The 144179-nt window shown below is 43.7% G+C and overlaps 1 protein-coding gene and 1 long non-coding RNA gene across 6 annotated transcripts; one reads left to right on the top strand and one right to left on the bottom strand.

Moving 5' to 3' along the window:
* Positions 1 to 3587: 3587 nt before the first annotated feature.
* PCMTD1 (protein-L-isoaspartate (D-aspartate) O-methyltransferase domain containing 1) lies at positions 3588 to 62892 on the bottom strand. 5 transcript variants are annotated; one of them, XM_057734761.1, is made up of 7 exons: positions 62679 to 62804; positions 38716 to 39146; positions 26169 to 26285; positions 24810 to 24912; positions 13765 to 13936; positions 11897 to 12020; positions 3588 to 6627 (listed from the first exon to the last, which is right to left on the bottom strand). In XM_057734761.1, the coding sequence occupies exons 2-7, from the start codon at positions 39020 to 39022 to the stop codon at positions 6263 to 6265; spliced, it is 1188 nt and encodes a 395-aa protein (XP_057590744.1). In that variant the 5' UTR covers positions 39023 to 39146; positions 62679 to 62804; the 3' UTR covers positions 3588 to 6262. The 5 variants fall into 5 exon arrangements, with proteins under 5 accessions (XP_057590744.1, XP_057590745.1, XP_057590749.1 ...); XM_057734762.1 differs by lacking the exon at positions 26169 to 26285; XM_057734766.1 differs by lacking the exons at positions 26169 to 26285; positions 38716 to 39146 and having other exon boundaries at positions 62679 to 62892.
* Positions 62893 to 84077: 21185 nt separating this feature from the next.
* LOC130854456 (uncharacterized) lies at positions 84078 to 98258 on the top strand. Its single transcript, XR_009054022.1, has 3 exons — positions 84078 to 84227; positions 85856 to 86582; positions 98178 to 98258. It is a non-coding gene; the product is annotated as an uncharacterized LOC130854456 (long non-coding RNA).
* Positions 98259 to 144179: the final 45921 nt, after the last annotated feature.

The following is a 144179-nucleotide window of genomic DNA, read 5'->3' on the forward strand; positions in this document are numbered from 1 at the left end:
AGCTCATTCACAATGGCCCCGAAGCCCTGGGGCAGCACCCACTCAGGAGCTGGCTGGCCCCGGGCTCCCCCCCTCCCCCCCCCCCCGCATGGGGGGTGTCCGGCTGCAGGTCAGTGGCTGCCCATCTCTTTATTCAGGGCAGTCCGGCTGTCACCCACCCTGCCCCCCACAGGTGACTCTGTCGCCAGCTTCCTGCAGATGAGTCTGAAGCTCCTGCCCTGAGTTGTAAACAGAACAGTAGTGACAGCGACCCTGCCATCGCGCTGGCCTTAGGCAGACCCTCTCCTAAGCGAGTAACATGCACTGACTCGGTCATCCCAGAGCAACACGGCTAGCATCTGCACTTCACAGAAAAAGAAACCGAGACACTAGGAAGCTGGGGACTCGCAGGGGGCCCGGCTGGGGGCCTGCGGGCCCAGCCACAGGCTGTCAGCCAAGGAAGGCTCCGCACAGTGCCGAGGACACACCCTCTCCCTCCCGCTCAGAGTCCCCAGGAGAGGGTGTCCGGCGCGGGCTGCCCGCCGACCTTGGTGGCCAGGCCGCCCTCTGCCCGGCGCTGTGACTTCTGCAGAAACTGACGCCACGACACAGGGACGGTTCAAGGACAAAAAGGCCCGCTCGCCCTGTGCTCTGACCAACGCACTGTGAGTGGCCCCGGCCTCAAGAATCCGTCTTGTGAGTTTTTAAGAGTAGGACAATTTCATATTCATAAAATTAACAAAATACTTAACAAAAATTACTCTGAAGACGTACGGGGCGAATATATGTGGTTTTATGTGCAACTACCAACCACCAGCTTCTACTTTCATTACCCAGCTAAATCCCCGTTTCACGATTATGACCAAAAATGACCCGGCGCTGCTCTTCCTACCTCGTGTTCACACTCCCCGGAGTCTCGGGCCACGTCTCTCCGCGCAGGGACGGATCCGAACCGGACAGGCAGCTCGCTCCAGCGCGCACCTGCCACAACCTGCGAACAATTTACGCGCACAGTGAGCCCTGCCCATCGGACTCGCCCCGGCCCGGCCGCACTTCTACTTTTCTTCTCTTGAGGAGTAGAGCTCGAAAATCACCATCATAAGAGATGTGCACTTCACACACATCATCTCACCGAGATGTGGCCTCAGTGACACCGGCTTCTCATCCCCATGCTGAAGCCAGGCCCGCCTGCCCCTACATTCTGGTGCGTTCTGTTCTCCCGGCTCACAGGCCCCCGGGGGCTGCCCTGGGTGCTCGGCAGGACCCCGCGCTGCCTGCCTAGGGCAGGGTGGGGGTGGGGGGGCCTCTGGGGAACCGGGAGGCCCAGCGGGGTGCGCAGACACGCGGCGTGGACAGCTCTCAGGCTGCACGAGTTATTTCCAAAAGAAGCAGCCGCTTGTTCACCCAATTCCGAGTAGGAAAGATGCGGGGGGGGGGGGGGGAGGGGGAGATAAAGGGACTCAATTGGAAATCAGTGCAGGAAAATTACCCAAGGAATGAAGATGCAAATTCTCCGTCGTAACTTCTGGAAGATGCTAGAAAGGAAACCAATTCCTTTCACCGCTTCACCGCTCGCGTTTTCCAGTCTCAGCGCGGAAGCCTGCGGTTGCGGGAAGGCGAGCAACCTGCTCCCACGACGCGGAAGCGGCACCAGGGGGGACAGAGGCGCGGCCTCGGCGGGCGGGGCTGGCTCCCGGAGCCGCAGGTGCGCGCGGGGGCGCGCGGGGGCGGGCGGGCTCAGCCGCTGGTGCGCGCTGGGGGCGGGGAGTTCGGGGGCGCGCTCAACCACAGGTGCGCGCGGGGGGCGGGGCCCGGGGCGTTCGGGGGCGTGCTCAGTCGCAGGTGCGCGCGGGGGGCGGGGCCCGGGGGCGGGGCGCGCACTCAGCCGCACAGGTGCGCGCGGGGGGCTGGCGGACTGGCCCCGCGCCCTCCGAGGCCAGGACCCGTCGGCGCCAAAGCCGCGCGGGAAGCTCGCTTGCTCCCGCCGCGTCGCCGCCGCGTCTCCGGAAGCCCAGGCTCTCGGCCCCGGCCGGGCTTCGGCAGCTCACGTCGATTATTTAGTCGCATCCATGCAGGGCGGCTGTTCTTCCTTGTGTCCAGTAACATTTCCAAACCCTGAGGGCGGGCGGAGTAGTAGCGGCTGATCCAGGCGCACGTACTCCCTACTCCAAGCCCTACGTTCCGCTCCTGGAACCCAAAGCGCTGCGCGAACACGAGATTCCCACCAGCTGCCTCTGATTTCTTCCTCGTAGTGAGCGTCTGGCACCGCCCGCGCGAGCCCGGAGCAGACGCGCCCACGGCCACGGCGCGAGCCCGGGAGGAGGCCCCGCGGAGCCTCCAGGACCCGCCGTCTCTCCCCCCGCCCGGGGGTCACCGGTGGGAACAGCTGACTTCTGCAGGAAATGTCTCAGTTATACATGTACTTTTAGGTCACTCTGTAAGCAGGTATTTAAAAAAAGGGTTTTGGTTCTATCTTTAAAGACTGAAATTTTCAAACAAATCTCATCCCTAAGATAGAAGTTAAAAACATGCAAAACATAGAAAGTAAAACTTGGTCAGTTTTGGCAACAATTCCAGATGACCAGTCTGGGAGACAAAGGTAGTGCGTGGAGAACGTTCTGTCAAATTTCACCAACCTTATGAGTGAGGAAAAACAAATTCATTCTCTTCCTCTCAGTGATCTTTCAGGCCCTTTCCATTCCACTGTAGGTGAATGCTGCCCTCTTTCGGCAGAGCGTTCCAACTTTTAAATACGTGGGGTTTTTTTCTTTTCTAATACAAAAAGCATAAAAAAAAATCTCCATGAACAATAATGATTTAAAATAAACTTGAACTATGCTAGGCATCGTCTGTGTGTCTCTTACTGTCTATATCAATACACCAAAAACCCAGCTTCTTCCTTTCAGGCCCACTGCTACAATTCCGATGCTTTTGGTGATGTTTGCAACTTGGAGAACTTGGACAAGACATGCAGGTTTGTGCACTGTTTTCAGTTCAAAATATGATAAACATTACATTGTATTCATAGCACATTTTTCTGGAAGGAAAGACTAAAAACTTTCTACTTTAGAAACCTAAGCTAACAGTCAATGAAAAACAAACAAGCAAAAAACCTACTGTCACCTTCCATGAGGACAAGGCTAAGAACTGCAAGGCCAGAGGAGCATATGAAGGGCAGATGTGCCGCTTAGAGATACAAGCCTATGTGTAAAACCGCAGCAAAAAGCCAGGTGTGACCATCACACACAGGCACCCTGGGGTGGTTAAGATGAGCGGGGAAGGGGCACACAGGTCACGGCAGTGCTAAAGGTCAAGCCTCGTGGTGTGTACACACATGTACTAACATGTACGCTCAATCATTCCGTGTCCTTCCACGCATCTTATAAATATCCTTCATATCTACTTGAATAGTTTATAAAAATAAATTTTTAAAAACCCTACACCCTTCAGAGATGGCAATAGTCAAAATAAATGAGATGTCCAAATACAGACAACTCTATATCATAATTCAGCATATAATCCACAGGTGTGCTGACATTTTCTAAATTTTTTAAAAAGAGAAAAAGAAAAGGCAGGCCACTGGAGAACAATGCTTCATTATATGCAACTGTTTATTTAAAATAATTTTCCAAGGTTCCCCATAATTTAACAGGTTTCGTTTCACTTTCGTCCTCTCAAACAGCTAGAAACCAACACTTATTTTGTATTTTAACTACTATGTGTGCTATTTTAATGACATTTTTCTTGATTAATTCTAGAACCAGATATATCGACCAATAAGCAGTACAGATTTAAACGATGGTAGTTACGGTGCTACTGGCAGTTCTGGGGCTTTATCGGATTCTGGACGCTACTTCAAGCCATCTCCATCCAGAAGTCTGACTGAAGGCGAAGTCGTGCTCCCTCCCTGGCTCACTTTCTCTCCACAAAATAATTAAAATTTATCCCGCTGTAAAATAGCATGAATACACTGCTCATCTTTTTCAGTTACTTCATCTTTATTTGCTACCTCTCAGCTATAAAGCATAATTATCCACACTCGAATATAATGATTCATTAAAAAAATAAACACCCAAAATATTCTTAATCATTCTAATATATTCCCATTAATAGATAAAAAGGCTGTCACTTAAAATTTCGTTATTTCTACTTCTTTATTTAAAGTCAATAGTAAAGTCACAACTGTAAAATAAATGCATTTAAAAACACAAAAGATACATTTCAATGACAAAATAGGCAATGATTATGAAAATCTACTGTACATTTTGCCAAGGCCAGCAGAATGAAAGCTGATATGAAAAACTCAATCTTCAAATATATCCTTAACAAAAACTTCCCTCATGAGTAGTAAAATCATCATTTAAGAAAACATTATATGTTTATATATCTGAACACTTGTTCCAAAAACAACAAAGTATGGGGTTGGGGGGGTGCTAGATAATAATATGTGGGCCCCAGGAACTCAAAATTAAACTTCCAAAATGAACATTTATTTCAAAATAAAATGAACATTTCTAACATGATAATTGTATGAAACCATTTTTTTTCCTTGATAGAAATGAGACGGGGCATTTCTTAACAATAACAGCTTAGTAATCATCTAAAAAAAATTGTGGAGATACCCCCAAACCTCCAACCCCCAACGCCCAAGCCCAGTCACTGGTATAAAACAAACAGCTTGCATGAAATCATCATCCACATTATTGAAATATCCTGATTCACCTGGGATAACTCATGCTTAGAACACTTCAAGCACTTGTTTTTAGACGTGTGGAATTACCAGAGCTGAGGCTTTTTACACCATCTGTGTATTACTAACGTTTGAGTCTTTGCACAGACACAGTAACACTTCCACTGTACCGCTGACTGCGTTTCCTCGAGCATATTTGATCCGCAGTTGTAACAGTGCTGCTGGTGGTATTAAGTGATACTCTCAAATTTTTCTTTTTAAAAAATATATCATCCATGTGACACTAAATAGTAAATATGCTCCACTTTATACTTTCTTAACAAGGAATGACTCTTCAGGCCCTCGTAGGAAGAAAAGCAGCACACTAATAATGGCATTTACTACCTGTTTTACCACTGACATTCAAATAATGAATACAGTATGTAATATTAAGCAAAAAATGAAAATCATTGTTATTTTACCACAAGAAACAACAAAATAAAAACATGGGAAGAAGTTAAAGGAGCCCAACGTAGGTCCCAAAGATTACACTATGATTCCGAATTTCCAAAGCAGTAGGCATCTACAGATAATTTCTGTGAATACTTCCTATACCACAACGATGAATTTCAAAGCAAATGCAGGCTGGCACAGCCCTACTCGTCGAGGATGAACCTGCCCCCGAACTGGGAGTTCCCCTGCTAAAGCTAAAGTGCACCTGTGACGTGACCAGCCCGCCCCGCCGACTCCCTCACTGATGAGCACTGGTGGTGACAGGGAACAGCGGGCTCTCCTGCACCAGACACTGCACACAGTGGACTGCAGGGAACAGTCCTGAACATGCGATCTTCCACAACTTCAGAGAAAGACAACCTCATCATGTTTAAATACTAAAAATGTACAGGGTTGATACAAACTAAGAGTTGTATTAAGTATATACGTCTGACCTTAAAATTCACTTGATGTGCTCTTAAAATCTCTATGAGAGAAGCAGGTATTTCCCCCACGTCTTTTGGCAACAGATTCAAAAGCAAGAGTAGCAGTGCTGTTGAATTCCATGAAACGAGGTTTTTAAAGCTACATTATTCCGTATCTGTACTGTTATTGCACTCATACATTGCCCGGGACAGACCTACAGCAACTCAGCAACAGTGCCTGCAGCACGAGGAAGTGGCCCTCAACGCTTCTGACATCCTTACTAGGTAAGCTTTCATGGAGGAAATGCACACGGCTGCAATGCGCATCACATTACACATGCTTCATGACAATCTCACCCGGTGGAAAGCTAAGTGTAACCCTCACCACTACAAGTCTGTAAGGAACCAGGCGAGGACCTGCAGGGCCCAGTCTTGACTACTGCTGCATTCCACTCTTGAAGTCGCTCCAAGTTAAAACAGCAATTTTTCCAAGATTTAAAGAAAAATATATTTTATAAAAGGGATTCTTTTTAATCACCGAATACATCATTTTTATTACTAAGACAGAAACAAGTTATATTTTTTCCACTATAAATTCACTCTGATGAAAGAAAGAATTCTCTTTTAACGCCTAACAAATGCTACATTTTCAAGACTAAAGGAATTATCAGTAGGCATTCTTTCTTCTTGTGCTAAGTTATTTTTCCCTAAAGTACGTCAAGTAAGCTTTCAGAGACTCAGGCAGGGGCAGCCTCATGATCTTCTCTCTCAGCAGGTTCTGGGGCGGCTCCTCCGGCTTCTGAGCTTCACCCTGGTCTCTCTCCTCCTCCTCTTTGTCTTCCTCCATCTTCTCGTCCTCCTCACTGTCTAGCGGCTGAGGGATGAGCTGATTCCCCACAAAGACGTACGTATTAATCCTCTGCTTCACCCTCTTCCTTTTCCTCTTGGGCGGAGCCCTCTGAGGGATCCCCTTGGCCTGCATCTCATCATTTATGAAATTTCTAAGCGTGCGCCGGATGTAAATGCGAGCGAGGTCCTGCAGATTCCTGACAGCACAGGGGGCTGTAAACACACAAACACCAAAAATAAAACATTATGTGTTGCTCATTTCTTAGCGAAACATCAGAAGACAAGAGACATAAACACTCTGGCTTTCATCTAACACAGGTCTTAGGAGGGGGCGCCTACTCTGTGCCAGACCACCGTGGTGTTGAGGGCAGCAGACGGCACAGGGTTCGCATGTGCACACGTGTGCGCGTCCCCAGGTACCTGCACAAACCCTCTCTGGAAGGAGACACAGCTTACAACAGTTAGAGCACGTGAATTCAGCAGTTAGGGGACAAGAATAGAAGAGAGTTTACCCTGCACATTTTTTATACTTTCTGATGTGGAACAGCATGTGAAGGCACTGTCTGAAGAGCTGCCTCGGTCTGAGCTCTGAACTACATACACATACACACGCAGTTTCCATCTTTCTGTAAATCAACAGGCATAACTGGTTCACAGGTAAAGGGCCACCGGAAATCATGCTGTAACACTTTAACAGCCCCCAACACCACAGACTTAAGTTACTGATATTTACTTCTATCAGACACACAGCAGAGTCGAACACGTCCTGTCTGCTTCACTTCCACCCCCCACCGATGCGCAGATGGTAAGACCTAGAGCCACACACTCCTCTCGGTGGCCTCTGCCAATGCTTTGCACCTAGAGAAACAAATTCTCTAGTCCCCACCTGAATTTCACCTAGTTTCCATCCCTGAGTAAAGAGAACTGTTATCAAGGATCCTTCTCAAATACCTCACAAGACAGCCCTCCTCGGTTCAACAGCACTAGCAAGCCTTCGTCGTTCCCTTACTTTGAGCACGCTTTCTTGGCTACCTCCCTTCCAAACCTTCCTGTTATCACATCAGTTATCCGAATGTGTATGTGGTCTGTCTTTGCCCTCAACTGTGAGCTCTTGGAGGGGAGAGCGGAGGCAGAGCTGGGAGGAGGGCTGGGGTCTTTCCTTGCCCCCAGCCCCCACACAAGGCCAGCAGGTACACATCCTGTCCCGTGTACTCCCCTCCTGCCCTAGTGCCCTGGGCTCTGCCCAGTCACAAGCTGGGCACACACTGCAGGAGGAGATACAGTTTTTCATAAAACTCCAGGCAAAAGGCATCTTAGACCAATTCAAAGATCCCTTAGCACATACTTCCTGGCCTGCTACAAAACCTTTTATTCAAACTCTCTACTGAAACCCGAAATGGAAAGGAATCCAAAGAGCCACTCTGGGCAGGTTCAGCTGGACCGTCTACTTTGCCATCTGCACCTGCCCCAACCATGCAGGGAAACAGGAACAACCTGTAACAACTCCGCCAGCAACCAGCTGTGTGAACACACAACAGACCTGAGCGCTCATCCCTTGTATGTCATGACCAAGACTGCTCTTACAGAGAGTGCACATTTGGGGAGGGGTAGATAAAAAATTACAGGAAAAAACCACCAATGATGTAGAAAGTAACATGGGGGCAAGGCTACTCTTGACTGGGTGGCCCTCGTGGTGTCCCTGAGGAAGTCACATCTGCACTTGGATCCACATGACAGGAGAAGGCAGCCCTGTGAGTGCCCTGGGCAGAGGCAGGTGAGCTCAGCTCACAGCACGAGGAGCAGAAGGCGGCCAGCATGGGTGAAGCGTGGGGCAGGAGGGCGCAGGGAGGGGCCTCGTCCTGGTCTGGAAGGCCGTGGCCATCAGCAACTCCAAGGCAAGCTTCTAAGGAAGCAGGGCTATAACGTAACAAAGAGGACGCTTTGGCTCCTCTGTGGAGTGGGGGCGGGGGGGGGGGGGGCAGGAGGCCCGCCAGACATGCCAGTCACATCTGCCTGAGACAGGACCACACTAGGGCGGAGATAGCAGCACAGAGGAGAGGAGAGGACACGCCTGAGTTCTGCTCTGAAGACAGGATGTCCAGGGACAGGACATGGGAGTCTGGCCTCAGCAGTGAGGCGATGCTAACACTGATTACTGATGTGACAAAGAGAAGAAAATAAAGATTTGTTTTGTTTGTGTTTATCCTAAATGGAGGTTTGTCCCCCCCGCCCCACCACGCGGACTTTTCACATGTAGCAGCCAGTCAGTGCCGAGTGAGGAAAGTGGAGAGGGCTCGATGAGCTGCTCAGGGTCTCAGAGGCCACGCGACGGGGATATGGAGGCAGACACCCGGCCCCCTTCCAGCCACAGCGATTATGTCACGGCACCAGGGGTTGGGGTTGGGGGCAGAGCCAGGGCTGGGATGGAAATCCAGGGTCTTCGCCCCCCCACCCCCACCCCTGTGACTGCAAAGACCAGGAGAGCCCCCACGGTGGGGGGCAGACAGGGGAGGGAGACTGGGGGTCGAGGACTGTCAGCTGCGGGAGGCGGGGTGGAGAACAACCAGGAAACAGCATCACTGGTGCTCTCTCTACACCGTCACCCTCCTCTCCTCTGGCAGCACTGCCTGATGCTCCAGGGACACAGTCATGGCGACAACCTGTCAGGCACCAACCAGACCCAGAGCGGAAAAGGATTCAGACCTGCCTTCAGTCGCTTCTAACACTCACAAGTCCTACAACAGCATCCACACAAGCTTCGTTTAAACAGTCTCCTGATTATACAAAAACGTTTAGACAATTCTCAACCCTACTTATTCAAAAACCCCAGTATCTTCTGTACTTTAACCTTCCTTGTTCCCAATGCTTCTAGTCAAGAGAAGGATTCAATGCACCAGACAACACCAGTCCCGACCGCTGCAGAACTGTCCTGTGAATTGAAGCTTTTAGGCCAAAACTACAATGAAGATTATCTCTAACACACACATCGGCACTATCTGTTCCCCAAAAGGTGGGCTCTGTGTAGATTTCATAGGAAGCTAGCAGTCAGCATTTTCGTTTTTATTTGTTAAGTAAGATTGAAAAGGGCATTAATTTAGGTGAAACCTCATCTTTAACCCACAAAAACAGCCATTTCAACGTGGTGCAGTTCCACCGTTCATGAAGTCTCCTGACCTCTGTGATACTCTGATTTATAAGGAGAAATATACATTTGCTTCCCCTTCCTGACACAGAGCTCCTAAAACCTGTGGAATTTCCTAAGTGATAAGAAAACAGAAGTGAAAAGGAGTGCCTTTTACTGTTCATAAAAAGTTCCTTTCAGCCTCACGTGAGTTTATGTTACAGAGGTGACTTTTGGTAAGCCCTTCAGGATGCTGGGCTGGCTGTAGTGGAACCAACCATGGGATTAGAGGATCAGAACTTTCAAGCCACCCTCCAGGGAGGAAAAGGGGCTGGAGGCTGAGTTAATCAGAGTTGACGATTTAATCAATCGAACCTCCATAAAAGCCCTTAATGGAAAGGGTTCAGAGAGCTTCTGGGCTGGCAAACAGGTGGAGGTGCTGGGAGGGTGGTGTGTCCTGAGAGGGCGTGGAGGTCTGCGCCCTCCCTGCACACCTCCCCGTGGGCATCAGTCCCACCTGGCTGTTCCCCAGTTAATCCAATGAGTAATCTGTTCTCCTCTGTTTTGGGGGCCACTCTGGCAAATTATCAGACTCTAGGAGGGGTCATGGGAGCCCCATCTATAAGCAGGTGATGAGAAGCTGGAGGAGGACAGAGCCTGTGGCCTGTGGGGTCTGTGCTGACACCGGCAAGTGTCAGAATGCATGGGACTACAGGACAGTTCCCTGGTGTCTGCAGAGAACCGCAGGGCACGTCTGGACTACAGGAGGACCGTCAGGTGGTGTATAAAGGAAACGAAGTTTTCCTTTAGTTGGTGTTGGGTTTTTCCTTCACCCCTTCTAGAGGGCCTGCCATGAAATTTATTTTTAGAATGTCTTATATCAAAGAAAGAGGAAGAAATATAACTTTAAGTTGAATAAAAATTTGTGATGAACCTGAGGAAAAGCTGTAAACACATTTTAGTAACTGAGCAATTTCACAGCTACAAAATGCATCTGGCAAAGGATCTGCATGTTTATGTTTTAGGGTTTTTTTATGCTAACATTGTTTCATATTTTTATTCCCTATAATTCATGAAATAACGTTCTCTACTCAGAAACCTATTTTAACTTATTTTAACAGAAAAGCAAACTTGTTTTTATTCTCCATACACCCTATTATATTTCAATTCCTAGCTATCTGGTCCCCAAGTCCATCTCTCCACTGGTAAGAACCTGAGCAGAGGAAAATGGGTGTAATTTACTGACCTTCCCCAAATCCCAATACTATTCTTTATTAACCAGTTATTACCTGCTAAGCATTTTATAAATACTACTTTGCTTAAAACTCAAAACCACCCCAAAAGGCCACAAAATCACATGGCTTGAAACAGGGTAAAGTAACCCTGAAAATAAAATCTCTCCCAGGTTCCTATGAAATAAATTCATTTAAAAAGCAAATTAAAACAAGATGGGTACTATGGTAAAGTTCTAAAGCTCATTCTTGGTAAAGAACTTTACTTATTGGTTTCCAAAGCCATGATACACGCTGAGCCAACCACTGCCACACTCACCATTCTTCTCGCGGTCTCAGCAGCCCTCAGGGAGCTCAGCACCCTCACCTCCTCCAGAGACTGGTTTTCGCACACTGCACACGGCTGTCCTCCCCTGTCTTGGCCCTGCCTTTGTTCAGGGCCCAGCTCCCAGCACCACCCCTGGGTCTCCTCGCCTGTTCTCATAGCTTGTGCAGCAGGATGACACCCACATGACTACCTAACAGGAAACTCAAGCACGGCCAAAATAAAGTCTCTTATCTTCCTACAATGATTTCCAAACTATCCACCCTCAGTCTTCAACAGCAACAAGTGGTACCATCACTCAGTGAGGGGCTCAGGGTAAAACTGTAGAGCCTCTTACTCCTCCATTTTCCTACCTTCAAGCAACTCCACCCCATCAGCACAGACTCTCACCTTGAAGATAAGGAGAGTCTTCATCAGCCACCCCAGCAGCCCAGCCAAGGAGCTTCAGTGACCCTGCAGCTTATTTCTGGTCTTGGAACAACCCAGCTCTTTTCAGCCTAAAGAAAGGCTTTTGTGTTTGCTGTCCGTCTATATGGAAAATGATGCCAACAAAATGACTGTAGCTAATAAATTCACAACTATAATGAATAAACTCATCCATCGTTTGATCGGCCCCTTCTTTTCATGCTTTCATGAAAGCAGCCAACAGTGTCTGGTGCAAGGTAGGAGCTCTATCCAAAGAAAACAAACAAACGCATAAATCCACTGAATATACGACTGCACGTTTACTCAGCTCCAAACTCATGACCACACAGCCCAGGAATCCTGAGCACAGTCCACTCAGAAAGGATGGGGGTTACTCACGGAGGCCCACGGAATCCGGCTTGCCATTGTCGTTCTTACTCGGCTGCACGAGTGGAGCGAATGACACAGCAAGGATGTTTTTACTTTCCCAAGTGTTTTGCCCAGTTCGCATAATTTGTGTTAACTATTTAGAGGGAAGAAAGAAATAGAATGGCTTAATCCTGGAAGTGTGATAGCCTTACAGTCACGATTTTGTTTTGACAGAATAACAGCAGTGACTGCTACATAATCATTTGTGTTTGAATGCAACCAAATTACATTCATTTAAATATTTACCATAAAATTATACAGGAGGAGTCACAAATACCTGCTGTTCAAGATAGATACTTCCCTGCAAACAGCATGACTCTGCAGGTTATATCTGGGGTCTGAGGGCTTCTAAGGGTATTATTCCAACCCGCACTTGCCACTGGCTCCCAAAACACACACCTCACACAGGTTCAGTTGTTCGGGTACAGCATTGTATTAGTAAAAACACGTTTTGATTACTGTACCAATGAGTCAACTTCATGATCTTCCATGGTGGTAATAAAATACAGATTCTAATACCAATTTGATATTTTCATAGATAAATGTAATTAGTCACAAGGGGATTAGAAGTTTTACCCACTCAGCAAACACCCATCATCAGTTCTTGGGAAAAAACATTAGCTCAGCACATGGCTTGAGCAAGATGAATTAGTGTCTTCAATTTACATTATAAAAAACAACCCAGGGACTTCCCTGGTGGCACAGTGGTTAAGAATCTGCCTGCCAGTGCAGGGAACACAGGTCCGATCCCTGGTCCTGGAAGATCCCACATGCTGCAGAGCAACTAAGCCTGCAAGCCACAACTACTGAGCCCATGTGCCACAACTACTGAAGCCTGCACACCTAGCGCTCATGCTCCACAACAAGGGGAAGCCATGGCAATGAAAAGCCCTCACACTGCAACAGAGGGTGGCCCGCCCACAACTAGAGAAAGCCCGTGCACAGCAACCAAGACCCAACACAGCCAATAAATAAATAAATAAATAAATAAATAAATACATAAATAAAATCAACCCATCGTTACATTTTATATTAGTATAATTGTATATAATAAATATTCAACAAAATACCAACGGGAAACTATGTTTTGAATGTCTAACTGACAAACAGTGCATGGTGACGGTGAAATTCTGTGACCTGCAAATCACATGTTGTGAAGTTAGGGGACCCTCAGATGTACAAACTCCAAAACAACCACATAGGTCCCAGTCATCTTGGACAATCTATCTTCTACTTACAAACCATGAGGAGTTCTAAACATCTCAGATTTAGGTTAATATGAATATAAATGATATTTTTTGTAATGTGTATTTATAAATTTTTAAAGTAAAAGGTCCACCCATTTTCTGAATAGATTAGCATTTCATACAATTATTATACCTAATAATTCCAAACCAAAGGCAGGCAAATAGGTGGAAAATACTTTGAGATGAGCCTATGTAGTGCTAAAAGAACATCCAAAAATTTACTCATTTCTGGAATGGAGTTAAGCAGTTCAAACCAAACAGGATTTCCTTTCCATACGTTCAGCTGGAAGAGGTCACTGCATTCAGTAGCCACCCCCCCACCCCGGGCGAGGACACTGACGGGGCAGCAGCAGGGCAAACACCACGCGGGCGCGGCCGAGCGAGCCTCTCCTGACCCTGGGTACCATGTCTTCTCCGCATCTGCTCTGGTTAACAGTTGAGTCCATTTCTGTGTTTCTCTATATAGACAGATCTGTGGAGAGTATGTCTTCCTTAAAAATTACAGTGTACCTTTCCCTGAAGAAACACTTGCCATCTTATCACACTAAGTGTGTTTCCTGCGCCATGCAGGAAAAGGGCAGAGGAAGCTACCTGGTCTTCTATAGGCATGACTAGAATGCCCCCGACTTTCAGTAGTATTTTCATGTAGTTTTCATGGTCTTTCTGGACTCCAGCTCCACAATAAATTCGATCATACTGATGACTGTCCGATGCTATCTGGAGGCAATTACCAACCACAAACGCAGGTTCACAGAACTCAAATCTGTATGGAAAAACAAAAAATATTTTAATTCATTTAAACAAAAGATTAGACCTAAAAAAATTAACATAATCCACGTTCTTTGAAATAGCGAAGTTACCCAAATTAATTATAAGCATAAAATATCATTACAAAATTTGATTTAAATGCATTTATGAAGTTTAACACTGATCAAATATAGTTTTATTATCAATGATACAGTGTACTTTTCAAAACATGAACCTATTTTTTCCCACACTGAAACCTTACTTCAGCTTAAAAGGTGAATGTAGTGAAAAGCCATCACAACACCCATCTGGTGACGCCCACAAATGACATACAAGAAGCATGAGAATCCCGAGGGTCAAACAGAAGAGAAAGGCATCACTTTCCCCGGCCCTCTCCAACAGAAGCTGGGGGCCAGTGGACGTGCAAGGGCTCGTGCAGCCTCCACTGCTGCAGTAACAGCGGCAAAGCTCGTCAGGAAAAGACACGGGGCCCTGACCACAGACTCTCGCAACACTAAGATGTTCCTAACACGTTTGGGCAGAACTCTGTTACAGGACTGGAAAAGAGAGCAGAATGAAGTGCTCTGGCCCCCGTGCTCTCCCTACGCAACAGAAGAAGAGATGTGGATGATTTCAAAGCACAGGTACCTCACCCAGGCAGCCTGTTCTGGTTACAGTGTTGGTTCATCGCATTCAGAGTTATGCTCTTACAGACTATCCTATTTAGACTTCTACTCTGTTCCTTAGTTCTGACAAACCTGAAAATCGTCTCTAATATAACATAATTAAAATCCCAATGCACTAATAAAACATGTATGGAAATTTTTTAAATTAATTCATGAAATATCCTTTCACTTTTAAGTTGATTAAAGTTAACATGACCACACAGCAAAATCAGGCTATCATTTGAGGATGAAAAAATTTACATTAAAAAGTTCAGCATGCAGTGAAAAATGACACTGAATCATAATCGTTTTTATTTTGTAAAACGTATCCTGTCCTTTGGTAATTACTAGACTTATTATGCAATAACGTTCCATTAAATTCACTAAAATATAGGCACACTATGGTCACTGACACTTAAGGAGGAGTTTCCCAGAATGATGCCCTGTCCTCGAGTTCCTGTCCCCTTGGGGGGGGGGGGGGGGCAGAAACAGTGAGACCCTGCACTCTCCCCTCCACAGCCCACACAGGGCTGGTCCTGCCCCACCGCTCCTTCTGCGGTGACTGCATCCCGAAGCTCACCCCTGTTGGTCTCCCTTCCAGCGCCTGCAGCCCAGTTGCTCAGGACAGGTTCACGCCACGTGGGGCTCTTTACAGTTCTACCTTCCTGTCTCCCTTCCAGACTCATTTCCTGGCTCTGTCCCCCACCTGCCACGGGTGATGCTATAGCCACAGGCTGAATTAACTGGTTTCTAATCGCTCAGAGGAAATACTACAAGCGTCTCCTGTATCTGTGTCTGCTGTTCCTTTGACTGAAAGGCCCCCCCTCTCTTCCAGATAAGTGCCTTGCATTGCTTTGAGACAGTTCAAACATGAGCTACGCAAGGAAATCTTACTCAGCTCTTTAAGAGGATCTCATTCTTTCTCCTTGCATAATACACACAGAAATGTAAACTTACCTATTCAATGGACAATGTTTAATTTTTTTGTTACACTCAAGACAACCTAGGATTGTCTAACATATGGCTTTTAAATAACTAGATATCGTGGATCACGTGTTTAATCATCTCATCAAACTCACAGTAAGCATCCTTTAAAAAGAAAAAGACTAGTATTTTCAATCTAAAAATCCTCATTCTTATAAAAATTCATTTTAAATAATTTTAAAATAATTTAAGCCAGCCTTAAAATTTTCAGGATGAATGTGAGCAGGGAATTTAAATTTAAAAATTTGAATTATTAAATCTTTTATTATTAAGTCTGTTAAGTCAACTTAATATATGCTTGTAGTTTAAAAGCTTCCTACTAGTTAAAACCACATGATACCTTACAGAACTACTATCTAGGAAAACACCATTACAAGTAAATAACTCACAATTAAAACCACTTCTCGTATTAGTGATATTTTTATATACTCTCACCCCAGCAAAATGAGTTAGAAAGAATTTAGTGCCTGATTCTAAACTCAAATGTGTGACTCTGGTCAAGTGGCCTGACACCAGAGATTAGGACAATTCACTCCAAATACTGTTTGTGGGGCACTGGTTGTGTCAAGACTGGGAATACAGTGGGAAACAGCGTGCCTACCTCTAGTGGAAGAGACAACAATCTCACTAATTAAAGATTAGTTTACAAGTGTGATAAATGCTCTAAAGGAATATGACTCCATAAGTGAGACCCAGGATGCAAGGAAACTGACGGACCCGGGGAGTCAAATGAGCCCTGATCTGAAAAGTGAGGAGACAATTGAACCACGCTCTCCAAGGTGGCAGCCACGAGCCACATGTGGATACAAGCCCTCAAAACGTGGCTCATCCACACTGAGATGTGCTGAAAGGATAAAAACCACACGAGACCCCAAATACTTAGTGTGAAAATGTAAAATACCTCGGTATTTCCTTCATGCACCTGTGTGTATGTATACGTGTATGTATTTCAACAGCCACATAAACTGAAAACACTAAACAACTCCCCTTCCACTTTATCACCTGTAACCAGGAGCTTCAAATACTTTCCTTGATACAATCTTCCCTTTGGAACAGTCTCCTGGTTTTCCTGGTATCTCTTTGAACACTTCTTCTCAATTTTAATAGTATCTCCATCTCCTACTACAGGCCTCAAAAAACATTTACTAAGCAAGTGAGCAACATAAGAAACATAACTGATTTGTCAACTTTTCCGCCTACCAACTTTGAATATGAACCCAAACTTGACAAATTAAACATGCTAATCACAAGAATCTCAGGATTAGAAGAGAAACTTGGCCAGAAAGAGTTACAGAAAAAATATGTGCCTAAGGTCACTTCTATATCAATATGATATGACGGTTCTTGTTTTACTAAACTGGATACTATAAGTCACTGTAGCTTCATGTTACAAAATACATGATTTTTTTCCCCAAAGTGCCAAAAAAGGCAAAGCTCAAACAGTAAAAAAAACAAAACAGACCCTTGCCTTTAATGAATAAACCAACCGTCCTTTAACCAAAAGTGATTTTGGGGGACTTTCTGAAGATCTTAAATAAGCCACCCTTATTCTGGGAAACAAAGTCACTTCCCTTGTAATGCATATCTGAACAAGCATATCTGCTTCCACTTAGGGAGTATTACAAAGAATCACTATAGAGAAAAACTAGGCTCTAATAAATTAACAAATAATTTCTACTAATGCAAATGGAACATATACTTCTAACAAACTCATATGGGGCATCTTTATACTTTCATTTAACATGCAAACTAATTTCCTTTTCCAGCATACTCAAATTTGAAAGTTTTACTAAACTTGAGACAGCATTCCAAAAGGAGCAGAAGGACTGGACTATTTCTAGACACAAAACAATAAAGCTTCAAGGACATAACTGGGGAGAAAGGTGTAATATTTTTAAAAACAGGCGCTAAACCACCTAGAATGCAGTAATTCACTAGTTATAAGAAACATGTCTAGCAGAGACAGTGTCCACCTGGGGCCTGTTCATCACACTGACGGCTGCAGCTGCACCTTCTCCACCAACAATACACGAATCCTTCGTATTAGTACAGAAAACAAAACAACTCTCAAACTGCCTATACTTATAGCATTATTTTTTTAAATACACAAATGGGTTATAGATTATCATTCCCTATAAAGGATTTAGAGAGGAGCTTAGTATTTTTGACTAGGTGGAGGTGTGAGGATCTCACTTAGACATTCTGTATTCTCGTACTGAAATTATGGCTTATTTTTATCATACCATTTCATGTAAATAAATTCATACATATTCTACTGCTATTAATGTCTTTTCAAAAGTCTATGAGTAAAGTTTTTCAGGTAAACATTTACAGATATGCTCATATATGTATGAAGAATACATGACTGATTTAAGGCATGGATGACAGCTACCATGTGGTCAGAGTCAATTACAACTGCTCTTAATTCTTCCAGTATAAAGAAGAAAATAAAGGAAACAGTTTCCTTTTTCAGCTGTAACTAGATTTTGAAAGCTGCACCTTCCCTAAGTTTACACAAACCTCTATGGGCAGAGGACATATTTTATACCACAAATACAATTCTATATAATCTGGAAGACTGTAGTAAGAAACTAACCAGAAGTTCTCACTTTATTATAAAACAGTGCTACATTATCTGTATACACACAAAATCTAGGCTTAAAAATAGTGAAAGAAAAAATCCAAATTCCACCTTCTCACATAAACCACACACAAATGGAACCTGAGAAAGGAAAAAGAAAAAAAAGAAAAAACAAAAAGAAACCAAAAAAAATGGCAAGAGGGCTACCAAAAGGATACTTCCTACTTGGTTATAATTTTAATCTTAAAGGTATGTTTCTTGTGTTCTCTTTCAGTTTTCACACCTGATCTAGGGGAGCTCATTAAAATTTTATGTCTGTTAGTAACATGAAAAGTAGCAATCATTTTTATTCTTTGAAGAAAATTTCCAAAACAAAACTTCCCAGATATAGATGTCTTTCACTCCTAAATTACACCAAATTATACTTCCTAACAATGTAAGTTATCTGTATACAAAAAAAGTTAAACAGTTCTGAAATGTAATAACTACAAATTCATTCACTTTAAACTTGTAATCATTTTTTGCTTTAAACCTGAAAATCTACTGGCTTAATTACATAAAGAAAGAAAACTATTTGACACACCCTTACTGAAACAAAACATACACAGAAAATCATTTGTGGGAAAAGAGAAAGCACAGATATCTTGGTTACGACACGAGCACTGGCCAGAACAGCCGCGATTCCAATCACTTACCTCAGCAGTGGGTTTCTTTACAGGTGTGGGCCGGATTATTCTCCTCTCAGGATGGACAGACGACTTCGTGCGCAGCAGGGACCTTGCCAACTTGCCCACATAATTCTTTTGATAAGCTGCTAGGAGATCAGGGTGACCTAGCCTTGCCCTGCAGCTTCCCTCTTAGACGGATAGTCTAGGTCTAGGAGCTGACTGAGAGTAGAAAAAACAACATTCCCCTTCAATACACCGTCGAAGTGGGGGCTGAAAATTTGCACACCTAGTTTATCATGTGCCACAGGATGCTGTCATTGAAATTTCAGACTATTATCCAGTGGAATAAAGGCTTTCAAGGACATAGGAAAGAATCCTATCTTGTTCTCATACCTTGTCCAAAACAACCTGCCAAATGAATCACAGACACTTCTTTTTCTTAAAGCACTTTGTCATAATTACATTTTGAACTGTAACAGCTATGACTGCTTCATTAAAACAACACAAAACTTCACAACCTTCCACTGGGAAGAAAACCCAGGGAAACGTTAATCTCTTGATCTCCAAATACAATTACACCATTCAAAAACTCTTACAACCAAGAATTAAGCTATCGAATTCTTAAAAATTAAAAAAACAAAGACTTTACCTTTTCAAGTTGTTTCCCTTCCAACTGCATCAAACTCATCTCAGAATAATTCAAGCATTATTTAAAGTAAAGTGTTAAGAGTAAATACACAGATTTTTCACTGAATAGAGCTTTAGGAAACTCTGCAGGACCAAAAACAATCTCTAAACATTTTATAGGAAATGTGACAGGTTACATCATATAAAAGTGAGCCTTCATACAGTTCAACAATTTCTTTTCATTTCAACAATGATTTCTTATAAAATAACTTGGGATAAATGCTATTTTATTTCTGTCAAACAGTATGTTATTCCTGGAATACTTTCTTCTCCTAAAATGTGCTAGAAGCCATCAAACTTCCCCCCATACAATTTCTAACTGATGTTAAAATACATACCTGATAGCCCTGATGACTATTTTTAAGCATTTCTGTGTCCTACCATTTGAATGTTTGTCATGATTAAAAACTGTGTTTATAACCTATAATATCTCTCATAAAACTACCATCTGAACATTATTAATATACCAAAATGTTCAAATATCTAAGAACTAGTTTGAAATAATGTTGCCTATGTATCTATAGACAGCAAAACTGCTCCAAGTCCACCAGAATTCTCGTACCATGAAGCAGGACTGCTCTAGTGATAAAGTTCACGGAATATAGTATCATTTAATTTTTTCCAATGCAAACTGAATTATGTGAAAAAGGAGCCTATAATTAAAAATAAAATTAGGACACTAGACATTGCCATAAATCTAGTAAATCTTCTAAAATACAAACAACTACACTAACTCCAAAATTAAAATGGACACTGACTGAGGAACACATCACTGCTCCTACCCATCTCTGTCACCCACCCCACAGGGAGGTCTCATTAATGAACAGGATGGGTGTGCTTTGCGATAAAAATGCTATAGTGCATTAAAGCATACTAACATAGCACTCCCTAACTTCTAATCTGGAAAAAATAAATAAATGATGGAAATAAAAATGCTGCTTCAACTTTTTATCTGGGGCTAAAATGTTAGGCTGTAATTCATTGGCACAGCTTAATGCTGGGAAGAAATATGATAATAAATAATTTTTTACACTACCATAGCACTAAACAAAAAGACTGGCCTGGCTGAAGTTACAGCCTGTCTAATCCTGTTTTCCCAACTGGGAAATGTGGATACCAATACTGCCTCTAGGACTGTGGATACAGCACTTAGAATGGTACATGGTACCTAAGGAACAGATAATACACATTGTCATCTCATTACTGTCTTCAGTACTCACTTCGTGACTCATTTCTACAACAAGTTACTTAGAAACAATGGCCCTCCATTCAAATAGCATGAAAATCTTCAATAAATCAGACCAGGCTGCACTCATGAGGCTACTGACAGGAGAGTATTTCCAAATCAGGTAGAGTATCCTTGGAGGGGAGAGGAGCAGGACCTGCGGTCCCATGGGGATGGCACGCCCTCTAGGGAGCCCACGTCAGCGCCACACACATGTATACACATTATACAAGCACATAAATGAAGCCACAAATGAATGATGTACCAGTTACGAACTTACTTGCAAAGCACTTACAGGGTAAAGGTTTATAATTCAGGCGCCTTTAACTGACTTACTATTCCAAGTAAACAGAGCTGGACAGATTGTTTTGCTTACTGATTCAGATGATCTAACTTCCCCAAACTTCTCCTTCCCTCATGAAAGCCAGTCACCCAAGGGCCTTTAAAACCTAGGCTCAAAGACTTCTTTATATCAGAGTGGCTAAAATAAAGATGCTATGGAGAGTATGTGAAGAGCAGAACAGGAGCACAACAGGCCAAATGCAGCCTGCACTTGTTTCTGTAAATGAAGTGGTACTAGAACCCCTTTACCCACCCCTTCCTGTGGAGTCCAGAGACCTTTGCACTGCAGTGGCAGAGCTGAGCAGCTGCAACAGAGACCACTTAGCCCAGGAAGCCAGAAATATTTACTGTCTGGTCCTTCACTGTAGTGTTTTAGAGAACTTTTGAAATCAAATGTCAGTTCTTAAGGGAATATCAGTGAATCCGGGAATACCATACACACAGCAAAGGAATAAGCCACACAAGAGAACTCCCCCCTTCTCTCCTATCTCCAAGTACAGTAAATTCAGCATAGCCTCTCCAAATTATTTCATTTGCTGATACAGAACTAAGACACAGAAATTTAAGAGTATATACGTTATGATAAGGGTATTTTTTCTGAAAGAAGAAATAGTACTCTCAAGACTGAGGAACCAAGCTTGCTTTATAAAGCACACACAAAAACATACATCCATATTTTTTTAATATATATCTGACATTATATATTCTAATGTTGAATAGTTTATTGAATCTTTTCTTACCAACTATATTTTGCAGTTCACTATGATCTCCAACAGATTACTGTAAGAAACCTTTAAAGATAGTTTAAATTGTAAGTGACATGACAATACTTTTGAAAAAAGAACTGATAAGAAAGATCCAAACCAACAGAATAAACAAGACTGGAAAAGTACTAGGTTTTGGCCTTCTACTGTCCTCGTGTCACACACAGTAAGGGTAGACTGGCACGAAGGAACGGTGCTAAGCACTAAGGAATACGTAAAGAGCAAGTACTTTTCCTGGGTTACTTTATACTTTATTAAAACATGTATTTTGATGACCCATACACAATTAAATATAATAAAAATGCTTAGGAATGGAATTTTAAAAATCACTTTGCACAGCAGGTTTTTCAAATTTAAAAACTGAAAGTAACTAGGAACAGTATCCACAAATGCCAAGAAAATAACAAAAAAATCATCAAAACACAGGTGAGATAGGATGAAAACTACTATATCTTCATCATTTCTATCACCAAATCCAAATGGCATTAAATAACCCCAAAAGGAGCCCATTAAAAGACTCATCAACTTTGATTACTTAACTTCCACACAACTCACAATCTTCTGCAAAATGAAGCATTTCCCAGCACCTACCATCCTTGTATGCAAGATACGTTTATAATCTGAAGAAACTACTAATTCAGAAGCTACTTGAAAACCAGAATAGATAACAGTTCCAGAACTGTCTTTTTCAAAATAGTTTATTTATATAAGAATCTGTTTTAAAAATAAGTTGTAACACTTCAGAAACAACCATATTATAAAGTCTGATTATTTTAACTAAAATAACAAGACCATCAAAAATTAGAGAGAAACATTGAGATCAGTCATATCACCATATTTGATGATTCACCATTTTATGAAGAACAAAACTCTATAACACAGTAACAACACCACTCAAGAACTACAAGCCAAGGGCATGTCATCATTTTACCATCACGTGAAAACCATTTTAGAAAATTTTTAAAAACTGAGACACTTAAATACATACAGCTTTCAAACTTATCTGTGCTATAGATTATTCAATATTTAAGTTACATCGACACAGAAATACTTTAAAGAATGACATATTTCACTGTTTGCCAGGACCACGCCCACTGTCAGCAATAAACTTGGCTCCACAGATATCATAAAGAGGTGCTTCCATTCAAAGTCCTTCCTTGAGTTTGTTCTGCTTGATTAATGACCCAAAAGTGAATTATCTGTGCCTTTATGTGTTAATACCCAAAATATATTATCTAATATATAGTAGCTTTTAAGATAGACCATAAACATTTGCTTTTACTAATACTGCTTTCATGTTTTATAAGTTTAATTTTATTCAAAAGGTCTTATGTGTACATTGTTTCAACATCAAAACAACAGAAATTCAATAAATTCAAAGTTCCATAGTTCTAATAAACAGTACAAAAATATCCATGCCCACACCTTAAGCACTTACCACACCACTAATTATAAGATAGACGGAAATGATGAAGACACAAAAGGATACTAAAATTGAATCTCAACTTCTGATAAAATAACTTGGACTAAAAACTACTTTATTTCTATCAAACAGTATGTTATTCTTGGAAACAGAATATGAACCAACACGGTAAGCATTTGAAAATGACTCAAAGCATGTGAATTAAATGTTAACTATTTATAAAGACAGAAGAAATAAGATAAAGGACAGTGTTCAGTAAACTGGTGCAGAAAATTCAAGTGACTTGCTCAAATCCACTGGCTTGATTACAGAACAAAACCAAACCCGAGCACATACAGCTCCCAGCTTGCCTGACTGAGGTCTGTAACACCCAGTCACACTCACTCCCTGGCCCTTTCCTCTGCACCAAGAATTCTGCTGCAGCTCAGTTTTTTGTTCTTCAACCTGCCAAGTGCCACTTGCCAGGGGACAGATACAAACTGGCCATGGCAAAGGGGACTGAAAGAAAAGGGCCAGGGAAGGGGATGAGAAGCAGAGGAAGGAAGAGAAAGGGGAAGACAGACCAGGAGACACTCAGGGGCCTACCTGCCTCCTTCTTGGCACTGACCCCCACGGCTGAACTCTAGAAAACAGCCCTCAGCTCGGGACCCTTCCCCACCCCCCCCAGCCCCACCCCCAGGTCTCTCACCTCCATGGCCACGGCCAGGCCAGAGCTGACTGAGGAAGGCCCACTTCCCAACAAGCTGGGTTGGAACCAAAACTTTGTTATACAGTAAGGGGACTAAGTTCTAAGCTTGATTCCTATCCTTTTTAAGCCTTCCTCTCTTTGAAAATATGACTAGTTGAGAGAGATAAATGCCCTCCACATTTTCCAGTTTCACAAGAGCTCACAGACTTTAGCAGAAGCAGCCCTTGTTCCACAGGACTATCACTGCTGAAGTTTAGGGACATTACACAACAGACTTCCCTGACCATGCAAGGACCAATGCCTGTGCATTATTCTTCTAAGGGAAAGTAGGAGTTCAAAACAATGGTTTTACAAATTTCTCAAACACAGCCCTCACAGGATATATCATTATATTTCTACGATAATTTCCTCTGGATATATTACTAAGTAACTTCATGTTTTTAAGTGGTATGCTAACAGGTACCACTCTTATGCTACAAATAAAGAGGGCAAACTATTAAAATACTATCCCAAAGTTATAAACACAGTCCCCAGAAAGTACTCTAATGCCAAGCACATCTTTACATTCTACCTTCGGAAAAGGTACTTGTATGATGTTTAATGAATGGAACATCATGTAATTAGTAGCATATAATTAAAACATAAGTTATTTATTTGTACTTTATTATATACTTACACAGAATAAGAATTATAGCATAGTTTTCTAACTTAATTTTTTCTCTCATTTTATACCACACTGATTTTTCCTGCACTCAGTTGAGCATTTCAGGATCAATAAACTAGTAGTAGTGAGGAACAGACATGTCACACGTATCTGCTAATCAAGTGCTTTCAAAGCAAAACTATAGGTAAGAGTACTTACTTATCAAAGCTGTCACTATTTTTGATGAAGCTCTCCAGTTTTTCCTTGGCATATTCCACCACATCTGAATGAAGCTCAATCCCATGATTTATTCCAAAAGGACCTGCAATTGTAGCAGCAGCATTTATAAAAAATATTAAGAATGTCTTTACAGATCTCTTTTAATTTCTGCTCATTTACCTATCATAGGAGCTTTTACAGCAGGCTTGAAACATGTATCTGCTAGCCACAGATTTAAAAAGCTATAAGGAAATCAATTTACATCGCTTTAAAAAAAATCAGTCATAAAGAGTTCCCTCAAGGATGTAGCTTATCTGTCAGGACAATACTGCCAAAGAAATAATCAGTTTAAGTTATTCACCATTATATTTTCGTTTATCATCTGTTAAAAATTTGGTAATTCTCAATGGTCTGAATCCATGGGCTTACACAGATATGACATAAGCCTCTCAAAGCACCCTCAACCCAGTGAACGCTGAATTCCTCCAGGGCTGAGACCGCGCCCGCTGCCTCTGGAGCTCCCACTGTCCGGGGGACTGTGGCCACTGGGCAGAGCTGGTCTTACTCTCCTGCTCCAGAACACTGCACACGTCTTAGTTACCATCTCTTTTTGCACACTGCCAAGGATGAGTGCCAGTTCAGTTGGGGGAACAGGGGGTGATCTTGGGACGGCTTCTTCCCCCCACCCTGGTACTTGCTGAGAATGTGACCTACGGGGTTCACGTTTCCTAAGGCTACTGTGCCTCGTGCCTGCCCCGTGACCTCATGACAGTAACACACCATCTCATCTAGTCACCTCATTCCTCCCAAACTTCTGAAACTCAGCCAGTCAGGTTTTCCACTCTACATTTTTGTTATTATTTTTGTCTTACTTTGAGATTGATCTCCCAGGAAAAAGTGTGTGTGCGTGTGTGTGTTATTTTCTGTATCTGGTATATACCTTAGGAACTACTTAACTGGATGTGCCCCTTATTGAATGCCATTAAAAATATAACATATACTGGAGTTCCACTGATCTCTAAGGACTTTAAAAAAATTACAGTCCTCAATTAACATTTTTGAATGTACAGGGGGCACATGAAAATACTGGTTTGTAATCTAGGAATTATCTAACTATAAAAATTAAACCAAATGTTCAGATACTATCTTCAAGTCAAAAGCAGATAAACCTACTATATTTCTATAGTATTTGATTAGTATTTTTTTTTTGGAAAATGTATTCAGATAAAAAAAGATTAAATAAAAAGGTACTTGATTCATTAGACCACAGCAGATAGCATTAACTTCCTCTGCAATGCTTTTATTTTTTTTTAAATAAGTTATTCTGATGGATACAATCTTAAATGTTTTGCTTCTCACTTTTTGTTTCCTCACTGTCAAACTTAGTCTTCATCTGCAAACTGGAACATCCATCCATGAAGACCTCTTGTAATTCCTTATTATTACCAAAGACAAACTGATAAAAACTAGAATTTCCTTTTTTCAAAAAACAAAAATGACAAAAAAATTAAACTTAGAGACATAAACACAGTGACATCACTTTTTAATTTAGTATTGAATCTGAGCATTTTGAAAACTTGAATTTACGTAAGGAAACAAAAAAGGCTAGGAAACACTGAATGAAGTTTTCCTCATTTAGAAAACTCAAATTACACTACAGTTACTTAACATTTTAAACACAGTAAGGAAAACATTGCTCTAGGAAATGAATCTAATATTCCTTTTACCCTTTTAAGGTAATCTACTGAATGTAAAACATAACAGAGATCTTTTTATTTTCATTAACCATTAAGAGTCTAATTACACTAACCTACCATTTGGAAAACAAAAGGAGGGCTATATGGATGAGCGATCAATTAAAAAAGGGTCAGTATTGTTGGGGCTGAAGTTTCCAATAGGACTGAATGGATAAGCACTACAGTAAAGGTGCCGAGTAAAGAGTCTAGAGATCAAGATTTCTACTCAATATTTCAAGTTGCCTTACTAACAGGGAGCCTGAACTTGAGAGCTCTACATAGGCTGTTTGTCACTTAAGACACCACTGGTCTGCTGTTCCTTTTCTCGCTTTCTGCTTATATAATATCTAAAAGCAAAGTGACAACTTTTTGAAATAAGGTTTAAAGTTTGTTAAAAATATTTCTTAAGATTGTTTTTCACATCATCTTGACATAAAACAATTTCATTAATGTATAACAGATTTGTCTGACAGTATCACAAACACACATGTACAATATACTATCATTAATTTCTAGTACAAACACCACTTATGATTTTTTTAATGGCTGGAACTAATTTTAGAATAACATGGAGATATACTTTTAATTATCACTAATAAACTGAATAGTAATTAACATTGAAAAGAACACATTAATAGAAGGCAGAGCTTAAGTGGCAATATCACAATATCTCATTTATTTGGAATGATATACAACTAGAATACATCAAGTACATGACAAAGATGTAGTGTGAGGTTCTTTACTACAACTCATTTGGCACCTGTATTAAATAGAACAGAAAAACAAAATGTAGAAAGTAAAACAGCATACACAGCTGCTTCCAAGGAGACTCAGAGGTCTGGGCTGGGAAGGAGACATTTTCACCATTACCCTTTTGTCTAAAGTGTGTTTTAACACATGTACATGTAACTTTTCCAACCAAAAATTAATAGGCTGGTCAAAGAGACTGAAAAAAAAAGTACAAGATTTTCAAATAAATAAATAGTATAAAATAATTCTAACAGAAAGGTATAAGCTGTCGCTGGAGACAACTGAAATGCCATCCAAAAGAAGAAAGCCTAAGACTTCCTAACACCATCTAACAGATGAAGCATGAGTCTGAATGTACTGAATAGATTACAATGTTATCTGTATATTCCAATGTTATCTGTATATGCCAATGTGAAGAGATTTTTCTATGAAATAATAAAAGCTCAATTTTTGTCATACAGATTTTTTTAAAAAAATCAAATTGCTGGGCTTCCTAGGCGGTGCAGTGGTTAAGAATCCGCCTGCCAATGCAGGGGACACAGGTTCGTTCCCTGCTCCAGGAAGATCCCACATGCCTCGGAGCAACTAAGCCCGTGTGCCAAAAAAACAAAAAAAACAAAAACAACAACAACAAAAAAATCAAATTGCTAACAGTTGACCACTATCTTTAACTGCTAAAAATATTAAAGAGAAAACAGAAACTTATACAGAAGTCAAAGTTTATTAAGACAAATTCAGTTATTGGAAAAACCTAGGTATCCTACATTAGAAATTATTTTTAAGGCTGGTAAAAGTCCATTTATTAAGAGCAATAACAAAAAAAATTCCAATATAATAAAATCTAGAGACTTTTTCTTTTGTAGTATTTGGACCAAAACCAGCTTACTTATCATCTTCCAGTTGGTCAATAATCAGAGCTTATATCACTGATTACTAGGTCTAGATACCAAGTGTCTATCAAGGTCTATCCATTTCTTATCTGCATCCCTGCTGACCGTGTGTGACGCCCAGCACTCCCCGCCGAAGCACTGGAGAGGTGACTGAGTGTGGTATGCAGGCCCAGGTACCTAGAGCTGCACAGGGCCCAGGATGCCCGGTGCCCTCCGTACTATGTGGAGAGCCACTTCATAGCACACAGCACACAACAGAGCAGCTCTGAAGATGAGCTAATTCACGATCCAGCTGAGACCGAAACACTGTGAAGTGGAGAGAAACATAGTGGATTTAAGGCCAGCGCCATATTTTCCAACGCTGGCTCCTCCTACAGCTGTACAATCAGACCAGTCACTTACCATGTGAGGTTTTTCCTACTGTATAAAACGGGTCTGTAGGAAAACCATGTAAATAACGTAAAAATCTTTCACACACCATAAAGTACAAGATGGGCACAAATCATAAGAAATTACGTGTTCTCCCCTTGAACAGAGAACTGGTTAATTGCAGAAGCAAAACTGCAGCCTATAAGTGGTTCTCTACCCTGACTGCATGTTAGAAAAACCTGGGAATTTTAAAATTAAATTTAAAAGTAGACTAAATTTAATTTGATTTAAACTGTAAACAGGGAGGGAATCCCTCAGGGTGAGGCCCAGGCTTTGCAGGTGACCCTAACATGCAGCTTGGGTTGAGCACACTAGCCACACCCTCCTAATTACTGCAATGCCCAATCCAAATGATTTTTTAAATCTCTGTGGACTATTCAAATCTGTGCTCTCGCTAGTAAAATGATATTAAGAGTTAGTAACTACAAATAAAAGCATCAGGGTAAAACCACATATCTACCACAAGAGGGAGTACATGAAACAGTTATTTGGTTTCTATGAAACTCGCATCACCTTTCTCAGTGAGAACTAAAACACAGTCATCCTTCATTATGTTTGGGGGGGAAGGGGAGGGTTGGTTCAAGGACCACCCCTGCAAATACCAAAATCTGTGGACACTCAGGTCCCCTGCAGAAATAGAGTAGTAACGGCATACACCCTGAACCCTCCCCTAATCATCTTGACTACTTACAAAACCCAGTACAATGTAAATGCTACATATAGTTGTAAATACAATGTAGGTGCTACATATATTGTAGTATGTTGTGAATACAATGTAGATGCTATGTATAGTTGTAAATACACTGTAGATGCTATGTATACAGTTGCCAGCATGTGACAAATTCAAGTTTGGCTTTTAGGAACTTGCTGGATTTTCCCCCCCATTATCTTGATGCGTGGTGGATGGATCCAGACGCGGAACCCGTGGATACTGAGGGCCCACTGAATATGTAAAGACATCTTTACACAGGTTACAGTGATATTTTATTACTAATTCTAGTTGAATAAAATAAGGCATCTTTAGGAAGATATACAAGTAACTTCATAAGAATTCAGAAACCATAAACAGGTGAAAAGCAGACAAGAACAGGTTTCATTCTTTCTTTCTGTGAACACCCTGGGGTATGATGCAAAGAAACAAAATAATGCAAAGGCAGGTGAAGGAAAGGGGAGGGAAATGAATCAGCAAAAGATTAAGTAACCGATAACTAGATAAAAGAAACTGATTCAATGCATTGCCACTTATTACGATATAAATATTTTCTTATGGTTTCTCCATCTTATTATATCATGCTAAAAAGGCATATTAACAGAAGACACTGCAAACACTTACTGAATCTTGCCAAGATAAGCTTAAAATTCTTTAGCTAGTGGGACATATCGAAGACTGGAGACTTGTTCTCTGCTCTTGAGGTTTGGGAAAGGCTTCATGAAGCAAGTCTTGGAATTTACCAGAGAGTTCCAGTCCCTTGGGCTTCTCTCAGCTTACGGATATAAGTGCAGTTTTCTTTTACTACACTTGAATCTTAGAAACATGTTTACACAAGATTTGAAAGTGTTGGTTTAAACAGTTATGGAGCATGGACCCAAGCCCCTAAGTAAACTACACGTCTAAAATGTCAAAACATCAAGAACACATGTCACAATCAGCTGCTTTAGATATCTCCACCCAGTGGGCTGATAATATCCAAGTCTAACATGGCCAGAGTAATTTACGACTGTATCTGACACATCTACACTGGAACATTACACCAAAGCAAAGTCAATAAACTGAGAAATGTGATCAACTGTAACATAACAGAACATGGTTTAAATATTAATGGAAACAGCTTCAGATCTTGGTCCAAGTCTGTTAATGCACTCACTTCCCACGGAAGCCGTTTCATCAGCTCTTTCGCTGTACTGCATATTCACCTGTGAAGATACTCCAGGGCCAGTGCAGTGACCAAGTCACATCAGTACTTAATAAACATTTCCTGAACTAAGTGAAGAATAGCCAATGCTTCTACTGCTAGTTCAGAAAGGACGCGCATGATTTCGAGAGTGTGGGATGTGTACCCTCAGCGGCCAGCACAGGGCACACACAGTAAACTCTCTGAATGAATGATGAAGTTTATAAACAAAGCTACGGTCCCAGATTTGAAAGGTTCACAAATAAGACTGAGGCAAATGATATATACAAAGCATAAAAAATGTGTATTTTCCAAGTCTTTATAAGTATATTGACAAAAAGACATGTTAAATCTACTTTATCACAGAATGAGGCATTGTACAGAAGTAAATCTTACTGAAAATTATACAGTAAAACCTTGGATTGAGAGTAACTTGTTCGGCGAGTGTTCTGCAAGACAAGCAAACATTTCTAGTAAATTTTAACGTGATAAACGAGCGATGTCTTGCAATACGAGTAGTACGTGACACCGAATGTCACATGACCACAACTGAGCCAACAGACCTGACCACCAAAGAACTGATGGATCTGCATCGCGAGCAGAGGCTATGGAGCAGATCTCGTCTGCAGAGAAGGAGGAGAAAAAGGCGGAGGAATCCCTCACTTCAAATGCAATTAGGCCCGTGTGTAAAATGTGGGAAACAGTGTACAATTTTGTAGAAAAGCACCACCCGAATAAGGCTGTAGCAGTGCAGGCAATGAATCTGTTTAACGAAAATGCAATGTCACATTTCCGCAAAATCCTAAAAGGAGGCAAAAGCAAGTGTCATTGGATAGGTTCCCTGTTAAAGCTGCATGAAGGGCTTCCTAGGTGGCGCAGTGATTAAAAATCTACCTGCCAATGCAGGGGAAACGGGTTCGATCCCTGCCCCAAGAAGATCCCACATGCTGCAGAGCAACTAAGCCCGTGCGCCACAACTACTGAGCCTGCGCTTTAGAGTCCGTGAGCCACAACTATCGAGCCCATGTGCTGCAACTACTGAAGCCCATGCGCCTAGAGCCCGTGCTTGGCAACAAGAAGCCACGGCAATGAGGAGCCCGCGCACTAAAACGAAGAGTAGCCCCCACTCACCGCAACTAAAAGAAAGCCCACGCACAGCAAAAAAGACCCAACACAGCCAATAAAATTAATTAATTAATAATTTTTAAAAAGCTGCATGAAAAGAAAAAGATTCCATTGAGCCAATAGACAGCAGTGATTCCATTAGTGATAGTGAAAGTCATCCTACACAATAACCCTCCTCTCTCGTTTCCCTCACACTAGCCACAACGGTTTTAAAAGGTAAGTACAAGTTAATTTATTTTCCTTTATATTTTGTATTTTCTTTATTATTTTGTATTATATTACTATATTGTAATCATTTTTATATGAATATTTTTGGGTTGTGGAATGAATCATCTGAGTTTCCATTATTTCTTATGGGGAAATTCACTTTCATATACAAGTGCTCTGGATTACAAGCATGTTTCCGGAACGAATTATGCTCGCAAACCAAGGTTTTACTTTGTATTTCATTCAAAATAAATTTCTTATTAATTTTGGCTGTTTGCTAGAAATCTTCTAAAATGCAATACATATTTTCCTCTATGGACCTAAGAAAATTCTTCTAATCTCAAACTGTCATCCCTACAAACATCATGTGAGTCTATGTGAAAGTGGAGATGTCCCCAGGGTTCCGTACACCATTCACCTGGGGAGACAACTGGACAGGGGAGGAGAGGAAGAGCTTTAAAAGTGTGCCTTTTGATGCTTTTCAGTTTTTTACCCCTGAGAATATATTACCTATTCCACAAAATATAACTAAAGAGAGACTGGTGTTCAGGTTTCTGTCTTGAGTAATTTTTGTATAAAAAAGTACCTTCCACCAAAACGGAAACACATGAGGTATAAGCCAACCTGAAGGACTCTGTCTTGTGTGGGAGAGGGTAAGGAAGGGTAACCTGAGTTGGAGACAGGCTGAACATCTGGAATCTGGTGCACACTGAAGAAGAGGCATGCAGCAAGTACTGCATGGTCAAGTATCCAGCTTGTTGGTCAGCTTGGAGGATGCAGTGTCCAGAGCTCAGCAGCCAGACTGGTGCTAGAAACCTCTGCCTGTGGAGGTGACCTCAAGACAGAAGGAAGAGCCATCCTTCACCACAGGCCGAAGCCAAAGAAGCTTCCGCAAAAGGGCAGAGGAAGCATATCTAAAGGCAATGCAGGGAGAAGCACAATTCAGGGAAGACTCTCTGCAGCCAAAGGTGTGGGAGGGTGGACGGGCGGGCGGCGCAGGGGGGATGCGCAGGGGGGATGCGCAGAGGGGATGCGCAGGCAGGCCCAGGCACAGCCCTGCACCGCAGGGGAGCCTATACAGTGGGCACTTGGTCCAGCACCCAGCTCAGCCTGCGGAAGACTGTGCGACAAGAGACCAGCCGTGGACGCCAGCTCAGAGTGAGTCGCTGGGAGATGGAGATTCACAAGGTACTTGACGCTGAGACACAGGTTCAGAAGGGTTAGTAGTTTTCTGAAGTATCCAGTCACTATGCATTATTTGTGGTAATTTATGTTCTGTAAAGTCCGGAAAACACTTACTAAGCAAATGCTGCACTACGGCTACTATGGGAACTATGTGCATATACCACACACATGTACATACCTCAAACAGACAATAACATTCAATCCTAGAAACCCACCCTGCTAGAGTCTATTTTCTTTATTTTACAGAAGAAATGAGCTTCAGAAGAAATGGGCCCAGCACCTGAGCTGCTTGCCTGGCACTGGGACTCGCTCCTCTGGCCACCACCGTGACTCTTGAAACCAGGAGCAGAACTGCCCCTCGACCCAGGACCCACGGCAGCCGGGACCAGGCCTACAGAGCAGCTCCCACCACCACCCTCCCCCCACTCCCCCAACGTGTGTGCCAATGACAGACACTGATGTGAGGGTTACAGATATGGAAACATTTCAGCAAGAAGGCAAATTCGCAAACACACTTCACCTGGTTGTGGTTCACGGCTGACCCGCAGGGGGAGCGAAGCCTGAGTAAAACTCAAGATGCAAAGTGACCTACCTGAGACTTTTCACAGCACTGAGGGCACTGTCTTTCAACCTCTAAGAAGAGCATGAGGAAATACAACCAGAAGAAATTACTGTGAAAACTCTGTAAAATTTCTAAAACGTGTGCTATTTCCTAATATCTGACATTTTTCTCACTATCTGCTGCCCTGCTACGATCAGCAGTAGAATCCATGAGCACGAGGTCACCTGGGGACTGCCTTCAGAGGAGCAGCAGTGAAGGAGGTGCTGTCAGTAACGCTCTCCCCTCCACAACCAGACGTGAGGGGACCCTCAGATACGGGATAACGGTAGCAACTCCATACAGAGTAAAGGGCAGAAAAAAGATGCACAGAAGCCCAACCAGAATTAAGAAGTAATGGTTTAAACAGTAAAGAGCTTTACTGATTTCAGAAAGTGAGTAGCTTAAACAAAAGGGTTCTTTTCAAAACAGATATGCTCACAGCCCAAAATAAAGCATGTACCAAGAAAAGTCTTCATAATTCCTCAAAAGAAAACAAAAGAAAAAAACTCCTAAAAAAAAAAAAGTAGGGTAGAAAAACAGAGGGAAAACCTGAGGTTTGGCTTCATGCAGAGAAGAAAAGAAGAGAATGTACCTTAGAACACTGGAAGCCTGCAGAATGTGTTTTGTTTTTTACCAAAAAAGACAGGGCAGAGGAGGCAGAAGACCACTCTGGATCTCCTCATTCTCAGGGCTGAAGTGGGCCATGGGAGGTTTCTAAACGGTGCTTAGAAGGATATGAAAAGATATTTGAAAATCCTATATCTGATAAAGGGTTTGTACCTAAAATATATAAAGAACACCTGCAACTCAATAATGACACCAACAACTTAATTTAAAAATGGAGAAAAGATCTGAATAAACATTTCACCGAAGACAGAGGAAAAACCAAAAAGCACTGGAGCAGACGCTCCACATCACTGGTCACCAAGGGAGAGCAAGTTAAAACCACAAGGTATCACTTTATACCGAGATGGCTATTTTAAAGAAAAACAAAAAAACCCATCAGTGAGGCCGCAGAGAGGCTGCAGCCTCCCCCATCACTGGTGTAATATAACATGGCACAGCCACTCTAGAGGACAGTTTGGCAAGTGCTTAAAAAGTTAAGCATAAACTTACCATATAGCCCAGCAATTTCACTCCTAGGAATCCACCCAAGAGAAATGAAAATAGAAAAATGGATGTCTCCATCAAGATTTGTAAGTGAACGTGCACATCAGCATCATTCAAAATCGGCATCAAGTGATGAAAGGACAAACAAAATGTGGTATATAACCACACAGTGGAGTGTTACTCAGCCACCAAAAGGAATGGAGCACTGAACACGCCACAGCACAGATGAACCCTGAAAACATAGCGCTAAGGGGAAGAAACCACACACAAAAGATCACAGACTGCATGATTCCACTGACACGAAACGTACAGAAAAGGCAAACCTAGAGACAGAAAGTAGGTAAGTGGCTGTCAGGCGCTGGGCATGGGGCTCTTCTTGGGGGACGGAAGTGCTATCAAACTGGTTACGGTCACGTCTGCACAACTCTGCAAACAGACTAAAACTCACTGACTCGTACAGTTAAAACAGGTGAACTTTATGGAACGTAAGTTATACCTCATCAAAGGGAGGAAGGGGGCTAAAATAACAGAGGAAACATGAGTGTCTGAGGTCAAAGGCAATGTTAATGTAGCTGAATTAGTAAGCACCACTTCATGTTCCGTGGTAAAGAGAAAGAGCAGAGAGACCAAACATGACGGCCACATGAAGCCTGAGCAGTCCTCCTGGAGCTGAAGTTACTAGGCACGCTGGCACTGCACTTTCCACATGAGCCTGCCACTGTCTGACCTGTAGGAACCAAGGCTGCAGAGCGGAGGCAGGGGCGTGCGTGGCACGAGGTGAGTCTGAGTCTCTCCAGTCACACCTAGTAACTCAGGACCTAGGCAAGAGACTAAGAAAGGCATCAAGCTCGATATTATAGGTTTTATAAGAAACACCTAACTTTCCTATTACGGGTTTAATAAGGAGTGAACCCCCAAGCAAAAAGGATCAGAATGGAGACAAACCCGAATCTTAAGGATTATCAGGATAGCCGGCCTTCGTGGTTCCGATACCTAACGAGGATGTGAGAGACCTCTTTTCCTGCACGCTCTTCAATGGGATTCCCTGGATAGAAGACAGCACTGAAACGAGGATCAATTCATGACTAGATCCTCTGTAAAAATCCTTCGCTCTAGGAAGACTTAAGGAGAAGTGAGTGGAACAAGAACTTATCTTCAATTGGAAACTGAACAACTTGTCTGAAATGAGGCACAATTTAGAGCTTGGAGTAATCCATTTTCTCAGCGTGCGGCAAAAATAAATTCCATTTATGCATAACTGCTTCAAGTGTACTTTACTCACAAGAAATTTCCTGAAGTTAGGATGAACCTAACTCCTCTCACTAAACAAGAGCTCTCAAGACTGCAGCCCATCCTCTCGAGATGGAGACTCCTCAAGAGGCCTCCTCTGCAGATGCCCTGCCTCAGCCCAGACCCCTCCAGATTACACAAGCATGTCCTTGGATGAGAACACTGCCGACGGGCAGCACCTGTCCCCCCATCTTGTGACAAGAGAGACAGGGCTGCGGGCCAGGGTGTCAGAGTAACTTGATAAGGAAAGAGCTTGTCGATAAGGTCACTGGCAAGCACTGGAGCCAAGCCCCACACACCACACGCAGATAATTACACGGAGCATGTAAGCATCCTCCTTTGGAGCTACTTCTAAATGGTTTTTATGGATGTATCCCCCTCCTTGACTTAATTAAATGCTCACAAAACACAAACCAAAAAAGGGGAGCAGGGGAAAAAAGATTAGCTTCCTCATAAGCTGAGAGATCCAAGATTTATTACCTGTAATCACAGTTTTACAGACTCTGTTCTTTCTGCCTTTCCTTTTTAAAAATGGTTTTATTTTATCTCTCATCAAGTAAGCATTCCCCATCAAAAGAAGAATCATGCCCTGGTCCTGACTGCAGGACCACACACAGGCAAATCCTGGAACAATGTCCAGTAAGTGTGATCATACACGTGACTGAAGACCCGTGACTCCCAGAGTCTCACAGAGGAAGCGTCACAACTGCGGATCACTCACGCGGGGTCTGCTTTTCCACACTGCCCTGGGCACGAGGGGAAAACCCTCAAGATATGATAAAGGTGCTGGTCAGCCTACAAATGCACCTGGCCCCAGTAATCTGATTCCTTGGGGACGGGACTATGGAACGGAGTTTTTAGGAGGGTGACCCCACTGCTGGTGAGGTTGCTAATCATGACCCCTCCTTCCCCCGCCAGGCCTTTCGCCAAACTGCCCTCCCTCAGCAGGAGCCCGCTGACCAGCTGGGGCATGGAAGACGGAACGACAGGTGCTCGGACGTGGACTGAGGCCTGGACGTGAGCCTTAAGTAGCCAGAGCTGGTCAAGAAATGCACTGGTTCGAGGAAGCCAGCTCCCACTTTGGAAAAGAAGCTCTCCCTACTCCCTCTGCTAAGTTCCTTTGATTTGGGGATGATCTCAAACCCTAGAGATTCCTTTTTCAAAGAGGCTCCAACAATACAAGTGCTAGATTTCTAGTATTCCCAACCTGATGAAAAACTGCTCTCTCACGATCGGCAGAGCACCAAATGTACATGTTAGCGGCTAAATGTCTTTCTTGGCAAAAATTAATAACGTTACAGTTTCTGACCAGTTATTATGTATCAAGAACTGATTCAGTTGTGGGATGAAAGGGGAGTTCTATTGGTGTTATTTTTGTTTTTTTTTTAAAGTGAAATGACTGCAGGTTCCATGACTAGGAGAGAAACTATGGAGCTAGGCCGTGTTTAGAAAGGGGGAATTTAAGGCCTGAAAATGCCTGAAGTCCTATGATGTGACCACTGATTAGGATAACCAGGAAAAGCAGGACTGCCTCAGCACACGAGGACACAGCACCCCCTCCTTCCAGAGCAGAGCCAGTTCTCTATTTAAAATCCTTCGATGACCCCATCACTGCAGAGTGAACTGTACACCGTAAACCAGTCTCAGCCCTATAACCTGGGCACATACCCCAAAGATAGCACACATCACACAGGATGAGAACTGTGGATCCTCCTATGTCCCCCACCAGCCTGCAAACTCAAGGGCAAGAGCCTATGTGACATGGGCCTTGATGCTCTGCCTTTGTGCCTGTCACACAGCAGTTCTCAGCAAACACTAAGTGGCTTAGTGACAGGCAAGGCTGTTTGTCCTCCACCCAACATCTCAACGTCTCAGAGCAGACTATCCTCCACGCAGGCTTTGTCCACCCACATTCTCAATCTCCCAGCTGTCGTTTTCCAGCTATGTGACTCTGGGCGAGTTACTGAACTTCTGTGCCTCTGTTTACTCACCTACACACACAGGAACCATGACCATACATACTTCACAGGATTAACAGGAGCGTGAAATGAGCTACCGTTATGTCAGGTGCTTTCAGCAGTGCCGAGCCCTCACAGGAAGCGCCCAGGAAGCTTCGTGAAGGCAGAGATATTTGTCCCTTTTGATTACAGCTGTATACACGCTCCAGAAATAAGGCCTGGCAGAGACACTTGACCAGATGGCTGGACTTAATCACTGCATACTTCTCTCTGTTCCCTGGTCCTGTACTTTCCCCCAGCAGTGCCACATCCTCCATGCCCCCCAGACTCCCAGATGCCTATCAGGAGCACAGCGCCACCCACCTCACCACGGGAGACTGACAGCCATCAAATGCTGTTTGCCAGCTGGCAGACACTTCACCTTCACCTGAAACAGATATCCTACCTGCCAACTGTTCAGTTTTAAGTACAGACAATAGCTGGGGGTTCGAAAACAGTTCCAAGAACTTTTTAAGTCTAGGACTGAACGCAAAGCCAACTATCACGGTCAGGGCTGAACGTAAAGAAAAGATTACCACCATGACCGCGTGCTTCCACACTTAAGGAAGGTAACTACTTCTCGTATATACATTCGAACATACACTGTACACAAAGTTACAAACTCTAGAAATCATAAAAGGTAATAAAAACTCAGCTTACTTTTTAAAATAGAATTTTACAAAAATAAAATTACCTAAAATTAAGCCCACCATTGTACTTAAATATCCGGTTCCACTTCCCAGGTTAAGAAAAGACAATCCTGGTTGAAGTTTCAAGGCTTCCATAACTTCAGAATAAATGCAAGGTGCTGACAAGTGTATGTTGCCATGCTTCCAGGCTAAGTCTTTGTAAGCATTGTCCCGGTAGCCTTCCAGATAGTAATCCCCGCGATCGATCGCTCGGAAGGCTTGCTCCACTCTCTCAGTGCGGATATACTGCGCTTCTTTCAGGTTATCAATCAAGTCATCGTTATCTTCCCCAGCACTCACAGCTCCTCCCATGACAGCATTCACATCACACCACACAGCTTAAAAGGGGACAAAATTAGCAGAAATGGCTTCCAATAATGCAGTGTGGTTTGTTTTCTTTTTAATACTGCACTTGATTTCCAAAAATAAATTAATCCTGAAAGGGAAGAATAAAAATAAACAGGTTTAAATGAATGCTCAAAAGGAAAGTAATTCCAGTTTATTAAATATATAAGTCATTATAACAAACTACCATTTTTCAAGAACATATTCTGTTCCAGGCACAGAGTTAAGCTCCTTAAATATATTAATTTTATTTATTCTTATAACCACCACAAAAGGTAGCTTAAGTTGGATCACAGACAGGAAACCTGTGACACAGAAAAGTTAAGTCACCTCATACTGTGGAGCCCAGTATGGCAGCCACAGTCACACATGGCTAACAAGACCTAAATTAATTAAAATTATATACAATTAAAAATTCAGTCAGTCACACCAGCCACCCTCCAAGTGCTGAACAGCCCCACGTGGCCAGTGGCCGCCGTAGTGGACAGTGCTGCTGTGGAAGGGGCCACTGCTGGGACGTAGTCCCTGGTCTTCCAGACTCCAGAGACCATGCTGGGCATCACTGAGCCACGTGGCCTATTGCAGAGTGTGGAAAGCCTAGATAAAGCCTAGATGCACGAATTACTTGATTTAAAATTCCTAAACTTAAGAATCTGCTAACAATTCCTAAATGCACCACATAAATTCAAAATGTTAACATAAAGAATAATTTATTACCTACACACCGAATACAAAATGGAACTAAAAACAGACACGTTTAAAATGTGTATATAAATAAATATATATGTATACATACATGTAAATATACGTGTTAAGATTACTTTGTCTGGTAAATCCTGTCATGATAAATGAGACCACAAATTTTGTTAACAACTTTAATAGTTTAAGCACTAGAACATGTTATACACACATGTACAATGAACGTCTTTAACAAGTCAAACTGGAAACGAAAAGTGCAACTTGATAAATAAGAATTTCCATACATAATACTGAATACACAATTTAAGCTTTATTCAATTTGTTAATAAGCAAATTCATATACCAATTAATTTCTGAATCAATAAATCAGGCAAGAGGGAAAGCAAGAAATGACATACTCATGGCCAGAAAAAAAAAAGGGGGGGGGGGGTTCTGAGAGCCCAGTCCCTGTCCCGCCAGGCAGCAAGAGGAACGAGGAACGCAGACCCCTGCACCGAGCAGCTTCCCCCCCAGAGCCTGCCCCTCTGCCTGTGCCCCTCTTGTCTTTCCTACTTTTGGAGCAGAGGAAATACCGTACACTCATGTCACATTCCTATTGGACTTACTCAAACTCACTCATACAAATGGCTGGCTCAGACGCCCCCACCCACTCTCCCTGCAAAGAGCCAGGGCCCCCAGCACCATTCTCCCTCATGCTCTGCAGCCGCATTGCAACGAAGGGGATAGGGACAGGTCCTTTCCAGCTCAAGCACCTTGCCACAAATGCAAAGCCAGCATTTAACAAAGCCAGCATTTAAAGGCGGTTTTGGTTTTTTTGGTTCTTTTTTTTCCAGTCACGCAGTGCGACCTGCAGGATCTCAGAGTCCTAACCATGGACTGCCAGGGAATTCCCCATTTAGAAGTGTTTTTCATGGCATGGCCTCTAAGCACAAGTTAGCTTTTTCACCTGGTCCTCAAAGAGTAAACATCTTCCCAAGACAACAGAAAAGGCGGCGACACTAGGCTGGGAGGCAGGTCCTCACTAGGCTGGGAGGCAGGTCCTGTCAGCGTCCAGTGTGGCTCCCGCCCAGGACTGGATGAGAGTGATTCTGACTATGCAGAGACATTTAACAAACGGCTCTACCGGAAACACCATAACTCACTAGTTTGAAAAATGAGTCCCCTTCTGCTCTGTTCTACGGCTGAAGAGTGACCTGACCCTTCTCGGGTCCTTCTGAACTCCACCCAGAATTATCACAGCAAAACGCACACACATGGACTTCACTACACAGACGCCCACACTCCCCGTGAGAAAAGCAAGAGGAAGAACCAAGCAAACAGGAACTACCACCGCTGCCGTCATCTGTATATTATCTCATTAAAGCCACAAGATGACTGTGAGGAAGGCACTCACACGCCCACTGTCAAGTGAGAAACCACCTGTTAAGGGATAGGGAGCTACACTGCCTGTGACCGACAGCTGCTAAAGGAGCCCAAGGAACCCGAGGAGGGAACTGGCTCCCGGGATCAAGCAAAGCTTTCTTAAGGGCATGGGCTGTGCAACACAAAAAGGAGTAAGGGAATTGCAGACTGAGGAAACAGCTCGGCCAAAATCAAAAGAGCAGGTGCTACATATAAGAAATTAGAGTTGGGTAGGCTTTATCTGTAGGCCAGTGATTTTTTTTGTGGGGGACCCTTTTGAGAGTTTGATCAAAAACTTCCCTCCATTAAATACTGAATAAATTAGAAGTTTTCCATACAATTTCAAAAGGCTCCTGAATTCCTAGACACCCATGAGTCTGCTCTAGTTTAGGAACATCTACTACAGGCAACAGTCAGGTACTAAAAAGGGAAATTACATGTGGTACATGTGGCAAAGAGCTGCCATAAACAATTACAAAACCAGATGAGTAGAGCACGGTAGTCACACAAGGTGTTACAGGTACCTGCCCAGACACGGTGGGGGCAGGGGAGGGGATGGAAGGACAGGAAGAGTTGCCTAGAAAAGATGAGGGCTTGGGAAGCACCAACAGCAGAAGGAAGGAGAGGTGTTTAGGGACGCGGAAGGGACAGGGCAAGGCGCCCAAAGTGCTGCACTGCAGAGTGGAGCCCGCACAGAAAGCAGTACTCCGGAGGCCAGAAGGACCAGGGAGCCCAGACCTCCTCCTGCAGGCTGCAGAGCCAGGGAAGGATCTCAGACAGTGAGAGGCACACTGAGTGACTGAAACAGGATGTTAAGGGAAAGCCAAAACCATAAAAGAAAGGGCCTATTAGAATTAGAATACAGTATTTGGTCTGTGGAAGGCAATATTTACATAGTCATAATAGTGAAAACATGACTGCTGATTTAATTTGAATAGTCATTTAACCACACTGGGAGGACGAGGAGAGGTAAAGGGGTATGGAAGTTAACGCTTCATCTGCAACAGCAAGTAAAAGCTGTCTTTTTAAGCTCCCTCTGGAGTGTGAGCCTCCTGGGGCAGAAACAGGTGAAGCCAGGAACTGCTAGGCTTTGTCTTCAAGGCTTGTAGTATCAACGTTCTAAACTGTGTATATGCGTTATTTGAACAAAATTGACAAGGTAAAAATAAAGAGAGCTATATATGTTTATTTAGACCATCTGAAGTACAATAAAGACACATGGAGAATAATTTCCTAAGGAATAAAAACACATTTAACAAAATAAGTGTACAGCAGGAAAATCAAGGGAAAAAAAAGATCATAATATAAATAATTCACACTACAGAGCTTCAAAGATGTCATTTTATCATATACATTGTTCTGAAAAACTGAGTGAAAAATGAATCACGTTACATATAAATTATATGTATAATTATTGTAAATTACATTTTATAATATTCACTGATTTGATTAGAAAAGTAGTACATGCATTCATAGAAAACTTGAAAACCAAGTAAAATAAATAAAAATTATTGATAATCTTAACTTTCGAAGAGCAACTGTTATTACTTTCTAAGCAACAATATTCTTACTTTTTTACTACAATGTTGTTATTATACTGTCTATATTATTTCAGACTTTCACTTAATACGTCTTAAGCATTTATTCATGCCATCAAAAACACTTCCAAAATCCAAGGGCGTGATATCCCATCAGGTAGATGCACCAAGTAACCAATCCTCTGACTACTGGACCATGAGATTTTAAATTAATTATAATCAATCTACATATGAGGAGTTCCCAAGTTAAATCTGTAGTGAATATTTTGATAATTCAACAATTATCTCCTAACCTGAAATACAGTTCATTTTTTATGAGTAAAGCAAACAGTATTTAAAAAGCCATTACAGCATTAGGTCGTGGAATGTGTTTGCCATTTGTTAATTCTGAGATAATTCCATCTCAATCTTGCCAAACACAAGTCAAGTGCCAAACACAAGTCAAGAGACCAAGGTCTCGCCTTGATCCCATTGATAACTGTGCTGCATGGCTCTGGGCAACTCTGCAGGACACCATTTCCTCACCTGTGAAAGGAAGAGGCTAAAGGCTCTGATTCCTAAAGTTCCCCAGGACTCTTATTTCCCTGCTATTTTGGCATCAGGTAAACCTCTATTTGAATACAAGAGAGTTTTAGTTATCTAGGAATGTGTCCATGCCTCAGCATTTCTGTTACTTCAGTTTTTTCTGCCCCACTCCTGCCATCTTCTGTAACATGGAAAAAAAAAATTAGGGGGTGTTCCAGTCCTGCAGTAAACAATAAAAGCAAAATAAGGATTCTGAGAAAAAGAAGAAAGGGTAAAGGCAGAACAGGACAAAGTGTCAGAATAAAGGACTGAACAGTTTAAGCAGTTAAGTCTGAGAAGGATGCTGTCGCGCTTACTCCCAGAACACGACTTCACTCCTTGACACTTTCTCTCTAGTACGTGTGTTTGGAGTGAAGTAACAAAAAGGTACATACACATAAGCTCACCTGACATGGTTTGCAAGTGTTCCAAAAGCTGCCTGCTATTCTTTCAAAATTAATTAATGCATTTGGTTGAGGGGAAGAACTACTGGCAGCTTAGGGATGTTTTATGGAAGGTTAAGACGAGTCAAAGGAGGTGGGAAGCAAGCAGATGGCTGAGTGATGTCCTGGGGTTGGGGCTGGGGTTAGGGTGACTCCCTTCCCTGCCCTCCTGGAACTGGTGGCAAGCAGCCAATGGCTCCCTGTGCTCCTGTCTCTGCAGAGGTAGGGACACAGCTCACCCAGCTTCGGGGGAAGGACACTAGTGACCCAAACAAAGGAGAATACACTACTGGAGAGTATGAACAAAGGCTCTTTCTTCCTTGGGCCATAAAGGACCTTGTCATGGGAGCCATGGACCAAGGCTGCTGTGAGTATAGAAGCAACTGCACAGGGGAAAATCTTTCTCACTGATGACAAATAGACATAAGGAAATATAAATACAGAATTATGAAAGAAAGAAAATGAAAGACTAGGATAAGCTAAGGTTCTCTACTCCCTGCCAAAAGCTGCCGGGAACATCTAATCAACTCTCCATCCAATGATAATACAAAACTTACCCTTGTTTTAGTAGTGATAACGTATACACACAATTTCCTATGTTCCTGCTACCTACCAGGCACTGACACGTTTCTTCAGCATCCCTAGGAAGAGGCACTAACCCTACTTTACTGAGGAGAACAAAACTCAGAGACCACGAGACAAGCTCACGGCTGGCAGGGCAGAGCCACAACTGAAACCTGGTCTGTCCAGCCGTGAACCCTCCTGAAGCACAACAGCTGGCCCAGAGACTCCTGACCCCTCACTCAAAAGAACTTTTCCCTCTCTTAGCTGAAAAGATGTTCAATTCAGATCTCCTTCCCTCTCCTCAACCTCTCATTTCCTCTTTTTCCTCCCTTTTGTACTCTTGGTTTCAAAGAAAGAATGGATTAAAGGGAAATGAAGCATCTGGTGTCATTTACTGACTGTACAGCCTCAAATTGTTTAAACTGCAATCTTCAGTTTCCCTATTTATAAAATGGGAAAAATAATAACCACACCATGAATGTGCAAAAAGTAAATAGTGCACTGCATATAAAGCTCATAATACACACAAATCCAATAAATACTTCATTTTCTTTCACTTCTATGATGAAAAAACACATTTGAAACTTTCATTTTTCAATCTGGAAAACCAAAAAGAGAAAACAAAAAAGTCCCAATTTCGAAATCCGGTGCAGTTATCACCTAGTGACCCCCTTAAGACACAATCACAGAGGGAAAATGTAAATCCTGAAGTTGCAGGTGTCAAGAAGAAAATCAAACTGATAAGCCACTGCCTCAAAACAATGCAAGACTGTCTCCTCCCCTAACCCTTCAATTCACTACTACAAACAGTTTGAAGTAACAAAAGGAAGTCTGCTGGAAGCATCCACGTTATACAGTTTAATATTTGGCAAGTTTGAAGATGCCCATATTCACAGATGTAGACTTTTCCGTTACTTTCTCAATTCCATAATTCCAGTGCTGCTTCCTATGCCTTCCCCCCACCGTCCCCCTCATTCTGCTAATTCTCCCTCCTCTGCACCTGAGACAGGACAACAGCATGACTCGAAGATGGAGAGAGAAGCAGTAGGTGGTGGCTGGATGAGAGTTCAAGGCACAGGACATGAGGGGATAAAGAAATACATACTTTTTTTTAAAGGAGAGATACATAGCAACTCAATCTGAAATTTTATTATTTTGAAAATTACAGAACTTCATGTAGCTCCAAGTCTCTCCTCCTCTCCTTTTACTCAAAGATCTGAATCTACGACCTCTTCAAACCTCTACCACTGCAGTGCAAGCACGTGGTCACTGAGCACAGCACTAATGATAGACCACAAACACTCTCACCATGTACATGAATCTGCGACCTAACAAAACCAATCCTCGGGGAATAACCTCCTCAGGCTTGAGGATTTTTATTTAACATCTTTCAATTTTTCAAGAAGTATTAAGAAGTGCTATGCTACACTCCTTAATGCTTAAAAATAATCCTCATAGGAGCAACAGCCTGCAAGGTGTTTACCTCCTCCTATTTGGGAAAAGCCTGAAACAGAATAGTGAAATGGCAGCTTTCAGTCTGTTAAGTGACAATGTTCTCAAGACGTAATGAGATCAATGGGGAAGCATCAGAGAAAAGCATACACGTTTTCAGCTCCTCTTGGGTCAGGCTTTCAAAGTGGAGCTTATTTGAAAAATCATGAATTCACACAGGACAATATTCAAATAAAAATAAAAGAATACTCTAAAGCAAAATTACATGGTTTGTGAACTGCTCATCAGTTCAGATGATTTGTGTTCCACTACTTCGTTATAAAATAAACCAGAAGATGAGCTCACACAAAAGATATTCTTTCTATATATTATCATACTGTGTAATGCAAATTCTGGCCTTGTCAACACAATATGATTTTGAGCAAGTGATCATCTTTTCTGGTTCTGGTTTTTTAAACTGGGAGATAAAGTCATTACATCAAATTATTTTGATGGCACCTTTAAAAACTTCCAAGAAGCCTAAATAAGCTTCTTTACTAAACAAAAAATGTAAGTAGGTTAACTATGAATTTTTTGGCATTATAAAATGGCATCTTTCTCAAGTCCATCATGGTCATTTTATCTATAGACAGACACAAGTAAAAGCTGCATAAAACAAAAACACCTTATTATATATTTCAATACCAACTCATACAAGTTCATAATTACCTTAGGGTATTACAGGACAGGTGGTATTACCTGTACCATACAAATGAAGAAAACCAATTGAGAAAGAGTAAATTGTTCTCGACTTCCCAAATACAGAGATATTTCAGCCTTACTCATAGATCTTATGTCATGCATTACTAATATTCACATCATCAGAAATAAAACTACGAGAAATGCAGGTCTGAGACCCTTTAGAAATGCAAACACACACACCACACTGATACTATAGCTTCATTTCATTTATGGGGACAAACAGTTCTATCCTTATTTTCACTCACAACCCAGAGAAAGTTTAAGAAGTCCTTAGGAACAACCTGTCATCCTAAGATGATCGTAATAACGCTACAGGCTCTGAAGTAAGTGCTAAGAGCCTCACCTTACGTTCAAATGATTAATCTGTCATCAATGGTTCCTTCCGTTAATAAATCTCATTTTGATAAAACTATCCAAACCAAACAATCAAAATGCTTGTGAAAGCTTTTTAAACCATAGCTCAGTGCCTCCCTCCAGGCTGCACTGAACACTTCTCCACCATGGGTTCAGCAAGATGGGCAGGACACAACACACAAGGAAAGAATGTCAAAGGACGGCCACAGTGCACACAGTCAGTCTCTGCTCAAGGAAGTCAGTCTTATCTTAAATAGGTAGTGTTTTCAGAAAAAAATGTTTAAAAATTACTTTGAATTTGGCTAAAACGAATTCACAGAACTTAAGTTCTCTAGTAATGTAAGAAACTTTCATTTAAAAATGAAATTAGGTTAGTCTTCAAACTATGAACAGTAGTCAAACTGTGTGAGTAAAATCATGTTTATTAACAGTGTATTTTAAAATACTAAATGTTCCCTCAACAAAAAGTTACTCAAGACAATTAGTATTACCTTAACCTTTGGATACTTTAATTTTTAAGTGTTTTGCACAAAAAGACTTCATTTGAGGACCTCCTCATTTTATAAACAAAAACCGATCACCTTGTTATGTCTCAGGAACTGTGATAGGCACAGGGGTTATGGTGCTGAGTCACAACACTCAGCAATGTGAACTCCTGGTTAGAATTCAACTGGAGCTACGTCAACAGGAACAGAACTTAATTTTACCTTACTCTTTGCAACCCTTACGAGGATCATGTGTAGAATGAGTATATGTCAAATCGCAACTTCACATCAAGCTGTATGTTCATTATGAGTCATATTCTAACAGAAAGTGCTCTTTCAAAATAAAAATTATACTTAAAGGCTCATATGATACTGTGTGGGCTCTGGGTCAGAACCCTAATTCTACAGCTTCCTAGATATGTGGCCTCAGGAAACACACTTCATCTCTCTAGGCCTCAGCTATTACACGGTAAAAACAAGATTAATAATAATAATTACCTCAGAATTAGTGAGAAATATATGGGATAATTTATGTAAACTGCCTGTGACAGTCCATAACACAGACCACATGCTCAATAGCTGTTTTTGATTTAATACAGACCTACGTAGTCCTCTCGCAAAAGAACGTTTCCATTTCAAGAAACATTCATCATGTGTCTAGAAGTCTAGCAATAAAATATAATAAAGACATAAAATACCGTGGATGTTAGGTGCCAACTGCCAATGAGATCTCAATAACCCTATGGTGTTTCTTGGGGAAACCAAAGCGTGGAAAGACAGGGGCAAGACCGTGAAGATGTATCTTATGCGCTGGATGGAACTGGAGGAATCAATGCAAAATCACGATAGGGTTTAAAACACACACACATATAAAAACAGGAAGCTATATAAAACACATATACAGACATACTTCTCCATGTTTACAAGGCTGAGAAGACTGATAACGGCTGCCTTTCACTCTTCCTGTAAAAGGGGCAGAAGATGTGCATTTCTGCTTCCCACCCCACTCTCCTGTCTGCACACACCATCTCCTCATCCGCACACTGAGGACCCCGCACACTGTCTACTCCCCATCGTCAGTGGGGCCTCTGGCATCTCAGCAGTAGGTTCTCTGCTGCCAGCTCTCATCATCACCCTGGACACTGTCAACAACGGCTCAAGCTCCAGCAACTGCAACTGTCTAATGTCTGAGGACCAGCCCACCCACTGCCCCTCTGAATCTTTATTTCATTCTCCAAGCACATCTTACATCTAATTTGCTGATCCTTCTATTACTACACTTAATCTTCAGTGTCTCCAGTCCTTGAGTTACCTTTTTCTGTAAAAGGTCAGATAGCAAGTATTTTAGGATTTGCAGACCATAGTTTCCATTACAACTTCTGAACTGTGTGCTTCTAGAGCAAAAGCAGCCACAAACAACTTGTAAATCAAACAATGTGGCTGTATTTCAGAAATTTTATTTATGGACACTTGAAACTTGAATTACATATAATTTTCACATCATAAAATATCACTCTTCTTTTAGTTTTTTCCTAAACATTTGAAAATGTAAACACCATTCTTAGTCTGCAGGCTACACAAAAACAGACAGTGGGCCCAGTTTAACCCCCAGGCCACAATCTGCTGACACCTACCAGCACCACTTCCTTCCCAAACTAAACAGGTCCCACAAACAAGGCTTCACTCCCTTACTCTCCCATTCCTCTCAACTTCTCATCCTAACTTTCCGCCGCACTCCTCTTGCAGACACCCCACCTTAGACAGTCCAATCGTGTCTTCGCAGGCTCCCACAGAGCAAGAGAGTTCCCAGCACCAGCTCCCTCGGGCACTTTGTGGAAGGCAGCCTCTAGTGAAACTCCTCTCTGTGAACATCTCTGCCTGGTACCCCAGAGAGCAGATTTCTGGCAAGTTCATCAAGGAGGCACCACAGCAACCTCTCTGCCACCCAATGAGCCACCACTCTCTCAATGAGGCTTGGATGTTATCCCAGGAGGGTCTCTTCCTTAAGGGCTCAATCACAGCCAAGGGTGGTGGCTGCTCCTTAGACCATTTCTATATTTTTTAGGGCTCTCTTTACCTCCCAATCCCATTATACCTAATAATTCTTCACATTAAACTTCCCCTGCTCAAATTACCGTGTGGTTTCTCTTTCATGTATGGCCTAGACTGACACAAACCTGAAAACCAGGAAAACTACATTCAGGTCCATCAGAGAACAAGGTCAGTTAGGCAATAAAATGAACCAAGAGTACAAGAGATTCTGATACTTTGCCAGCCGAAACTTCCCACAATCCCACGGATCTGACATAAGCTGCTATATCCTGAAACACCCCTCCCCCCTTTTTTAAACTTCTAAGTATGTGAATGTGTTTTATCTTAGTTTCTTGGCAAAACGTTAAACACTTGTCACCAGCTTTTTTTGTGTGCTATGAGAGCTGTCCACCCTGATCACAGAGGGAAGTCAGACGGCCAACAGTGACTGTCTGAGGGCAGGAACCACCAACTCTGTCATCTTAAAGTTCCCACTCAGGAGATCCATCACTGGGTCACCCTCTTAGAAGGATGTCTGGTGGCCTCAGCTACTGGAAGTCAGCTTAAACACGAGCTTGTTAAGTGAAGCACAACATCTTTCTCATCCCCTTGTTTCCCCTGTATGGACTTCAATAATTATTAGCACACCTGGAAAAGGACAAAATAAAACCAGTGAAAAGCTCATTAAATCCCATGTAGGCATGGAAAGCAGGCTAAAAAGAGAGACCCACAAAGGAATGAAGGAACAGGGAAACAGCAAAGACAAATTCTTGAAACAAATGCCAGAGATAAGCAATAGTAGAGGTTACTTTTCCTTGTTAGTGGCATTTCACATTGAAAGAAGACAAGATCATCAAAAAACATTTATTGGAAAAAGCAGTCCCCGAGTTGTAGGAACACAGAGGGAAAACTAAATATACCAACAGGCACAAAAGAATTCAATGAATCTGTTATATTACTCACTTACCAAAAATAATTTTGGAAGAAAGCAACAGTAAAAGACACTAAATAAGCCATATAAACTTTGCTGCTGCCCTAAAAATGCAATACACTGAACACCACAGCAGAGCAGTAACTGCCAGAAAGACATGCTTATGTTTCCACAGCGCATTTGTTTTATTTTAATGTGTGCTGGGTGGGGAGGTATATGTGTTTTGGAAGAACAAAAAATATTTTCAAAGATAATAATTTCTAGTAATTTATCTTATCCAACTACCTTATTGTAATTTTTCCATTTTTTTACAGCTGGGGAGCCTAGGGTAGAAATTTACTTATGTCTATTTACAGTGAATGCACAGGGACGGTCTTTCTTTCCTACTGAGAACAAAGAGCGTATACAACTTCTTCAAATACAAGACTCCTTCCCCCAAACTGGAAAAATTCCACGTAGCAAATTCACAAGGACCCCAGCTTCTGTCTGCCAGAAAAGCAACTTAAATAGCTGTTAATTTTGTCCATGCCTTCCTCCAACACACCGCCTCAGGATTTTCAGGGCAGGTATGTATTTCTCCTCTCCTGTTCCGCCGATTCCAAAGCATCCTCCTCTTCAGTACAAATTTTCCAATACATTTATCAAGTTACTAGATTTCACAGGGTCAGGGGTCCGCATCATCACTTCAAATATAACACATCCAAAACCTGCGATACAGCCCCTCACCTTGCAGTCTAGCTACTCTCTTCAATTACTCCCACTGCTCCCCGAGAAAATTCCATTCTATCACCATCCTTATTAAATTTAGCTAGATTACTACAACCACTTTCAAGATGGTCTTCGTAACTGTGATGCTCCCAACTTCAACAGCATCTGTACACCATTTTGATTCAGCTACCCAATATACCACTTTTACCATCAAGAAAGGACGAAGCTCCAGAAACTCAGAGGTGCCTCCAGAATGCTGCAAAAATGAGAGAAAACCCCAGCTCGCAGGGCTCAAGACCACCCCCATTTAAACACAGCAGAATTAGTTTTATCAGTATTGTAAATGTCATCCTAATATTTTGTTGGGGGAATGGGTTGCTTAGCAATCATTTCTCTAAGGAATCAAATGATGACAATATATTACCTGTATACGTTTTCTATCACTGCCTTAACAAATACCACAAATGAAGCTGCTTAAAACCACCCAGGTTCGTTACACGGCAGTCCCGAAGGTTTGAATCTGACACGGGTCTCACTGGAATGAGATCAGGGTGCAGGTAGGGCTGCATTCCTTTCTGGAGGCTCTACACGCACGGGGTTTACTCTCTCATTTTCAGAAGTCTAGTGTCCGTCTGCTTTCTTCGGCTTCTGACCCTTCCTGCATCTTCAAAGCCAGCCACATCAGGCTGAGTCCCTCTCACTCTGCCTCCTTCTTCCACTTCTAAGAAACCTCGTGATTACTCTGGGCCCAAAAGTAATGCAGCACACTCTCCCTATCGTAAAATCAGCTGATTAGCACCTTAATTGCCTGGGTCTGAGGGTAACTACTGACTGTCTAGGAATTAAAGCATGAGCACCTGGGGGAAGGGGGCATTACCTGTCTGCCACACTCCCCAAACTCTACAGCAGAATGCTGCTCCACAGGGAATTACTGTGTACATTTGGGGACTGAATCCATCCTACTCACCCAAGACACAGGAAACGAAATAAGAGATGACAAAGATAATCAATGACAAGAGATACACTCATATTCTTTGACAGAACTTGGGATTCATTTTCTTTTATATATAAGGCACGGTCACATTAAGACAACCTGAAGTCCTCTGAAACAATCATAACTACACCACAGACTAACTGTACAAGGACTTTAAAGATGACCCTGAAACTCAATTTGAAGTACTAACTGGAAACACTGCAACAAATAAAACTATCAATTTTTTGGTTTGGTTATTCTTAAGGCATGTAATAATTTTTTCTTTTAAAAGAAAATGTATGCCCAGTCCTAACCCTTGAGCAGTATCACAAAAAAACTTCAGCATTGCTAATATATTAAACCATTGGGAGAAACTGTGCCTAAGCTTAAAACCACTTCAGGCTCAAACCTGCTTAATTCCTGACCTTACTCTTAGGACAGTGAGAGCCACTACACAGATTCATTCTGAGTGCTGACAAAAGTTCAGTTCAGCCTAAGTAAGAGCCTGTACGTGAGAGCTGGCACCTTTTCTCAGCTTGTCAGGATATTTGCAGCAGATTCAAAACTGTCCAAACTTTAACGTAGTATGATTTCAGGTGGGCCTCAGGAGGGAGTACCCTTTTAAAACGGACTGCCCTGCAGGTGGTGCTTTGTGTGTTACCACTAAAAATGAATGGGACAACACGTGAACCAAAAGAATACTAAGACAATTAGGAGGAGGACTTGATTTTAATAACGCCCTACACAACACAAGCCACTAATGGATATAAGAGAAAGCAAGCACACACTGAACTTTATAAATAAGCTTTGGGCTAACAGTGAGAAAAGGGCCCAGAATCAAACATATTTATGAAGGTCTGAACTCCTGGACTTTACCTTAACACTGACCATTGACCTTACTATCAACTATACCTCAGTTTTAAGAATTAAAATAAAGTACATATTCAAATTTAGTAAAATCCATTTTATCTAGCACCATTGAGAGTAAAAAGAACTAACGTTACAGATAACTGAAAGACAGCTCTTTAAGCTTCAAAGATTGAAACTAACTGATGAAAGTTTTCCTACAGTGTGATGGTCCAGAGTCTTATAGAATACCTGGTATCATTCAGCACTTCCTGATGGTTCCAAATCACTATGAACAACGTGAGTGACAATGGTACGTCAGGAGCACCTCAGGGCTAGCGGGTGCAGGACCAACACTCCACAGTTTAGAACTCTCTCTTCCCCTCTCGCTGCAGTAATTTCTCATGTCTTGTTGACCAGATGACTGAAGTCTGCTTTGTTTTACACACGATCACGTGGGGCTTGATGTGGCTCCACAGCCACCCTGTCCTGGCTCCCAGGCTCCACCAAGGCTTTTCACCTTTTCCCGCCTGACTCCACGCACACGATACTAGGTGAGGCTGCCCCCAAGTCTGGCCTCTCCTTTAAACGGACGCTGCTGCTGTGTGAGGTTCCTCACTTGGCCAAGTGACAGCTGACCTCATAATCTTTGAAAAGTAGTGTGAGACTCATAAAACATTATTACCTTTATCATTAGTGCAACTGTCATTATTTGAGCACTTACTGCATATAAAGCTTTGGTATTTTAACTCATTTAATTTTAACAAAACTCCGTGTAATAGTATTACTTCCAAGGACAGGGATTTGCCTAACTTGCTTGGGAGGCAGAAGGGGCTTTGAGTTCTAGGTCTATTCTCACACCAAGCCCTTTGTCCTTAAAGACTGCAGATCATTTCACAGGAAAGAAAGCAGATTCAGCAGATTCAGGAAAAGGAAGTAACTCTGAGACTCAGTTAATGCATCTATAAATGAGACTAATGATATTCGCCAGACAAGATACTCTTTGACAAGGCTGTTGTAAAGATTAAATGGAAGTTATATGAAAGTGTGAAAATGTTAAAGCACTGAGACATTAGCATCTCGTACTGCACAGTTCCAGGGAGCATGAGGCACACACAGTGTGAGACTTCCTAAGGCAGTGCAGGGAGTGGTAATCACACTGTGTGTGTGTGAACGGGGCCTCTTGGAGCTGTGCACCTCAGATGTCCACGTACACGTGCATATGCAGGTGTGGGCCCACAGACATATACAATGTGCGATCTAGGCACAATAAAATCAGGGACTATTAAAATAAACTGTGACAACTGAACAAGTCCTTAACAAGAAAAAGAAAGCTTACAGAATGCTTTTTTGCCATAAACAATAAGGCGGCTCAACTACTTTCAGACCATGGTGATTTCCCTCCCTTTCCTTCAGAACCAAACCAATTTCAGGAGCAGTTACAATACAGATATTTACATAAATCACTGTAGAAAAGCCTAAATCTTTCTTTTTCCATTTCTAATTTCTCTGGTTCATAAAAATACAGGATCAAAATCACTCTATTTGCAGGAAAAAAGTCAAGTCCATTAAACCATTAAAATGGTTTAGAAGTATTTGAAGTAATTCTTTTACTATGGGATTTATTCAAAACAATACATGTTAAATCACTATAGACCACTGCCAGGCTTTTTCTTAAAATTGTAGTAACTACCTTAATGTGTTCCAAAGTTTGCTCTTATATTTGGGTATCAAGGTGACCATGAATTTAAAAATCTACTCTAGTCATCAAGAGACTACAGTGCAAACAAGAGACTAAAAAAGTATCAGGACTTAGAAGAGTCATAGGCATAAAATACCCCATTCTTCTAAATGTCAAACAAAGAAAGGTGCATTTTGTATTTGTTATTGAGCTATGGCATTTCTAAATATTTTTTTCTAATAAACTTAAGATCCAGTATTTTAAAGATGGATTAAAAAAATACAATGATACATAATCAGAATAAAAGCTCTGAACTATTAAACTAGGAGCAGCGACAGAGGTGGATACCAACCCACCTACTGACACACATGTGGCTCCCACCACCAACAGCTAGACCACTGAGCACTTGGCCATGCATGTGCACAAGTCACTCGGCACGCTAAGCGAGGCCCAACCACATCCTTGGTTACCTGGCAAAGCATCCAGGTCAGAGAAAACTCAAGCACTCACGTTTTCCACTCTTCTATCACCAAATATTTGTGGCTTATATAGCAGCAGGATTTATAAAGCTGGGCTTTTCTAGTTGGTGTTCTCATTAATGGAGAAATCTCTCAGAATTAACTAGAGGACACACCACTCCAGGTGATGACATTCCCAACAATCTGTTTCTTGTTTAGCCATATTTTCTAGTCTTCCTAGAATGAATTCTTACTGCTATTATGTGTGGCACGATCTGGGGATGAAAAAAACAAATGACCTTTTTACCTATTATTTCTACAATGGCCAGGGAAGTGTGTGTAAGTGACCAAAAGAGTATTACAGGTGTTCAGAAATGACTCAGTGCAAATGAACCCGTTGCAAAAACCTAAACCACATGGACCCAAGCAGCATATACAGCACCAGCATAAGAAGAAATGACATAGCTATCGAACACCTAAAAATTAATTTTTTGATGCCTATCAGAAAAACACTCAAATCCCATATTTAGGACAGAATGACTGAAAAATAACAAAGAAAAGACAATTCATCCTATTCAGTAGCCATATCTACTACATTTAAGAAAAAACACAGCTTGGGAAACCTTAAATGACTTGTTAGGAGCATCCTGTTAAGCCAGCTACACAACTTTAGCAGCTGTTACACTTTACATAATAACACTCTGTATTTATAGCACCCCTGGGTCTGAAGGAATCAAAGAGCATTCACTATTTACCTGGTATCCCATCATCGCCTTATTCATTTGTTATTCCATATAATTCTGACTTTCATTATTCTTACCATTACTTGTTATTCAATAAGATTCTGACATTTTTAAGATGCATGAATGTTATTTTTGTTTATACAAAAGTCTGAAAGGAGTCACACCACACTGTTAAAAAGCCATTATTATTACCCAAGCAACCCGTGAGGAATAGATGTGGATGGCGGAGGTTTGCTAAAGGAGGAATTTGTTTAACTTCCTTTATTTCAGTAGTTTAAATCTTATCTCTGAACATATAATACTACTACAGTAAAAAATTTAATGACCTCATAAAATATATTGTGTGGCTGGCCAGGACATTTCCTTCTAGATGACACCCAGGGATCTTAATTCCTGAAGAGACTTCCTATGTTAAACACACTATTACAGGCCACAGACCCAGACACGAGTTTCCAGCCATCAAGAATCATTTCCAAGCACAGAACTTCTAAAAGCAGGCAGAGCTGGCCTCGCCCAGAGCAGACAATTGGTCCCAGGAGCTACTGCCAATCACCACTGCCATTCCTACTCTTCCCATCCAATTGTCAACCTCGGACTCCAGCAAGCATCCTCACAGGGTCCCATTCTTCTCTCCATTCACTTACCATTAATCATCAGGCCTGAAAAGGAACCCATTTCGTTCCCTACCAAGAAACATCCATTTCAGCTTTCAATTTTTATTTTTACCTAGAGAGAAAGGTCTTCTACTTTTTATTTCTCTTCCTTCAAACAGTTGCCTTAGTGGGTATAATAGTAAAAAACTGAAAATAATTCAAATGTCCATCAATAGGAATACAGTTAAATAAATGATAAAATATACAATCTATATACATAGCAATATAGAGCAGAGACTGTGAGGCTGCAAAAAAAAATTCTTGAAGAAATTCTTTACCTACTGTTATGAAATATTAGAGATACGAGTGAAAAATACAAGGGAAACTGTTTGCAGTTACCTCATCCTAACTGGAAAGAAAAAGAGTATTTATTCAAATTTACTTGTATACAAATACAGTAAATTGTTTTTTTTGTATTATTCCAGAGATAAGTGGCTACCTCCCAGCGGGCAAAATCGGAGGTTGAGGAGAAGTCATTTTCAGTCTATAACTTTTTATACCACTTAAACACTGAACAATGTGACTACAGTACCTATTTGCAAAATCAATTAATTATTTTAAACTTGCTTAAAAGTTTTATCTTCAGAGACGTATTTGTGATTAATCCTTTATACAGTTGAGAGCAGGAAGACTGACAAATTGATTAGTCTGAGAGTCAATCTCGCTTTTTATAATCATGCATTTAGTCTTGCAAAAAGAAACCCCAATGTCTCCCCCATCACCAGCACCAAGACATCCTACGTTCTCAACTCCTAACAGGAGGCATTATGGTTCTATATAATAAAGCAAAAACTAATTACTTAAATACTTATATTATATTACTTAAGCTGTAAACAATATAAGATGCAAAGGCAGATATAAGAGAAACATACAATTTTAACCTCTGCATGCTAACCATTAACCCTGATATAGTCAAAACAGTCTGAAATTCCACATGAACTCTTCAGTTCATAAGCAGACTTACGATGTATAATCTGTGTGAGGGCATTGCAGCTCATCAGAAAGTTGGAGCTTCCTGGTGTCACCAAAAGAAATAAATGACACTGCAGGACAGGCACAGCTCTACTCTCCCATATCTAAGTGAGCACAGAGAAAGCTGTGAGGCCAGAAAGCTTATGAGAATATTGTAGTTTGAAAATGTGTCTAATTCAACAGCATGCATAAAAAATTTAAATGTCAAACCTTTAATTTTAAGAATTTACATACATATGTTAAATATTTATGTACAATTGTCAGTAATTCAGCCATGAGCATATAAAAAAACAAAACTGAATTTTTAAAAATAAACAACTTGGGACTTCCCTGGTGGCACAGTGGTTAAGAATCTGCCTGTCAATGCAGGGGACACAGAATCAAGCCCTGGTCCGGGAAGAGCCCAGATGCCATGGAGCAGCTAAGCCCATGAGCCACAACTACTGAGCCTGTGCTCTTGAGCCTGTGCTCTAGAGCCCGTGCTCTGCAACAAAAGAAGGCACTGCAATGAGAAGCCTGTGCAACACAACAAAGACCCAACACAGCCAATTAATAAATAAATAAACAAATAAAATTTTTTAAAAATAAAATAAACAACTTACCATAATTATCTATAAATGAATCAGGAAATTAAACTCATTTGATAGCCTACAACAAGATAGTCTGGTTTTGTTACATATACAAAATTAAAAACTCCAATAAACTATTGTGTGTCATCTACTAACTAAAATCAAATACTACCCAAATTGCCATTAACTAGGCAGGTAACCGGAGATCATTTTCACATTCATTCACACACATCTCCTGAGCACCCATAACACATGGTTTCTGCTTTTGAGCATTTTACAATCCAATTACAACTGTTACAGTACTCAAAAACAAATTCAGAGCAGAGAGTTCTCACCACAAGGTTAAGCAACTATATGAATTGAGAGGAGGCCTTACTAGCAGATGGGGAAGAGGAGCCCTAGGAAAATATAGCACAGCAGCTAGCCTTCTACCTGGAGGATCTCGACAGGCAGAGATGGGAAAGGGAGGAAATTCCAAGCAAAAACGCATAAGACATCAGAAGTCTGAATAAAATAAGAAGCAAATTTGAGGAGTGCTGGGGCCACGTAATGCAGTTTTGAAAGGCAAAGGTGAAGAACAAGGACTGTATTCCAGAGTCAATCGGGAGCCACTCGGTGAAGGTGCAGAGGTCAAGAACACCCAACTGGAAGGCATGCCTGGGATTCAAACTCCAGTTCTTCTACCTACTAGCAACTCCTTCAGGCTCATGAAGTCTCAACTTCTTCCTCTGTAAAGTGGCATAATAGTACCTACAACATAAAACTATAATGAGGACCAAATGAGACAAAGCGCACAGCACAGTGACTGTCAGAAGAAACATTCAGTACGTTTTGAGGTTTGGTTTTGCTTGCTCCTGCAGGCAGGGAAAAAAAAAAAAGATCAGGGCTGCATTTAGGACAATTAATTTGACAGCAGCATGCATGATGAATGGCAAACCCAGAGGTTAGGGATGTCTCCTACCAATGGCAGCTGAAGCAAAGGGATTAAAAGTATTTCACTGCTGGGCAAATGGTAAAGAGGCAGGAGAACCAGGACCCACATGCTGTAAACGACAGATCACTTCTAAGAAAAAGGAGAGTGAAGCACTTAGGGTGTCCTCTGATTTTGAGCCTAAATGACTAAGAAAGTGTGAGGATCGTTAATATAAACAAATAAATGAAAGAAAAAGAATTAAATTTGCAAAGAAAACACTTCAATTCTGAATCTATTTGAGTCAAGATAAAATGACAGCCACTTTTCTTTTTCCACAAGGAAAACAAAAGGCAAGTCTGAAGCTTGATGATGCAGAACTGCAGCCTCAGCAAAGAGGGAATGAACAGGGGAAACCAGGGGCCTGTGGGGGCCAGAAAGGAGCGAACACAGCTCCAAAGAGGGAAATGAGAACTCTATCTCAGGTAACACCTGTACTCAAGTGAGATGAGAAAATAAACAAAGGCTGCAGGGACGACTGAGTCTGAGGTGCTGGCCCGCAGGAGGAACAGGAAAGACAAGGGCTGCACGGCACTACACGGTCCACAGCTCTCAGATGCTCATTTACACTTGAGATTATACACTGAACTGACTTATGATAATGTGGTTACTACAGGTTTACAAGAGCCTGCACGTTACTGCAAAGTGTTAATTATTGCAACTCAACCCCCAGCAGGACACAGCTAATACAGGATAATAACCATAATTAGATTTTTTTCAGTATCTCAAAGCTCAAAGAACTGTAACTTTCAAGTTCTTATCTCCCTTGACCTCCATCCACACAGCTGACTCTTTCAGGAACCACCCCCCCCCTTCCCTCTGTCTACTCTGAGGGCCAAGTCTCTGGTTTTCTCCCCTCTATCTTGGTTCTCTTGTATCTTAACTAGTTTCTCCCTAGAAACAGAGCTATCAGAGATCAGGTCCTTTAGGCAATTCCACTAGATTTTAAACTCTGGATCATAGCTGATGCTTTTGTTATCATTCATAGGACCTCAACAGTTTACTGATTTCTGGCTACTCATGAAAGTATGCCCCCCCAAAAGGATTTTTAGGCTAAACTGGAAAACTTTTTGTCATGCTTCCCATCAGCCATAAGATCTCTCTTATTAATTTTTGAGAATATGCACATACAGCATTGGATTCCCCATCCTAACGTATTCTAAAGATATCTGGCTGGTGTTGAACTGCTTTTTGTATCCCACAACCATAAACCCACTCACATTCAGCATAAGTTGTCCAAGAGACACGTGATGGCAGATATGTGATTACCATTCTTACCAACTGCCAAGAATAAAAGCTCACATATTTTCCTATATGGGTTTCTTCTCAAACACATACTACAACTGATCATACTTTAACTTCAGCATTTACTGTATTTCCTTAAACCACACAGTTGTCACATCTGCTGGAAAACCAAAACAGATTAATAACTGTAATATTATGACATATACTCTATTAAATTGCCCGTCATGATGCAGTTTTAGAAGATAAATAATAAAAACCAAAATAAATAAATTTTAATCTTTTTAGGGCCCTCTTTGTATTCTTTTCATTAGTTTACAAAGAGTAACTGGGTTCATAAAAATAACACTAAATGAAATGAGACTAGTCTATAAGTAACAAAAGCATCTAAGAGGTACAACTTACTATGACATCTGAATTTAGCACGGCATCAAGCGGACTGACTGAAGACTAAAGCAACACAATCCCCCATCTTCCTGGTTAATGGCATCACCTCAACGAATTCAATATTTTAATAACACACCATCAGAAACCTCATCTAAAAAGACATCACTGGAGTTTCACACTAATTATCCTTTAGATTATTTTTCAATGCATACAATTCTATTCACGTCTCTACTTTGTAAGGAACATCTCCAAGCCAAAAAGGAGAAGGAAACTCTAAGATCAATACTTCTTTAAAGTAATTTTCATTAATGGGGGGGCAGCAAGGCAGAGCAAAAAACAGGTTCTTGGAAGCATGTCTGAAGCATGAAGCATGCCTGAGTCTAATGTAGTCACCACCACTAAAAAGGCAATGGGTCAGTTTAATCTCTCAGAGGCTCTGCTTAAAAATCCACAGACTGGAGAGAATGCCACCTATGCTGCGAGAAACACATAAGAAAGAGCCTTCTATTATCAGCAAGGAGAACTAAAAATGCCATGGATTCTTTTGATTCCTTCTAAACACAGTTTCCCAAATAATGAAATGCTACACAACTGGGCTTATGATTTCAGGCTAATTGTTGCAAACCAGATGGTTCTTTGTGATTACCTTTCTCGGTTCTGTTTTCCCTAGAAGCCAGCACCAAGATGAAAACACACTACATTTTCAATAAATACAAGGCAGTGATTAAATCAACAAAGCCTCCAGTTCTTCTGCACACAGAAATATAAGATACAACAAATTTCCTAGCTTTCTGTCCTACTGAATAGTAAGCAGCTGCTACCATCCTTCCACTTGACAGCTTACTCCCTACGGTTTACCTTTTACCTGCCTGAAACACAAACTTGTGGGCCACTGACCTCCTACTTTACCTCTTCTTCAAACACGGGTCAGCTCATATCTCAGGGACTGAATTTATTTTCAACTGACCACACGGAATTTGTTTACTCTGAAAAATGCTCTTTAAAAAACAGAAAATAAAGTATTTTAGTAACCTGCTTTATGAAGTTATCCAGGCCTCCTGTAAGGTGCCATTAAGCTCCATGTAAACATATTACTCAATTTCCTAATATGTAAGTATCCCCAACTGGCTTCAGACACTGCCAAAGTTTACCACATTATGTTTCAAAATATTAGTTTGTAGACCTTATTAAAAGCTAATTAAAAGCTAAAAGATTATAGAAATATTGATGACAATGTTCACTGATTAAAAACAATATAGCTGTGTAGTTTTTTAAAAGAATGAGGTATGTAATAAAATGGAAAAATAACCATGAGTATTGTTGGCCGATAAAAACTATATGCTATAAAAGATCCCAATCTTGTTTTTTGTTTTTGTTTCACTGAAGTATAGTTGATTTATAATATCGTGCCAATTTTGTTTTTAAAATATATTTATTACATGCACAGAAAAATCCTTAATGGCTAAACACCACACGGGGCGGGGCGGGAAGCAGAGTTCTTCATTGCTGGGCTGCTTAATTTTTTCCTAAGGAGCATGTAACACTTTTGTAATAATGACAGATAAAAAACTGGGAGAAAAAAGACTACTGGTAAAACCATACTTCCTCCTCCGTACCCAAATGATTCTAATATGTAAACTTGAAAGCATAGGATCTCTCAATATTAAAAAAAAAAAAAAAAAAAAAAAGAGGACAAACAAAAAAACAGTACTGGAAATGGGGCGGGGGGAGCCCTGGACTCGCAAATTCCTCCCGGTGAGGTTCCACCCCTGGTGCCCTCGGCACGAGCTCGTGCTTCACCGCAGTAAACGCCCAACCAGAAACCGCAGACGAGAAACCTCAGGCTGCGCGGTCCCAGCCCCGACCCCCGCCCCCCGCCCCGACACCCCCCACCCCCTCCCCGCGGCCTCAGCGCCCGGGCCGCCCGAGCCGCCGCCGCCGCCGCCGCGGGCAGCTCCGCCTCCTCCAGGCCCGACGGCAGCAGTCACGGGGACGGGGAAGGCCCGGCGGCGGCCCCGGGCCCCGGCCCCTTCGACCCTACCGTCTCCTTGGACCCCCCGGCCCCCAGCTTCCCCTCAGCCTCCCCGGCCCCCTCGACCCTGACGACTTCCCGGCCCCCGACCCCGGCCCCGGCCCCCGACCTCCTCCCGCCCCCTCAGCCGCCCAGCCCGGACCTCTGGGCCCCGCCCCCGCCCCTAGCACCGAGCGGCGGCCTTACCTGGGGCGAGGCAGTCGGTGGGCCCGCCGCAGCGGACGCAGGTAAGGCGCTGGGACTCCGCGGCGGCCGGCGCCGCCACCAAAACAACACGTCTGCCGCCGCCGGGGGGAGGAGGGGCGGGCCCGGACGCAGGCGGGGGAAGCCCGAGTGCCGCGGCCTCGGAGCCCGCGGGGACCGGGCATGCGCGGACGGCGGCGGGCGCGAGGGCCGCCGCCGGGACGCCGAAAGTCTACAGGGCCCGGGGACGCCCCACCCGGTCCCGCCCCTCGGGTCTCCCCGCCCCCAGCCCCAGCCACGCGAGATCTTGACGGGGGCCCGGGGTCGCGGCGGCAGAGAGAGATCCCGCGAGAACAGACCCCCGACTCGCCGCAGTCGCAGCCGTCCCGCGTGTGGCAGCTCTCGGGGCCGGGCCTCGGCGGGCGGATACCCGCCGGCTGGTCCCGGCGGCGAGGCGGTCCGCGAGCCGGAGCCGCTCCGCGGTGCCCGCCGCCGCATGGGCGCCTGTGGTCCGTCACGGGAGGGCTGCCGCGCGGGGGGTGGGGGTTCTGCCGCGGCGGAACCCTGGATGCCGCGCTGTGGCCACCGCGGCTGGTTGCGTGCGGGAGCGGCTCCTCGGCCCGCGGGGCGGAGACTCCGGGGAAGAGATCGCGGGCGGGCGGGCTCCCGAGCAGGGCTCTCAGCGCCCGGCGGCCTCCTGCGGTGAGCTGGGGGGCCCGCGCGCGGCCGCGTGAGGGGGGCGGCTGAGAGCGCGCCGCGCCACCCGCCCGGCCCCCGCGCCCTCCTTCTCCCTTGCTGGTTCCGTCCTGCCGTGGGGCTTTTTCAGAGTTCTGGACTTTTCTTCATCTTCTTCCGCGACGGCATGAAACTCGACCGCGTGTCGTGTTTAGCGCGTGCCGTGGCGCGCAGACAGGCCCAGATGCTGTTCCCGCGGGTGAGTGACGCCACGGCGAGTCGGCCGGCAGCCCCGCGTCTCCCTAGGCTGCCCCGCCTCCAGGCCGGTCTGACCGTGCCTCCCTGTAGCACACGTCCTGGATGCTGTGCTTGTGCGAAGTGTGTGCCCTGCTGCAAGGCTGCTGCTCTGCAGTTGATAAATTCTGAGTCCCAAATTAGCCCGTCATCCTGAATTATTTAGAGATTTATTTAGACTTTGATGAATCTAGATGCCCTCCAGTTTATTCCCAGAGTTCTTGGCCCATGTTGCAGCAAGTCTGGACCTGGCAACAGGAAAAGGAGCACTTGCTGTGATAACTTAATGCTTCACACCAGGTTGCTTCAGTTTTAATGTGAAGCAGAAAATAGCCAGCGTGAATACTTTGTGAATACAGAGTCCTGTGTAGGCAGGACCGTTGTAATATCGAAGATGCTCTGTTTTTTGCACACATAAGGCTATCGACTGAAAAAAAAAAAAAAGCACACCATGAGAGTTGTGAGTCAAGTTTTATTTGGGGCAAGATCAGGACTGTAGCCTGGGAGACCGCATTTCAGCTTGCGCTGAAAAACTGCTGCAAAGAGGTGGAGGGGCCGTCAGCATTGTATATGATTTTGGTGAAGGGGGGTTACATACGCGTTTCGGCAGAGGCTCGCTGCTAGTCACGCGGAGCAGATGTCGCTGTGTATGCTTTTAGTGCTTTTCTAGATATGAGAAGATGCAAGAGTTGGGCTCTAAAAATCTCCTGAAAATATCTGACCATCTGAAGGCCAGGGCTGCCAGTTTTTCCCAGAGCACAGAGGGCCTCATTCCTGATCTCCACCCTGAACTCCTCTCAGGGGATGTGGAAGGTCAGCAGTTGCAGCGGCTTGTGCTTTAATCCTTGTGGAGGTAGCTAGCAAGTGCCCGTTTGTGGTTGGCAAGGCATGCTTATTAAACTAAATCAAATTCAGGATACAAACTGCTGTCACCATCCTGCGAGTTTACATTTCCCAAAGTCATGGCAAGAGTTGCTGCATGTTTTCCTCAGCCTCAGGATTGGAGGTCTTCGAGTGTTGCCCAGATTAACATTAAATCGCCTAGCTATGTGCAGACATGTCTGTTGCATAATGCGCCTTGGTTACGGTTTATAGTGAAAGCCAAGTCTGCTCTGAGGCCTGAAAGAATTTCCTTGTATCTTTCATTTGACCTGCAATGTCTGGGGAAAATCCAGAACTAAATCCTACTAAATATGGAACTGTTTTGTTCTGCAGTTTTATTTCCTTGTACTATTTTCAGTACAGTTACAAGTCCATCGCTTCAGTACAGTTACAAGTCCATACTCCCTTTCTAATAAAAGAGAATTCGTTTCACTGTACTTACTTTTCTGTTTGAAAAACAAGGGCAACATATGGGCATTTCCTTGCTGATTTCAAGAAACTTAAATTTAGTTTGTTGGGAAGATGGTAATGTTTTCTAGAGTAGGACTAGAATTTGAAAATGAAGGCAGAAGCTTCAGATCCTACATTCCAGAGAGGTGATATCTGTATAATTTACAAATCAAGGAAATGTAAAGCAGTCTCAGAGCTGACAGAGATGAAAGGGAATCTTTTAACTTCGTGACACTTCTTTTTTCACAAGATATCTCCTTGGTGTTGTGTCCCACGGAGGTCACTTAACATTACTCCACATACTGAGAAACATTATAGTCAAAATCAAGGATTTCTCTATGACAACATAAAAGTACTATTCTCCAGAAAAGTGAAATAGACCTTAAATCAGTGGTTCTCAAAATGTGGTCTGGGCCCAGAGGCATCAAACCATAAGGGAACTTACCAGAAGTGCAAATTCAAGGGGCCCCACCCTAATTTAACAAGTCCTCTGGGTGATTTTGATCAATGCTAAAAGTTTGAAAATTCACTTTTTCGGTACTTTTTTTCTAAAGTACATGTAATTCACAGATATGAAACTGGGTGGAAAGTAGGCTTGCTTTGGTGAAAACACTCCATTCCTGGTATTCCCAGTGTCTATACATCATCTCCTGACTAAGAGAACTGCACCTTCCCCAGTGGTTCGTCCTTCATGAGCCTTTCTCAATCCTTTGAGCCGCAATATGAGGTTGTTTTGTTAATATTGTTCACGTTCAAAGACACTATTTGTGATGGTGGATGTGAAGGACAAGACTGCTCAAGCAATCTTTTCCATGTGGAAAAAATCTCCCTGAATTGTGCACCATTGCTGCTTCTGTGGGCCCCAAACTTTAGTGACTGTTCTTTATTTTTTTTCCTTCCAAACTACCCACCCAGAATGCCAGGTTGATTAACAGACTCTATTAGTTTCCCAGCATTTCAAAGCTATTCTGTATTTTCTGAAACTTCTTAATATGTTAAAAAAACAAACAAAACCTGTGGCAAAGTTTATGTAATTTTATAAGGGTCTTAAAAAACCAACCTGAAACAGCAAAGAATTCAATTCTGAGACCAAACAACAAGTGTAAAAACACATACCTTGCATCTAACCTCCACTTTTCTCCACTGGAAATACTTATAGCAAAACACTGAAAAGCAGAAAAGTTGCTTTTAGCTTCTCAAATTCAGTAACCATTGAAATCTAAGTAATAAAGGAATTGTATGTGTAACTAAAAATAAAATTATACTTTCCCAAAGTCACTTGACCCTATTCTTTTGAGTGGATACTTCCAAAATTTCTGCTGTACTTAATATTAAAAATGAAACCTGCATTGTATGTCAACTGTATCTCAATAAAAGTTCTTTAAAAAAAATAAAACCTGTTTGTGCAGACTGTATCCAATTAGAAGTGAATTTTAATTGGAAGTTTAATCTCTTATTAAACCATAATATGCGTATGTTTGTGTTACGTTGTTTTTATATGTAGATACCTTTTATTCTATCTCACATAAAAATACCAAAGACATTTAAATGACTATTTTAAACCTGATTTCTCACTTTTTCACTTGAAAATATTTGATAATGGACTAGTGATTCCTGCATGAACTCTTTTTCTGTTTTCCGTTGGCTCAGAAGTCTTTATACTCAAAGAAAGCTATGCAGGTAGCCCCTTTGATCACCTCTGTTGAGAAGTCTTAAGGTTACTTGTGGCATTTTTCTAAGACTCTAATTGTACACTATGTAATATTAAATTGGCCAGATGGTTTTTAAAGTGACATAATATCCATTTTACTAATAAGTAAATTGATAGAGATTCAGTGAAAATAAGAATAAGGAAAAAAGGACAAGTGCCAGCCATGTTAATGTTAAAATTTAATTTATAAAATAATTTGAGCGATTGCTGTATTTATGTTCACATGTTTTTATGTCATTTTTGTTGTTGTGGGTCTAAGAAGTTGATGAATACAATAGTTTATTACTATATACACTTAGATGAAATAACTTTTGAAGTGATGGCATAACTTTAATTGCTTCATCTTAAACAAGGAAAACAGTTGTTTAATGATTGCGTCGTTATCTTTGCCCACCTTTTCTCTTGCCCTAGAACCTGTCTTTCCTCCACATAACATATTTGGCCCCCTCTCTAATAGGTTAAAAGTACAATAAGGTAAAATCATTTTCCTATGACAAGTATTCACATTTACCTTAGTTTCAGATTTTGCAAAACAGGCTGCTTTCTGGAACTCAAATATGATTATGTGGTTTCCCTTTTCTTTAGAATAACAGCTCAGGGAAGAAATTGCCATAAGAAGCTAATTATATATCATAGGTTTATATATTTTAAGCTACTAACATAATAGATATAATGAAGAGATTTTTATTGACAAAAATAGCATTTAAGATGCTCTGTTTCCATGAAAACTGTCAGCCTCTTCCTCGCCTCCTTTCTCCAAGTTTTCACCATCTTTTCTACTGTGGGCATTCAGGCACTAGTAAATAGAAAGGGGAAGTTATGGCATTTTCAGACCATGAACATTTAAGAGAAGAGAAATCTTACCCATGTCTTGCATCTGGATTCAGATCCACGTTTAGAATTTTTTTCCCCCGGCAAGGCTTATTCCAGACAGCTGCCTATGAGCAAACTTTTATTATAAACTTGAAAAGTAATGGCATGTAACCTTCAAATTTGGTAAGAGTAGTTTGGTTTTTTGAACCTGCCCCCCCCCCCCCCCCCCCCCCCCCCGCCACTAAGCAGTATAAGCGCAGAGTCCTAACCACTGGACCACCAGGGAATTCCCAAGGTCTTTTATGAATGAATGAGAAGGAGAAAAATACCAGAAGTGTGCCCATGTTTATACTTCCTATTCCTTGGTACCATGAGAATTATATTCTATTCATATATATATTACATCTGTGCTAAGAACGAGGAGAAGGAGGGGAGGGAAGGGGAGAAAGGAGAGAAAGAAAAGCCATCTACCTCTCACTCTCCATTTAGTAAAGTTCATACAGGCCAAATTAACTGATTCTCCTTATCCTTTTCAATTGCATTTCCCATATTATCTTATTTTTAACAGCCCTTACAGCTGTGTTCGCATTTAATTTATGGTGTTGACAGGCCTCTCCAAACAGATTGTGAGAAGCTCAAAAGGGGCCTAGGACCTAGCAGAGTGGCCCGCCTGCAGAAGGGGCTCTAGCACCCGGTAGAATTTGCATAGTCTATAAACCTCTGCTGGAGGGAGGCAAACACTGTGGTTAAGTGATTCACTCACTCATCCAACAAGCATTTGTTAGGATGTGAGCTCCGCTGGGCAGGGGAGATACAGCAGGTGACAGTCAGAAAAGGCCCTGCTGTCTTGGAGCTCACGTCGTAAAGCAGCTGTACGTAAAACAGGAGGAAATTATGGGATAATAGTATAAAGAATTCCAGAACTAACCATTACCTTAGAAGGCATTTGATCAGCTCCTCACATTTTACAGATGGATTGAGTATTAACTGTAACTTTGCAATTACAGTAGATTTAATATTGATAGGATACTGGAAATTCTTCCAGTAAAAGAATATAAAAAATTATCAACAAAAAAGGAAATTCTTTTAGGAAAATAAGCATTTCTACTTCACTGCAGTAAATAGTGACTATTCTTCATTAAGATGCTTTTCCTTCATTAAGGATACTGCTTGTAAACTAGTTGTATTGAAACTAGATTAAAATTTTTTAACTTATATGTAACTAAATTTTAAATTTTTAAAGAATCTATTAAAATTTTTAAATTAAGTAATTTATTCATTTATATTTCTTGGCTGCATCTGGTCTTCGTTGCTGTGCGCAGGGCTTTCTTTAGTTGCGATGAGTGGGAGCTACTCTGTTGTGCGTGGGCTTCTCATTGCGGTGGCTTCTCTTGTTGCGGGGCACGGACTGTAGGCGCACAGGCTTCAGTAATTGTGGCACGTGCACTTAGTAGTTGTGGCACACGGGCTTAGTAGCTCTGTGGCACGTGGCATCTTCCTGGCCCAGGGAACAAACCAGTGTCCCCTGCATTGGCAGGCGGATTCTTAATCACTGCGCCACCAGGGAAGTCCCTAAAGAGTCTATTACAAATTTAACGCACATTTTCTGAGAAACTATGATAGATGTTCAAGATATGTAGCAAAATGTGACATGGTTGCTTTCTTAATAAACTTGTATTCAAATAATACAAGGAAGAAAGCAACCCGTGGCTTAATACAAAAGGAGAAAAGCAAGATGCTGTTGCTTTACAGAAATGCCCCATGGCAGAAGTCAAATTTGAATCAAGACCCCAAATCTAGACAGGAGTTTTGCATCACACAGATGACGAGAATGGTCATTTTAGGATAGGGAATAGCATAGAGTAATATTTTAAAGAGCAGAGATTAATCTCATTGACCTAGAACGCAGGGCTCAAAGGGATAACGGGACAAAGTCTGTCAGGTAAACGGCGACCAGGTTTGGGGCCTTAGATTCATGCAGCAACGACGAGTCACGTCCGTCTTATTTATGTGCCATGGGCTTCCGTGCCTTATCTCAGAGCTGAAAAGTGTACTGTACATAACTATTGCTGTGAGAGTTTGCTGTGATCTATCTGAGAGTTTGCCTCAGGGAGTCATGGTATAAATGAAGTGTGTGTGTGTGTTTAATCTATGGCACTTGAATTCGGAAATGAAGGTGATAAATTACTTGGTCAAAAAGCCTGTCTTTATTGATCAGATAACTGAACCATAGTAATGAGTCCAGGCACTAGAGTGATAACTAGTATTTGTAGATTCTTCCTGTTCTAAATAGATTGATAACCTTGAACACAGTAATTAGAACCAACTAGCCTTCAAATAGAGTGGGGTTTTTTTTTTAATCCCATTAAGTGGAATAGTTTGCTAAAAATAATACTAAAAATAGGGGTTGTGTCAACAAATCCATTATTAGGTCAGAACAGAGAATTTAAATGAAAAATCCTAACATCTTGGCCTAAATAATCATCAACATCCTTCCTTTTAGCAAAAAATGCTGGATAAATCAGAATGTAATTTAAAGTCTATGCTTTTTGAAGGAGAAATTTACAGAGTCTGGTCCACCTCAGACACGCTGAAAGAGTGTTCAGGGTAGCCCAATGTGAAGGTCACAGTTAAGTGACAGAGGCAGTCCAAGAGCACAGGTGCTTGGATCATGCCACTCCCACTGCCCGTCTGCCAGGACCAGCTATAAACCAGCACGTAACACGAGCAGCACCTCAGCTGTCCTCTGCCTGGTGCCCTCATGCTGCCCGAGGCTATGTGGGGACCCCTCTGTGGTCTCATCCACACCTTCCCCACCTGCGTGGTCTTATGACCCAACATTCCCTCTGCTTCTCTTCCTTGTGTCCTGTTGGACCCAGGACTAGCGCCATGTTGGAAAGAACTTACGATAAGGGGTTCAGGCCAAGATGCTTCATATACAAAATCAAGCTTGGTTTCCCTCCAGAAGTGTTTTTACTTAGACAACTCTTTCAAAATCTAGAATTCTCACAAAAGAATTAACTAACAAAGTTCTAATCGCAGAGGACTTCAGCCTCCACAGGAAGCCCCAGCAGAATGTTACTGGAGGACATTTCTGTTTTCTTAGCTTCCTTCAATTTTTGATTAAAAAGCTGAAAGCTGAAATACATCTCTGATACTAGGTTATATTTTTATTCTGCATTTTTTCCTTTTCCTATTCCTGGATCTGTTTGAGCAGGTAGCCAAGTCATGTGGCTTTCTACCTTGTTGAAGAGCTGAGGTTGTTGGCAGGACAGAAAGCTGACTTTGCTTGTGTAACAGTTATGCCCCAAGGCCTCGCCAGATGCAAATGGAACAGATGACCCTGGGTCCAGCAAGCAGCAAAACAAAACAAAAACCTGTTTACCAACCAGGGGGCGAGACCTCAGAAGAAAAGGATGCACAGCATAGCTAGAGAGGCTGGGCTTTTTAGACTTGGAGCTTCCAGCTTCACTAAATTTTCTGATGCCCGTCGGGTAGAATGGGCTCAGTAGGACCTCTAGAAGTGAAGGGTCTGCACCAGTGGGGACAGTGGTCATCTCTGCAGTAACCGCTGTGAGCTGACATCTCCTGGCTGGAGAGCCTCCTCGGCGGTTTGACCTCACACGAGGACCCAGAGTGTTTAATCATTATGGACATAGGAAACCTGAAAGTATAATTTAAAGTGAAATTTCTTATTAGTTCCGTAGGTTACAAGCTCACACTCAAAATTCATTTGACTAGGAAAAAAGGTTTGACTGTATTGATTTATGCTCTAAAATTGCACAATCCACTGTGTTTTTAACTGCATTCCAACATACCACTGGAGAATATTACTGGACAGCTGTCTGGTGGTCAGATGTTCTGAGCCCACATGCTGAAGGTGGCCGTCCATCCTGGTGTGCCTGAGGCAGTCACAGTTGTGGACTGTTGTTCTGTCATGATTATTGACAGTGTGTCCTTTTACTCTCAAGCATGGAGGTTTGGATGATAAACTGTGGGTCCGTGATACAAAACTCTCTCAGCTACTCAGTCTGCATAGGGTAGATGGCGCTGCTCTAACAACATGAAGTTGCAAGTGGTTTCCCCACGACATGAGTCTATCAGGAGTTCCAGGCCACTGTCCTCCGTGGGTTGGCTTGGTGTTCCAGACCCCACCACATTAACGTGGGCTTTTCACGACCTTTACAATGGGAAAAGAGAACACTGGAAGCAACTCATGCCAGCAAATAAATGACCCAACTTTCTGGCCGGAACTATTCATACAGCTCAAACTATTGGCAAGGGAGGGGTGGATAATTTTCCCATTTTCCGAGAAGAAAAGAGCAGAATATGAGTGTGAAAAGTCTCACTGCTAGCTATCCAAGCAAGAAGCCAAGGGGCATATTTACTGAAGCTGAAAAATGAATTCTCAAGTTGGCGGATAAGTTCTTTGTCGCACCCTTCAAGCTTAGTAGCTAGTAACAGTGACTCTCTGAGGACCCTAGTCCCAGTTCTTAGAGTCTAGAAAAGAGGGTTTGAAGTTGTGTCTGTCACTAAACAAGGAAGAGAATCAACAGAAGACAAGAAAAAAAGTACAAAATCTGATTCAGGATCCTTTGAGTTTGAGAACATTAACAGTAAAAAATAATAGCCATAAAACAGAAACATACACTTCATAAATATATATGTACTGTCTAGCCCCTAACTTAACTAGTAGTCAGGAGAAAAAAAACTAAGCTAATTCTGGGACCTCCCTGGCGGTCCAGTGGTTAGGACTCCACAGTCCCACTTCCGGGGGCACAGCTTCCATCCCTGGTCAGGGAACTAATCCTGCACAGCGGAGACGCAAAAAACAAAAAGTAAACAAAACCCACAAAACCTAAGCTAATTCATGCATATGCATTAATGGTTATTAGCATATCTGTTGAGGAAATTAACCATTTGCTCTGCCTGTAGAGAGAAACTATGTTTCCATAGAACACTTTAGCACAGGCTTTTGGGTTATCAGTTTCTAGTCTTAGTCATTGCCTTTGAGCTGTTTTTCACCTCTTTATAACCTACAGGGTTTTGTTATCTACCTGTCAGTTGGACTGGATTCTGCTGTTGTGCACGTGTTGTCTGGCGTTACCAGGTTTTCAGTTCTTCTCATTGGTTCGTATTGTTTTTCTCTCCTCAGTGTGCTCTTGGGAGCCTTGCCCAGGGCTCTGGTGGCTGTGGTCCGACGGTGCCAGAAGGTCACTGCCTCAGCCCAGCTATTGCTAGAGCTCTGCAAATACTGCTCACCCCAGAAACACTCAGTGAGCACTTAAGAAGAAATGTTTCACTTAGTGCCTCTTTGTTATAATCTACCCTTTTCTCAAAATCATCCTGGGGTTGTCATTTTGCTTTATTACAAATTTTTTTGTTGTTCTTTTTCAATTCTGAAGATTACTTCTCTTTTCCTTATTAGAAAAAAAATATTCCTTCTTCAATTTATTTCTATCACCTTAAGATTCTTAATCATTCTGTTACTTGAATACATTTCAACCTGTTTCTTAACATTTTTATTTTGAAGTAATTATAGATTCACAGGAAATGCTAAAGACAGTACAGAGAGTTCCCATGTACCTTTACCCAGTTTAATATCTGATGTGTTTATTATATGATATCAAAACCAAGAGCTTGGGAGTTCCCTGGTGGCCCAGTGGTTAAAATTAGGCACTTTCACTGCAGAGGCCCAGGTTCAACCCTTGGTCAGGGAACATCCCACAGGCCGCACAATGGGGCAAAATACAAAAACAAACAAGCAAACAAACAAAAAACCCTCAAACAAAAAAAACACAAGAGCTTGACCTTGCTGCAGTCTGCACATTTAATGCATCTGCTCAACGGAGCCTGAAGCTCTCTGCTGCATTTTCATTTCGTTCATTGAGTTCTTCCGCTCCAGGACTGTCCTTTGGTTCTTGTCACTAATTTCTCTCTCTTTGCTGAACTTCTTGTTTTGTTCATGGTTTGCCTGCGGCCCTCATCTGTGTTCTCTTATAGCTCGCTGAGCTTACTTAAAATAAAATACGTACTTAGAATTCTTCATCGGGCAATTTGTAGATCTCCGTTTCTCTGGGGTTGGTTACTAGGAATTTCGTGCTGCTTTGGTGGTGTCCCATGTGTGTGATGTTGCGTATTCCGTGCTGCCTTGGTGAGTGTCTCTGTATGTGAAGGAACGGTGGCCCTGTCGAAGCTTGATGGACTGGCTCAGCTACCTGCAGCAGCTGCCAGGTTGCTTGCTGGGGATGCTCGCGCAGCGACAGGTCCAGAGCCCGTCCAGGGGTGTGGGGGACGCCAGTTCTGGGGGGCCGTGGGGGCATGGATTCTGGGGGAGCACAACGGCACTGGGGATGGGGGGTATGCACGGTGAGAGGGTCTCAGGGGCGCCTCCAGCTGGGCAGGGGCAGCGGGGGCAGAGGCAGCTCCGTAGAGGAAAGGTGGGGGGTCTGTGGGCCCCTTGATCGGCCTCAGCAAACTGTGGGGTCCTCCTGCTCTCCTTCCCGCCCCCAGGGGAGACTGCAGCCGAGGGGCCCTCTCCGCACCCAGCTGTGCAGTGCAGGAAGAGGCTAGTGCAGGTACAATGCTCCCTCAGCTTTTCTGTGCAGCCACCCTTGGTTGTTATGCTCTGCTGGGTCACTGCAGCATTTTGCTTGTACTCTGGAATTTTCCCAGAGCTACTTTCTTTCTTCCAGGGGTGGTTGTTCAGTCATTGTTTTTCTGGGGGAAGGAGGGCTGGGAGGTCCTAGTCTACCATCTTGCTGACATGACTTCTGTGTGTAGAGCTCTAGGGAATGTTATTATCTGTGCAGATTCCTGTAATCACCACTGCAGTCAAGACACAGGACGATTCTATCATCACAAAGGTCTTCCATCTATTACCCCTTTATCATCACATCCACCCCTTCCCCATCATCCCTAACCTGTGACAACCACTAATCTGTTTTCCATGTCTATAATTTTGTCATGTAAAGAAAGTCATAAGCATGGAACTGTACAATACATGACATTTTGCGAATAGCGATTTTCGATCAGGGTAACGTCATTAATATCCACCCAAGTTTTTGCCTGTCTCAAAAGTGTATCCATTTTCCTTGCTGAGCAGCACTCCACGGTACAGAGATACCACTGTCAATTGAACTTTCCATCATCTGTTGAGGGACACCTGATTATTTCCAGTTCGGGGCTATCACAAATAAAAGTGCTGTGCATAATTGTGTCCAGGTTTTTCTGCAGACATAACCTTTCATTTCTTCGGGATAAATACCCAGAAGTGCAATTGCTGGGTCACATGGTAAGTGTATGATTAGTTTTTTTAAGAGTATGCCAGGCTATTTTCCAGAGTGGTTGTACAATTTTACATTCTTGCTGGCAATGTATCAGAGAACTAGATCCTCCACGTCCTCACCGGTCTTTAGTATTGTCATTATTTTTTTTTAACTGTCCTAATAGTAGTGACACTGAACATCTTTTTATGTGCTTAGTTACCACCAGTATACCCTCTTCGGTGGAGTGTTTTTTTACATCTTTTTCTCATTTTCTAATTGAACCTAAAATAGGACATAAATGAACTTACCTACGAAACAGAAACAGACTCAGGCATAGAGAATAGACTTGTGGTTGCCACCATTAGGTTTCAGGATCTCGAAATAATCACCTGGGCTCACAAATTCACCCTTCAAATTCCTGACTCTGGGCTTGTAGTTCTGCCCTCTGGATTCCTGGCTCCACACATGGAGTCATCCTTCTGTTTTCATGAAAGGTAGCAGGTTTGCAATTGAGTGGTTTTATCAGCCTGTTCCCTGCCTGGAGAATTTGGGGAGCCTTAGCATCCTTCCTTCATTTTGTTCTTTCTGGTCCATTTCAGCTCAGTTCAGTGTTTCTGCCAAGAAGCGTGTGCGCCTCCCATGTACGTCTTAGGGATTCGCTCCATTAGAGACAGGAGCTTCCCTACAGAGCTTTCCTGGATTATCCCGTATCTATTCCTCATTTATACTTAGGTGGCTGAGGATGGCCACCTCAGTGAGTCAAATACACGGTCTCTTCAAAGAGCCTCCTGTGTGCTTGAATACTCTCATGACGAGAAAAAGGTGTCCAGCCACACACCTGGCTGGCCCTCAGAGAATGCTTTCCTGCCAGTGAATCTCTGAATTCTAGCATCTTCTGCAATCTGAGTAGGATGGCTGTTTCCCAAATCATCAAACCCCGATTCCTTTTTGCTTCACAGTTCTTCCTTCAATTTACCTCTTTCCTCTCATGTTTTACTTGTGAGCTGCGAGAAGAAGCCAGGCATCAACTTCAACATTCTCCTTGAAAATCTCCTCAGCGACATAGTGACAAGGACTCTCTCCTTTGACCAAACTCTCTCCTCTGAGCCCTCGCTTTGACTAGGTCTTGCCCTTGGGCTCTGTCTTTAGCTTATTTCATCCAGCTTCAGCAAGAATCCTGCTGATTCAGTTTAGTGAAAATCCCCACCCTTGATATCTGATCAAATTCCTCATCCTCAGCCTCTGCTAGCTGCCTTCAGCAAAACCCTGTCAGGCCAGTTCAGCCAGAATCCCCCACCCACAATGCTTCCTCTTAGTAATTTTCCATCCAGGGACCCCTCCTGCTCCTTGGAGAACTTGTGCTTTGTACTCTGTGTTGAGCTAAATCTCTTTGCCTCCTGCAAAGCCCTTGTAGCGGTCGCTGAATGAAGACAGCCTTACCGTCTTTCACATGGGTCATGAGAATTTTTTGAATTTTTCTTTAACGTTGTCCAAGTTCATCACTTACAAGTTGTGCTTCTCACATAAAAGCAGGAAACTGCCAGTATGTAACGGGGATCGCCTCCTCCAATTTCCAGTAGTGTTTTACTCTGTGGCCCTCACAGCAAAGCCTTGGATGTCTCTGTTAAAAGTTTCTTCATGATCATTTACGAATTCTCCAAGAATTCATGAATTCCTTTCTCTGCCATGCTTCCCACTGCCTTCTGAGTCCACACTAGCAGAACCACTAGCAACCACATTTTATAATAGGGGAGAAAAAAATCTGCTTTTACTTTAACCTTTGTGTTCTATTGCTTTTGCTGCAAGTTCATCCCTAAAGGGATGTTGCCTATAGCTTAAAGTATACATAATGGCCCATGTCAGGGAACCCTGTGTGGGAAGACATTCAGAAGTCTTTCTGAAACCTTGTAAATGTTACTAAAAGTAATTAAAGTATGTGGGCCGAGTGACTGGATGCAGAATGTCCTGCTTGAGCAGTGGAGGAGCTAAGGGTGCTGGGCGTGGAGACTATGGGGGCATAGGCTACCGTGGAAACAGAACATTGACCCTCTTTGGGGGCGCAGCCCCTTTCTCACTTGCACCCTGTTTGGCCCTGGAGGATGGCTGGTTAGCCAGAGACGGGTAAGATTCCTAAAGGGAGGAACAACCTAAGACAGGCACAGTCGCAGAGGGGCCAACAGGGGTGGGGCACAGATCCTTAATCCTTCTGAGAGAGGTCTCCTGCCCCCAGGGCTGCTTTGCTCTCCACACCCAGCTCAAATCCACGCCCAGCTCAGATCCACACTCTGCTCAAATCGGACCCTGGAGGCAAACAAAGATCATTGCCCCAGTCATGTGAGGCCTTTGTGTGTTTATTTCAAAGATAACCTTGTTTGTGGGACTAAACTGGGAGTGTTAGACCCTTAGGCTATGCCAAGAACTCAATAAAAGCAACGTGGGATCAATCAGCAAGGCTCTTGATCCTAGAGGTCTTGAGTGCCCCAGTCCCATCTTTCTTTTAAATCTGTCTGTGTTTTCTTTAAGCTTGCAGCACCCGTCACTCACCTCAAGTCTCCGAGCTGGTCTCGGCAACCCTGCCCCTGCTTGTGATTTAATCCTGGTAGAGGTAGATGGCGAGTGCCAATGGCCAACGCCAATTTGTAGTTGACAGAATCTTTGCCAGACCTGGGAACAAGCTCTCCTAGCACCATGGGACAAAATGGTCATGAAATGCCACCAAAACCATAGTCAAATTTAGGACCATGAAGGGGCCCTGCCTGCTGAAAATTGACACTTGCCATCTACCTCTCCATGCAGCTGCTGACCTTCAACACCCCCCTGAAAGGAGTTCAGGGTGGAGATCAGAAATGAGGCCCTCTGTGCTCTGGGGAGAACTGGCAGAACAGGCTTTCAGATAGTTAGATATTTTCAGATTTTATGAGCGCAATTCCTGCATCTTCTCATATCTAGAAAAGCACTAAAATCACGAAGGGTGACATCTGCTTTGGCCCATGAGGAGAGAGATGCATCTGGAAGTAAAAATGGAGTAGCTGAGTCAGACTCCGACGCCACCGGCCGTTCTCAAAGCAGTGTCGGCTGGAATGTGGGTACCTCTGTCAAGTTTATGATTAACCTCCTTATCTGAACCTTTATTCCTTTTCTTGTTCAAAACCTGTTCTCCTCAACATTGAGGGGTATCAAAGAAAAGGGGGGGGTTGTAACCGAGCAGGACCCCTTGGGGCCTTGAGGGGGAACCAGCCCTCCTACACATCCTCTGCTGCAGCTCCTCTCTGAGATGCCTGATAACAGTATCTGATGCACATTTCCTGAGTTGTTTTACAGATGTGAACCCACCCCACCCCACCCACCTCCCAGCAAATGGAAGATGTTAACTACTTGAGGACCTGAGCACAGAGCCCCAGGCCTCCTGGAGCCTAAGGACTGATGCTGTGAGCCCTTGTGACACTGCCCTGTGACCTCACCATCAGCCAATCAGAGACTTGTGCACCATCTGATCACATCTCCTGTGACCCCCTCCCTCACCAGGCTTTTAACAGTGGTTTGCCAAAACCCTTCCCAGAGTTCGGGGTTTTTTAGGGCATGAGCTACTCCTCTCCTTGTGTGGCCCTACAAACTCTCACCTTTCAGTTTCTTTGGCCTCACTGTGTATTGGGCACACAAACTGGCATTGACAATTTCAATTAGCAGTCTGTTCAAGACAATCTAAGGTTTTTCTGGTATCCTCCTCAGAATTCTTCTGGCCGCTACACTTTATCCAAATCCAAAGCCTCTTCCACACTTTTAGGTGTTTTTTACAGCAGTTCCCCAATCTTGGTATCAAAATCTATAACTAGCTTCCTATTGATGTTTAAGAAAAGAAAACATAACACACCATCTTAGTGGCTTTAAACGGCACATATTTGTTAGCTTATGGTTCTGCAGGTCAGAAGTCTGAAAATGGGGTTTATCGAGCTAAAATAAAGGTGTCAGCGGGAAAGCTGAGTCCCTCTGCCAAGTCTGTGATTAGCATCTCTATTCAAAACGTTACTCCCTTTTCTTGCCAGACATCTGTTCTCCTCAAGACTGAGGCACATCAAAGAGAAGGGGCGGGGGCGGGGGGGGGAGGAGGGGGCAGTGGAACGGGAGGAGGGGGGCCTTGGGCTCCTGGGCACGGAAGCCCTTTATTTGTCCCCTGGTTCTTGTAGGCAAGACTCCAGCCTCCATGGCCTTCCCTGGGTTCCAAAGGGCAGATGGACCAGTTGTTCATCAAGGGAGGAGCAGCCCAGAAGCCACCTGAGGCCAGATTAAAGGGACCAGAGAAGCTCATCAAGATTAGGAGAAGGACCACCTGAGACCCGCACACACCCTAATCTTGTCAGCAACCCCACCCTTGAAGAATTATTCTAAAACTTCTCATCAAGTTGTCCCGGGTGGGGACACGTAGTTTTTCACGTAGTTTTCGAGGCAGGAGCCCGCTGTGTCCCCCCAGTAAACTGTCCTTTTCTACGTCACCCAAAACTCTGCCTCCGAGATTGGACCCGGCACCGGTGCAGGGAAGCCGAGCTCTCAACATCAGCAGGACATTGTTTCTGGAGGCTCAGGGGGCATTCTTCCCCTGCCTTTTCTGGATTCATGAGGCTGCCTGAATTCGCTGGTAGTAGAACAGTTATTGTCTAAAAACTTTCTGTATTTCTAGGCTGTCCCTTTCCTTGTCTTTTGAGACAGCAGCCTTGGCTTGGGACTTTTTTTGTTGGCACCCAGTCTGGGATAATAAGGCAAAAGGAAACCCAGGGAAGTCGCCACTGGGTCATTCCCTTAGGTCCCCAGGTCCCCAGTCTGTCTGGCTTCTCTCCAACTTTCAGATTCTTTTCGTGCATATGTATATATATTTTAAATTCATCATGGCAGCCTCTTTAATAAACTTATATCAGGTCTTGCTCAAGACCCAGGTTTAATCCTAACAACTCTGGTGCCCCACATTATTTACTTGCTACATGGCATGATGTTCAAAGAAATACAAATTTTGTGTATATTTTATATGTAAAGTCCAGGGATTTTTAGTTGTACTTAGCAGGAGAAGTAGGGGAAAGAATCTTCTCTAATCTTTTGAGACCACAGTGACTCTTTGGAGGCTGCTTCTTCAAAGGCCGCACATCCGGCTGCTGTGTCCAGGTCTCAGGGTCTCTCATTATGCCGCCCTCTGAGTCAGCCTCCAGTAATTGGGGCCAGACATCCTAGGATTCCGTGCACCTCCGACAAGCGCCCTCTCTCCTCCCCTCCCAGCCAATTTGTCTTCTTTTGGCTTCTGGGACTCACAGCCTCAAGAGGGTTGTAGAAAGACAGATACTAAGATGGAAGGCTGGACATTTCCTCAAAGAAGAGGGCTTTGTGTAACGTGAGGGACTTAGAAACCCTCAGCTTGAGAGTCACTAGTGAAGTGCTGGGGGAAGGAACATGCTTTACTTTGTCTTGGTGACAAAGCAGTTATTGCTTATGACTGCAGTTCTGCTTAAGCTTCAAACGTCCAGTTTTTGGAAATTCCTTCTAAATGATGGTGAGGTATGCTGTCAACCTTCACTTGTTTTTGGTGTTACCTTGTCTTCTGAATCTCACCCGGACAGAAGGGTTCTGCTGTGGGAAGCCCGTCAGCACCTGTGTAACCAGGACCCCCGGGCGAGGGCAGTGACTGCCCGGTGCCACCTCTACCCATGCCCCGGGCACAGGCCTCCAGCTCCATGACCTGGGAATCAGCATCTCTCCTCACCCCCGTCTCCCCACACTTCCTTTAGGTTCGTGGTAGCACAGTTACTCTTGCCCAAGCCAGAAAAGTGCAGGCAGGGCTCCTCCTGGCCCTCAGCTGACCAGGTGTTTTGTGTCTTCACTCCCCTCCACCTGCACTGGCTTTGCCCACGTCGGGCCTGATAATTTCACCCCCTCTGAGCTCCCCGTTTCCAGTCTGAGCTCCCGTCCACTGACCTTCACGCTGCTGCCAGAAATCTCAAAAGGCGGATCTTGTCATGTTGTTCTATTTAAAATTCTTCAATGGCTTCCTCTTCTCTAGGTTTAAAACAACAAGCATTTAAATGAAGTATTCATAAAAGGCAGATTCTTCACAATCCAGCCCGGTGGTTCTTAACCCCAGATATTCCCTACAGTCTCCGGGGCAGCTTTTAAAAATTATAAATTCCTGGGCCTCACATCTGGCAACTCTGGTTTAATTGGTGTGGACTAGTGTCCTGTGCTTTACTCTTATTGTTATTATTTTGCATTTTTCTGTTAGGTAAAATTAACATGACATACATTAACCTTTTAAAAGTGATGAGAGACAGAGAGAGAGACACACACAGAGAGCAACAGAGACGTCAAGGAATTAGCTCTGCAGGTGTGGGGCTGGCAAGTCCAGTGTCCACAGGGCAGGCAGGCAGCCTGGGAACTCAGGCAGGTGCAGGTGTTGTAATCCTGAGCCCGACCTTCACAGAGCAGGCTGGCGACTGAAGACTCCGGTGAAACCTCTGTATCCGTCTTAAAGCGTCCCTCCTTCTCCAGGAAACCTCAGTTATTGTTCTAAAGGTGGTCAACGGATTAGACGAGTCCCACCCATGTTAGCAAGGATCACCTCCCTCAAAGTCAACTCCCTGTACAAGTTGATCATCTCTAACTTTCACAGCAACATCTAGACTGGTGTGGAACCAAACGCCAGGGTACCGCAGCTTAGCCAAGGGGATGTGTAACATTAATGCCGTACATGGAAGAATAGACGGAATGTTTGTGTCCCACCAAAATTCATATGGTAAATCTAAATGCCTGGTGTGATGGGATTTGGAGATGGGGACTTTGGGAGGTGATGGGTCACAAGAGATTATACGTGTATATATAGATAGATTAGTGCTCTTCTGTATAAGTGGGGCTCCAGAGAGCTCCCTCAGTCTTTCCGCCACGTGAGGACACAGAGGGAAGACAGCCATCTGTGAACCAGGAACTGTGACTCACTTGCTATGAGCATCCAAACATCAGAACAGCACTGAAGTTCACCATCAGATCCCACCCATCCAGATATCCATTTATAACGATCCCTGGAAAGGCTTTTTTAATTTATATTTTTCAGTATCAAAGTGATGTGTCATAGTTAATAAAAACCAAATCTTGCTGTAGACCTTAAGACGAAATCGGCAGTTCCTTTGCCCATCCTTCTTCACCCCTGGCCCACTCTCCCCAGAGGACAACACTCGTAACCATTCCTTTTAAAGTGCTTACAGTGCTCATTTCTTGTTCTAAAATTGCACGCAAACTGCTGTTCATGGATCACCGTGTGCACATGCTATCATCCCTTCCATAGCCGGTAGGGAAGTGGTTCACTTCCTTCACCACTGCTGCCGCTCTCTGTGCGTTTATTTCTTCTACCATCGCTTCTGTCTTCAGGACCATCTGTGTAAGCCTGTCCTCGGCTCCCGCCTTGCGTGCTGGTGGACTCCCTTGCACCGACCCTTTGCCTCTTCCCTTCCCAGGTTCCAACCTCTGTGACCTCTCAAGGTCATTATTGTTTTTATTATTTGTAATATAATTATAATGATAATGAAATTAGAAGGGCTCTTCCACCTGGAATCTTATGAATACAGACTGTAAGAAGGACTTCATGAGAAAGATGCCTAGGGAATGAGGACGGTGTTGTTTACAGTTCAAGCATGCATAATTTCATGCCACAAATTTTGCATAACGTAATGTGCTGAAATTGGCTCTCCTAAATTAACTTTGAATATTTCTTCATATAGAACTGGTGGAAGCTTTCGCCAGCCTGGCTGATCTGTTGCAGAATTTGCTTGTCTCCTGTGTGGGTCCAGTGGGCCTGCTTCCTGGTTTTATTCCCCACTTGCTGAGCCTCCAGGGGCAACTGAAGCCGTTCTCAGGTGTCTGTACCTCCAGCTGCTCCAGATTTCAATTGCTATGAATAAATTCCACCTGACCTCTAAGACTTTCTTGCTTCCGCTGTAAGGTGGACAAAATACCTGATTTGGGTTCTATATAATCCAGAAGGTCTTCTTTTACTAATTATGTGTATCTGCTCTCCTGATGCTTAATAATCACGATTCTTTTTTTTTTAAATAAAATTTATTTTATTTTTGGCTGCGTTGGGTCTTTGTTGCTGTGCGCAGGCTTTCTCTGGTTGCAGAGAGCAGGGGCTACTCTTTGTTACGGTGCTCGGGCTTCTCATTGCAGTGGCTTCTCTTGTTGTGGAGCACGGGCTCTAGGTGTGTGGGCTTCAGTAGTTGTGGCACGTGGGCTCAGTAGTTGTGGCTTGCAGGCTCTAGAGCGCAGGCTCACTAGTTGTGGCACACGGGCTTAGTTGATCCGAAGCATGTGGGATCTTCCCGGCCCAGGGATCAAACCTGTGTCCCCTGCACTGGGCAGGCGGATTCTTAACCACTGCACCACCAGGGAAGTCCCAATAATCACAGTTCTTGTAGACATGGAACATATAACATGCTGTGCAGTTTACTATCTCTTTTGCTGCCTCTTGTTTCTCATCTGAAATGTTTGTTTCTCAGGGCAGTGTCCCCTGTGGTCCCAGCCCCGGTCACGCTCTACCCCATGCCTCTGTTTTATTCCCTTCATAGGTCTCATCCCCGTGGGAAATTGTGTCGTTTGTGCATTTATGAGTCTCGCCTTCTCGAAGGTGTGCTCCCTGCAAGCAGGCACTGTCCCTGCCTCTCTCTTGTTGTGTCCTGAAAGCCAGGGCAGTGCCTGGTGCAGGCTGGCTCGATGAGGGTGGCTGGGTGTCCACGACATCTTCTCTCCTTCCTCCTGGTGCAGGACAGGTTACATTTTCCAGCAGAAGCTTGGCTGCGTGCCTACCTGCTGGTCAGTGTGCTGGAGCGTGGAGATGCGTGTCTTTCCAGCCAAGGCCTCAGCACAGAGTGTGCAGACACTCAGCGCCCCTTCCCTTTCCAGGAGGACCCCACTACAGCCTGTCAGGGGCGTGATGCCCCAGGGGAAGGTGGGGCAGTGCTTACAGGACTGGTCCCTGAAGATGAAGAACATGGGGAGCAGAGCTGTCCCCCCATACAGCTCAATTGGCAACTGTTTTGTGAAGAGAAGCAAACATTCTTTGTTCTTCGAGCTATTGCCTTATTGGGACTCTACACAGTAGCTTTGCCTTTACTCCAACAGCATTGGTGCTTAATAAATATTTGTTGAATGACTGATGTCATGTTTTCACTTATAATTGGGGAAACAATGTAGTAATGGGTGCTACCCAAGGTCACCCAGTTCTGGATGTTCAGTAATCCCAGGTTTTACTCCAACACCCGTCATTTCTCCTCTGTCCCAGCGGTTCCCAAGCTGCATCAAGATGACCTGGAGGGCTGCTTGGACCACAGCTTGCTGCCCCCGCTCCCTGCCCCCAGCTCCCAGTGAATACCAGGCCCCTGTCTGAGGATTACGCCCTGAGAGCCTCTGAGCTGGCGTCTGTACTCTGCTTGGATGGTAAGGCTGGGGTGAGCTTATGCCATGTGCTTTGTGGACGGAAAGGGAAAAAGTGTCACCTGTGGATTGAGTTTGAGGGATAGTGAAATATATCCACTAAGGTAAGTTCTCAAACTCTAATGTGCCTGAGCATCAAATGACAAACCTGTTAAAACTCTGATTGCTGGGCTCTGTCCCCAGGGATTCTGATTTAGGAGATCTGAAAGCTCGTGGATTTGCATTTCTAACAAGCTCACAGGATCATTCGGTGAAAACAGTGTTCTAGGGGAGACCATGTGTCATTTGTGGCATTACATCTGTGGCTGCAAAAACTGAGAGATTTTGGGACTTCTCTGGTTGTCCACTGGTTAAGAATTCGTCTTGAAATTCAGGGGATGCCGGTTTGGTCCCTGGTCGGGGAACAAAGATCCCATGTGCCTCAGGGCAACTAAGCCCATGTGCCGCAACTACTGAGCCCATGCACCTCAACTAGAGAGAAGCCCAAACGCCACAGCTACAGAGAAACCTGTGCTCTGCAACGAAGAGCCCGTGTGCTGCAATTAAGACCCAGTGCAGCCAAAGATCAATAAATACTAATAAAAAAACAAAAACTGAGAGATTTTGTTTTGTTCTACTATTTAACTATTCACTACTTTTCCATAATTTCCTCCAAAGGAGCATGGCCTATAGCATCCTTTCTCTCGAGACGTAGGAAATAAGTGTACCCAGGGCTCGGTCCACCTTGTCCACCTTCCGCTTTGTCCCGGATGGAGTCCATGCATTTTCATCTTCCTTCTGTCTGAGGACAAGACCCTGCCCACCTGGGCCTTCGTCCTGTCTTCTTGTCAGAGTCTTCATCCCAGTTCTAAGTGAGCCTTGTGTCAACAAAGCTCAGAGACCTGGCTCACACCCAGTTCTCTGCAGCTGTGACCTCTGTGCTTCAGCCAGAGGGGGTTAAGGCAACAGCGTGAGGCCCTCTGTGCTTTGGAAAAACAGGCCCCTAGAGAGTTAGATGTGTATCTCAGGAAGAATTTTAATGAACCCAGAGTTTCTCATCTTTCCATACATAGAAAAGCACTAAAATCGTTAACTTGAGATACCTGCTCTTTGTGACGAACAGTAGCCTTTTACCAAGGTGTATACTGGACTGCACGTATTCCCCAGCCAAAGATACGTACACTAGCCCCACTCCCTTCCTCCCTCTTTGGAACAGCTTCTCAGAGCTACTGAGAGGTTGTCTCCCAGGCTACAGTTCTCAATAAGGCCCTGAATAACAAAACTCACAGCTCTTACATTGTGCGTTTTTCTTTCCACGGACACTTGTAAGTTACCTCTGAGATCAAGGCAAACCCTGTTCATTACAAGTCCTTTAGGATCTCATTCTGTAGGGATTCCTGGGTGTCCACTCTGGCCTGTGAAAACGCCTGTGTAAATGCAGATTAGGAGTTAACTTTGGGACCCTAATAGTTGGGAAGGAATAAGTAGACAGAGAAGAAGTATTTCGCATTTTGCACACAGAATTAAATGAATAGGATGAAATAATGTTTTTTCTCATACAACCTTCAATTTAAAATTGAACCACAGGTCTCATAAAGCTTGCTAAAATGTGATGATAGATACAACTTTTACTATTATCTGGTTTTTTGCAGAGAAAGCAAAAGAGTGAGAATTGTAAAACACGCATCAAGGATTGTCAGGTCCTAAAAGCAACGCTAGAACATTTTCTCAAGGACTGTTCAGAGGCTGTGAAGTACGTTCTCCCAGTCTTGACAGGTCGCACACCCCAGGCAGCGTGAAGGATGGTGAGGAATTCTGGATGGGACTGAAGAGGCAACCGGGAGAAATTGCGGAAGAATTGGCCTTTGCTGTGACCACTCCCCTCCCCCTCCCCCGCAGAAGCCCAAAGGAGGGGATTTCAGCAACGTGGGGAGCCGTGGTCCCCTAGGACTTGGGGGGTTAATGGCACGGCTAGACTCCTTAGTTCAGCAAGTGGGCTCAGGCGTCACAGCAGCTGGTGTGAACGTCAGCTCTGCTTCCTGCAGCAACGTGAGCTTGGGTGTGGCCCTCCGTCTCCTCGCCTTCGCTTCCTGATCTGTTGAGTGGGGTCACTGAGGACCCACATCCCAAGACTGTTGTGAGGACTTAATGATGTTTGTGAAGCAGAGTGGTTCTGACATGTGGTAGGGCTACGTGTGCTAGAACTTGGCTAGCTAACCCTGAGCGCCAGGGAAGGTTTCTGTCTCTGGGGAAGCAGCAGAGAACTAAAGTATCCAGGCCTTTGTGATTCCCAGAGTTGTCAGCTGTGACCTGAACATCTCTGATTTCAAGACGCTTCATCTTTAAATATCTTTCCAGTTCTGAAATTCTATGAAAAAAGTAAGTATTACCAAATTGACAAAAAACCTATCAATTCAATGCTATTTTCCTGCTTTGATGGTTAATTTTATGTGTCTACTTGTCTGGGCCATTGTCCCTAGATGTTTGGTCAAATACCAGTCTAGATGCTGCTGTGAAGTTATTTCTAAGATGGAATTAACATATAGGTCAGTAGGCTTTGAGGAAAGCAGATGACCCTCCCCAAGGTGGGTGGGCCTTATCCAATCAGTTGAAGGCCTTAGAGGAAAAAAGACTGCAGTTTCCTGAGGAAGAGGGAATTCTACTCCAGATGCTCTTGGACTAGAGCTGCAGCTTCTGTTCTTCCCTGAGTGTCCAGCCTGACAGCCCACCCTACAGACTTTTCTCCTGCCAGCCCCCTACCCCCCACTTCATGTGAGCCAAGTTCTGAAAATAAATCTTTCTCTCTCTCTCCAAATGTATAGATAGGTGAATAGATAGATAATTGGTTCTCTTTTTCTGGAAAATCCTGACTCACACACCTACCAAAATTAATGTACGGGCCCTCTGTTTTCTGGGCTCGTAAGCATCATTTACAGTATGACACACACTAGCTGATACATGAAACTGCACTAACACATCTTTTGAACTTGCTTGTCACTAACAAAGGAGGTGAGTATGTAACGTGGGCAGTTGTTACTAGATGTTGATTCCTTCCCGTTTCTCACAAGCCTCCACTTTCCTGCTAAATTTGGATACTGTAAAATATTCAAAGTCTCACACCAATTTAGGTTTTATCTTACAAGCTCTTCTATCCTTCCAGAATTAAAAAAAAAAAAAATTCCCAAGTTTAGCTGCTGGAAGCTGTGTCCTGCTTCGAGGCGTTTTCCTGTGAGCTGGGACTCACCTTCCCTTCACCAGCTTAAGCCCAGTTCTCATCCACACAGGACCAGGGTTAAAGAAGCATTCAGCACCATGATTGTGGTTTACCATTATAAAGCTGAACTGCAGTTTCTGCACAAGTTAACATCTCCAAGCTGAGGTTTGCTGCCTGGGGATGCATAGGGGACCAGGAGCTGGCCGAGCCTCCCTGGGTCATCAGGTGCCCTGGAGGAAGTGACAGCCTCTGCCCAGCATCCCCGATTCCACCCAGGATGTTCAACGTCTCCAGGTCTCAGGCAGCTCCCAGAATTTGGGGGGCTTCTTATCCAGATGTGGAGAGAGACTTTGTTTTGTCCCAGATTTAATGTATGAGCCCCTAGAGAAGAGCTTTCAATAGTGTTTTAATTTTGCACCCAAATAACACTAAGAAATAATAAGATATTTTCTGCACCAGTTTTTCCACCTTCTACTGATGCAAAATTGTCTTGCCTGTTGTGTTTCGTTTTTTGGTGATGTGTTTCAAAGTTCTGAAAACTCAAGGCCCAGTGGTCACAGAAGAGGTGACCAGAGAAATGCTCATTCATAATTTATCTCGGGGATAACAATAGTACCATCTGCCGGGCTGACCCCAAGATTGCTAAATCAGTACCACGGTCAAGCTCTCCAAACACTGATTAGCATATAACGGGTGCCACAGATTTCAGTTAAGGGAACCTGTGGTCAAGCTTCGTAGAGGCTGCTTTGACCCTGGCAAGAAGAGCTGCCACCTGTTTTACTACCTCTAATAGCATTAAAGTGCAATTCTACCTTTCTTATTTGAGGGCATGGGAGGGGAGAACAATATCTGTTTTGTAACAAAAATGTAGCAAAGTTCCAAACCTACAGAAGCCGCTAGAGCAAGATGTGAAGATCAAAGAACATCTCCTGCTTTTGTTCTGTCCCTGGTGAGAACTTGATCTGAGACCAGAATAGCAGCATCCTGGTTCCCGTGCTGTAAGGCAGTTTATCCAGGCCAGATTCGCTCAGGTGAAAGAAACACTGTCCACCGCAGAGGAGCCACGCTGCAGGGTCCAAGGGTGTCCAAGTGTTTCAGGCACGTTTAGGAAATGGTGTTTTTGATGCACCCCTCAGATAAGCCTCATGCAGGTGGTTATCGCAATTTTGAGAAACAAGGGTCTAGTCCCTTATTAAACTTCAATCAAACTCACAACTTTTAAATACATTGCAATTTAACTGAGTGAACTGAGGTTTTCTATTCTTTGTAATTTTAGATGAGATGAGAATAGAAAACTTAGTAACAGTTATGCTGAATTTTTACAAAATACAAAACGTGCAAAATGTTCCTTGCATAGGAGCAGATTCCTGTATTTAAGATTTCTTGCTCCTTAATTTCACATTAGAGTCCTTAATTCTTTTTCTGTTTTGTAAACTTCTGAGAAGCTTCAGACAACCCGGGTGCATACATTCCAAGCGTCGGTTGTCTGGGTCGATGCAACGAGTACAGTTTTGCACATTGGGATTTTGTTTGACGTTTTTGCAAAAGACAGTCCAACAATGTTTTAACTGGTTATATCAAAAATAAGAAAAAAAATTCATGGTGGATCATGCTGTTAAGAGAAATGTTTTTAGCCATAAGTTATATAATAGTATATGAAAATGTTTTGCTTTTTTTTTTTTGAATTGATAAATGTGGGCGTGTTTGTAGGAAATTTTATCTGAGGCTCAACTTCTAACTTTGTCCCTATGTAAATACTAGAAAATGGCTCATATGAGACACACACACAAAAACCAGTGCCATAAATAAATGTTACATCTCACAGAAATCATGATTTTCCCAAAGATGAAAATCACAGGAAACAGGACTGTTGAATTCTAGGAAGTCATTGTCTGTACCAAGGACAATGGTCTTTTAAATTTCAACATTCCTTTTAAGTTGTGCCTTTTCAGATAAATCAGTGGCTGCTGGGTGGTTAAACACAAGGACTTTGGGTTCTGTTGAGGGATTGGGAAAGCTCTGGCCTTTTCAAAATGCTTAAAGTTACCATGTCATACCCCAGCACCCTCCTTGTGTCTTTGTTGTAAACAAGAATGAATATACTAATGAAAAAAAATCAACATTTGTTTTTTTGAAATATTTTTTCCTAAAGAAAATAAATGCCTTTTAGTAAAAAAGAAAAAAAAAGTCATCTTTCTTTCTCCCAATATAACATAACAGAGCCTTTTGAATTTTCTTTTGTATTAGTATGGTGAAACCATCATTCCCTACTTAGAAGGAGTAATTCACGAAAATAACAGATGGTAAGGGGTGTGTATGAAAGATAGGGGCTCGAGGGGAACCACAGCTCACACTGCGTGGGAGAGAGAAGAGAAGTCATGACCACCCTTATCTAAAATGATCTGAGGGCAGAGAGAAGAAACCCTCAGAAGATGCACAGAGCAGTGCTGAGTGGCAGGTAACAGAGGTGATGTTAGATGAGACGCACGAGGACCTGGACTGTGTGAGCTCCTACAGGCTGTGGGTGACTTTATCAAGGATGGTATTCGTGGCCCGAGTGTGGAGTGATGCCCATTCCAGAGGATTCCAGAGCATTCTCCCCGACCTTGTCGTAGGTGAGGACATGGTCTTTCTTACCTAAGCTCTTTCCGCCACCTTCCACGCGGCAACCAGGACAGCCCCCCATAAATGCCTCCATACTTTCACCATTGCTTGAAGAAAAAATACTCCACACAATATTTTAAATTCACAACTTTTTGGATCCAAAAGATCAAAATTGAATTGGGCGAACCTTGGCAGTTTCGTAGCATGTGGAAAATGAATCGCCTCTAAAGAATTATGGGAATTTCAGGGCCTCTTTGCGTCTATACTTCTGATTTGACAAGAGCTGTCTCTGGGTAACACCACCTTGTCCCATAGCTGAAACCCACAAATAATCAGGATAATCCACTCATATAAACCGTGGGTCTACACGGACGGGCAGAGGTGCTGGAGGTCTATGGTCCCTGGGGGAAGCCACCCTGTGTACAAGACATACGGGGGCCCCATCCTCCCTTCCCTCCTCTCTCCTCACAATGTTCCCCGTCTCCTTCCCTGGGCCAGAACCACACTTCTCCCATGGCTGCCTGTGTAGGTATTTAACCAGAGGTGTTTGGGGTTGCTTGGGCATGATTTTGGGGTCTCACCATGCATCTCAAGGTGCCCACTGAAGCATTAGCCCCCAAAGGGAGTTCTCCTGAGCTGCCCACCATCTCATTGTCCCTCAGAATTTTCTTTCTGTCCAGCTCTGCGTCCAGCGAGCCTGGGGACCACAGGGGCCAAGTCCCTCATCTTAGGTTCCAGTCAGATCAGCTAATGGAAGCTCTGAGGTGATGGGGCAGGCGGTGGAGTGGGGGTCCAAGCAGGCCTTTCTCCAGTGGCCAAGGTTCAGGCCTAGGGCTGGCTGAGTGTCCCCAGGAGTGTCTTGAAGCCGTGCATCTCTGTGAATGGCCAGCTGGAGGATCACCAGCGGGTGCCTCTGCCCTGAGCGCTGCAGGTCCCCCCACCTGATGCCACACAAGCACCAACATGCACGGCTTGGTTGCACCCGGTCTCCACTCTCACCAAACGCCAGCCTCTCCTTCACCCCAGCTGTGACTTTGCTTCCCACCCTGCAACACAAGCCTTCTTTCTGCCCACACCTGCCTCTCCTTCTCCAAGGCCCCCTCAAACATCCTTGGTCTGGGAGCCTTTTCCCTGTGCCCCAGCACCCCCACCACCCAAGGGCTTGGACTCCTGCTCCCACGTGGTGACTATTTTATGATGTGTCTGCCTCCCCCATAGGAAAGACAACAACTTCATCCCCCAAACAGTTGTGCTTGGAGAATCTTCTATGATGTGGACACTGTTCTAGATCATGGGACACAGTGTCCAACAATGCCTGCCCTCCTCAAGCTGACACCCGCGTGGGGAGACCAGGAAGCAATAAGTCTGTAAGGCATCCAGTGGGGACAGGTACCATGGAGAGGGATGGAGCAGGCTGAGGGCCGAGTCCCCCGAAGGCAGACAGTTGTTGCCGGGGGGCCCCAAGTGAAGACAGGGCATCTGAGCAGAGACCTGAGTGAAGTGAGGTGATCTCCGAGGGTACATCTTTTAGCCAAGGAAACAGCAGTGCAAATGTCCTGAGGTCGAAATGGGCTTAGCACTTGTGAGGAAGAGCCTGGAGTTGTGGCCTGGGGGGGCTCTGAGACAGGACATGAGGGGTCCCTGGGAGGTGAGCCCAAGGTCACAGGTGCAGAGGCCCCTGGAGAGCTGTGAGTTGGGGGAGGGGTGCTGACTGGACTGCACATCCTGCTCAGCCCCCCACCCTAGTGCCCAGATGACCAGTCATTCACAGTTAGTCCTATAAGTTTTCTTCCCCTTTAGCCAACACACTTTCCTAAGTGTTATCAAAATAACTGTGGCTTTCTTTAACTACAAAGCATCAGGCAGCACAGCTGACACCCAAGGTGACAAGGCTGGGAGGTGGCTGGCCTGTCCCATTCATCTCTGCCTCCTGTCTGTGGGCCTCTCTGATTTACAAAGTTCCTTTCAAGTCTCGGGCACCTGGGCCTCCCGCACAAACGGGAGGGCAGGAGGCGTGGTTGGGGGGCGTTGTGTGGCGGGTGTTGTCCCACCTCTGTCAGGATCACTGAGCTTAGTGGTCACACATTTTGCCTAATTAGTTCTACCTTCTTATTTAGTTATTTATTTGGCCAGGTCTTAGTCATGGCATGCAGGCTCTAGTTCCCTGACCAGGGGTGGAACCCGGGCCCCCTGTATTGGGAGCTCAGAGTCGTAACCGCTGGACCACCAGGGAAATCCCTAGTTCTACCTTCTTAAATCAAGTTTTATTAAATTTTAAAAAGATGGCAAAAAGAATAACTTACACTAAGAAAAAGGATGCTGATAACACATGAGTATTGGTCTCCTTGCTGAGGATACATTTGTGAAATGCTTTATATTCTCATTCATGACTCAAAATATGAAGTTACCTGTAAAATGTACCAATTTCATTATGCTTTTTCTTTCTGTAAGTTTTAGCATCATGTCATTACTTGGGGGGATGAGGAAATAGATAAGAACAGAAAACCTTGACCCCCATTTCTGCACTGAATATTTATTTTAGTTTCTGGATTATGCAAATATTTGATCAGAAAGAAACTATCCTAGAAGTACTGTATTTAACAGTATAGGTTATTGTACTTGCAGTGAGATTGATTGCTTCTATTACATATACTTTGTGATTGAGAATTCCATAAGGAAAACATAAAAATATATATTTTTTAAATTTCAAAACTCTACTGTTTATTTTGTGTGTGTGTGACATGGTAGATGGAATTAGGTGAGGGAACCGTGAGATCCATTTTTTCCCCATTATCTAACATTCTTTCTTTCTTTCTATTTTATTGAAGTATAGTTGATTTACATTGTTGCATTAATTTCTGCTGTATAGCAAAGTGACTCAGTTATACATATATATACATTCTTTCTCATATTCTTCTCCATTAGGGTCTATCACAGGATATTGAATAACGTTCCCTGTGCTCTACAGTAGGACCTTGTTGTTTATCCATCCTCTATGTAATAGTTTACATCTGCTAACCCCAAACTCCCACTCCATGCCTCCCCCACTACCCTCCGCTTCGGCACCTACAAGTCTGTTCTCTGTGAATCTCTTTCTGTTTCGCAGATAGGTTCATTTGTGTCATATTTTAGATTCCACATACAAGTGATATCATATGACATTTGCCTTTCTCTGTCTGACTTACTTCGCTTAGTATGATCACCTCTAGGTCTACCCATGTTGCTGCAAACGGCATCATTCTATTTTATATTTTTTATGGCTGAAAACTCTACTATTGTTAATCTTTTATTCATTAATCAAATAGCACATCAAGAAAGCAAGTTATAATTGATTACAGAACCACTGGTCACAGAAAGCTAAACCTATTCCTTAATTAAGTGTAGCCAGTAGACAGCTCCTTATGGGGTGGGAGTGCTGGTCCTTGTTGTTTTAGTAACATCACAGGGATTGACCCACAGCACAGAGCCCACCCTTGGCCAGAGCGCCTGATGGAGAATTTTCAGCTCAGCCCTCCCCCGGTCACTGTTTCTCACCTGTGAAGAAAATGAGAATTTTCAAAAATCTAGGATACAGATTGCTTTACTAAAGATGGCTTAATTACCATATTTTTTAAAATCTTGGAAATGGAATCCTCTTTAATAAACAAATACAGGGACTTCCTAGGTGGCACAGTGGGTAAGAATCCGCCTGCCAATGCAGGGGACATGGGTTTGATTCCCTGCTCCAGGAAGATCCCACATGCTGCGGAGCAACTAAGCCCCGTGCACCACAACTATTGAGCCTGCGCTCTAGAGCCCGTGAGCCACAACTACTGAGCCCATGTGCCGCAACTACTGAAGCCCACGTGCCTAGAGCCGTGCTCTGCAACAAGAGAGGCCACGGCAATGAGGAGCCCGCGCACCACAACGAAGAGTAGCCCCCGCTCACCGCAACTAGACAAAGCCTGTGTGCAGCAATGAAGACCCAACACAGCCAATAAAATAAATTAAATAAATAAAATAAACAAATACAACAAATCCACTCGAGATTGAAAAAAAGAAGAAATGAGATTAAATTGCGGTGGAAGAGGGACTTCCCTGGCGGGCCAGTGGTTAAGACCCTGCACTTCCACTGCAGGCAGCGCAGGTACGATTCCTGGTCAGGGAACTAAGATCCTGCATACTGTGTGGTGTGGCCAAAAAATTAAAAAAAAAAATGCAGTGGGAGACATTTGATTTAAATAGAAGAGAGACCTTTTTAACAGAAAAAGTCTCTAGACATAGCAAACAGGTCGCTGCATGGCCCTTAGAAATATTTCTCCCGTAACGTCTGTAATTATGGGGCAGAAAGCCATGTTTTGAAAGAGCTAAGTATTTTAGAAATTAAACGAATGATTTTTTTCAGGAAATGAACAGTCTTCTGTTCAAATAACTGTGAGTGTGAAAAGTTTTTAGAACTTACTGTTACCTTTCACATGACGTAAGACCTCACTTTCATTCTTTAGTCACTATTTGTTATAATATTCAAAAGAGAATTTTACTGGGTATTTTCTTTTTGTGATTTTTTTCAGTGTGGTAAAATACATGTGACATAAAATTTACCGTTTTAACCATGTTTAAGTGCACAGTTCAGGAGGACTAAGTGCCTTCACAATGTTGTACAGCCACTGCCACTGTCCTCTCCAGAACTTTCTCACCTTCCTGAAGTGAAACTCTGTCCCCATTAAACACAGACTCCCCAGCCCCCCAGCCCCTGGCACCCACCACCCACTTTCTGTCTCTATGGATCTGACTACTCTGTCCCTCACACGAGTGGAGTCACATATGATCTGTGCTTTTGTGACTGACTTGTTTCACTCAGCTTAACCCCTCCAGGTTCACCCAGGCTGTCGCCTGTGTCAGAACCTCCTTCCTTTTTAAGGCTGAGTGATGTTCCACTGTACGTATATACTGCCTGTAGCATAGCCGCTCCTCCAGGGGTGGACGTGATTACTGCCACTGTGAACATGGGTGTCCTAATGTCTATTTGAGTCTCTACTTTCAGTTCTTTAGGGTATCTCCCCAGAGGTGGAATTGCTGGATCATATAGTAATTCTGTGTTTAATTTTGTCTGAAGAACGGGCGTGCAATTTTCTACAGGGCCTCCATCTTTAAATATTCCCAGCAGCAATGCACAACAGTTCGAATTTCTCCACGTCTTGGCCCACACTTGTGGCTTTCTGTTTTTATTTTTTTTATGGGCTCCATCCTGGTGAGAAGTGGTTTCTTGTGGTGGTTTTGATTTTCATTTCCCTAATGGTTAGTGATGTGGAGAAATGTCTATTCAAACCTTTTGTCCTTTTAAAAATTAAGTTGATTTTTTTGTTGTTGTTCTTGAGTTTTAGTTCTTTATATATTATAGATATTTATCCCTTGTCAGATATATGATTTGCAAGCATTCTGTGTGGGATACGGTTGAAGTAAAAAATTTAAAAGTTACAAGTGAAAATATTCTAACGGGAGTCAGATCACAAACACAGGGAGGTGCCTTGGGCCAGTTAATTTCCCAGAAATTGGCCTTTGTTTTACCCCTGAATCGCTTATTTTCTTTGGCTCCTGACTAAAAGCGAGGTTTCCCCAGCTGTCCGTCTCCAAGTGGGATGGTTCAACTGATTGCAGACAGGCTGGCACCACTGAAGGTTTCCCAGCACCTGTATGAAGACTTGTTTTCAAGACCCTGTGTGACCTTGAGTAAGTCATTCACACTCTCGGGGCCTTAGTATTCCATCTCCAAACTCTCCTTTAGTTCTAAGCTCCTCTGTGAATAAGTTATACAACCAGCACTCCTGGTTCCTATTTCTGGTATTGAAAAGGCTATTTCTAGAACTCTCTTGGGCAGAAAATCCGGCATAATCTGTAGAGGATGCTCTCATGCTTGCAGTACCTTTTAGAACGAGATAAATTCAGCATCGTTAATTAGATCTCTCCTCTCTCCAGTCTCACACTTTTTCTCATGCTCTTAAAATCTTATGTGCTGGGCTTCCTAGGTGGTGCAGTGGTTAAGAATCCGCCTGCCAATGCAGAGGACATGGGTTTGATCCCTGCTCCAGGAAGATCCCACATGCCATGGAGCAACTAAGCCCGTGTGCCAAAAAAAAAAAAAAAAAAAAAAATATCTTATGTGCTGCCATAGATACATTTTGAAAGGAAACTTTCTATGTTCTTTCATGTAAGGTCACTCAGGATACTAACGTTATTAGCAAAATTAATTGTATTCAATGTTGATGTTGTACAAGTTATTAACATTTTATTGCCAATAATTTCCAAAGGCAGTTTTAGTTAATAAGCGTTTAGTATCCAACATAACGGCACCCGTGTTCGGGTGGTGATTTCCTCTCGCTTAAGGTACGTTTCAGTGCCCGTCAGTCCCGTCTGAAAGCACTAGAAGCTCCTTGTTACGGTACATGAATGACGGCAGCTTTGGATACGGCGTATCCAGATCGGAGTTTGTGGAGGCCGGTGTGCTGGGAAGGCGTGGATCTGTCTCAGTGCTGCTACTGTTAGTGAATTACCACCGTGATTCCCGGTCCGCTGGCTGGCAGTGCCCTCAGGCCCTGGGTTTATACACCCTCCCTATGCACAACTCCGGGCTCGGATGCTGGTTCTCTCCCTTTAAGGTCCCTGACAACCTTTCAATCAACTTCTCTGGCTGTTTAGAGTGAAATTGGATGTTGGGAAGCTCTGACTCTTCTGAAAGGGCTTCTTTAGGAGGCAAGAAGGGCTTCTACCCAGGAGACAAGTTTGGTTAAAGGGCTAACGTGCTCCAGGATACCGAGCACATCCAAACGCCTGGCAGCTATTAGTACCTGCCTGGGAGTCACCCTCGGCCTTTGATCCCACCTCCTGGGGAGTGCGTCGCTGGTGGGAAAAGCCACATTTTGTGCGCTCCTGGCCGCGATGGATGCTCTAGCCACTCAGTGCTGCAGGAACAACACAGGAGCAGCTTAACATTTTCTTTTCATGTCCTACGGGACCGGGCTGTCTACCGGACAACTTTGCAGCTTTTCCCCGGATTCCATGCTCAAGTTTACTTGGTTAGTTCCTTGCTTGTTTGTTTGTTTCTTTCCTTAATGTGCACTGATTGTAGGATGTATTACCCAGAGGTAAGACTTTTAGGTATTTCCACGGGTGACACTATTTTTCTGTATTATATTGGTAATGTAAATGATATTCTTTCTGTTTTCCACTTTCTCACTTCAATTAGATCATCGAAAAAGTTAAATCCCCCCGTAAAGAACTCCAAAGCTAAATGTTCACTGGTTTCAGCGCATCGGGACGCGGGTGGCTTGGGTCTGCGGCCTCCAGTGTAGGTTCCGGATGTGACGGAAGAGACAGCCACCAGGTTATGCCTCTCCGTGGGTCAGAGGCTGTCCCCACCCCCCCCCAACCTGCGTTTCCGTGCAGACTTCCTGCGACACTAGCATCGTGGGATCAGACAACAAACACATCTAGCCCTACCTCAGTGTGGGTTTTGGTCAAGGCTCACATGTATCAGTAAAGACCTCCTTCCTTTATGTAAACCGTCAGGTACATGAAGCCCACTTTCTAACCAGGGCAGGGTAAAGGCCAGACGAGGTAAGAGGGTGTACAGGTTTTCTGAGGCGACTGTTTAATAAAATATGAAATGGATGGAGACAATAGATTAAATGGGGGAAATGGGACTTAAAGCAGGTGGGGGTTTCAGAATCCCCTCCCTTAATTGTGTTGCTCTGAGATCTCAGTTCTGGTTTCCCCTCCCTCCTGCCCTCCCTCCTTCCCTTCCTCCTCCCCTCCCCCCTCCAAGACACCAGGGTTTCAGAATCAAGCAACTCCATGTCTCATAAGGCAGTAGGATCAGTCACAAAAATACCACAGAATGTGTTTGTCGAGAAATTACATATTGTCTTCATTTTGTGAACCACTTCTCTATTTGCAGCCCAGCCAAAGCCTCCTCATGGAGCCCAATGTTCCTATGACAACCCCTCTGAGCCCCGCCCCCACCCCTGCACAGCCTGTCACATCTGGTGCCACCTTCTAGCCCCCAATGGGGAGGCCTCTGTGTGCAGGGACTGTGTGTCCAGGGGGTGGCCCAGTGCCCTGAGCTGGCCGGCCCACACCTCCCACGTGTCCTTACCTCTGTCTTCTTGTTCCCCTTCCAGCTTCAAAGTCCTGGCGGCCCTGGAGTGGAGCTGGGGTGATGGAGGGGACCTACTCCAGCCCCTTGGCTGGCCTGCGCACGGCTTTTTGCTAATCACAGGTCAGAATTTGGGTAAAGGAAGCCATGGCTCTCCCTGGATGGGATGAGGAGGACTCATCTATGTGGGATGGGATCCAGTTCAAAGTCCCTACTGCCTGGGCCCTCCCTCGGGGTCTTCAGAGGAAGCTGGCTGGGGGCTTCGGGGTGTAGCATGGGGTCTGCTCCTAGGGAATCAGGAGCTGAATGGGATTAGAGAGAGAACAAGAGCAGAAAGACCCCAAAAGGGGCACCAGCCCCCCGCCCTGATCTTTTATGAGACAATCGGTCCCCAATAAAGTCACTTATACTGAGCCCATGTCACCAAACTGAGACCTAACCTCACTACAGTCTCTGGTCTCCCAGAAATGGAATCTTAAACCGGTCAACTGCGAATGGCCCGTCCAGCACCAGTGAGGCCATCTGCCTGATGCCTGTCCCCTGAAGGAGGTGGCCGGGCCACAGGCAGCTGCTGTAGCTGTACCATCCTTGCTGCCCTCCCCCTGCCTGGGCAGCCTCACGGTGTGCAGCCCCTCCCAGCGCCTTTCTGTCTGCTGGATGGGATGCTTGGTGCCAATTGGAATCAATTTTCACATAAATAAACCCTTAAACATTTTAATACACCTCAGTTTACCTTTTAACACCCCCTTTAGCCCCCTTTTGTTCTAAATGAGCCTGGGATTGTCATTCTTATTAATAAATGCATACTCGAGGGGGAGACTGAGCCACAGGCAGCAGGGAAAGGAGCGGACCTGAGCTGTGCCGGGAGCCCCTGCGCTTGGGCCAAGGGTCCGGCGTGGGAGCTGATGTCCTTTGGACACTGTGCCCCGGAACCTCGGCCAGAGCACAGCAGATGTCCGTTCCTGTGAGGCCAGGCCAGCAGCCTTGAGGGGGTCCCCTCCTGACTCCTGACCTTGGGGTCTGAGTGCACAGTCAAGAGCCTGGGGAACGTGCTGTGCGTTTGCACACGGCGGGGACTTTCTGAGTCTGCCCTCCCAAAGAGCGTCGCCACAGCACGTTCCCGCCGTCTGGGCATCTCTCCTTCCACACATCCCCAATGTGTTCTGTCCAGAAACCAAGCTAGTCTTGCTCTTGTCAACAGAGGCCTCCCCAAGCTTCTACCTATGGTGACTTAATATTCTCTGTCTATCAGAGACTTAATTAATGAAGTTTGTGGCATATAGAATGCAGAACTTCTCAAATAAAAACTATAGAACAGAAAATATTATCCTAACATTGATTTTCTCTTTCTGGGGTTTGGCAAATAGTTTTCACACAATCCTTGAGAAATTAGGACTTTCTGGAAACAGAATAGAAACATTGTAAATGAATTTAATATAGTAACACTTGATAACTCTGCTGGAAAACAAAAACACTTGTAAATGGTGAAAAATAAGCTGTGAAGTGCAGCTGTGAATTCCCCCATATCAGATTCCAGTACCAGAGGCCGTGGGGAAAAGTTTAAGGTTAAGGTGTGTGTGTGTCTACACGTGTGTGTATGTGTGTGTGTGTGTATGTGTGTGTGTATGTGTGTGTGTATATGTGTGTATGTGTTTGCATGTGTGTATATGCGTGTGTGTGTATATCTGTGTGTGTGTGTGTGTGTGTGTGTGTGTATGTCTGTGTGTGGTGTTACTTGGAGAAAGACCACATTAAAGCAGGAACTGGAGGAGGACTTTATCTCTTCTTCTCACTTGCACTTGGGGTGGAAATGGCAGGACGCGGGACAAGATGACCTCAGGGAAACTGGCAGGACACAGGAGGCTTCCCCAGGGCAGCTGTGGAAACAGGGCCTCGACAACTCAGCTTGGCTTGGGGACCAGGGCCTCTGCACCCGAGGAGGAGGAGGAGGAATCCCATCTGGCCAGCCGGCAGGTGACCATCCAGCACAGGGCTCAGTGCGGAGCAGGTTCATGTCCAGCTCACCCCGCGATGGCCATGGAGATGCAGCCCTGCTGGCAGGTGTATCTAAGCATCACCTCCTCGTCTGCGCCCTGAGGACAGACCGCTGACCCCCACGGGGCAGTGGAAGGAACAAGCCAGCACCGCCTGGACTCAGGAGGAGCAGCACGGACGGCAGCAAGGCCAACTTGGCCATCAGGAGTTGGGCTTCAGCTCAGGGCAAGATGTCCTGAGGAAAGGAGGGAACTGATTCTGGAGGTGCTGACCCTCAGCCTGGATGAGCTCCATGTAAGGAGGCTGTACACCACGTCCGGGATGTCCTGGCTCAGACGCCCGGACTCCCTCCTTGCTCCCCACCAGCTGGGGTCCCAGCTGGAGTTAGGAGTCAGTTCCAGGAGTTAGGGCCTGGGAGTGAGCCTTGAGCAGGGAGGAATGGGAATGGGGTGGGGGAGGAGTTGGGCAAATAGCACCCCCAACACCTCTACTCCACCCCCACTGCAGCCCCTCCAGAGAGCCCCGTGTGGACAGGTGGGTGTGATGTGCTATCACGTACACATGGCCCATCCTCTCCCCTGTGTCTTTGCCTTTTCCCTCACGTCACCGTTCTGAGCTTGCGCCTCTTAAATAAACTGAGCAAATTCATCCTTGCTTCTGGCTCTACTTTCAGCAAGATCTGGGCTAAGACAGGTGTTTCTTTTAAGTCTGAGCTTTGCTTTTATTGCAAAGCTAAGCTTCGACTTTCGCCTCATTAGACAGGATGTCATAAAAAGAGCCATGTGCACTGATTTGTCCAGGATTTGTCTACCTGTTCCTAATAGCAAATCACATTGTCAAGACATTAGGCATTTACATAATTATTTGGGGCCAAGACACCGAAGTAGCCTTGTTTTTCATACTAACTGTGATATTGAGATAGGGGCCTCTAATCTCTTATAGTCCAGGGCACCGATTGTTCTTGAAGAGGGAGTTTTTGGAGGCTTTTGCAGAGAAGAGGAAAGGATTTATGCTGAAGATGCCAATTAGGGGGATTAAGGAGGACCCAAGGAGGTGGGAGGAAAAACCAGGAGAGTGTGGAGTCCTGGGACCTCTGGGAAGAGAGTTACTAGAGGGGAAGTGCAGCTGTGCTGGTGCTGCTGAGAGGGTGGGGAAGGCAGAGACTCCAGTTTCCTCTGCAAAGAGGATGGGGTACCAGTGACAGAATGGATGTGGCCAAGGCTGGAGCGAGGGTGGATTGGATTTGATGCAGCAAAGGTGAATGAGAGGCCAAGATGGTGTAGACAGAAAGTCTGCGGGCAGCTGGACACAGGGTCAGGGACGCTGTCTCCACTGACAGAGAGCCACCCAGGAGGGAGGGGAGATGGGCGATTCCAGAGGCAGTAGATGATGCCAGAGATGCCAGAGAGCAAAGATGAGGGAGGACAGGGACGGGGCGGTGGTGGGGGGGGCTGGTCGCAGTTGGAGAGACAGGCCTTTGGTCTGAGGGCTGCGTTAGTTTCCCAGGCTGCTGTAACAGGGCGCCACAGACTGGGTGGTTTAAACTAAAGAAACGCATTTCCGCCCAGTTCTGGAGGCTGGATGTTGAGATCAAGGTCCCAGCGGGTGGCTTCCTTCTGAGGCCATGAGGGAAGGACCTCTCTCCTTGGGCGGCTGGTGACTGTCTTCTCCGAGTCTCCACACGGTCTCCTCTGTCTGCAGGCAAGAGTGTGCTCACAGCTCCTCCTCTTATAAGGACACCAGTCACATTGGACTAGGGCCCGCCCTAAAGGGCTCATTTTAACTTAATTATCTCGGTACAGACCCTGCCCCCAAATACAGTTACTATCTTAGTCCGTTTGGATTGTTATAACAAAACCAGCCTCCCAAGTAAAACAAAACAGAAGAACAAAACAAAAGTAAACTCATAGATGCGGAGAACAGACTGATAGATACCAGAAGGTGGGTGGGGGTGAATTTGTGAAGATGGTCACAGGCACCAACTTCCAGTGACAAGATGAATAAGTCCCGGGATGGTGGTTATAGTAAACAATGCTGTACTGCACAAAGCTACTAAGAGACTAGATCTTAAAAGTTCTTATCACAAGAAAAAGATTATAACTACGTGTGGTGATGGATATTAACTGAACTAACTGTGGTAATCGTTTCACAACATAGATATATATCAAATCATTATGTTGTACACCTAAAACTAACACAATGTTACATGTCAATTATATTCAATAAAAAAGAGAAGCAAAACAAGAAAAAGATACAAAGATTGGAAGATAGTTATGGGAGGTCCAACATGAAAATAATAGGAGTTTCAGACATACTACAACAACGCTTCCCCAATTTTTTTAAATGGGGGAGGAAATTTTTTAAATGATACTTGAAGCAATTTTTACGTCAGGAAAAATTTTTGCTTCTTCATTTGAAAGGTTTACTAAATATCCAGCAAAAGAAATGAAATGTAGATAGTTTCCATTTGTTTTCATCTATACCTAGTCTTCCCTCAATCTCATTTTTTCAAAATTTTGGCCAAACCAGAGGCTACCTTTACTTATAAAATAAGCCTGCAGAGGGGAGACCAGCAGGTTCTACCTAGACCTCCTGGCAGGGGGGCATGTGACAGATGGGGACCTGGAGAAGCCTGGTCTGAGGGGGTCCCCTATGGGACTTGGGCAGTGCAGGGTCCCCAGGGAGACAACTGCCTGTGTTCCTGGGGTCGGGCTTTGCTAAAGACCTCGCCTTCACATTTAGCTCAGAATAATGTGAGCTCCCAAACTTCTGGACTTGAACAGTAGACTTGTTAGCAGTGTCCAGTTTTCTGGAAGGTTCAAGAAGCCAAGGACCTCATTCAAGGGGAGGGGAAGGAACTCCAAAAAAATTAACTTTGGCTTGGAGCGATGAAAAACCAGTGACTTTCTTACTCCTTATCTAGGGAGTAAAGCTCATGCTTCCTGCGAATGGAATCTTTTATCCATGTAATGCAACAGAGAGAAGAAATAATCGTAGCTCCACTGGAATTTTTGACCCCACGTGTGAAATTCAAAGCAGCAGGAGTACATGAATGTGAATGGTCCAGAGGCTGCAGGGGCTGTAATCAAACCCAGGTGTCATCGCCATGGAAGTAAAACCTACACACCTGAGAAACCCACAGACTCCGTGCCGTAAGCAACATTTCTTTCTCACGGTTCGGAGGCTGGGACGTCCAAGATCAAGGCACCAGCAGATCTGGTGAGAGCCTGTTCCCTGTTCCGGGGGCATGGAGCTCTCTTGGGTTTCTTTTCAAGGACACTAATTTCATTCGCGTGGGCTCTGCCCTCACGACTGTTTGGGGCCTTGGGTGGGCGGCCCCCAAAATGCAACGGCAGATTGATTATTACTGAATAAAAGTTACTTAAGAAACACCCACCACAAGAGGGACACTCTCACCCTCCTTTCTGTTTCCCTGAGGCAGGAAATCAGTCTCCCTGTGAAAGGTGCTCTCCCTGCATCCAGAGGTAGAAGGACGCCCTTATCTCCAGAGACAGGGAATTCGGCCAAGAAGTCTGGATGAACAAACCTTGTGACTTCTTTAACTGACTCCCCGAAGCCCAAAGTCTGTTTAGTTTCTTCACGTACTGAGCACCGAATCCAAGTTTCTTTGTGCTGTCAATTCCTCAGCAATGTATTTTTTCTTTGTCTAAAAAGTATAAAAGCCGTCTGCTCTGGCCACGTCTCAGGTCTCATCTCTGCGGACCCTCCATGCACACGATTAAAATTAGTTTCTTTTTCTCCTGTTCATCTGCCCTGTGTCAACTGTATATTAGTTCAGCCACAAGAACTCAAGAAGGGTTGAGGGGGAAAGTTCCCACTTTCTGACATGACTTAATCACCTCCCACAGGCCCCACCGCCAAAGGCCATCACATTGGGGGATAGGTTTCAACAGGAACTTGGGGTGGAGGGGACACACAGCCAGCGCATAGGAGTCCCATTCTGACGTACTGGGCTGGGGGCTTCAGCGTATGAACGGTGGAGGTGGACCCACTTCAGAACAAGGTGGACCGTGTTCCAGAACAAGGAAAAACATTTTTTTCTTCTGTAACAGAAAAGGAAAGACAGGGCAGACCCGGGTAGGTGTATAGACGTGGTGGCAGAAGTGGGGGGAGGCTGCCTCGTTCTGGGGGTCTAGAGTCTCAGGGAAACAAGTATGTGTAGATTAGAAAAGAGAAAATCATTTGAAGCAGTCGCCTGGGGGTCAGGATGTGAACTTGTGGAAGGCAGGCACGGAGCAGGAGTCCTGGGCCGTGGTGAGGCCTGGTTCAGGTTTGTGGTCAAGAATTTAAAGTGAAACCAGTCAGCTCGGTTTGTAATTTCCTGCAGCAGCTGCTCCGGAAGACAGAAGAAAGCGGTGGGGCCTTTACCAGCAAGTGTTACTCACCGCCAGGAATGGAAATAACAGCACTGACAAGAGGGTAAAATAACATAGACGCTGAGACAGAATCCACCACGCTCTTCACCCAGTGTTAGTGGCTACCAGTTACCCCTTTACCTCTTTCTGGTGCCCTCTGAGCTTGGCTGATGAACCTGCATCCAATATTGGCTTAGAACCAAGACTTCCCACTGATGTCACACCTCCGGGCTTCAAAACAGCTGCACTGGCCAACCAGATCCTCTAGACCAGAGTCAGGGGTGTCTGCCTGGTGTTGGAAGACCTGCCAAAGCTCCAGCCTGGAGAAGGCGTGGAAGCCACTGACTTTCATGTTCACCTATAACAAGGGAGCCTGGAGAGGTTACAACATTGTGCGTTCACAGCCTTCAATGAGCTTTTGTTTATTCACTCAGCCGACACGTCCTGACAGCTCTCTACATGCATGTGCTGAGACGGGAGGGAGTGAGAAACATACGGAGGGTCCGCAGCGCAGATCAGCATTCCCGGACCGAGACATCGATCCGCGGCTGAACGGAGGGCCCGGGAGCAGGAGCGTGGGAACCGGAGAGCTGGTTCAGGACTTAATATTCGTTTAATCCAATACTTGGACATTAGTCTGAGGCTTGGACAGTCTTCTATAAACACCTCTGTCGCCAGGACAAGCAACCCTAAAAGTTTGGACAACCATGAGGAAACAAAGAAACACCATGCAGGCAAAGGAGCAGGAAAAAAACCCACAAGACCAAATAAATGAGGAGGAAATAGGAAAAATGCCTGAAAAAGAATTTAGAGTCATGATAGTAAAAATGATACAAAATCTCGATAACAAAATAGAGAAAGTACAAGAAACAGTTCATAAGAACTCAGAAAAACAAACAGCAATGGATAACAAAATAACTGAAATTAAAAATACTCTAGATGCTATAACCAGCAGAATGACTGAGGCAGAAGAACGAATAAGTGAGTTGGAAGATAGAATGGGGGAAATAAATGCCACAGAGCAGGAAAAAGAAAAAAGAATAAAAAGAATAGAAGACAGGCTCAGAGACCTCAGTGATAACATTAAGTGTACCAACATTCGAATTATAGGCATCCCAGAAGAAGAAGAAAACAAGAAAGGGTCTGAGAAAATATTTGAAGAGGTTATAGTGGAAAACTTCCCCAACATGGGAAAGGAAATAATGAACCAAGTCCAAGAAGCACAGAGAGTCCCATACAGAATAAACCCAAGGAGAAATACACCAAGACACATATTAATCAAACTAACGACAATTAAATACATGCATGTGCTGTTCTCGGGCTGGAGGAGGTGAACAATCTCTGCAGTTCCATAGGGAGAAGGAACGGGACATATATGCAAGCAAAATGCTTGTGTGATTTCACAGGGGTAACCCTGTGAAGAAAATAAAGCACAATAAGGAGGTGGGGGGGCGGGGATTTAGACAAGGATGGCATGAACTCGGAGGATGTGCGTTTGGGGAGGGCGTGGAGGAAATGAAGGACAGGCCCTCTTGCAGCCTGTGGCCCCCAGAACTCTTTATGCTCAGCGCCTGCTGAACTGCAGGTGGAATGATGATAACTCTGCCTGTGGGAGATTCCACTTCCTAACTCACAGTGCTTTGGATACAAAGCGGATTAGCCATTGCTTTATTGGAATCATTGCAACAAGGTAGAAAAGTCCTGCTATCAAAGTTTCCACTCTATCAGTTGATTCTCCTATTATTTGAAATTTTAGTGACTCCTTAGTACTCATAAACAAAAGTAATAGAGACGCTGAAGGCACACAGACTGTCAGTTTTCACAGACAAACGGCTGGATACTCACGCCCCCCCCCTCCCCCCCCCCCGCCATCATTACAATTGCTAAATGGGCTTTCAGACTAGCGGACTCTTCTGATGACATAGAGGATATTTCTATATCACAGGATTGTCACATGAGCTTTTTCCAAATATAAATTCACCTCTCTGCCAAGGCACTGTGACATGATAGCTAAACAAGTTTGGTATTAAAAGCAGTGGAGACATTTAGAGAGAGAGATAAGATCACACTTTAGAAGGAAGCTCCCCATCCACATGGCGTCTATGTAGACACGTGTGTCCACCTTTCCCAACGTGCTCCACTCTGCCCACTTCAACAAATTTAGAAATCCACGCAGCGGTAGCTTTCGTTAAGGTAAGTCAGTCCCAGGTGTACTACTTCATTTAAGTGATGGCTTTTCTAGGGTAGTATTTTACATCTGGCTCTTTGCCATGTAGTTGTAAATAGGCTGATTCAGTTTCCATCAGGATCGACCCCCACCAGAAACAGTCAGTTCTGGCGAATCTAAGAATCGGTCCCTGTTCTCCCCAGCAGATCACTGCTCAGACAGGTGAGTAAAACAGTGGATGTAAAAGCATTGTGAACACTGAAAAGCACAATACAAATACATAGTTTTGTTGTGTTTCAAAACTGTTCTGAGAACCATATATGTGCATCTGTCCATCTGTAGGAGACTGGTTAATTATAATAAATTATCATATATCAAATATTTCTGGAAAGTTCCAAATTTCCAGTGACTTCAGTACCTGTAACCCTCTTGGCACTAATGTGTGATACGTGGAGTATTGCAGGGCAGGGACCCTTGTCCAAGGTTCAGTGTCAAAGTTTTTACTGGGACTTTATTACAGGGCATGATTGATTGATTGATTGACTGCCCAGGGTTGAACTCAGTTTCCAAGCCCAGCCTCCTCCCCAGAGGTTAGGCTGGTACAAAGTGGCACACACCCACCACGGGTCAGCTTGTTAACGTAAACTGTCAGTGCCATTTGAGGGACTCAGTGAAGGCAGTCCTATTGCTTCAGAAATCCCAGTGGTTTAGAGGGTCCCTCCCAGGAGCTGGGGACAAAGGCCAGACCTCTTTTGGGGTAAGGTCAGTTCTATACCACACAGCCTTCGTAATGGTGTTGAACTACTAATATTTAACTAAATCATGAAACTGAAATTCATGCATATTGGAACCATGCAAAGCAAAAAGTATATATCGTGCATGTATGAATTGCTTATAAACAGTAAAAACAATTTTCTTATTTACAAAAATGTGTTGTCAAAATGTATCAAAAAGTCTTAAAAAAAGCATACATTGCATCTGATGATCTCATACTGTGACTTATTCAAAGAGTAACATCAAATATAATAAAAAATTAATGTTGAAAAATGGAAAATAACATAAAGTTGGGCAGTGTTTATGTTTGGAGGAATTTAGTGAAGCTTTATAATCCACCAAACTGAGAAATGTTTCTATGTATATAACGTTAGGTCTGAAAAAGTATGTAAGACTATACATTACATGAACAGAATTATATTTTAGAAGGCATACTAAAAATGCTATGGTAGCAATGTTTGATCTGTAGAAAAGAAATAAATTGCTAATTTAGTTTTACTTTTCTGTATATGTCAATTTCCCACAAGCATGAGTTTATAAAAAATTAAAATTTAAAACATAAAACTAACATAAATTTGCGCAGAGTTAGTTTGTAAGTAAATGTCTTATGTACCCTTCACATACGTTGTGTTTCGTTGTTTTAATGGACTTAGACACTGGATTCATACACAGAATTGATACAAAATTCGTGGTTGAAGTTTGGATCGCAAAGAAACCACGGGATTCGATTTCTCGAGGCAGGAGACACTGCCCCCTTGTGGCAAGATAGAGAATTTCAGGGCTCGTGTCCTGCAGAATAAATCAGCTTGAGTGTTAATTTATAAACCAGGACAGATGTCCTATTACTAAATCACTCTGAGTCAAATGAGTTGTCTATTTTGGAGGGGGCAATGAGTGACACTTCAAAATTAAGTGAAGAGGAACTCGTACCTATCATAAAAGCCCAGGACACAATATTTTTGGAGTGGGTTTCAAAGTTGCCCAAGGGTGGTCCTAAAAGGAATTGACAAACTGGACTCTTATGAAGTAGGTTTGTACAGAGTGACATTGTTCCCCACCCTGCAAACTCCTCCTCCTGTAGGCCTCACCTGTAAGAAGCCTGTCACCTGTAAGAAGCCTTCTCACATGTGAGAAGCCTCCTCCCTCTGTCCAAGCAGAGGTGACCGCTCCCCTCTCTGTGCTCCCAGGACATCTGGGACATCTGGCATAGCAGTTATTGGGAAAGTAACATTCGAAGCAAAAACAGATGATTTCAGCTTGTTTCCAGCCTTTCATCTTCTTCCAAACCAGAGACGAAAGGGAGAGGACGAAAAGCTGGAGGCCAGGAGTGGAAAGCACTTTCTCTCTGGGGAGACTGCTGGACTTGTGAGACGTTTTAGGAGGGTCTCGTGTTCACTTTGAGAACCTGGGAGACCATCCCCCGCGACCCTGTCCAGCCAGTGCCCCTGGCTTGCCCCCTTCCACCCCCCCCCCCACTCCAGCACCGCACCCCGGGGGCCACAGCACCACCTCCAGGATTCCCGGGGGAGATGCCACGTCCCTACACAGCCGTTTCTGGCTTCGCTCCCTCCCCATCTACGGGCCACATTTCCTGGGAAAGCCTAAGCTGATCTTGAACTCACTCTGGATGCACTGTGTCTTAGCTGTCACCATTCACGTCAGGACCGGCCCGTGGGGTCCTCCATGTGACTGTCTCAGAGGCCTGGTCTCACGGATCCAACGCCCAACAGGTTTTTGTGACGTGAGTAAACGTAGGACGGAAAGAAAGCTGCCCCGCAGCAGCCGCGCGGTGATGTGGGAGGTTCCCCAAACGCTGCAAGTTAGGATCCCTGTGGCTTTTCTACTTCAGCAAACACACCCGCTCTTCATGAACTGAACCATATTAGGTGGTGAGTGAAACTCCTAAATATTTGTATCACGTTTGCACGCTCCAAGTGAGTCATCTTTTCCAAACCGATGTAGCGTATTATTGGCTTTAAAGATGTTTTCACTGCTTAAAATGATGATAATACTGTTTGAGCAGAAGAACTTTTTATTGCGTTTAATGGTCCCAGAGACTCATTACTTTTCTTTCTTGAAACACGGAACCAAAACATTTTCATCTGGTCCTAAATAATTTTTATGAAGCTGATTTTCTCCAGCACTGAATTTAGAGAGAAATCTCTTAATTCAGAATCAGACATTACATGCTATGTGTTGCCTTAAATACCTAAGTATGTATGTAAAGCAGCTTGTTTTCTGCACGTGGAGCAATATAATATTCAGGTTGATATTTTAAAGAGTCAAAATACAGAAACTGAAAGGAATGTGTTAATTATTTTTAGTTGGTCAGGAATCAGGTTTAAGACATTAGAAAATTATATTCAGGTAAAGATGGTTGGTACTCTTTACATCTCATGCATGGTTTGAAAGCGTTTTAATTCAACATCCAAAGCAAACCTGTGCTTGCACTTTCCGTGTCACTCTGTGCTGATGAGGAGTTGAGGATGTACAATTTCGTGTCACTTTTAATGAATGTGCACATGGGGCCAGGGTTCTCCTGTGGGCTGAATCTGTCCCCCAAATCCCTATGTGGAAGCCTCAACCCCAAGGGTGTGCAGGGCCTTTGAAGGGAATTAGCTCAGGAGGGCAGGACCCTCTGAATGGGGTTCATGCCCTGAGGAGAAGAGACACCACAGAAATCATCTCTGTCTCCCTCCACCATGTGAGCCCACAGTGGGGAGCAGCTGTCCACAGCCAGGAGCAGTTCTCCCCAGGACCCCAACTTACAGCACCTTGACCTTGGGCTCCCAGCCTTCTTAAATGTCTCTTAGGTAAGCCTCCCAGTCCATGGTGTTGTTACAGCAGCCGGAGCTGAATGCGACAGATTTCCATGAGCACACGACCAGATGAGAACTAGGAGAGCCTGAGAGGAGACTCAGAGGAGAAGGCAGAGGAACCCTAGGGAAGGCTGAGAGGAGGCTGAGGGAAGGCTCAGGGGAGGCTCAGAGGAGGCCAAGGGGAGCCTGAGAGGAGGCTGAGGGGAGGCTGAGGCCAGGTTCAGAGGACTGCCCTGCCCCTGGCTGCCCAGCACTGGGTGGGTGTTACTGATCTCATCACTTTCTGAGTCTGAGAATCTGTGGCTGTCCCAGAGAAGGTGCAGAAGTGCCATGCCCTCTCAGAGGCACTGGAGGGGGGTGGCACTGCCAAGTAGGTGCTTTGTGGTCAGTACAGCCTCGCATGGGTGGCAGGTTCTGTTTATTCTTATTTGTTTTGCCATTTCTACATTATGGAGGGAGATGGAGCAGCAGACGAAATATCCATTTTAGGCAGCAGGAGGCAGGACTCAGAGACCATGAGCCCACGTGTATCATGTTGACTGGATCAGAGTCCACATGAGTCCCTGCCATCAGCATCTCTGGGGCTGGTGCTCTCCCTCCTCAGGTAAAAGGAGTGTGCTCCTCACTCTCCTGTCAGGTGCTATGAGGACAGGCATCTGAAAAATTTATGAGCAACTGTTAATGGGAATTTATTAAATATACACTGTTGTTCCTCTGGCAACAATATGACCTCTGAGTAGTGCTGGTTCGGAGCTGCGGTGGCTCTGCAGCCTCTCCCAGTGGCTTGTCAACAGTAAAGAGAAGTCGGGCAGCAACTGTGTTTGGAGGGTCACTTTGAGGCAGCAAGCATGGTGCTTTCCATAGGGGAACTTGGCTGTATATCCTTTCAGGCAACAATGTCGAATTTCAACACAGAACCTGTCCCTGCAGTCTCTAAGCTGTGAAACACTCCACAGGCCAAAACCTCAGTATTTCACTGGAGAAATTATCCTCAGCGAGAGTCTGCAGGCCATGCAATGTATAACAGGGAAAAGGCCCTGCATAGACCTAGGTGACCAAGGGGCTTGCCGAGGCCTAGCTGTACAGATGGAAAAGTGTGCTGCTTTTCCGGGCCGTTGATAAATACTAACTTCTGCTGGGGGTCGAGAGATCTCAGGGAGAAATACAAAGGCTGAATGTGAGGAACAGTGCTTTATCCCTGCAGCACTGGTGTTCCCGCTAAGGGCAGGCCTGACTGGAGCGGTTAGAAGGGTCTTGCACTGTGTTCCCAAGGCTTTCTGTAAGTGGGAGAAATCACCACTCTAACAAGGAGAGCAGTGTAGAGCCCTGCATTCTGCACATAAACTAGCTGATGCCAAAGGACGCTGTGGCTGAAGGTTGCTCAGAAGACCCAGAAGAAGCTTATGGCACACAGTGGTCCTCAATGAAGAACAGTGCACACAGAAGCTGCCATGGTCTCCAAAAAGGCAAAGAATCCTGAGAGCGCTCTGTGGAGAAGATTCTCAGACACCTGAGACTTGCCTTGCTGGAGGAAGAAACGTCCCCTTACCTGGAGGCTAGTGGTCAGGTTTCATTTTCCCCTTAGGGAAAGGGGTTTGTGGGATGAGCTCCTACCAAGGATTTCCAGGCACCATGTTTCTTTGGGGAAAACTCACTTCTCCTCCCAGAGGCTTGTCAACAGTAAAGAGAAGTCAGGCAGCAACTGTGTTTGGAGGGTCACTTTGAGGCAGCAAGCATGGCACTTTCCATAGGGGAACTTGGCTATATATCCTTTCAGGCACCAATATCAAATTTAAACACAGCACCTGTCCCTGCAGTCTCTAAGCTGTGAAAAGCTGCCCAGGCCCCAAACTCAGCATTTCAATGTAGAAATTATCCTCAGCAGAGAGTCTGCAGGCCATCTAGGGCATACAGAGAAAGGGCCCTAGGTAGGCCTAGGTGACCCTGGGGTAGCCAAGGCCTAGCTGTGCATGGGAAAATTGCCCTGCTTTTCTGGGCTGCTGATATATATAGTCTAACTTCGGCTGGAGGTAAAGAGACCTAAGGGAGAAGCTCCCAGGCTGAATGGTAAGCACTGTGCTTTGTCCGAGCAGCTCAGATATTCCCACTATGGGCAGGTCAGACTGGAGCAGAAAGAAGGGTCAAGAGCTGTGTTTCTGAGGCTTTTTGTAAGTGGGAGACATCAGCACTCTAAGTAGGAGAGCAGTGCAGAGCCCTGAGTCTGCATGCAAACAAGCTGATTCCAAAGGGCACTGTGGCTGAACGTTGCTCATAAGCCCCAGAAGAAGATTGTGGCACACAGTGGTCCTCCATGGAAAACCGTGCACACAGCAGCTGCCATTGCCTCTGAAAAAGCACAGAATCCTGAAAGCACTCAAAGGAGAAAGATAAGCAGGCAGCTGAGGCTTGCCTTGCTGGAAGAAGGCCCCTTACATTAAAAGCTAGTGGCCAGGCATCCTAGGTGGCACAGTGGTTGAGAATCTGCCTGTCAATGCAGGGGACACGGGTTCAATCCCTGCTCCAGGAAGATCCCACATGCTGCAGAGCAACTAAGCCCATGCACCACAACTACTGAACCTGTGCTTTAGAGCCTGTGAGCCACAACTATTGAGCCCATGTGCTGCAACTACTGAAGCCCATGCGCCTAGAGCCTGTGCTCCACAATGAGAAGCCATGGCAATGAGGAGCCCGTGCAACACAACAAAGAGTAGCCCCCAGTCACTGCAACTAAGAAAAAAAAGAAAGCCCGTGCACAACAAAATAGAGCCAACACAGCCAATAAAATAAATAAATTAATTAAAAAAAAAAAAAAAAAAAAAAGCTAGTGGCCAGGTTTCATTTCCCCTTTAAGGAAAGAGGTGTGTGGGATGAGCTCCTACCAAGGAATTGCAAGCCCCATGTTTCTTTCCCAAAACCTCTTTGCCTCCCAGAGGCTTGTCAGCAGTGATGAGAAGGCAGGGAGCAAGGGTGATTGGAGGGCCACTTTGAGGCGGCAAGGCTCACGTTTTCCCAAGGGGATCTTGACTGGCTTACCTTGCTGACCCCATTTTCCAGGTTAACACACAACACCTGTCCCTGTTGTCTCTGATGTGTGAATAGGTAGCAAGGGCTAAAACTCAGCAGTTCATTGAAGAAACTATCCCTGGGATAGAGTCTGCAGGCCATGAAAGGTATAACCAAGTTGGGCCCTAGTAACGCTTAGGTGAGCATGGTGCTTTCCAATGCCTGGCTGTGCAGAGGGAAAAGGTATCCTGCTTTTCCGGGCTGTTGATAAAGACTAACTTCTGCTGGAGCTAAAGACCTTAGGGAGAAATACACAGGCTGAATGTGAGGACCAGTGCTTTGTCCCTGCAGCTCAGGTGTTCCCGCTAAGGGCAGGCCTGACTGGAACCGAAAGAAAGGTTTAGAGCTGTGTTCCCGAGGCTCTTTGTAAGTGGGAGAAATCACCACTCTAACAAGGAAAGCAGTGTAGAGCCCTGCACTCTGCACACAAACAGGCTTATGCCTAAAACTCTGTGCCTGAATGTTGCTCAGAAGCCCTGGAGGAAGTTTTTGGCACACAGTAGTCCCTCATGCAAATGGTGCACACAGCAGCTTCCATAGCCTCCAAAAAGGCACAGAACCCTGAAAGCACTGCATGGAGAGAGATTCCCAGACAGCTGAGGCTTGCCTTGCTGGATGGAGGAATGGCCCCTACATGGAAGTGAGTGGTCAGGTTTCATTTTCCCTCAGGGAAAGGGGTTTGTGGGATGAGCTACTAACAAGTACGTCCAAGCCCTATATTTCCTTGGGGAAAACTTGCATTTCTTCCCAGAGGCAGGTCAGCAGTGAAGAGAAGTTTGGCAGAAACGGTGTGTGGAGGGCCACTTTGAGGCAGCAAGCTTCACACTTTCCAAAGGGGAACTTGAATGTCTTTCTTTCGGGCTCCAATATTGATGTTAAACTCAGCACCTGTCCTTGCAGTCTCTACATTGTGGGAAGCTACCATGGCCATAATCTCAGCATTTCTCTGAAGAAACTATCCTCAGCTGAGAGTCTACAGGCCATGCAGTGCATAACAGAGAAAAGGCCCTACATAGACATAGATGAACCTGGGGCTTGCCGAGGCCTATCTGTATAGAGGGAAAAAGTGTCCTGATTTTCCAGGCCATTGATAAAGACCAAACTCTGCTGGAGTTTGAGAGATCTCAGGGAGAAGCTGCCAGACTGAACGTTAAGCACAGTGCTTCATCCATGCAGCTCAAGTGTTCCCACTAATGGCAGGCCTGACTGGAGATGAAAGAAAATTCTGGAGCTGTGTTCCAGAGGCTTTTTGTATGCAGGAGAATCACCACTCTAACAAGGAGAGCAGTGCAGAGCCTGCACTCTGCATGCAAACAGGCTGATGCCAAAGATGATGTCTCAACCTGAAGGATACTCAGAAGCCCCACAGGAAGCTTTTAGCACACAGTGATCCTCCATGGACAGTGGTGCACACAGCAGCTGTTATATCCTCTGAAAACACACAGAATCCTGACAGCACTCCATGGAGAAAGACTCTCAGGCAACTGATGTTAGCCTTCCCAGAGGCAGATGTGGCCAAGAGGCTAGAGGTCATGTTTCATTTCCCCTTAGGAAAAGGGTTTTTTTTGGGATGAGCTCCTACCAAGTACATCCAAACCCTATATTTCCTTGGGGAAAACTCACATTTCCTCCCAGAGGCTTGTCTGCAATGAAGAGAAGTCTGACAGCAAGGGTGACAGGAGGGCTATTTGAGAAGGCAAAACTCATCCTTTCCATACGGGCCCTGACTCATCCTATGTGACACCAATATTGACGCCCAATAGAGCTCCTATTCCAGCACTCTCTAAACTGTGAATAGCTTCCCAGGTCCCAAACTCAGCATTTGAACATGGAAACTATCCTTGGCAAAAGGACTGCAGTCATGCAAGTCATAAAAGACAAGAGGCCCTAGGTAGGCCTGAGTGACCCTCTGGCAGCTGAGACCTAACTTTGCAAAGGGAAAGAGTGAACTGCTATTCTGGGCTGGTGATAAAGTCAACTTATGCTGGAGGTCGGGAGTCTTCAGGGAGAAGCTGCCAGGAAGAATGTTAAGCACAATCCTCTGTTGGTGCAACAAAAGTGTTCCCACTAAGGCAGCCTGACTGGAGATAAAAGAAGGGTTTTGGGCTGTGTTCCAGAGGCTTTTTGTAAGCAGGAGAAATCCCTAATCTAACAAGGAGAGTAGTGCAGAGCCCTGCACTATGTACACAAACAAGCTGATGCCAAAGAAGAGGGCTGTGCCTGAAAGTTGCTCAGAAGGCTCACAGAAATCTTTTGGCACACAATACACCTCCATAGAAAATGGTGTACCAAGCAGCTGCCATAACCTCTGAAAAGGCACAGAATCCTGACAGCACTGCATGGACAGAGTTTCACAAACATCTGAGGATTGCCTTCCTGGATGGAGAAATGGCCCCTTACCTGGAGCCTGGTGGTGAGGTTTCACTTCCCCTTAGGGAAAGGGCTTCCTTGAATGAGCTGCTACCAAGGATTAACAAGTCCCATATTTCCTTGGGGAAAACTTGCATTTCTTCCCAGAGGCCTGTCTGCATTGAAGAGAAGTTTGGCAGCAGTGGAATTGGAGGGCCAGTTTGAGAAGACAAGACTTGCACTTTCCAAATGGGCCATTGACTGCCTTTCCTATCCTGCACTAATATTGAAGTACAACACAGAACATACCCTTGCAGTCTCTAAGCTGTGAATAGCTTCCCAAACCCCAAACTCAGCATTTCAAGGTGGAAACTATCCTCACCCAAGTGATTGCAGCCATGCAGGGAATAAGAGAAAAGAGAGTCTACGTGGGCCCAAGTGACACTGTGGATGCTGAGGCCTAACTGTGCAGAGGGAAATGGTTATCTGCTCTTCTGGGCTGCTGATAAAGTCTAACTTCTGCTAGATGTTGAGAGACCACAAGGAGAAGCTGCCAAGCTGAACGGTAAGCACAGTGCTTTGTCCATACAGTTCAAGTGTTCCCAATAATGTCAGGCCTGACTGGAGATGAAAGAGGATTCTAGAGCTGTGTTCCAGAGGCTTTTTGTATGCAGGAGAAATCACCACTCTAAAAGGGAGAGCAATACAGAGCCTGCACACTGCATGCAAACAGGCTGATGCCAAAGATGATGCCTGTGCCTGAAGGATGCTCAGAAGCCCCACAGGAAGCATTTGGCACACGGTGATCCTCCGTGGACAATGTGCACACAGCAGCTGTTATATCCTCTGAAAACACACAGAATCCTGACAGCACTCCATGGAGAAAAATTCTCAGACAATTGAGGCTAGCCTTCCCCAAGGGAGAAGTGGCCAAGAGGCTAGAGGTCAGGTTTCATTTCCCCTTAGGAAAAGGGTTTGTGGAATGAGCTCCTACCAAGTATATCAAAGCCCTATGTTTCCTTGGGGAAAACTTGCATTTCCTCCCAGAGACAGGTGAAGAGAAGTTTGGCAGCAATGGTGTGTGAAGGGCCACTTTGAGAAGGCAAAGCTCACACTATCCGTACAGGTCCTGACTGTCTCTCCCATCTGGCATCATATTGAAGTTCAACAGAGCTCTTATCCCCGCACTCTCTAAACTGCAAATCTCTTCCCAGGCCCCAAACTCAGCATTTGAATGTGGAAACTATCCTCGGCAAAAGGACTGCAGCCATGCAAGTCATAAAAGACAAGAAGCCCTAAGTAGGCCTGAGTGACCCAGTGGTAGCTGAGACCTAACTTTGCAAAGGAAAGCAATGATCTGCTCTTCTGGGCTGGTGATAAAGTCTAACTTCTGCTGGAGGTCAAGAGACCTCAGGGAGAAGCTGCCAGGCTTAGCATTAATCACAGTGCATTGCCCATGCACTTCAAGTGTTCCCAATAATGGCAGGCCTGACTGGAAATGAAAGAAGATTCTACAGCTGTGTTCCAGAAGATTTTTGTATGCAGGAGAAAACACCACTCTAACAAGGAGAACAGTGCAAAACCAGCACTCTGTACACAAACAAGCTGATGCCAAAGATGATGCATGCTCCTGCACTTGCTCAGAAGTTCCACAGGAAGCTTTTGGCATACAGTGGTCCTTCATGGACAATGGTGCACATAGCAGTTGTTATAGCCTCTGAAAATGCACAGAATCCTGACAGCACTCCATGAAGGAAGATTCTCAGACACCTGAGGCTAGCCTTCCCAGAGGGAGAGGTGGCCTCTTACTTGGAGCCTAGCAGTCAGGTTTCATTTCCCCTTAGGAAAAGGGGATTGTGGGATGAGTTACTACCAAGTATATCCAAGCTCTATGTTTCCTTGGGAAAAATGCACATTGAATTCCAGAGGTTTGTCTGCACTGAAGAGAAGTCTGGCAGCTAAGGTGATTGGAGTTCCACTTTGACACGGGAAAACTCATACTTTCCATATGGGTCCTAACTGCCTATCTTATCTGGTACCAATATTGAAGTTCAACAGAGCACCTATCCCTCCCCTCTCTAAACTGGGATTCGCTTCCCAGACCCCAAACTCAGCCTCTGAACGTGGAAAGTATCCTCGGCAAAAGGACTGCAGCCATGTAAGGTATAAAAGAGAAGAGGTAGGCCTGAGTGACCTTGGGGCTGCTGAGGCCCAACATTGCAAAGGGAAATAGTGATCTGCTCTTCTGGGCTGTTGATAAAGTCTTATTTCTGCTGGAGGGTATAGACCTCAGGGAAATACTGCGATGCTGAACGGTGAGCACACTGCTTTGTTCCTGCAGTTCAAATGTTCCCACTATCGGCAGGCATCACTGCAGATGAAACAAGATTGTAGAGCTTTGTTCCAGATTAATTTTGTATGCAGGCCAAAACACCACTCTAACAAGAAGAGCAGTGCAGAAACAACACTCTGCACACAAACAAGCTGATGCCAATCATGATGCCTGCTTCTGAAGTTTCTCAGAAGCTCCACATGAAGCGTTTGGCACACAGTGATCTTCCATGGACAATGGTGCACAGAGCAGCTGTTATGGCCTCTGAAAATGCACAGATTGCTGACAGCACTCCATGGAGAAAGATGCTCAGGCAATGGAGGCTAGCCTTCCCAGAGGGAGAGGTGACCTCTTACCTGGAGGCTTGAGGTCAGGTTTCATTTCCCCTTAGGAAAAGGGGTTTGTGGGATGAGTTCCTATGAAGTATATCCAAGCTCTATGTTTGATTGGGAAAAATCCACATTTAATTCCAGAGGTATGTCTACACTGAAGAGAAGCCAGACAGTAACGGTGATTGGAGATCCACTTTCAGAAGGGAAAACTCATACTTGCCATATGGTCCTGGTTGACTATCCTATCTGGTACCAATATTGAAGTTCAACACAGCTCCTATCTCTACCCTCTCTAAACTGTGAATCACTTCCCAGGCCCCAAACTCAGCCTTTGAATGTGGAAGCAATCCTCGGCAAAGGGATGGCAGCCATGCAAGTCATAAAAGAGAAGAGGCCCTAGGTAGGCCTGAGTGACCCTGTGGTGGCTGAGACCTAACTTTGCAAAGGCAAATAGTCATCAGCTCTTCTGGGCTGTTGATAAAGTCTAACTTCTCCTGGATTTTGAGAGACCACAGGGAAACGCTGTGAGGCTGAATGGTGAGCACAGTGCATTGTCCGTGTAGTTCAACTGCTCCCACTAACTGCAGGCATCCCTTGTGATGAAAGAAGATTCTAGAGGTGTGTTTCAGAGGATTTTTGTATGCAGGAGAAAACACCACTCTGGCAAGGAGAGCAGTGCAGAACCAGCACTTTGCACACAAACAAGCTGATGCCAAAGATGATGCTTTCTCCTGAACTTGCTCAGAATCCCCACAGGAAGCTTTTGGCACACAGTGATCCTCCATGGACAATGGTGCACACAGCTGCTGTTATAGCCTCTGAGAACATGCAGAATCCTGACAGCACTTCATGGAGAAAGAATCTCAGACAACTGAGGCTAGCCTTCCCAGAGGGAGAGGTGGCCACTTACCTGGATGCTAGAGGTCAGGTTTCATTTTCCCTTAGGAAAAGGGGTTTGTGGGATGAGCTCCTACCTAGTATATCCAAGCCCTATGTTTCTTTCGGGAAAATTCACATTTCCTCCTAGAGGCTTCTCTGCACAAAAGAGAAGTTAGGCAGACATGGTGATTGGAGGGCCACTTTGAGAAGGGAAAACCTGTACTTTCCATCTGGGCCCTGACTGTCTCTCATTTCTGCTACAATTATTGAAGTTCAACACATCTCCGATCCCTGCACTCTCTAAACTGTGAATTGCTTCCCAGGTCCCAAACTCAACATTTCAATGTTGAAACTATCCTTGGCAGAAGCACTGCCACCATGCAAGTAATAAAACAGAAGATGTCCAAGGTAGGCCTGAGTTACTCTGGGGTGCTGAAGCCTAACATTGCAAAGGGAAATAGTGATCTGCTCTTCTGGGCTGTTGATAATGTCTAACTTTTGCTGGATGTCTAAAGACTTCAAGGAGAAGCTGTCAAGTTGAATATTAAGTACAATGCTTTGTGCATGCGGCAAAGTGTTCCTACTTAGGCAGCCTAAGTGGAGATGAAAGAAGCATTTAGAGTTGTGTTCCAGAGTCTTTTTATAAGCAGAAGAAATCACCAATCTAACAAGGAGAGTATGGTAGAGCCCTGCAATGTGAACACAAACAAGCTGATGCCAAAGAAGATGCTTGTGCCTGAAAGTTACTCAGAAGCCCCACAAGACTCTTTTGGCACACAGTACTCCTCCATGGAAAATGGTGTAGCAAACAGCTGCCATAACCTCTGAAAAGGCACAGAATCCTGACAGCACTCCATGGAAGAAGATTCTCATACAACTGAGGTTTGCCTTGCTGGATGGAGAAATGTACCTTACCTGGAGTTTAGAGGTCAGTTTTCAAATCCCTTTTAGGGAAAGTGGCTGCAGTCACTGAGAAATGAGTCTTTCTGAGCAACCTACATTTTATTTCCTGCCCAGAAAACCATGGCAGTTTTTTCCTCTGCACTGCTAGGCCTTGACAAATCCCATGGTCACCTAGGCCTACCTAGAGCCTTAACTTGGTTATGCCAGTCACAGCCTGCAGCCTTTCAGCTGAGGATACTTTCTTTGTTTAAAGACTGACTTTGTTGCCTGGGTATCTTTTCACAGGTCAGAGATTGCAGGGACAGATGCTGTGTGTTAACTTGGATATTGGTGCCTGAAAGGAAACACAGTCAATTTCCTCTTTTAAAGCGAGAGGCTTGCAGCCTCAAAGATGTCTTCCAAACATCGATACTACCCACATTCTTTTCACTGCTGACAAGCCTCTGGGGGGGGGGAAGAGAGTTTTCCCCAAAGAAACATGGGGCTTACAATTCCTTGGTAGTAACTCATCCCACAAGCTCCCTTCACTAAAGGGGAAATGAAACCTGACCACTAGCCTCCAGATAAGGTACGTTTCTCCATCCAGCAAAGCAAGCATCAGTTGTCTGGTAATTTTTCTCAATGTAGTGTTTTCATGATTCTGTGACTTTCAAGAGGCTGTGGAAACTCCTGTCTGCACCAGTTTCCATGGAGAACCACTGATTACCAAAGCTGCTTCTGGGGCTTCTCAGCAACCTTCAAAGACATTGGCCTTTGGCAACAACATTTTCGTGTGCAGAGTGCAGGGCTCTGCACTGCTCTCCTTGTTAGAAAGGTTGATTTCCCAAGCTTACAAACATACTTGGAGCGTGCTCTAGGGTCTTCTTTCCTTTCCAGTCAGGGCTGCCATAAGTGAGAACACATGAGCTGAATGGACAAAGCACTGTGCTTGGCATTCACCCTGGTAATTCCTACAAGAGGTCTCTCTACCTCTAGCAGGGGCTAGATTTTATATCCTCCCTGGGAAATCAGAACAGTTTTTCCCTTGGCACTGCTAGGCCTCAGCAAGACCCAGGGTCCCTTAGGCCTAAGCAGGGCCTTAGTCGATTCGGCCTTCTCTGCCTGCAGACTCTCTGCTGAGGAAAGTTTCCTCATGCAAAGGCTGAGTATGGGGCCTGGGAATCTTTTCACCCATCAGAACCTGCAGGGACAAATGCTGTGTTTTAACTTGGATTGGTGCCTGAAATCAAAGTTAGTCAGTTTCCCCTTTGGAAAGAGCAAGGCTTACAGCCTCAAAGTTGCCAGCCAAATACCATTTCTCCCCACCTTCCCTTCACTGCTTACAAGCCTCTGTGAGGAGAAGCAAGTTTTCCCAAGAGAAACAGGGAGCTTGCAATTCCTTGGTAGAAGCTCATACTTTGAGCCTCTTTCTCTACAAGGGGAAATGAAATCTTACTAACAGCCTTCAGGTAACACGCAATTCTCCATCCAGCAATGTACACAGCATTTGCAGGGTAATTTAACTCAGTGGAGTGCTTTCATGATTCTTTGCCTTTCTGGTGGCTATGGCAACTGCTGTTGGCACTGTTCTCCATGGAGGACCACTGGGTGCCAAGAGCTTCTTCTGGGGATTCTGAGCAACCTTCAGCCATGTTGGTGTTTGGGTTCAACTTGTTTGGGTGCCTACTGAAGGGCTCCACACCCATCTCCTTGTTAGGCTGACTTCCCTGGTTTTCAAACAGCCTCAGATACACAACTATATGCCCTTCTTTCCATTCCAGTCAGGCTTGCCATATGTGCGAACACCTAGGGTGCCCTGACAAAGCACTGTGCTTATTATTCACCCTGGGAGTTTCTCCGTAGGTCTCTTGACCTCCAGCAGAAGCAAGACTGTATGAACTGCCCAGAAAAGCAGGACACATTTTGTGTCTGAACAGCAAATCCCTGCAAGACCCAGAGTCACCTAGGACTGCCTCGGGTCTTAACCTGATTAGTCCTTCACCAACTGCAGACCCTCTTCCAATGAAATTTTCCTCATGCAAAGGCTGAGTATGGGGTCTGGGTATATTTTCACCCATCAGAATCTGCAGGGACAGATGCTGCGTGTTAACTTGGAGTTGGGAGGCTTACATTAATTTAGAACAGTTACTATAAGGGCAATTTAGACCCGACCCACTGGCCTCTAAGTATTATGCAGTTTTCTCCATCCAGAAAGGCAGGCAGCAGGTTCTTTGAAACCCTTGGTCCCTGGAGTGCTTTCACCCTAGTATGCCTGTTGGGCAAAATGGAAGCTTGTGTCTGCACCATTTTCAATGGAGGAACACTGTGTACAGAAAATTTCTTCTGTGGCTCCTGAGCAAACACGAGTCACAACGGTCATTGGGATCTGCTGTTTGTGAACATTGTTAAAGGTGACACATGGCTCCATTTCTTAGATACTTAGATTACTCCAGCATTCCTACAGCCTCAGGAGCAGAGTTGTAGCCAGGCTTTTCATTCCAATGCAGTTCTGCCCAAGTGTGGAAAACTAACCTACATGGAAAGGGCACTGTGTTTAGTATTCACCATGGAAACTCCTACCTGATATCTCTCTTCTTGAAGTAGAAACTTGACCTTAGATCAGGCCAGAAGACAAAGAAGTGTTTTTCCCTTAACACTCATAGGCCTTGGGAAAACCCAATGGCAACTTGATGTTCGTGAGGCCTTAATTCAGGTGTGCAATTCACCACCTGCAAATTCCCATGGAGAAAAATTTCATCTTGGAAGGGCCCAGTTTGTGTCCTCTATGTCTTTTCACTTTTCAGAAACTGCACATCAGCTTTGAAATAGGGGCCCCATGGGAAAAGAAGCCATTTCCCCATTTGAAAGTGGGAGTGTAGCAGCCTCAAAACTCACCCAAAACACATTTGCTGCCCATTTTCTCTTCAGTGCTGGCAAGCCTCTGTGAGCAAAGTGTGTTTTTTTGAAAAAGCAGGGTCTTTGCCATTCATTGCTACCTGTTCAATCTACAACCCTCTTTCCCAAAAGGGGAAAGGAAACCGGACTATAAGTAGGAAACCTACTATAAGTAAAGTGCAGTTTTTCCATCCAGAAAGGCATGCAACAGTTTCCAATAACCTTTAGTCAATGGAGTGCTTTCACTCTTGTATGCCTTTCAGGATGCAGAAACTTGTGTTTGCACTCATTTCCATGGATCAACACTGTATGCCAAAAGTCTACTTTGAGCTTCTGAGACTCCTCTAGCCATAGTAGCCCTTGTTATTTGCTATTTGTGTGCAGAATGAAGGGCAATTCACAGCTCCTTATGATAGATACCTGGATATTCTCAGGTTTCCAACAGCCTCAGGAAAACAGTTCTGAACAGAAAAAACAAACAAACAAACAAAAAAAAACCCAAAACACTGTGCTCAGCATTTACCCTGGGAAACCATACCTGAAATCTCTCTACCTCAAACAGACAGTCCACTTTCAATTCAGCTTGGAAAACAAAGGAGAGTTTCTCTCTTAGCACTCCTAGACTTTGGCAAGACCCAGCAGAATCAGAGCTATGTAGGACCTTAACTCCATTGTGCCTTTCACAGCATGCAGACTGCCTATGAAAAAAAAATGTTTCTTCATGGAAGGTCCCAGTGTATGCCCTGTGTGTATTTTCACTGCTCAGACACTGCATGTACAGACACTGCTCTGTGTCAACTTTGAATTTGAGGCCTGATGGGAAAAGCAGTCATTTCCTCATTTGAATGCAGGAGGCTTGAAACCTAGAACTCACACAAACCTTCTTTGTAACCCATGTTCTCTTCACTGATGGCAAGACTTTGTGAAGGAAGTTTATTTATGAGAAAAGAGTGCTTGCAGTTCCTTGCTAGGAGCTCATCCCACAATGCTCTTTACCTAAAGCACAAATGAAAGCTGACCACTAGCCTCCAGGTAAGGTGTAGTTTCTCTATCCAGAAAGGCATACAGGAGTTTCCTTGAACCCTTAGTCAATGGAATGCTTTTGGGAAACTATGCCTTTCAGGAGGAAATGCAAGCTCATGTCTGCACACATTTCTGTGGACCAACAAAGTGTACTGAAAATCTCTTCTGTGGCTTCTGAGCAACATCCAGCCACAGCATCCATTGGGATTCCCTCTTTGTGTTCACTGTGAAGGGAAATTCACTGCACCCTTTGTTAGATTTCTAGATTTCCCTAGCACTAAAACAGCTTCAGGAACCTAGATCTTTTTTTCCAATGTGGGTCTGGCCTAGTGAGGAAACCTGAGATGCATGAAAGAAGCACTGTGCTTAGCATTCACCCTGAAACCTACTACCTGAAGTCCCTCTACCTCAAGCAGAAACTAGACTTTAGATCCAGTGCAGAAGAGAAAGGAGAGTTTTTCCCTTAACACTGTTAGGCCTTGTTAAAAGCCATTGCCAGCTAGGCTTACCTAGGGCCTTAACTCAAAGTTATTCCATTGACCCCATGCCAACTCCCTGTGGAGAAATGTTTCTTCATAGTAGGGACAATGAGTGTCCTGTGTGTCTTTTCTCTGCTCAGAAACTGCATTTACAGCTACTGTATGTCAACATTGAAATTTGGGCCTGATGACAAAAGCAGTCATTACCTCATTTGAAAGTGGGATTTTAGCAGCTTCAAAGCTGCCTGCAAAACACCTTTGCTGCTCATCTTCCCTACACTGCTGGCAAGCCTGTGTGAGGAAAGTGAATTTTCTCAAAAGATTAGGGTGCTTGCAATTCCTTATTAGGAGCTCATCCCACAAGCCTATTTACATGAAGGGCAAATAACACCTGACACCCTTGCCTCCAAGTAAAGTGCATTTTCTCCATCCAGAAAGGTATATAACAGATTCTTTCAAGCCCTTGGTCAGTGAAGTGCTTTCACCCTCATGTGCTGGTCAGGATGAAATGGAAGGTCAGGTCCACACCAATTTCCATGGAGTAACACTGTGTGTCAAAAGTCTCTTCTGTTGTTTCTGAGAAACCTCAAACCACACGACCATTGGGATCCACTATTTCCATGCATTGTGAAGGGTGACACACAGCTCATTCTGTCAGACACCTAGATTTCCCCAGTGTTCCTACAGCCTCAGTAGCAGAGTTCTAGCCAGGTTTTCATTCCAATGTGGGTCTGTCCAAGTGAGGAAACCTGAGCAGTATGGAAAAAACACTGTGCTTAGCATTCTCCCTGGAAACTCCTACCTAACGTCTCTCTTCTTCAAGTAGAAACTTGACCTTAGATCAGGCCAGAATACAAAACAGAGTTTTTCTCTTAGCATGCCTAGGCCTTGAAAGACCCAGTGGCACCTCAGCCTACATAAGACCTTGACTCAGTTGGCCATTCACTGCCTGCAAACTCCCATGGAGAAATATTTCTACATTGAAGGGCCAAGTGTGTGTCCTCTATGTCTTCCCACTGTTCAGAAACTGAATGTCAGCTTTGAAATAGGGGCTGGATGGGAAAAGCAGTCATTTCCCCATTGGAAAGTGGGAGTGTAGCAGCCTCAAATCTTCCCCCAAAACACACTTGCTGTCTGTCTTCTGTTCACTGCTGCCAAGCTTCTGTGAAGAAAGTGTGTTTTCTTAAAAAAAACAGAGTCCTTGCCATTTCTTGATACCTGCTCATTCCACAACCCTCTTTACCGCTAGGGCAAAGGAAACCTGCCTGTAAGCCTCCAAGTAAAGTGTAGTTTCTCCATCCAGAAAGGCATGCAGCAGTTTCCATTAACCCTTAGTCAATGGACTGCTTTCACTCTTGTATACCTTTCAGGATGAAATGGAAGCTCACCTACACAACAAACTCAAGTAGGAACACTGTGCCAAAAGTCTCTTCTGTGGCTTCTGTGTAACTTCCAAGCACAACGACCATTGGGATCCACTATTTGTGTGCATTGTGAAGGGTGACACACAGCTACCTTTGTTAAATATCTAGACTCCCCCAGTGTTCCTACAGCCTCAGGAGCAGGATTCCAGCCAGCCTTTTCATTCCATTGCAGATCTGCCGTAGTGTGGAAACCTGAGCAGCATGGAAAAGCACTGTGCTTAGCATCCACCCTGGAAACTCCTACCTGATGTCTCTCTTCTTCAAGTAGAAACTTGACCTTAGAGCAGGCTGGAAAACAAAGCAGAGTTTTTCCCTTAGGATTCCTAGTCCATGGTAAGACCTAGTGGCACCTTGACCTATATAAGGTCTTAACTCAGTTATACCATTCACAGCCTGCAAACTCACATGGAGAAAAAATTCTTCTTGGAAGGGCCCAGTGTGTGTCTTCTATGTCTTTTCACTGCTCAGAAACTGTGTGTCAGCTTTGAAATTGGGGCCTGATGGGGAAAAGCAGTCATTACCCTATTGGAAAGCCAGAGTTTAGTAGCCTTGAATCTTCCTCAAAATACATTTGCTGACCATCTTCTCCTTACTGCTGACAAGCCTCAGTGAGTAAAGAATGTTTTCTCGAAAAAATAGGCTCCTTGTCATTCCTTGCTATCTGGTCATTCCACTATCCTGTTTACATAAAGGGCAAAGGAAGCCTGAACATTGGCCTCCAAGTAAAGTGAGCTTTCTCCAACCATACAGGCATGCAGCAGTTTCCATTAACCCTTAGTCAATGGACTGCTTTCACTCTTGTATGCCTTTCAGGACAAAATGGGAGCTTACATTTCCACCGATTTCCATGGAGCAACACTGGGTGTCAAAAGTCTCTTTTGCAGCTTCAGAGCATTCTCCAGCCACAGAGGCCCTCGGAGTCTGCTTTGTGTTCAGAATAAATTGCAATGCATAGCTCCCTTTGATAGATAACTAGATTTATTCAGCATTCCAACAGCTTCTGGAACATAGTTGTAGCCATTTTTTTTTCCAATGTGGGTTTGACCTAATGAGGAAACCTGAGCTGCACAGAGAAAGCACTGCGCTTAGCATTCACCTTGCAACCTCCTACCTGAAATCTCTTTTCCTCAAGCAGAAACTCAACTTTAGATGTAGCCCAGAAAACAAAGGAGAGTATTTCCTTTAGCACTGTTGGGCCTTGGCAAAAGCCATTGGTAACTAGGCCTATATAGGGCCTTAACTTGTTTATGCCATTGACCATATGCAGACTCCTTGTGGAGAAAAGTTTCTTCATAGAAGGACCCAGTGTGTGTTCTGTGTGTGTTTTCTCTTCACAGAAACTGCATTTTTGCCTTTCAGTTTTCCTCACTTGGGAAGACCCATATTAGAATGAAAAGACTGTCTAGAACTCTCCTTTGTTTTCCAGGCTAGATCTAAAGTCCAGTTTCTGCTTGAGGTAGAGAGACTTCAGGTAGGAGGTTACATAGTGAATGCTAAGTATAGTGCTTTTTCTGTGCAGCTCAGGTTTCTTCAATATGGCAGACCCACAACAGAAAAGACAATCTGGGTTCCTGAAATTTAGGAATGCTAGGGAAATCTATGTATCTAACAAAGGGAGCCATGCATTACCCTTCAAAATGAACACAAAGAACAAATCCTGTCACTGTAACTGCAGGTTTCCCAGAAGCCACAGAAGAGACTTTCAGCACACATTGTTGGTCCACAGAAATGTGTGCCAATGCAAACGTCCATTTCGTCCTGAAAGGCATAGTAGCCTGAAAGCACTCCATTGACTAAGGGTTCAAGGAAACTCTTTCATGCCTTTCATGATGGAGAAACTACATCTTAACTGGAGGCTAGTGGGTAGCTTTCATTTGACCTTTAGGTAAGAGAATTGTAGGATGAGCGCCTCAATTGAATGTTTTCATGATTTTGTGACTTTGTGAAGTCTATGGCAGCTTCTGTGTGCACAGTTCTCCATGGAGGACCACTGTGTGCCAAAAGTTTTTTTTTCTGGGGCTTCTGAGCATCCTTCAGCTACAGTGTCATTTGGCATCAGCTTGTTTGTGTGCAGAGGAAAGGGCTCTGCACTGCTCTCCTTGTTAGAGAGGTTGATTTCCCTGACTCTAAAACAGCCTCAGGAATACAGCTGAAGGCCCTTCTTTCCATTCTTTTCAGGCCTGCTGTAAGTGAGAACCACTGACTTGGATGGTAAAAGCACTGTGCTTAGCATTTACCCTGGGAGTTCCTACAGGAGGTCTCTCTACATCTAGCAGAAGTTGTATTTTATATCCTGGCTTGAAAACCAGGACAGATTTTCCCTTTGCACTGGTATTCCTCGTCAAGTCCTACCTAGGTCCTTAACTCAGTTAGGCCTTCACTGCCTGCAGACTCTGCTGAGGGAAGTTTCCTTGTGCAAAATCTGAGTGTTGGCCTGGGTATCTTTGAAAAGCTGAGAAACTGCAGGGACAGATGCTGTGTGTCCTTGGAAACTGGGGCCTGAAATCAAAGGCAGCCATTTCCCCCTTTGGAAGGCGTGAGGCTTTTAGCCTCAAAGATGCCCTCCAAACACCTTTGCTCCCTGCCTTCCCTTTACTGCTTGCAATCCTCTGGGAAGAGATGTGAGTTTTCCCAAAAGAAACAGGGGGCTTGCAATTCCTTGGTATAAGCTCATCCCTTAAGCTGCTTTCCCTAAAGGATAAATGAAACCTCACCTGTAACCTCCAGGTAAGTTACATCTCTCTATCCAGCAAGGCAGGCAGCACTTGAAGGGTAGGCTTACTCAATGGAGTGCTTTCACATTTCTGTTAATTTCAGGAGGTTATGGAAGCTCCTGCATGCACCATTCTCCATGGCTCCATGGAGGACCACTTTGTACCAATAGCTTTTTCTGGGGCTTCTGAGCATCCTTCAGCCACAGTGGCCTTTGGGATCAGCTTGTTTGGGTGCTGAGTAAAGGGCTCTGCCCTTCTCTCCTTGTTAGGTTGATTTCTGTAGCTTTCAAACAGCCTGAGGAACACAGCTGTAGGCCTTTCTTTCCCTCCCAGTCAGACCTGCCATAAGTGAGAACACCTGAGCTGCACAGACCCAGCACTGTGCTTAGCATCCACCCTGGTATCTCCTATGGGAAGTCTCTTTACCTCTAGCGTAAGTTAGATTTTATATCTTGCCTGGAAAACCAGGACAGTTTTCCCCTTTGTGTTGCTAGGCCTCAGCAAGAGCCAGGGTTCCCTTGGCCTACCTAGGGTCTTAACTCAGTTAGGCCTTCACCACCTGAGGACAATGTGCCCAGGAAAGCTTCCCTGTGCAAAGGCTGAATGTGGGGCCTAGGTAATCTTTCACAGCTCAGAGACTTCAGGGACAGATACTGTGTGTTAACTTGGAAATTGGTGCCTGAAATCAAAGGCAGCCAGTTTCCCCTTTGGAAAGTGTGATGCTTGCAGCCCCAAAGCTGCCCACCAAACACTGTTTCTCCCCCCGTTCCCTTCAATGCTGGCAAGCCTTTGAGAGAAGAGAGTTTCTGCAAAAGAAATAAGGGGCTTCCAATGCCTTGGTACGAGCTCATCCCTCTAGCCTTTTTCCCAAAAGGGGGAATGAAACCTGACCAATAGCCTCCAGGTAAGGTGCCTTTCTCCATCCAACAAGGTAGGCAGCAGTTGGAGGGTAATCTTACTTAATGGAGTGCTTTTACTATTCTGTGTCTTTCAGGAGGCTATGGCATCTCCTGTCTGCACTGTTCTCCATGGAAGATCTCTGCGTGCCCAAAGCTGCTTCTGGGGTTTCTGAGAAAACTTCAGGCACAGCAGCCTTTGGGATCAGTTTGTTTGTGTGCTGATTGAAGAGCTATACACTGTTCTCCTTTGTAAAGAAGTTGATTTCCCTGGCCTTCAAACAGCCTCAGGAACACAGCTCTTGGCCTTTCTTTCCTTTTGGGTAAGGCCTTCCATAAGGAGAACACCTGAGTGGCATGGAAAAAGCACTATGCTTAGCATTCATTATGGGAGCTCCTATGTGTGGTCTCTCTAACTCTAGCAGGAGTTTGATTTTCTATCATGCTCAGAAAACCAGGAAAGTTTTTTTCCCTTTGCACTGCTAGGCCTCAGCAAGACCCAGGATCCCCTAGGCCTACCTTGGGCCTTAACTGGGTTATGCCCTTCACAGCCTGAAGACTCTCTGCTGAGGAAAGTTTCCTCTTGCAAAGGCTGAGCAATGGGCCTGGGTATATTTTTACAGCTCAGAAAATGCAGGGAAAGATGATGTGTGTTAACTTTGAAGTTGGTGCCTGGAATCAAAGGCAGTCAATTTCCCCTTTGGAAAGCATGAGCCTTGCAGCCTCAGAGCTGCCTGCAAAACACCATTGTTCATCACCTTCCCTTCACTGTTGGAAAACTGCTGGAAGGAGAAGCGAGTTTTCCCAAATGAAACAGGGGGCTTGCAATTCCTTGGTACAAGCTCATCCCTCAAGCCTCTTTCTGTTAATGGGAAATGGAAACTGACCACTAGCCTCCAGGTAAGGTGCCATTTCTCCTTCCAGCAAGGCAGGCAGCAGTAGCCATGCCATCCTACTCAATGGAGTGCTTTCACGATTTTCTGCCTTTCAGGAAGCAATGGCAGCTCCTGTCTCCACCATTCCCCATGGAGTACCCCTGTGTTCCAAAAGTTTGTTCTGTGGCTTCTGGACAATTTTCAGCCACTGTGGCCTTTGGAATCAGCTTCTTTAGGTGTCAGTTGAAGGCTCTGCACTGCTCACCTTGTTAGTGAGGATGATTTTCCTTGTTTTCAAAGAGCCTCAGGAAAAGAGTTGTAGGCCCTTCTTTCAGTTCCAGTGAGGCCTGCCATAAATGAGAACACCCAAAGTGCACTGGAAAAAAACTGCTGAGCTTCTACATGAGGTATCTCTACCTCTAGCAGAAGCTAGATCTTATATCCTGTCTGGGAAACTAGGACAGGTTTTCCATTTGAACTGCTAGGCCTTGGCAAGACCCAGTGGCACCTTGGCTTACACAGGGCCTTGACTCAGGCCATTCACCACCTGCAAACTCGCATGGAGAAAAGTTTCTTCTTAGAAGGGCCCGGTGTGTCCTCTATGTCTTTTCACTGCTCAGAAACTGAGTGTCAGTTTTGAAATTGGGGCCTGCTGGGAAAAGCATGATTTCCCCATTGGAAAGCCTGAGTGTAGCAACCTTAAAGCTTCCCCCAAACAAATGTGCTGGTCATCTTCTCCTCACTGCTGGCAAGCCTCTTTGAGGAAAGTGTTTTCTCAAAAAACAGGGCCCTTGCCATTCCTTGTTACCTGCTTATTCCACAACCCTCTTTACCTAAAGGGCAATGGAAACCTGATCATTAGCCTCCATGTAAAGTTCAGTTTCTCCATCCAGAAGCCATGCAGCAGTTTCCATTAACCCTTAGTCAATGGCATGCTTTTAGGTTACTATGCCTGTCAAGAGGAAATGGAAGCTCCCATTGCACCAATTTTTGTGAACAAACACTGTGTGCCCAATGTCTCATTTTTGGCCTCTGAGTGTACTCCAGCCTCAGTGGCCCTTGGAGTCTGCTATTTGTGTGCAGAGTGAAGGGCAACACATGGCTCCCTTTGATAGATACCTAGACTTCCCCAGCTTTCCAAGAGCCTCAGGATCACAGTTCTAGCCAATCTTCTCATTCCAATGTAGATCTGCCCAAGTGAGGAAATCCGAACTGCAAAAAAAAAAAAAAAAAAGCAAAAAAAAAAAAAGCACTGTTTTCAGCATTCACCCTGGGAACTCATACCTGAAATCTCTCTACCTCAAGCAGACTCTCCACTTTGGATCCAGCCTGAGAACAAAAGAGAGCTTCTCCCTCAGCACTTCTAGGCTTTGGCAAGCCCCAGTGGCACCAGGGTTATATAAGACCTTAACTTGGCTATGCCATTCACCACATGCAGACTGCCTACAGAGAAGTTGCTTCATGGAAGGAGCCAGTTTGTGTCCTGTATGTCTTTTCACTGCTTGAAAACTGCATGTAAAGAAGCTGTGTGTCAACTTTGAATTTAAGGCCTGATGGGAAAAGCAGTCATTTCCTCATTTGAATGTGGGAGGATTGAGACCTAGAACTCACACAAACCTCCTTTGTAACCCATGTTCTCTTCACTGATGGCAAACCTTTGTGAAAAAGATGATTTATTGCATAATAAGAGTTGCTTGTGATTCCTTGCTAGGAGCTCATCCCACCATCCTCTTCACCTAAAGGGCAAGTGAAAGCTGATCACTAGCCTTTAAGTAAGGTGCAGTTTCTCAATCCAGAAAGACATACAGGCATTTACTTGAGCCCTTAGTGAATGGAGTACTTTCAGGCTACTATGCCTTTCAGGAGGAAATGGCAGCTCACATCCACACACATTTTCAAGGACCAGCAATGTGTGTTGAAAGTCTCTTTTGTGGCTTCTGAATAACCTCCAGCCCCAGCTGCCATTGGGATTCACTCTTTCTGTTCATTGTAAATAGTAATGTATGGCTCCCTTTGTTAGATACCTAGATTTCCCAAGCATTCCAAAAGCTTCAGGCCCCCAGATCTATCCAGTCTTTTTTTTTTTCCAATGCAGGTCTGCCTTATTGAGAAAACATGAGCTGCCCAGAAAAAGCCCTGTGCTTAGTATTCACCCTGGAAACTCCTACTTGATACTTCTCTTCTTCAAGTAGAAACTCAACCTTAGATCAGGCCAGAAAATTATGCAAAGTTTTCCCCTTAGCATTCCTAGGCCTTGGCAAGACCCAGTGGCACCTCGGCCTACATATGACCTTGACTGGGTTATGCCATTCATCTCCTACAAACTCCCATGGTGAAAAGTTTCTTCTTGGAAGGGCCCAGTGTGTGTCCTCTATGTCTTTTCACTGCTCAGAAACTGTGTGTTGGCTTTGAAATTAGGGCCTAATGGGAAAAGCAGTCATTTCCCTATTGGAAACCAAGAGGGTAGCAGCCTCAAAGCTCTCCAGAAAATACATTTGCTGCTTATCTTCTCTTCAATGCTGGCAAGCCTCTTTGAGGAATTACGACCTTTCTGGAAGGAAACAAGATACTTGCTATACCTTGCTTGGAACTCTCCCACCAACTTCTTTGTTTCTTCCACAAGAATGGCATGTAGCACTTTCCATGAACCCTCAGTCAATCAGTGCTTTCAGGCTAGTATGCCTTTCAGGAGGAAATGGAAGTTCACATCCACACTGATTTCCATTGACCAACACTGTGTGCTGAAAGTCCCTTCTGTGGCTTCTTAGCAACCTCCAGCCACAGTGGCCATTGGGATTCTCTCTTTGTATTTATTGTGAAGGGTAATGCACAACTCCCTTTGTTAGATACCTAGATTTCCCCAGCTTTCCAACAGCATCAGAATTAATGTTCTAACCTGTCTTTTTGTTCCAATGCAGGTCTGCCCTAGTGAGGAAAACTGAGCAGTATGGCAAGAGAATTATGCTTAACATTCATTGTGGGAACTCCTACCTGATGCAGAAATTCAACATTAAATCCAGCCCAAATAAAAAAGGAGTATTTTTCTTTTAGCACTGCTAGATCTTGCCAAGACCCTGTGGCACCTCGGCCTTCAGAGGGCCTTAACTATGTTACACCATTGACTTTATGCAGACTCCCTGTGGATAGAATTTTCCTCATGGAATAACCCAGTGTGTGTCCTGTGTGTCTTTTCACTGCTTGGAAACTGCAGGTCACATGCTGTGTGTCAACTCTGAAATTTGGGCCTGATGGGAAAAGCAGTCTTTTCCCCACTTGAAAGTAGGAGAGTTTCACCCTCAAAGATCCCAGCAAAACAATTTTGTTGCTAGTTTTCTCTTTGCTGTTGGCAAGCCTCTAGGGAAAAACTGTGTTTTTTTTTCAGAAGAAACAGGGTGCTTGCAATTCCTAGCACAGAGCTCATCTCACAAACATATTTACCTTAAAGGCAAATGAAACCTGACAACTAGCCTCCAAGTTAGGTTCAGTCTCTCCATCCAGAAAGGCATGCAACAGTTTCTGTAAACCATTAGTAAATGGAGTGTTTTCATGGCACTATGCCTTTCAGGAGGAATTGGAAGCTCAGGTCTGCACAAATGTCCATGGAGGAACAGTGTGTGCTGAAAGACTCTTCTGTGGCTTCAAGTAACCTCTAGCCACAGTTGCCTTTCAGATCAGCAGCTTGCATGCAGAGTGAATGAAAATGCACAGCTCTCTTTGATAGATACCTAGATTTGCCCAACTTTCCAACAGCCTCAGGAACACAGTTGTAGCCAGTCTTTTAGTTCCATCCTGGGCTGCCCTAGTGTGGAAACCTGAGCAGCAAGGACAAAGCACTGTGCTTTGCATTCACCCTCAAGACTCTACATGACATCACTGGGCATCAAGCAGAAACTCAACTTTAGATCCAGCAAAGAAAACATTACAGTTTTTCCCTTAGCTCTGTTGGGGCTTTGCCAGACACAGTGTAATTTATGCATACCTAGGGCTTTAACTCAGTTTTGCCATTCACCACATTCAGACTCCCTGTGGAGAAAAATTTCTTCATGGAAGGGCCCAGTTTGTGGCCTTTGTGTCTTTTCACTGATCAGAAATTGCAGGTACAGATGCTGTATATCCACTCTGAACTTTGGGCCTGTTGGGAAAAGCAGTCATTTCCCCATTTGAAAGCAGTAGGGTTGCAGCCTCAAAGCTGCCCTGAAAACACCTTTGCTGTCTATCTATTCTTCATTGCTGGCAAGACTCTTTGAGGAAAAGTAAGTTTTCTTAAAATAGGGAGCTTGCAATTCCTTGCTAGGAGCTCATCCAACAATTCTCTTTACTTAAAGGGTAAATGAAACCTGACACCTAGCCTTCAAATAAGGTTCAGTTTCTGCATTCAGAAAGGCATGCAGCAGTTTCCATGAACCCTAAGCCAATGGAGTGCTTTCACACCTGTATGCATTTCAGCAGGAAATGGAGGCTTGCATCAGCACCATTTTCCATGGAGGAACACTGTGTGTCAAAAGTTTCTTCTCTGGCTTCTAAACATCCTCCAGCCACAACATCCATTAGATTTAGCTGTTTGTGTGCAGAGTGGAGGTCAATTCATAGCTCTCTTTACTACATAGTTGGATTTCCCCAGCTTTCAAGCAGCCTTAGGATGATAGTTCTAGCCAGTCTTTTCATTCCATGTGGGTCTGCCCTAGTGAGGAAACCTGAGCTGCACAGATAAAACACTGTGCTTAGCATTCTCCCTGGGAACTCCTACCTGATGTCTTTCTATCTCAAGCAGGAATTTGACTTTAGATTCAGCCTGAAAAAAAGGACAATATTTCCCTTTGCATTGTTAGGTCTTGGCAGAACCCAGTTTGTAGTGTTCCTCCACGGAAAAACAATGAAGACATGAGCATACATTTCCACTAGAAAGGCATTATAGTGCTAAAGCACTCCATTGACTAAGGGTTCATGGAAACTGCTGTATGACTTTCTGGATGGAGAAAATGCATCTTACTGGGAGGTTAGCTGTCAGGTTTCCTTTGTCCTTTAGGTGAAGAGGGTTGTGGGATGAGCTCCTAGTAAGAAATTGCAATTACTGTGTTCTTTTGAGAAAACTAATTTTTCCACACAGATGCTTGCCAGCAGTGAAAGGAAGACAGGCAGCAATGGTGTTTTCAGGGCATATTTGAAGCTGCAACTTCCACTTTCAAATGGGGAAATGACTGCTTTTCCCATCAGGCCCCAATTTCAAAGGTTGATACACAGCATAAGTACCTACATTTTCTGAGCAGCTAAAAGACACACAGGATACACACTGGGCCCTTCCATGAAGAAACTTTTCTCCACAGGGAGTCAGCATGTGATGAATGGCATAACTGACTTAAGGTCCTAGGTAACCCTAGCTGAAAGTCTCTTCTGTGCCTTCTGAGCAACCTCAGCCCCAGCTGTGGTTGGGATCAGCTATGTGCAGAGTGAAGGGCAAAGCAAATCTCCCTTGGTTAGATAACTAGATGCCCTCTGCTTTTAAACTGCCTCAGGAACACAGCTTTAGCCAGTCTTCTCCTTCAGGTCTGTCTTAGTGAGAAAAACTGAGCTGTTTGGAAAAAACACTGGTCTTAGCTATCACCCTAGGAATTTGTACCTGACATTTCTTTACCTCAATCAGAACCTTCACTTAGATCCAGCCATAAAAAAGGGAAAAATTTCCCCTTAGCATTGCTTGACTTGGCAAGTCCCAGTGTCACCCAGGCCTACCTAGGGCCTTAACTCTCTTATGCCATTCACTGCATGCAGAGTCCTTGTGGAGAAAAGTTTCTTCAATGAAGGGCCCATTGTGTGGACTCTGTGTCTTTTTGCTGCTCAGAAATTGCAGGTACTGATTCTGTGTGTCAACTCTGAGTACATAAAAATAATACTCTTGAGATTTAGCTACATAAATATTCAAAATAAAATTAAGAATTAAAATATATTATTTAACTTATTTACCTCATTTTTGCTCCTCTCATCTTAGTTTTTCCCCATGGGATTTGGCTGTATTCTCCATCTTCCTTCATTCTATAAACCTAGCAAATGCTGTATAATTTTTAGAAACAAGTTTATGAGGAACAAGTGGTGTCACCAAAATTAGAACTAGTAAATATTTCTGAGTACAATTAAGAAAAGCTCTCCTTCAAAGAAACATTCTGATATGCTACCTCTAATACAATCCATAATTTAGAACTATTGTAAATAAAGCAATTTTGTGTGCATTTGAGATGTCTTTTTTCTTAGTTTTAAGAGCACCTGATGGGACATTCATCAATAATTAGTCTTAAAAAAGCATTCTAGGTGATGAATTCAAGCTGAAAATTTCTAATTAGTGCACTGTGAAAACATATTTCCTATTGTCATTGTATATTCTTGAATATACATAAAAGGATTCTGATGAACCTTCCTTAGATGGCTTGACAATACTGAATAGTGGTAATTGGACTCAACTTTATATCCTTACATTCATTCAATGAAGTCTTTCCTGTGCATACAAAATAAGATTCATTTCTAAAGCTCTTATAGATATTGCTGATACCTCAACAACTTTGTTTTAAATAATAGGTCATGTTCACGAGAGCAAAAAAGGCCATTTATTAATCAACAAATTTAATGACTTGGTTTTAAACTTTATTTGAATGATACAGGTCCATCTAGTGGACACATGTGATTCTTGTAATTCTCCTGTTGGGTTCATGATGGGTGATGCAACCTGGAAAAGTCTTCCCAAGAGGTAGTTTACTGTTCTTGTACCTCAACTCTGACTTTCAATCACTGCTTCTATCTCCTGCATCTCTGAGGGCCAGCCTTCTTTGTTTCACATCTCAGATTCCCGTGTTTGCATGTCAAAGGTCCAGTCACATGTGTGTATCAACTTCTACAAATGTGATGCTGAATAATCCAGTTTTATTAGGTGTCCACTCTTTGACCAAATGAAAATTTCAAAGGAAATAGTGTCATAAGATGTCAACCTAACTGCTGAGTCTGGTAACTCCTAGAGAAGCAGGTGCAATGTGAACTAAGTAGACCCACAATGAAATATTCACTTCTCGTTTCCCAGTGCTTTACCTGTAGCAATCACTGCTAGGTTAAGAACCAGCTCATAGCTGTAAAACAGATATTGTATATAGGATATTATTTTCCATAATAATCAGTTGTTTTCTTCTAGATTTGGTTTCTGTTGAGAGGAATAAGCCTATCCACTTCTTGGTTGTACAAAATATCAGTTAGTTATGCACCATCTGATTATTGGTTATCTCTTTCCCAAGACAGTTCCTATTGGTAATGTTGGATTTTATCTAATAGCCTAGCTGGCTCTTAGGACAAGTATTTGTCTTAAAACTTGAAAACTGCAGGGAACAAACTGGTTATGTTGTACCTGTCTGGATCCTATCTTTTGATATATTTACATATTGGGAGGAAAAACTTTTGTTTCCATCTATGAGAAAAACTCTTAGAGAATAGAGCTCAGATTGTCTTGGTATCTTCCATGGTTCCTCCCACTGCTACGTGTTTGTGGTAATTGCTCAACATATGTTTATGCTTTGACTCACCACTTCATGTATATTTCTATGTTTATTTCTTGCCACATCCTCTCGGCCTTTTTGTCCTACAAAAGCATCCTGCGGTTTGTCACTCAAAGCACACATCATCATTTTTATCTCTGCTAAGCTTTTGCTCACAAATGATCTCCCCACTTAGAATGTCTTCCTGTCAGGCCAGACCTCTTACATTCTCCTCTCCCTCTTGGGCTAGATAGAGCCTATCAGCCTCAGTTACCACCTCCTTCATGCACCACTACATTAATATATGACACTACATCCACAAAAAATGGAAATTATAAAAAGATGAAATAAAAAGAAAAATGATTTTCTTCTACTTCTTCCCACACCCCACTAGATAGTCCTGTGCATTCCACTTGGGAGGACCCTGGTCAAGAGCAATTGTTCTCAAGGAAGACTCACCAGGAGTTTTTGTGGAAATGCATATTCCCAGGTTCCACTCCAAGTACTGGAAATTAAGTAGGGCCAGAAAATATGTCATTTTTAGATACATTTCCAGTGATTCTGATGCAAAGGTTTCATAGGCCACATTTTCAGACACACTGTTCTAGAAAAAAGAAGGTGTTTGAAGCCACCACTTTTGAAAATACCAATTCATCTAGGATTCCCTGTTAGCAAGACTCTTCTTGTAACAAAAACCATTGAGTTATCTATTGCTCTGCAACAAGCCATGCCAAAATTTACTGTCTTAACATAAAACCCATCTTATTTGCTCATGATTTGTTAGCTCAACAGTTTGGACTGGATTCAGTTACCATTCTGCTGATCATTGCAGCTATAGTCAGTTGGTCTGGGAATCCTCAAGTGAGATGTTTTATCTGTGCTCCATGTATCTCATTTTTCAGTAGGTTAGGACTTATTTACATGGTAGTTTCAAAGTAACAAGAAAAGGCAAGGCCCAGCACACAAGAACTTTTCAAGTCTCTGTATTATGTTTGCCAATGTTCCATTGGCCAAGGAAAGTCAAATGGGTAAGCTCAGCATCACTGTGGAGGGCATTACACCAGGGCATGTATATAGGGAGGTATGTGTCTTTGAAAGAATTGTTGTAGAAATGCACCACAACAAGGATTTGTTTTTATGTAGCTTACTAACAATATTTAATCGATTTTTATTAAATTAAAATCTAATTTATAGCAAAGGCTGACAGTATTTTAAAACAAATGTTTTAAAGAAATAATTAAGGAGCATGACTATTGTACTCCTGGCTGCCTCTGTTTCAAATAGACAAAAAAATGGAGATTAAAAAAAATGTGACATGGGCCAGAAAACTCTTCTGCTTCAAAGTTTGTTTATGGATTAGAGAAGTACAAAGTCAATCACCCCCACGTCAGATTCTCAATAATAGCTCTCAGGTTTTCATGGAGGTTGACACAGGCCCATATACCTGGGTCATATAATAATAGACATTAAAAGCCAAAGAAGTGGTTCATGACACTCTGTGCTGGTGTCCAAGCTGGGTACCTGGGTAGAGAAGTGGTAAGAGGAGATGAGAATGTCTGTTGTCATGCGAGATAGACTTTTAAGTATGTTTGGATTGACAGTTTGTATTTTTTAGAAATCAGGGAAATAAAGGCACTGTGTCCATGAGTTACAAACATCTTAGAATTTTTAAAATACAAAATTACTAGGCAAAATCAAGTAGTAAAGCATAAATGGATTATGGAGTAGCATAGGGGAAATTTAAGTCATATTAGCCAATGAGGAAGTATACATTCATTCCACAATTGTGCTGCTTCTTTTCCATAAGGAATTTCACAAGGACTGAGTAACCAAATCCAAAACAGATTTTCAAAAGTTAAGGATAACTTGGATACTGATGGCAGAAAAAGTTAGAAGGATTCTGGGTTCCTGAATCTTGGTTCTCCCATATCAGTTTTGAACTGTTTGTTTTAAGAATGTTAAACTGGGAAAAATAAACTTGTATCTTATTTTAGGGCTCTGTAACAGCTGCTGAATTTAAATTCTAAATAATACAGATGTAAAACTTTGAGAACAAAGCTTCTATCATTTTGTTTAACTCTTCATTTTCATTCTTGTTCTCATACGCTGTTCTTTACATTGTAGATGCTAAGTATTTTCTTAAAATATTTGTGTATTTTTAAAAAGTTGACTTCTACTTTTGTCAAATTCACACATGTACATAGCTTTACATGGCAAATAATACTGTAAGGCTCATCATAAAAACAGCCTTCATCTTCTCACTTACCAACACAATGTTTATTTTACAGTGCTATTTCTTGATTTTCCAGTTTTAGATTTAGATAGATATTGACTGCCAGCTTTGAAATATGAGGATTTACTTCTTTTAATACACACTTCCAGAACACAGTAAGACATTCACACACACACATATCTACATACAGATGTCTTCTCAATGTATTTATATTGCTATTTTGGTTTAAATCAACATTCTCTATTTACATTATTTTATAAACTATATTATTCTATAACCATAATAACACTAGCTTTTCCAAATACATCCAAAAATCTACCTACTTCTCATCACTCATAGGGCTGTATCCCTGGCTCAAGACACCCTCACGACTTGCTAAATTATTGCAATAGTCTACTAATTGGTCCTACTGCTTCTGCTCTTGTCTACCTATAGACAATTTTAAATGGAAATGTCAAAGTGAGCTTTAAAATTCTTAAATTAGAACCTGGGAGTCTTCTGCTCAAAGACCAATATCTTCTCAACCATTCAAAGTAAAAGCCAAGGCACTTACAATGCCCTTTCAGATCCCAGATGGAGAACTGTGGGGCTTTTCCTAACTCTCTAATCTCACATAATTTTCTGTCACTCTCATCATTCTCTTCTAGCCATGCTGTCCTGCATGGTATTTCTCAAAAATGCCAAATATGCTCCCTCCTCAAGGCCTTTATACATATTTCCTTTCCTGGAAGACTCTTGCTTCAGATATCCCATGGTGCAATCCCTTACTTCCTTTAAGTATCAGCTCATATGCTGCACCTTATATAAAATATACTTGATACTTGTAAATTTACTTGATATTTATTTATTGTCTGTATCCACACAATCTGGTAAGTTCCATGAGGACAATATTGAATATTGTCAATTTAATACTCTTTTCTATTCCCAGTGTCTAAAACAATGTCTGGCACATAACAGGTGCTAATTATATATTTGTTAAATGAATAAATTGTTCATATTTGAGTCATATAATTTACTACTATTCATTTCATTTCTTGTGTAACTCTTTGTCTCCCCTGGCATTGATATTGTTTTTGTTTGGTTTTCTATGTACTTAATCAACTTACATTAAGGTAAAAATTAACCCTTAAATTCTACACACTTATGCCAACAAAGATTTATTTCTTGCTGTTCTTTTCAACTTCAGATAGCTGTCAGTCTCCTTCAGCTTCCCTTTTTCTAGGATCCATGATGAAGAAGCTAGTCCTTATCCAGGACCTGCTGGGAGATAGAAAAGAACAAATGGAAACACCATGTGATGGTTCTTAAAACTCACACACAGAATTTGCTATGCTAACTTTGCTCCTTGTTCTTTGGGAATTTAATGATAATATTCTATAATCATCACATTTTTTTCAGGACATTTTGTTCAGGACAATAGAATCAAATATTCTATATTTTCTAGATATTTCAAGTAGGAAGAAGTCTAGCACAGGAAGTTTCCACATCTGGGAGTGAGAATGAGGAAGTACAGGTCTTGTAGGTGGGAAGCAGCTATTGATCTCATCTTCCCGTAGCACCAAAGCAGATGGTTCTCAAAAGGAGTCAAAAACTGTGTCAAAACTCCACATTGGGCAATACCCATGAGCCTCTCCACAGTTGGTGACCACAAATAATGTCTTTTCCTTTTCTTCTCCCTTTCAAATATCTTATGAGTGGGCCTCCTTGGTAAAATTAACAGAAGTCCTAAAGTAAGGAAGCATGAGAAATATAGTATCCAGATTTATTCTAGGAATGAACTTAGGAAAGTAAGAATGATCTTGTTTAGGTAAAGCTGCCTTCGTGTGGGTCTTTATTCACCTTACAATTGGGGGGCTTTTCCAATCTGAAAAGTCATGCCATAGTTAATTCTATTGAATTCCTTATTTGATAACATCTTGCCTTCTTTATTCTTTGTTATGTCTTTCATGAAATCTTATTATCAAAGTTGAAAAGAAAGTATACTTCATTTTCTTAAGCATACTCTCCTTTTTTTCCATCTCTTTTTCTTTCTATTACATTTTCTAAGGTATTTCTAAGTTGGTTTTCCAACACTACTGAGTTTTCACATTTTCTGGGCATATACATGTATATTTAATTTTCAAGAGCAATTTTATGGTCTTTGACTATTTTGTTTAAAAAAAATAACGTTCACTTGTTTTATGGATACTTTTAAACATATTTAAGAATACAAATGATAATTGTCCTTAACATTTTGCTTTGCTCCATGAATTGCATCAGTTTTCTCTTTGTAGTTGTCCCTGGTGTAATTCATTGATATTTTCATATACCTGCTTTATAAGCACATGATAATATTGTGTTTTTAGACTATTTATTGTTGAGTGGGCCCATGTGACAAGTTCAGTCCAGGGATGTGTGACACTTTCAGGCCAGAGAATTTAACTGCCCATACCAGGCCTTCCAAAGTTATTTCCCATCAGTCTCTGTCATGGTGATTGGCCAGGTTTGAGAAGGCTAGCATAGCTGCTCTATAGCTCTAGGTCACTAACTATGATGTGCAGAGCTTACCTAGCAACCCATGTTGATCATGTGGCAGGACTGAAAAATAAAACATTGTCATTTTATAGCACAGGAACTTTGTGGTCATTTGCTTCATAGTACAAACATAACTATCCTCACTAATTGGGATAAGCTCTCCATTTTGTTTTGGTCTTGTCTTCTAATTTACAGAAATTAGCCAAATATCTGATAATCCTTGGACATCCTTGAGAGTGAGGCTCTGAAAAGGAAACACATATTTAGAGGGTGTGAGTAGGCTTTTAACTAGGATGATTGTGTGGAGGTTTGTCTGTATATGTCTGCCATGGGTTAGAGAGATATGCTTGTTTCTCCAGAGGAATTCTCCAACATTCTACCTAGTAGAGCTAGGAACAAGGAGTTATAAACCTGGATTACAGCTTTCTGAAAACCTAGAAGATGAGGGAACTTAGATTTCTTCCTCTGAAGTCAGTCTATTTCTCCTTACTCTTCCTGTTTTCATCCTGTCCTTTCAGCTCTTCCCTTTAATGTGTCTTGTATTGATATAACCAAATATGGGGCCTCATTAGTTTATTTCTTTCAGAGAATAAATCTCATCTCTTCCACTATGGTCATAAAGGGATTTGATGTCTGAGTGCACAGTAAATACAAAATACTGGATTCTAATTATTTTATGTGTAAACTACACTGCAAAGCCATAGTAATCAAAACAGCATGGTACTGGAAGAAAAACAGGTGCATAGATCAATGGAAGAGAATTGAGAGCACAGAAATATATCCATGCATATATGGACAATTAATTTTTGACAAAGGAACAAAGAACATACAAGAAAGAATAGTCTCTTCAATAAAGGGTATTGTGAAAACTGGAAAGCCACATACAAGAAAGAAAGAAAGAAAGAAAGAAAGAAAGAAAGAAAGAAAGAAGAAAGAAAGAAAAAGAAAGAAAGAAAGGAAGAACATCCAAAAAATTAACCTGAAGTGCATTGAAGACTTGAATGTAAGACATGAAACCATAAAACTCCTAGAAGAAAACCTAAGTTCTTTGTTATCAGTCTTAGCAATATCTTTCTATATATGTCTCCTCATGCAAGGGAAACTAAAGCAAAAATTTTAAAATGGGGTTACATCAAACTAAAAAGCTTCTGCACAGCAAAGGAACCCATCAATACAACAATAAAGAAAACCTATGTAGTGGGAGAAGTTATTTTCAAATGACACACACTATAAGGGGTTAAATATCCAAAATATATAAAGAACTCATTTAATTCAACAACAACAAAAAACAAACACCCTGAGTGAAAAATGGGAAGAGGACCTGAATAGATATTTTTTCTAAAGAAGACATGCAGATCACCAACAGGCACATGAAAAGATGTTCAACGTCTAATTATTAAGGAAATGAAAATTAAAACCATGAGATATCATTTCACACCTGCCTGAATGGCTATTATCAAAAAGACCACAAATAATAAATGTGGCCAAGGATGTGGAG

The sequence above is a fragment of the Hippopotamus amphibius genome, chromosome 5, assembly GCF_030028045.1.
Source record: "Hippopotamus amphibius kiboko isolate mHipAmp2 chromosome 5, mHipAmp2.hap2, whole genome shotgun sequence".
Classification (NCBI taxonomy): Eukaryota; Metazoa; Chordata; class Mammalia; order Artiodactyla; family Hippopotamidae; genus Hippopotamus; species Hippopotamus amphibius.

Coding starts and splice junctions, on each gene's coding strand:
- PCMTD1 (XM_057734761.1), bottom strand. CDS start 39,022: ATGGGAGGAGCTGTGAGTGCTGGGGAAGATAACGATGACTTGATTGAT. Junction 13,937..24,809: donor AATAGTGACAGCTTTGATAA/GTAAGTACTCTT, acceptor TTTTCCATACAG/ATTTGAGTTCTGTGAACCTG. Junction 12,021..13,764: donor TCATGCCTATAGAAGACCAG/GTAGCTTCCTCT, acceptor CCCTCTAAATAG/TTAACACAAATTATGCGAAC.